The sequence below is a fragment of the Macrosteles quadrilineatus genome, unplaced genomic scaffold (assembly GCF_028750875.1).
Source record: "Macrosteles quadrilineatus isolate MER2022 unplaced genomic scaffold, UCM_ALF_1.0 Scaffold_11__1_contigs__length_5352618, whole genome shotgun sequence".
Classification (NCBI taxonomy): domain Eukaryota; kingdom Metazoa; phylum Arthropoda; class Insecta; order Hemiptera; family Cicadellidae; genus Macrosteles; species Macrosteles quadrilineatus.
The window spans coordinates 2164849-2294654 of NW_026542604.1; the positions used below are offsets into that span (position 1 = coordinate 2164849).

Genomic DNA, 129806 nt, shown 5'->3' on the forward strand with positions numbered 1-129806 from the left:
GTTTGGTTATAGAATTGCAGGTTATGGTAATGAATTGTTGAAAAATAGATTTTAAACCATTAAAAAGTAATAATACCACAACTTATTCGTGCATTTTGGTGATAGTTTGTGGCTAAACACATAAAGTGTACCGGTAACTGTACTTGATAAGTCAGGCCTATAGGTGGATGATTTTATTTTGACTGTTTGTCTATTTTGTGCATGGCTTCTAATAGTATTCTATTAGTAATTTGAATTATAAACACAGTAATAACAACATAAAATACAGTCAAATGTAAAACAATATAGTTTTGTCTGTAACAATACAAGTCCTAAAGCATGATTAAAGTTGTTTGCTGGGTAGGGCATCAATTTTTCGAGACCTCTTTGTAGTAAATTTTACATATTTTTTGGACATATACAATAAATACATAATTGTTAGTTGTTGTTAGACATGATTTCTATTTAGTTTTTAATGCTCTTTAAAACTAATGTGAAATTGAATGACAATGAATAATATAAATTGTGTCATTTTAACTCAAACTTTGAAAACAAGAATAAACTGCACCATATTTCTGTCTTTTCCATGAAAATGTTTTATTTTAACTCATGAAACCCCAACTAAAATTAGTATTTTACAATGCACAATCTAATAATCTACAAAACAAAACAAATTTAAGCCAAAAATGTTATTAAATTTAAGTATTTTATGACGATTTTCCAAAAGACCTTTATTTATGTGGAAAAATGGTCGACATTCCTAGAAGCAACACCCCATGTAGGGCTGGCAAACATAAAATTGTTTCACCTGCTCGAGGCACTCAAAGGGTTATGCCCAAGTAAAATAGGCTTCTTTCACAAATTAGCCTTTAGGTTTAATCAATTGGTTATCCTTTTCTAGACCTCATATTTACTAAAAGATTCATTTTAATTTTCACTGAGAAAGATTTTATTTAATTGTTTAAAATGCTTAAATTAAAATTTTCAATCAAACCGACTCATTCACTATGCAACACAGAAAGACGGCGATCAATCAACTTGACAAGGGAATTATAGCTTGAGTGAGGTAAAGTAACAGTTCACTGAGTGATTAGCACCAAATAGTTGTCGGTAAAATATCAATTACTAATTGAGTCAAAAATGTGTAGTCTTGTTTCTAAAACAATTCCACACTTCATAAAAACCACAATCTATTCAGACATTCTTCCTAACAAAAATTTACTCATAGACAATTTCGGTTTAACACCAAAAAGGTCGAATAACTTCTACACACCCATGAAAGTCTTGTTTATCGTTAACCTGAAGTCTGACATTCTCCTCTGATATTGCCCGGATTAGTGAGCGATGACTGTACAACTATAAGTTACATTTAAAAAAAGAAAATAAATACTGATATATACAAGAGAGTAGGTAGGAACAGGTGGGACTTGGTCACAGCTTAGTCTCATGTTTACGTCGGTACAGCGGCTGAGCCAGTCGGATGGGGTGAGGCTGCGAGGCAGTGTGCGACGATTCAGAGTCATTGTCATCTCCAGAATCCACGTCACCTGCAGTATACAATAATTTATCTTAATTGCATCAAATTTTCCATTACAATTTGTAAAAAAAAAAACAGTTTTCTAAAATGTAGAAATTGATTTAGTCTTTTTCGTCCCTGGTAGAAAACCACAATCACAAAATATAAATTGCACAGAGATGAACTGCCTAGTAGCAAAAACCAGAAACAAAAAAAAAAACCTGACTGGAAACAACATTTAGTGCAAATAAATGGTAAGACAAACTCAACAGAAATTTCTGCACAAGATAATGGTTCAAGTAAGACAACAATTTAGACTAAATGCACTGCTAGTGATAAAGAAATTATTTTTTTGTTCGTTAATGTTCTTTAAGTAGAGCCTCATGGTTTAAACAATTTTGAATCAAAAAGGTTTCAAACTTATGAGGGTACATTATTTGCAGTGTAGCATTAAAATCAGTACGTTTGTCAAGTTCACACCGGACACATTAGCCTAGCACATTGTTATGAATCATATTAAGCTTACTTACTATTAAATATTAATTCAAATTTTTATTGTTTTTGATCAATGCCAAAGAACTGGTTTGGATCCTGATTATTTTAACCACGAGTCTATTTGGTCGAAGGATGTCTATTTTAATCAAAAACTTTTGTTCCCTCCTTCAAAACCACGAGTTACTTAAAGTTCACTGATGATTAATTTACAGTTGCTCCCTTAGATATTTGTCCAACCATACTCCATAATCTCTCAGTTTTCTTTAAGTTTTTGTTTTTACCCCTCTCCACCATCACTAAATGACTCCACTGGAAGTGCTTTCTAACAGTGTACTAGTTGAGTTTTATTACCAGTAAAAATTTCCCTGGCCACAGGAATAGCAAGTATTTTTCATCGTATTAAAACCAAACCAATGACACTCTCTTAATCTAAATATTCTTGCAAAACAGTTAAAAAATAAACCAAGAAGCATACTGACCATCACTAGAATTAGTGGAAGCTATGAAGTGCTCCGAGCGCAGAGCTTTGCGCGGTCGAGCGCGCCGGTAATACTTGAACTGTGTGGGTAGAGTATAAGAGCGAGGCAGCGACACCTGTATGGAAAAGTTTTAAAATAGTTTATATCTAGCATTACCATTCAGACTTTAACAGTGATGAATCCAAATTTTTTTTGTAGGGAATAAACTTTTGGCATGAAAGGAAAGTATTTGAGATATTGTGTTATCTGAAGGAAGTTGGATATGCCTGCAGCATCTCCTTCATGACTAAGATTAAATTATCAAGCTAGTTTCTCACTTTGATCTAACAGGGGCTTAGCTAATAGTTGTGTATAAAATAAACAGGTAAATTTTATAAGAAGTAATTAGTACTTCAGACAATAAATTTTGACTAAGTTCATACAAACAAAACAAAGAGACTGTGTTCCTAAATATTGTAAGTATTGGATATTTAAATAAATTGGGATTAGTATATATCTGGAAAGCAGTAAAATTAAAATAATTAGGCGTCAGAGCCTAAAATAACGTTTTAATGTTTAAACGTTACAGGCTTTTATTTGTGAACTAATTTATAAATCATTATTTTGCTTGGACGTAACGATAGGAGCTATTTTTCTAGTAGAAGACTTGTTGGTTTTATTTTACACAATCTCTAGGCAAGCCCTGATTAACATTTATCATACAAGCTAAAAACATTCTTAACAACTGTTACTGTTAGCTGAATGTTGAATGTTGAATTATGGAATTAATATTGTAAAGCATTTAAATTCTTCATAATATGAACTGTTGTTTTTAAATTTTGTGTTCAAGTGAATTAATAGTCCTTTTTTAGGCAGTAGGTTTGAAATATTTGAAATTTTTTTTTCTACTTGAACACTGGTTGTAAGTTCGCCTGTATGTATGTTTAATATGGACTACTATCGATTCAAAGTAAAAACCGTACAAAACCACAAGCTAACAAAGTTGACTATAGTCTAACCTGGGAGTCGAGATCAGAAGACACTCGATAAGTTTTGTACATCAGCACTAACATCTGCTGATTGCTATCCGTGTCCTCCGGGCAAAACCTACATAAATAAACATGAGTTAATTAATAACTTAGTTAAGGTCAGCTCCAGCTGATTAGCCTAAATCATTTTTAAGGGTCAAATAATCAACAACAACTAGTACTAGTTCTAGGTCAACAACTAGGTCTAGTTTTTATTCAAAATTTGATTCAAGCTTTCCTTAGAAATAAACTGGTGACCTTTACCTTTAGATCACCAAGTGAGCACCTAAATCAGCAATATACAGTATTATGAGCTATTTAACCTGAATTTTATGAATGTATGAAGGGTGAGTATAGAATGTAGTAAGATTATTAGCTTGGTTGCTGACTGATAAGATCAGCTACTTATCAGTCTGATCTTGCACTGTCAGTGACTTTAGGATATTGGATAACCATTGGATTCCTTACATTAATTTACCGTACCATTATGTTTTGCAGGTTAAAATGTATAATTATCTACAATAATTCCCAATTAGTGTAGGGTTGGGTTATGTATGTTTAGAACCAAAACATAAAATAAAACTTAAACTGCGTCATATAAAAATTGGTTGTGCCACAAACTGATTTCAAAGAAATATCAACACCTACCTGTAGATAGGGTCAGTATCGGCCGGTGTCCAAGCCTCGTAGCTGTCCAGGTAATGGGGGGCCAGTAGTATCTCCGGTGTGTTAGGGCGAGGTCGCGGAGGTTGCTTGTCTCTTGGCGGAGGTGGAGGCGGGGGTTCTGGACCTACACTGGTGGGGCTCGGGCCCAACTTGCCCTGCTTGATTTCCTCCTCTATTACTCGCAGTTCAGCCAGCTGCTTCTGCTTCTTCTCTTGTAGTTTCTGCTGAATGTTCACCCGGGAACCAACGCTACTGCCCTCGTTCTCACTCGACCCACCCTGGAATACATGTATCTGTTATACTGGAAATAATACAAATGACTACATATACCATCTTTTTTATTTTATAATGAATGTAAATATAACTGTAAGCAATCCTGACAAGAGGCAACAAACTTGTTCCAAGATTTAAATAAATCTATTCAGTATGTAAATAAGAGTTTTTGTGAGTATAGCAAGCTTCTGAATGGCATATTAGGCCTGAAGACAACTGTCTCATAAACTCATACCTTTCTTAGTTTAAAATGCTCTCACTGACATTGGAATATTCTGAATTTTGTGTATAGTCAAAAGTTAAGTGTTTCTTGTGCCAGATTAGAATCTTTCACATTCAGGTAAGCCTGCTATTATTGGTAAGAAAATTCCTGAAAACCTAGCTCTTGTACTTAAGGTTTCATATTTACAGTTGTATATAATAGCCAATTGAAATTATGAACACTGTATGAGAACATTCTGGTAGATTGGAATTGTTTTTACAGTAGACTATTCTTCATGTTCTTTGCCCACACCATCAACAACTATAATAGCTTATCTGAAAATTTGAGTAACCTTCCACTTACAAGTTACAACACACAGTAAAAACTGTAACCATGGCTCACAACTCGCTTTTAAATACTTAACTTAACAACAACATGGTGATGAATGTGAACGGAGTTTTCAATGTTATCATAACTAATTAAGTAAAAAATGCTGTCTAAATTAGTTTTTTTATAACTAAACTGGATGTGTGGTATTTACGCTATCTTGTTCTTATATTTGAGCAACTGACCTGATGGCTGTGTCTAGTAGGCAGTGGCCGGCACCAGAAGGGGATGGGATTGTGGTTCTCTCCCACAGAGGGTGGAGGAACGAATGACGTAGGCTTCTTCTTTTTACGCTTTGTCATGGCCGCTGTATAGGGGTTGGTAAATCTGCAGTTGAACACACCTGGGATCCCTCCATGGTGGTGGCCAGCACAATACCTTAAAAAAAAGATTTACTAATGCTCTTGGCTGAAGAACAGGAAAGACATGCCATCTATATGAACCAGCAGTGGCCAATAGTGATGGAAATGACAGCTACTTTTTGTTAACGTTACCAGACGTTCTGTGACAGGCCAGTAATAGATGACTTTTGTCACCTAATACCACCCCAAGTCACGGGCCCGCATGAAACAAACAGCAGCTAAAAGGTGACTGTAACTGCTTACAGAAGAAATAATGGAGTGATGCGGGAGCTCTTGACCTAGTCCATCATTGTCATTGTTTAGCACTGAATATCGCGAGCCTAGTTCCAGTCAATTCAATACTTCTTGTCACTTCATTTATGCAAGCAGTTACAGTCACCTTTTACCTGTTATTCGTTCCGTGCGAGCGTGTGATTTTATCTTCCGGGAGTTAGTGACCGTGGCTTAAGTTACTGGTTAAGGGAACGCAGGTGAACAGCTAAACAGCGATAGTGATAAGAACTCCTGCGTCACTATAACATATTGTCACTTCATTTATGTGAGCAGTTACACGGTTATTCGTTCCATGCAGGCATGTGATTTTTTCTGCTAGTGAATGCGAGTAAAGAAACATGGGTGACTTAGTTCCAAACAGAACGTTACAAAAATAATAGGGTATTAAAGGTAAACGGGGACGTTTCAGTAATATGGTGACTTATCATATAACATTAAATAACGACCATCGCTAGTCGCCAATTTAAATTCTAATATAACATTTTTGAAGTAGCCTCTCAAAGAGTAAGCTACTGTCAAATTTTACTCCTTAACTACCAAAACAAAGTAGGCTACCAAGGCTCCCGTTGCGGCAGACACCAGCCTCATGCTCTTTACTTCATCCAGTACTATTTTAGCTGGTTCCCAAACCTATGTGAATTATTACATTAGTCTCGTCAACTCATTATAGCTGCCAAAAACAATTTGAGGTAAAAATGACACTCCCTCCATAAGCGTGAATCACTCTCTGTGATAAAGTTTCTTTTTGAAGGGGGTCAACCCCTATTAATATATCTTTCCATTTGATGTCATATATGCAAAAAAGTGTTTAAACATAGAAAATATGCATGAGACAGATACCGTACACATTTATACAAGGAGGCCAGCAGCAAGTGTTTATGAGTTTCCACCGACAACTTAGTTTAAACCAACAGGATACACTGCTGTCCTTGAGAGTTTTAGAGACCTAACAGTTTGACAAACTTTGGTCACTCTGGACTGATTTGAGGACTTATTGGGCAGTCTAAGCTTGGTTCATTTTCAAAGTTTGTTTGTAACATGTTGTTACATGGTATGTTTAACTCACCTGTACTTGACGGCTGGTTGTGATGATTCTTCAACATTGGCTGGAACTGTCACACCGATGATGGTTCCGTTGTTGTTGTAAGCCCCACTGAAACTGTGTCTTCTGGCCAGCTCCTGTACAGTGTACAAGACAGTATTTATCATCAATTAAGCCTGCATTCTTCAATAATACATCCAAGTGATATTGTAACATGACAATTACTATATATTGTTTTAAGTTAACCGTATCATTATGTTTGACTATTACGATGGGGCGTTGTTACAACAGTTGTCCTTAAATTAGGTCTCCAACAGCTCCCGTCGTGGCAAAGAGCACTAGTTTAAATCTGTCAGCACTGCTTTTCATTCCGTACTATTCTAGCAGCTTCCCACCACTAGCTGATAGTGATGAAAGAAAAATTGACAAGCTTGCAAACTACGGACTGCATTCTGTGATTGGACTCCTGGGATGTTATATCTTACTAATCTGTTAGTCTGGACTTATTAATTATTTTGATGAATATTTTAAATATATTACAGGTGATGTAATGTTTAGAATTCTAAGAATGAGGAATGAATAAAAACTAGACTTTATTTTTAGTTTCATACAATTATGAGTTGTGATTATTTAATTCATTAAGTACATAACAATGTCGACTCAGAGGTGAAAATAAAGAGATTAGGCATTACTTACAAGCTTGAAGAGAACAGGACATTCTAAATGGATAATCAAGAAGTGACTGAACAAAACAAAGCAATATTGGAAACATTACAAGCCCAAACTGCTGCTCTTGCTCATTTAGTAAGACAACTTGCAAGTCCTAAACCAGAAAACAATGGAGAAAACAGTAAAGACACAACACCTATCTTAAATTCTTCAATATCCTTTGAATCTTTCGATGAAAAAGTGGAAACATTCAAATCTTAATTTATAAAGAGAGATTGGAAAATTTTTTGAACCGAAAAAGTTAGGTACATGTAGAGTAAAAAGAAATTAAGGAAACAAAAGCAAGAATATTGATAAATGCACTCAGTGCTTAAGTTATATCAAGTTTAACAGCACCTGATCTTCCATCTTCAAAAGACTATGAAACCTTGACTGATTTTCTGGAGAAACAACTCTGTCCACAGACAAATGTTCTCACAGAAAGACACAAATCTTTAACAAGGGAACAAGGTACTAATGAATCTACTTCTCAATACATTGCAGTTTTAAAACAGCTCTTCATATCTTCAAAATGGAATTGCCAAGAACAAAACTGTGGGAAACCAGTAAACAGCATTTTATTCGTGGACTTCATGACAGTGAAATTCAGGAACAGATTCTCCAGCAAGAAAACGACATCAGTTTTGAAAAAGCAGTTGAAATTTCACTAGCAATTAAAGCTGCTAAAATACAAAACAAGTTGATAGAGGTGTTACTAAAAGAAGAAAAGAATTACTAAATCCTATCCTCGTCGCCAATTTTATGTACTTAATGAATTAAATAATCACAACTCGTAATTATTGGTTGAAACTAAAAATAAAGTCTTGTTTTTATTCATTCCTCAATCTTAGAATTGTAGAATTTGTTGTGTTGTTGTATTGTGCATCAGCTGTATTATATTTAAAAAATAAATACATATAAATAATAAGTCCAGACTAACAGATATAGTAAGATATAACATGGGGCTATTTGGATACCTTAATTTACAAAAACCCCTTGTAATTGTTAAGATTTAACAATGTATCCTGCTAGTAAAATCGCAATGGTGTTTGTGTAAATGTGCTTACTTCATTTTTATTACAGAGAGAAAAGTATGTAGAATTTCAAAAGGTTTTATTTTGTTCAAAGGGTTTTATTAAGTGTGAATCTATTTTAACCTATTTATCTAATCTATCCATTATTAAAAAACACACTATCCTTCACATGTAGAGTTTACCTTTGTTCCATTGGCTGTTTCTTTCCTATTGGGAGCAAGTCGAGCAGTGGAGTTGTTACTAGAAAGTCGACCACCAGCTTCATAGTTCAATCTTCTTACATGGAAGTACCTAGACAGTAACAGTTTTATAAGTTATACTAGCTGTACCCGCGGGCTTTGCCCCGTTTAACTTCATAAGTGAGCTCGTTCGCATGGCTCAATCACGTCCTGGTTGAAGTTTGTTCGCTACGCTCACTCACCTTTTGGTTGCAAATTAGATATCTGTAGTCATAAATTTAAAAAAATAATAGTGCTGCACCCTGTTGGTAATCCTTGTAACTTTAATGCTATTGAACATCATAGAACAGAACCAACTTGTTTAATTGAAACAGCTGTTAAGATTCATTAATTCCATTTAAATATGAAAAATCATAAGGTTAACATGGGAAACTCCAGAGCCACTGGGGCGGAGCCCGAGAGTCTGATCAGAATAAAAACAACTTAGTTTTCCTATTTAATGCCTAAAGAATCAGTGTACCAAATTTCAGCTTCCTAGGTAAATGGGAAGTGGGAGAAATAGTGATGAGTGAGTGAGTCAGTCAGTGAGGGCTTTGCCTTTTATATATATAGATAGATTGTTTTTAACTAGTAGTACGCTTATTCTGCGTGTAGCGGGATGAGTGAACGTAAGCGCAACAATGGAAGAGTCCACCCGCACCTAGCCTAATTACCGGTGTCACTGGTGAACACAATGGTATTTGTATGGGCAAATCAACCGAATCTCAGTCAACAACAATCCTAACTTCTCGTCCATTAATTAACCAAAGTCATTGGTAATATACGTAATGGATTTCCAACAGTTATCTCAATAGGAGGTAAATCCATCGTTCCGGTACAAAACGTCTTTTGATTAAATGAAGCCTATTTCCTTATTTGTTATGAGGCCTATCATAAACAAAACTAAGCCAAACTGAACTAATATAACTTGACCTAATTGCCACATCAGGGTAATAAAGGAGTCTTCTTAAAAATAGTGTATGGCTTATAATTATGATAAATAACACATACTAACGATAGGGCTATTATATGACCTAAGATGATTAAAAATCCAATATATATATGTTTATCTAACTAATGAATCTAATTGCCATAAACGGTTCCCACACTCCGCACTGCTTACCTTTACCACTTCCATCGCCACTACGTACGTCGTGGACCTGTTTCCCTCCCTTCCCTCAGCATTTTAGTATTGCATGTACATTAATCTAACTGCCACAAACTGTTCCCACACTCAGAACTTCTCGCCTTTGCCACTTCCATCCCCCCTTTCCTAGGACATGGACCTTTTTTCCTCCCTTCCCATAACCTTTTAGTATTGCAGATGCATTAATCTATGACCAAAATATAGTCAAACCTAATACTACAAATAAATAGAGGACGGCAGGGTGACTATTACATTCTGGATCAAAAATTCATGGACGATTCCTACACATTTAAGAACACTTTGTCGTTACCTTTCTCGTTGTTGTTACCAAATATATATTCCTGATTTGTCGAGATGTATTAACCTTGTTCTTCATTGTTGTTGTACCAGAGGAAAAATAAATAAGTAGGCCTAATAATGGATAAGAGTTAAGTTTAAAAATAGAAATTATAAAATAGAAATTTTAAATGAAACTAACATTTACTTTGAGTAGGCTACGGCTTTATAGTGTAACAGAAACGCAATCATCGTCTCCCGCGATAGCGACAAAAAAACCTGAATATCTCAAATGGTCACAGAAACATTATCAGCATCTTTTGCAATCGCGGCAAAATCCTGAATATCCCAGGCGGTCGTGTGGTCATCGTCATCGTCTCCCGTGATCACGGGAATGTTATCATCATCATCCGAAATCACGGCAAAATCCTGCATGTCTTTATCGGTCATATTAACATTATCAACGTCTTCCGCGATCGAGAAAAATCCTAAATATCTTCCATGGTTGTGTAGACATCAGCATCGTCACCCAGGGTTATGAAAATGTCATCATTTCCTTCCGCGATCGCGGCAACATTCTGAACATCTCCCGTGGTCATGTAGATATCACCATTGTGTGCTTGATTACAGAAACGTTATTGACGTCATCTGTGTTCGCAGCGAAAGCGTGAAAGTGAATATATATACCGTGCGTACTCCCTAAACTATTTAAGGACAAACACAGGACATTTCTTGGCCAGCATAAAATTAAGTACAATTCCTGATTGGAAGACACCTTGTGACGGGTCCAAAAATTTTGGGAAATAATTTTGGGAAATATTTTTGAAAAAATATTCCCGACTATTGGAACGGGATTACATTAGATTCGGGATTTTCTCAGGGCGGAATTTGATCCAATCATTGGTCATTTTGCCATGTCGCAATGACGATGACGCTGTTTCCACGATCTCAGGAGCCGGTACGGCGGGTGACAATGACTATATCTCTGCTGTGGCGAGAGATGTTCACGATGGTTCCGCAAACTTAGGAGGCGATGACGATGTCCCCGTTATCGCCGGAGATGTTTAAGATGGCATCTCAAATGCGGTACATTCTGACGATCGCGTCGTGACAAGCGAAACATGATGGTGATGGTGTCGCAAACACAGGCCATGTTCATGTTGGCGCTGCAGAAGCGGGACACTTGACGACGGTGCTGAGAACGTGGTAGATACTTATAAAATGGCCCCGCGATAACAGATTAGTTATGATGGCGTTGTGTTAGGTGCACATTTCAAAATGTATGCTTATTAAAGCTAAACCGCTTTCCTACTGATAACCATCTCAGGCCTTAAAATTTTGGACAGTTTATAAAAATGCAGTGATAGTCTGTTTTGAAACCTGTTTGTTGGTATCTAGGGGTACCGTATTTCATAATGGGACTGAGTTTTCACTTTCAAAGTTAAATTGAACCAAATAAGTTGTTATTATATACCTACCTGTCTATATTTCCCGTTATTGGTTTTTGTGAATCAGTGACACAAAGACTGAAAATTGATTTTGTGTGCTATTTTTGACATCTGCATAATGTTTATCCAACATTTTTGAAACAAACCCTTTTTTGCTTATTTCCTATCACGCACAGGTCATTGTGACCCATGTGATATTTTTATTTGCTTCATGAAATGCTGCAAAATAATTTGTTGTAAATAAAGAATTTTCTCTCTCTCTCTCTTTTGCAAGGAGAAAAAATCCCATTCTCCTTATATAGTCACCATCCTGAACTAAAAATTCAATCTCATCCATCCCAAAAATTGATTGATTAGAGTTTTAGTATATTAGAACCTCTTTTGCCAGCCACCTTAGAACCAAGTATAGGCCGGATTGACCAACCAACTATAAAGTACAGCAATTTAACGTGTATAGTTTATTAATTCTGTTTAAAGATACCAAAATCTCTATCAAGGTAATTTCTTGAAAAACCCCACATAGGTGGTAGATTCACAAGATGCTACCGGTACCAAAGCTTGTTAAGCCTATCTGGACACAACATACTTGGCTGAATCAGAGCAGGATTGTACAATGTATGACATTAGATAGCCTACCTAAATATGATTTTTAATAGTATATTACGTTACTAGTCCTGAAAATAGGTTTTTAAAGGACGAGCAAGGTCGTTCGTATGGGATTACCATACGAGTCCGGTAAACACATTTTTTAAGAGTGACTTACGATACTTTACGCCATACTACTACATCGTTACAAATCCTTATATATTACCACTGACTAGAGGACTAACAATCACTAGTCATAACCTCTAAGAGAGGTTATGTTTTTGTCTATAACCACTCATTGCCAAATATGGTATAACCAGCTGTTTTCTGGACTAAATCCTTGCGTCCATTCGTCAAAATAGTCTAATACTAACCGGAAAAAATTGCCCACATGAGATCTGCTAAAATCAACTTCCCATTGTTAGCTGTTAATACATTGTATTTTTTGAGTTCCGAGAAGCGCAGAATTAAGGGAGGCCAGAAAATCTGTTGCCCAATATAAAAATTCCATTAAAAAAAACCCCAACAATCGACAGCATTTTTAGAACAATAACAGTGTTAGCTATTTGAACGAGAGAAAGACTTGTAAACTCACCTATAGTAGAGGGCTTGAAACAAGAGCCCGACAGCAAATAGTGATCCAACAAGAAGAGGGAGACTTTCAGAATACCAGGGTGGGTTACGAGATACACCAATCCTCCAAGCGACTAGCAGAAGGGCATTCTCCAGCCCCATCACAATATAAAATGTCAACTGTAATAAAATAATCATTTACTGAAAAATCACGGCAATTTATATTTAAAATAATGCTGAACAAGAAAAGTAAAGTGTATACTTGTTAAGTCTAACACAAATATTAAAAAATCCTAGGAAATAATAAATCAATGGGAGAAAGACAAAAATAGCTAAGAGAAGGGTAGTAAATCATCTATACAGCTACCTCCTGAGAAGTATTGGGAGGGCAGTGAGTTGAACACAAGCTTCTGTAGTAAGCTATCAATCGTTTGTAGTGACAAATTGTTTAAGCCTATATCCTATCCCCTATTCAGAAACTAAAATCTGTTTATACCCTCAAGAAGCACCTCCTCTGTTGTTTTCCAACAAACTACATGAACCAATTAAGAGCTCTAAAATAACAATTTGTTAATTAATACTAATACTAATACTTTCTGCATTTTGGTATGCCCAAATTCTGTGATAAAAAAAAATAGTAAAAGGTCTTTGTTCAACAAGTGTTTTTCAGATACCTACAATCCCGCTCTTCAAAACCACTCTTGACATTAATCTATTCAAACTAAAGTAGGTCCTACACTCCCGATTATCCGAGCCCTCGGGTTGTCCGACGTCGTTATTGGCCTAAATATATAAATAGATATACAGGGTGTCCCGTAACTCTCTGGACACATGTATAGTGTGAAAAAGTGGTCATGCATTTGGAAAAGAAGACATTTCTCTGTTATTATTTATCTATTTTTAACAAATAAGGTAGGCCTATCATTGAAAACAACATAAAATTTACTAACTTTTTTGTCTTCTGCAATTTTTTTGTTAAGTTAACGGTTTTCGTGAAATTTGGCATCAAATGTTTTAAAAGGCTGCCATTTTAAAACGGTTAATGATTTTTTTGTATAATCTTAAACAAAGATAAGCTCTAATAAGATTAACATTTCTGCAAAATCTCAACGCTGTATCTCAAACCGTTGAGGAGTTATTAATGTTTTTGGAAAAAACACATAAATGCCGACAGTCGGTAAGCTAGACACCACAGACCCATGTTCCTATGGTGAAATGTGTTTGTCTTGACCTAAGCAATAACGCTATATACATGTGTCCAGAGAGTTACGGGAGAGTTACGGGTATATCATTTTCATCACTCCGTAACAAAAGTAACTATTTTCGACAACAGCTGATATCAACGAAAGTAGTCGTTTCTCAAGCTCTAATTTAGGGCGAGGGAAAATGATGGTGATGTTTAAATATCACCTCCCACTTTGGTCAATTTCTTCACCATTTGAAAGTTATTTGCAAAACAGCTAAGCAACCTCTGAATTTAAGTGGTGATTCAGTTCAAATTCTAATAATCTAATTCAGTGATTTAAGTTCTAAATTCAGCATTAAACTCTTTACGTGCCATTATAAACTTGAACAACATTTAACACGAAAGCTATGGTATCTGTCTACGGAATACCCTACACCACAGAGAAGTACTGTAATAAAAATTACTTCTCCATCTCTATGCCTACACTGTCCCTATCCGAACCAAAGTAGGGATGCGTGTGGACAGTCTAGTCAAGTACTGGGCGAGTTGAACAAATCAACAACTGGGCTAGTAACTGACCTGCCTTACTCGACCCGTGTAAACCAGGCTTATGTGTACAAAATTACAGAAATATGGTTATGATAAACAATGATGTAATATAGCACAATCAACAGCCTACTGGTATGTACAGTACAACACTAGACAAACAGGTTTAAAATCTTCAAAGTATGTCAATCAAAGGCAGATTGCTGCCCAAACCATCCAAAGTCTGAACCAAATTGATCTGAATCGGAGGGTTTACTACTGTATAGGTTTGCACAGATCTTGTGCAATTCAAAGGCAGACAAATTTTGTAGTTTAGCCAATTAAGTGCGCACTGTACTGCATACACTTTGTCGTAGGCTTTATTGCCTCTTTAATGTCCTTAATCCACCCCTGAATACAAAGTGTGACTGGCAAAATTAATTTTGATACACGTTAACAATATAGGCCAAATGCTATTAATATGTGATCAAATCCATACTCACCATCTTCTGGCGGTGATTGACCTCTTGTAGATTTATATATGCAAAAACATAAACAAATGCAATCAGGGTTGAAAATGCCGCTTTTCGTTGTCTTGATATTCTTTCACCATGGAAAACATTTTTGGGTGATACCAGCCAAAGAAACATGGAGACCCAGTGGAGAACAATAACAAGGAACACCCATCGTCCATACACTGTGGCATAAACAGTCAGTGAGATCACCCGACACGACACTGTGCCTAGTCGCCACAGAAACTGAAAAAAAGAAAATAAGTTAAGCCTGTAACTTTGTTTTGCAAAGTTATTTAAGTAATGTTTTTAAGTTAAGCTACAATCTTATATATTAGAAAACTTTTTCAAAACTTATGACAGCTAGCCTGATCATACTGCTAGACCGAATTACACACGGGTTGTAACAAAAGAAAGGTTATCGGTCCTATATGTGCAGGCTTTATTTGTTTTTTGAAGTTAACTGGGTCAAAAATGGAAATCAAACTTTCCTTATGGAGATTTAACATGGGGCCAGATTTGTAAGCTTACGACACCCACCCTGACCGTACTACTGGACCGATTTACACACGGGTTGTGTACCTACACAAATTTTTCGGTCCTATATGTGCAGGTTTTATATTTGTATTTTGAGAATATTTATGTTAAGTTAATTGGGTGAAAAATAAAATTTCAACTATTCTAATTGAGATTTAACATGGGGCTAAAAATATTAATAGACAAGCATGTTTATTGAAACCCTTTTTTCTCAGCTCCTGTGTATCACTGGGAAAATCTACACATACCGTACTGTTAGAAATATATTTGCCTGTAGTTGTGCTGAATCCCTTTATTAATTAAAATAAGCTAATAAATAAGCACAAAAAATGAATTAACATGGGCCTTATGGGTCGCCATGTTGGTAACAAAATAACAACAAAATATAAACAGAAAATCAAAACAAATGGAAGAAATTCCAATCACATGTTTTATTTTACAGCTTGGGGTGAAAATAGAGAGGTTTGCACAATACATACTTTTGGTCAAGTTTTTGACCACAGGGCGAGCTCTAAATTAGTAGGTATAAAGTATACCTTTTACCCTTTACCTTTACCGGTTCTTCATCGTTGCCCAGCCATAGCTGGATAGATTGCGTTAAATGGAACGTTGCGTTATATTGGGTTTACTAAGGGAAAGTCAATCTTGCAATACTAGAAACAGGCTAAACGTTTCAATGCCTATTCACAAACTAGAGTTTTAATGAAATGAAATGCTTTATTTTCCATTAGGCATGAAATGCAATAGGCATCGTCAAAACAAATAGCAATATACAATTTTCATAGAAATGAAAACTAAAATGCAAAATCACACAGCAAACAAAACCAAAAGCAAACTTAAAAGAAAACAACATATGCTGGAGAAAAATTTTATAATAATTTACCAGACAACATTAAAAAAGAAGTTAGGCCTAGTATTATTAAGTTTAAAAAATTGCTAAAGAATTATTTAATTTCAAGACCACTGTATTCATTGGAAGAATTTTAGTATGTTTAGTTTTTAATGTAGCCTAGTGTTGTGAATATGAAAATATTTTTGACGCAATTCTATGTAGGCCTACTAATTTCATATAGGCCTACAATAATGAAATAAAGAATGTTTGAATTGAATTGAATATAAAATAAAAGTAATGTACTTTGACACATAGGCCTACATGAATTTCCATGCTTTAAAAATATAGTTTGGAAAAGTATCTAAGGTGGATTTTGAGCAGTAATTTGGCTTTTATACTTCATATCCTGTCAATCAAATTTACAGATGCACCATCAGCCCAAAAATTTAGAAATAAGGCAAAAACAAATAATACAATGTTGATAACTGTTAAATATATTCAAAAAATCTATCTTAAATCTATTTTATTATTGATCATTTGACTGGAATAATTTCATATTGTAAATAAGTTGAATTCAATGTTTACCTTATAAAGAAATAAAAAGAGTTTTGCTTATATATTTTGTATTACCGGTACCGGTAATTTATATTTAATCATAACTTACTCCCAAACTTTAGTCAGGTAACTTAAAGGCTACGGATAAGTTACCGAAAAAAATTACCCACAAAACATATATTTACAACACCTTTCCTACAACACCAGGCAGAGAAACATGCTGGATGTTCCCCGCGTTAGGCTTTCTAAGACAGCTGCTACATATCATATTCAGGGTCTAAAGTTCTTCAACAAACTGCCGATGGCCATTAGGTGCTGGAAAAGAGGTTATCTTAAGGACACGCTTATGTCGCTAATGAAAGAGAGAGCCTACTATAGCATCTCAGAGTTCATGACCGATAAGGAGATAGCAAACATATGGTAGGCCTAGCCATCTTTCCATCATCCCTGGAAGTTATTTTTAACTTGTATATATGTATAATTGTTTTATACCTTGAACTGTATTACATGTTATGAAGTACCGATATTTTTATTTTGTGCGTGTAAAAGAAATGTTGTTTTTTTTTTTTTTTTTTGACGAGACGCAATCCATCCCTATTTTGGGTAAAAGATGAAGAAGGAGTAAGTAAGTAAGTAAGTAAGTATATAAATTAAGTTAATAACTTATTGTCAGTGGCCTACCTGACTTAAGTTTAGGAGTAAGTTATCAACATTGTATTAACTTAGGCCTATTTGTTTTTGCCTTATATTTCTAAATTTTGTGGAAAAGTGTTTAGACCAATAATTATGATAAGTTACTTTGACACCGATCCTATTGAAGTGGTATTATCTGCAATGAAGATGGGTCAGAGTCAAGATATGACAGTTTCAATGGATCTCCAGCTTCAGAAACAACGGAACCAGTGGGCCAATTGCTGAAGAAGCTTTGAAAGCGATGTTGCAGTAAACTTAAATTAACATAGGCCTGTTGGTAATTTGGAAGGGTTGTTCGATTTACGATCCACCTACTACTGTGCACTAACTTTGTGGTAGAGAATAAGTTACACTAATTCTAACTAAATAGTACGATACCTACGTTAACCTGATTAAAAAACTTACTTGAAATATTACTCCCAGCCAAGTTAAAACAAGTCTATGGACATTTTGCATCCTTACGTTTTTGCTGAAGGACGCCAATGCCCAACACACACTGAACAAGGAAAGAGTCATTGATACAATGTTTAGATCAGTAAACTCTTTTGTTGCCGTTTCATGCCATAGCAAATAAACTTGTAACAATAACATAGGTGCTGCTTCACAAAATGCATGTAATAATCGGAGCATACAAAGATCTCTCACTTCATATTTCACAAATCTGAGGTCAACCGGGATGAACAGTTTAAAATAGCGCCACAATACACCAAATTGAATTATATGTAACATAATAACAGACCATCTTGCAAATTTCTTGATAGCCGATATGGGTTTAGTACCTTCACCTTCTGCAGACTTTTCTTTACTGCGTTCATGGCTTTCAACTGCATGTAAATACCACCTCAGTGAAACTATTTGGCTCACCACCAAAGAAATTAGCACAAATGTAATAATTACAGAAAACCATACATATCTTCCCTTTACAAATAATGCGTAACCCATGACAACATCAAAAACTATGTCACAAAAGTAGGAAGCGAGAGAAATAATATTAAATAAAACATCACATAGTGGCAAAAATTCGTACAGAGCCATATCCTACTTTTACAAGTGTTTTAAAAAAGTAAAAGTTATCACAGATCATTGTCATTTCTATGACACATAATAGCACTGATAGAACCACGAGAAATGTAAGTTTTTAATCAGTATTGTAGACACTTTAAAACTCTTTATAATCTAAAATATTTGCTCATAGTCTATTGTCTGATACTGAATCTAGTTCAACATCACAGCACAAGTCTTCAAAGGTTTTTCCTAGTTCTTATACTGAACACTATTGCAGTGTATGAATACTTGTTGAACGAATTAATCACATTGTGCACATCACAAGCAAACCCCATATTATGAAGAAAAGTTTAAACGAAACGCATTAAAAACAATGGTAAAATTTAACCAAACATTGTCATTTTGCACTTGCAGACGCTCAAGATGCATGAAATTGTGGTTGGCATGTGAAAGCTTCACATATTTTCCTGTAGAGCGCTCTGACATCTGCATACCAATAGATCAGATTACTACAAATTAGTCCAAAGGTATGCGATTAAACATGTACCATGATATCAAAATCATAATTTAGCATAGATATTTTTCTTCTCATCTGAGGAAGAACTTGAATTCTTTTATTAAAATTGAATACAGTTTTCATTGTATAAACCATAGCTGACAATTTAAGTGTCCTATTTTGCCACATTTATGATGGATTATATCAGCTTCCATAGCCTACAATTCTCATGAACAGTATTTAATTTTGATGTTATCCAATAATCTTAATTAAATCGGAATCCAGCAAATCAACAAATTAAGTACCGGTACAGTTTTCATATAACGTGAGTTAGAAAAAAATGTTCAAAATTCACATAAAACAGCAATAAATCTGGTATTAATTTTTACATTAAATCAAGGCAACCTAAAAACGTGAATTTCAGGGTGAAGGCGTTTGCCCCAAAAGTTCCAAAGGAAAAGAGTGCTTAATTAGAATTGCCTAATTTAGTGAATAAAACCACGTTTGAAAAAAAAGTATGAGTAGTAGGGAGTATGTTTTATCTATGGCAGTAGAGCTTAAGTCCGTAATATAATAACCCATACTTCTTTAATTAATGGAAACATCAACTATCAACTCATGAGTAGTAAAATAGGACTAGACCACAAAATATTACAGGGATTCCTTTTCCCTTCCGTCTTATACATGAGGGAGTCTTGTGCTTTAGAGCTTCCTGTGGGCAAAGTCCCGAGCCCGAGTCACAAATGGCGACGGGTGGGATTATTTAAGCAGGAAACCCACTGGTCCGACCCTCTCCGACACGACGCCTTCCGTCAAGTCTCCGACACCTTCAGACAAAATTACTTTGCATGACTTTAAATGGGCTGTAACCCACTTGTCAGACACGACACCTTCCGATCCGACACGTCACGACAACATTGCTCTCTGGGGCATTCTTGTCGGATGTCGGATCCGTCATTTCTCAACTATGCGTGCACCAGGCCTAGATTTAGTCACTGTCTAGCTTTGTGTGTAATGATTTTGTACAATTATTGGTTACGGAGAAAATTACCAAAAAAATGTTATTTTAAAATTCCCATGTTGTTCTTGTGGAGAATGTAAAATATTGTAGTTTGCTTTCTGATGGATATATTTTTGATCAAACTTGGTAAATTAATTTATTTTATACTAAGTTATTATTTTTTACTAAACTCACTCTTTTTTACCCTCCCTGTCAAAAGCAAGCCTAGGTACTCATAAAACCTAATATTAATTAAATAGGTACATTTTTTCAATTCAGGCAAATATAAATTCTCTTTGACAGCAGAATTGCTGCGGTGGGGGTATTATTGTTCATGTTTTGTATTGTACTTATTGCTAATATCCCTGTAGTAAAGTAATTAATTGTAACCGGAATGATCAAGGTGGGTCTAGGAAGGTCCTTGACCATTTTAATCTCACATACTAACAGAGATCGTCATAACTGTTATGGACTTTTTTATTATTTGCTCTTGTCTCCCTATCTACTGCTTGTGAACAGTATGTGATCACATGTTCCATGGCAACTGGCACTGTTGGAGTGGTGGTGTATTTCTCGTCGGAGGCCTACTGTCGGAGCCCGTCGGACCAATGGGCTTAAAATTGCAGAAGGCGTTGGAAGGTGTCGGAGATTTGACGGAAGGTGTCGTGTCGGAGAGCGTCGGACTATAGTTCGGCCGCTTAGAAAGCGACCTCCTCCAGCATTGGTTTAGCATTAGCGCGCAGGTCGTTTTCTAAGCGGCCGAACTATAGTGGGTTTCCTGCAGGAACGGTTCCACCCAATCTGTTTTCCACAGGGCGACATTTAACGCAAATGTAACAGTTGCAGTTGAAAAAAAGTAGGATTTATTACTGCGGCGAGACGGTCGTATCCAGAAGCTGACGTGCACGAGCCGGAGTGGAGTGGAATCGAGCGAGTGCAGGCAGAACAGCAACAACAACAACACAACAGAACAGTGTCTGTCTCTGTCTCTTGCATGGTTCTGTCGGTTCGCGGGTTCTGTGTTGTCGTTCGTTTGTTTGTTGGGGCAAAAAAAAAATGTAGCCGAGACCCGAGACTTGCCGAAGTGTAGTGTAGTGGTCTGGCCGTAGTCGTCGTAGTCTGTGTTGTTGTTGTTGGGTGAATATGGTGCGGCATAGTGATCTGTGATCTGTGATCTGTGTAGGCCTACAGTTTATTTATATATTTGAATTGCTAGTGTTTGTCACAAATAGTTCTAAGAAAAGTAGCCTAAGCCTAATGGCTAACCATTATGATATCCCGAACTGGTAAGTTAAGGTTAAACTTATGCCTATTTAACTTATTTAAGGGACTTACAGTAACATATTTGTATTGTTATCAAATAAAATATAATTAATGTTATGTTCATCAAGCAATGGATTAAAAATAACTTTGCCGACACTTTGTCCAAACAGAATCAAAACAAATTGTAATACAATTGTTTATTCACAGGGCTGGGAAACCACCAGTTGGTCTCCATTTGGATGTGATGAAGGGAGACAAACTAATACAGGTAGGCCCTAACGTGTGCTCTTTTTACCTAACGGATTTGCTAACTCCTAATCCAGCCAACCTTCCTTCCCAATTTTAAACTTAGTAGGACTTGCAGTAGGCCTCTACAGTAATAGCTGTAGGGGTTTTTTATTTACACTTTTTTACACTTTTACTCATCATATACACTTTAGCAAAACGCAAAGTTAACAATTTATTTCTAAATGTGAAATCAATTTTTACAGGATAACTTGGATACGATATAAGTTTTTATAAAGCCTATTACAATGAAAAACACGTACGTAGGTAGATGACAAGAGAGGAATAACCCAGTTAAAAATTAACTCTCCTAGTTTTGATCTGCTCTAGGAGGGGAGAGTGATCAGGGGAAGAAGGGAGGGGGAAGTTTCTTGTTGTGACAAGTGGCGCTGCGGGGCTGCACACTTATCTCGAGCATGAGTCAAGTCATGAAATTAAACCCACAGGCGCCGCGCTGTACGCTGCCGAGCGTCAGCTCACTACAAATCGAAACTGCAAATCAATGCCTTGATTCCTTGAGTTGAAGTGCTGTACAAGTATTCTAGTGCTGTTAAGCAGAATAAATGCCTTTGGTGTGGTGCTTTGGATACTTGAACTCTGATCGGAAAAAAAAAAAAAACTAAATTAAGTTGTTCACTTGTCAGTAAAGTTGTTTCCAATTTTGTCTTCTGAAAAAAAATTGTGTCCAGTTGGCGCCATATGCGACTGCTTAGTTTGCGTATGGGTTAAACCGGCCCTGTTCAGTTGCGATACAGGGAAAATTTTTTGTTGCATTCAAGTTCATCCTGACAACCAGAAGTATCAGTGGTGTGTTGGTAGCCTAGTGGCTAGCGTCTCGGACTTCTGTGCGGGAGGGACGGGTTCAATTCCCGGCACATCCACTAAACATTTAATCTCTCGTGACCTCTTTTGTGAAATGCCTCTGGCGAGGAAAAAAATTGTGGTTTCCATGCCATCTGGACGTTACATTAACTTGCTGACGACAAAGGAGGTTCTTTCCCAGCAGCAGTTAAAGTTTTACAGGATCATACCTGATTCGATGACGTCATCTGTGGAGCTCTTACACTCAGCGAAGCAAAAAGAACTACAAGATGAGCAGTTTGAACTTCTCGCACGTACGGTGGTTTCGAGTAAAAAAAAATGGACATTGAATTACCCAGAACTACTCCAAGATTTGCCTCAGGATCATCAATAAACACCAGTCTTCTTGGAAGCCGCCAAATACCCTCAATTCTCCATTCTTGGACTACATTTGTCACCCATTTCAGATAAAACTTTGCTTTTCTTACAACTTAAGTCTCCCTGAAAATTGTAGTTATTATTACTATGTTAACTGGTTTCTCTTCTCTTTGAAGAACCTTTAAATAGTATTAATATCATATTGGTGGATCTTTTGTGGTAAACATTTCCGCGATTTCATCAGTGTAATTCAGATTAGATCTATGCTTTTTTGAGGAAAAATATCTGTTTGTTGAGACGGTACGTTCTTGCTTCAAAGGGAGTTCCACCCTCAAGCTGTGTAGTTTCTATTTTTTTCTTTGTCTCATCGGTCATCATACTGTACTTCTGTGCCAATGAATAACCAGTGGTGGGAAGTAGCGCGCTACTTTTTTTGCAGTGTTTTCAGATTTTGTAACTTTAGCTATAGCGAGCTACAATTTTTAAGTAGTTGTAGCGGAATTTTAGCTACTTTTCTTGCTACATTTACATTGGTTAAGATAGTGATTTTTATCAAAACGTTATGTGATACAACCTCTTTCAGACTGATATTTTCAAGAAAAGTAGGCCCAACTACTTTATTGGCTTCATACAGCTGGTCGCAACAGTTTTGTTTTATTAGCTACTACAGCGTTGCATGGACATAGAGGCCCTAAGGTAAGGTGGTTAGGGGGGGATAAGGGCTGTTTCTGGCCTTATCTGGCTGTGTGTAATCCACATGTTTGGCTCTCATTTCATTCATTTGCCAATCTATGGTTACTGGTCAGATAAAATAAAAATCACTAGACACAGACGGCTGACGACGGCGACAAGAGATAGCTATTGAAAGCTTGTAAGTGATTGACAGGGAAATTAGTAATCAATTTAGTCTCTTTATTTTATCAATAGTTTCAACTTGGGTTTTAAGGGAAACACAAAACCTTAAAACAATGAGAAAACTGGCCTATCAACCTTTGCTTCAGCTGTTGATTGTGATTCATCATCACACGCCCTTCCTTTGTTGAATTAAGAAGATTTTAAATGTTTACTAATGTAAACAAAGAGGGAATTACCTTGATGAAATTGAAGACATGCCTAGACTACATAGTAATATAAGTATAACCAAAACATCTCCAAATAACATAAAACATGCATTGAAAAAATAGCCTAGTTTGCTCCTGCTAACAGCAGCGAGTCGAGCCTAGGACTAATTCCTAGGCTATGCTATTGGATTAAGACTAATAGTAGGCCTACCTACTAAGTTTAATTAATAGGAATATATCTGTTAAGCACGGGTCACACTAGGCTGGCATCAGCGGCGAATTGAAAGAAGCCGCGACTGTCAGCTTAATGTGACCAAAAAATTTGCAGCTGACACTGAGCTGACTCAGCCTGGATTGGTGAGCCGGCGATGCTGGTGCCAGCTGCTGATCACCAGCGGCTGGCGAACAGCCTAGTGTGACCCGTGCTTTAGTGCTTGTAAAAACACGCCTACTTAAGCCCGCTTGTTACATAGCCAAGTAGGCCTACATTTTATTTTTACTTCACAATTTTCAACATGTTTAAATTTAAAATATGATTTCAGGATAAGTTGCTAAATACTGTTTTCTGTACCAAAGTTTGTTGAAGCACAATTTGCCCTATCTATAATGACAAAGGACGATTTCTTGACATTGTATTGTGTTATTCATAAAACAAGTAACTTATCTCTATGGTTAAAAGTTATAGCAATGTCGTTTTTAATATCAAATAAAGAAAGGTAATAAAATCCATTTCTGTAGTCTAGCTCTGTGACACTGAGTATTTTTTTAAATAACCTTTTACAGTTTTATTGTCTTTTATAGTTGGTACAAGACAATAAATTAATGTGCATTATATATACATACATATTTTAAAGCTGACCCTCTAGTTTTTAACCGACTTCCCCACTACCAACAAAAGGAGGAGGTTCTCAATTTGTTTGTGGCGATGTTTTTTTTTTTTCTATGTATGTTCACCAATTTCTCTGTGATTCTTTTACCGATCAGTGTGGTTCCACCACCAAAATAACCAGGAGAGTTTCTATTTGGTACCTTATATATTATGTTTAAGTATAATACTTGTTTCGGTGAAAAATTCTGAAAACCTTAAATATTCAACATTTATTTTGTTTACATTTGTGCAGATTGTTTACATTTTTAGAAGGCAATAAATAATAATGACATTCCTACAGCTGTTAGTTGAAACCATCTAAATGAAGCTACAGACAATTCTTCATGAAACAGTTGCTTCATATTGATCAATAAACTATTTCTTGCCATGGAGCCTAAATGAATTACATTGAGAAAAATGCATTTTGTTTTGGTTACTATAAAAAATGTATTTTAACGTTTGACCTGATTTGTGTATACAGTAATTCTGTTTTTATTAGTATTGAATATTCTGACTTACAAAAACATATATATTTCAGTGAATAGCTGTATGATATTGATAAATAAAGGTGTATTGTGAAAACCAAAGCATTCGTAAAACAGGTCTAAATATAAATTAAATGCAATTATTCCTTACACGACCTAAGAAGTGTGACAGTGCATAATTGTCAAATGTCTTAAAAGTGTTAAATATTTTAATTACTAAACATGCATTTTCAGATGTGGAATGTTTATTGATATTCTCTACCTAGTTACTATATCATATAAATACTATTATGCCTGCTTCGGAAAGTCCTAGAGGAAGATGATTTGCAATTTCGACTAGGCTATATCTTGATCAAACAAAACCACCTACATGGCTTGTACCACTTTTAGCTGAACCAATCTGTTATATAATATTTTCCAAATGTACTATACGTGTTAACGGCCAATTTTTCACTTTTGAGAGATTTTTTAGTGCTGGTGGCTGAGGAATAACTTTCATATTGTTCCAAAAGGCTTGAGACGTTACTGTATTTCTTTTTATAATGTAGAAGTACACCGATTGCAGGAAACGATGATGTCTGACATTTCAATTTATCTAGAAAAGACAATTAGTTTTTCATTAGGCCTAATGTAATGGACAACTCTTTCTTTCTTAAGGAATATCTAAAAATGTTTATTTTCATACCCATTGATTATGTAACCTGAACAGGTGACTCAAGCAGTTTTAAAATAATTATTGTTCTGTGGGACTTTTGATTGTTTCAACCAGTTTTGCTTATCAAAAAACCTCAAGTAATTAAATTAATACATAAAAAATTATACAGTCACTAAAAATCATGAAATAATTTATTTTTGTAAAAAAATAGAACCGACTTCAAACGCTCTAAAAAGAATGAAATAATTTTAATAAAGTAAACTTTTGTATTAGGCAAGCTCAAGTATTTCAAGTCGGCGCGGCTCAAACTGTAAATATGATTGAAATTAAATATTGTGTGTGTATTTTGAAAATCAATAAATTGTAGCTGGATAACATAAATATATAAATAACATACTGAACTGTTTTGTTTATATATTAAAGGAAATATTTTCTTGTATTTTATGTTTACTTCAGAATAAATGCATTATGAAAATAACACACACAAATGTTCTATATGAATAGGAAAATAATTTAGTTTGATATTATGATAGGGAAAGAAAGCTAGTTTAGTATTAAAACGTTACTTTCCCAAGTTAGAAACATTTAAATGCGTTATAATCTTTTTAAAGATACTCGTTAATACCACTATAATGCCGATCTCTGATTACGGTAATAAAATAACACTTAACGCATAACTATGAAAAAGACATGCAGATTAACACCTTTAGTTATAGATAGTCACCTGCAATATGGACACCCTCTTTCAATTTTGTATAAAAAATCATTATAGAGCCGCGCCGACTTAAAATACGTGAGCTTGACTAATACAAAAGTTTACTTTATTAAAATTATTTCATTCTTTTTAGAGCGTTTGAAGTCGGTTCTATTTTTTTACAAAAATAAATTATATCAACTACTTTCCCTAAACCACAGAAGACAAACGTTTGTAGCTAAACTGGAACAAAAAGAAGCAAACTCAAAACCTTCGAAACTGACAGCTGTAACTCCTGGTCATATTGCCGACTCTTCTTCGACATCTGTTCCTGACCCAATAAAGACCTCACCTCTTATTGAAAATTTACCTCAAGACTTCACCCAAAGCTTACGCTGCCATTTGAACCAAGAATACTTGAAGACCCCTCAACAGGGATGTTTCAAATGGAACCTCAAGAAAGAAAACCTCAATGTATAGACCCTGTTTTTCTCCAACACACCAGCTCCTCAAATTTACAGACTAGCTGATCCTCATTCAAGAACACTAGTCAAAGTGTTTTCATACCATTTAAACTGTGTTCTTTAAACAATTTTACACCCCCCCCCCCCCCTCTGTTCAATTGTCTTATTGTGTAATTTTTTTCAATTCCTCTATTTTGTTAAACCCTGTTGTTTCAAAAACTTCTTTCTATAAAAATCCTCGATTTTTCCTCTTATAATATAATTTAATTTGTCAGCCACTTCTAGTTTTAGAATTTTTCATTTTAGACTTAATAACTATGATTCAAATAATGTAAAATACATTTTATCTGTTTGTTCTAGAAATTGATGCTGGACCAGAAGAAGTGCTATCTTTTCGGTAGGAATCCTCAGATGAATGACTTCTGCATTGATCACCAGAGCTGTTCAAGGGTTCATGCAGCGTTTGTTTACCATAAACATCTGCATCGGGCATTCCTTGTGGATCTAGGAAGCAGTAAGGACTCGTGTATTTTAATACCTTCTCTTATTACACATTTTTTTTACTGTATTCCCGGCTTTTTCTTGGCCTAATAAAGTAGCTTTGAGGCATGTGGCTTAAAAACTGAGCTTAATCTTTTCATTGAAGGATGAAAATCACCATTATTTACTTTATGAAAATTGCCGTACACCAGCATAACCACAAATGGTCTGATGTCTTTCTCCTGTCCAAGTAGAATATCTGGATAACACTCTAGACATGAGTTTTAAAATAAACAAGTACTTATATCGTGAGTCCCTGCGGCCTGTTCCATCCTCCCATTTCCTCCCTGTACTGAAGTCTTCAGACTTCTCCATATCTTATGAAATCAAACTTGGGATAGATTAGGTTTCCTAAGCATTATTTTGAGAGAAAACAAACATACAAACACTATACAGTTTATAAACATTAAAAAACGTCGGGTACAGCTTCTCAGAGACCTACGATATATTATCGGATGAAATATAAGTATTGAATTGATACTTATAGAATATAGTTATTAGAATATAGTTTTCTTGTGATTTAAATACTAGTTGTATGTTTTTCAATATGACTTTTTTACACTGCGCTGCGGCGGTTAGTTTAACTTAAGTGAGGCTTTGTAACATATATATAAAAACAAAAGTTATTATATTGTGTGATTTATTTAAAAGACAAATCTACAATAACGTCAATTTGAATTTTTAACTATCTTTTCCATGAGTTTCATAATCCAACCTGAACTACAGCAGCCCTCTGTAAAGTAGTGGCGGCGTTAATTTACTTTAAAATCGAATATTGCACACATATAGTGCAGAGCAAATCAACTCCCTGATGAACTATGAGAAACACTGGTTTTAAAATACATGAGTAGTTCTTGTAAAAAAACCTTTCTATAGCATTAAGTTGGCCTAAGCATAGAGTTGTAATTATTTATATATCTTTTTCATTAGGCCTAGTTGTAAAGCTGACTAGGCCTACTAAGTAAAAAAAGTACTAAAAGTTAAGAATTATTTCCTTTGAACTTGTTTTAAAAAACTAAGGGGCATTTATTTATTGATGTTAGCTCATGGTACTTACATTGGGTCATTGAGAATCGAGGCACAGAAGCCGACGCAGTTACCTATAGACAGTGTGTTCCACTTTGGTGCGTCGACACGCAACTACATACTGCGGGAGAGGCCCCAGACTGGAGCTCGTCCAATCATAGAAGAGCTGGAGAAGTCGTCAGAAGACGCAGAAGGTGGATTACTGGGACTGCCTGAGACTGAAACTGAGTTGGATGTAAGTGATACCACCCTTAGATGTACAGTAGTTGATACTGGTACGAAAAGCATCGTTATGGATGTTGATAGCTCAAGAACGAATTCATACATCTACTTGTAATGTTACAAAAAGATTCTTTTGCATGATATCTCGGGTTGGTTTGATGTTGTAAAGTATTTGTTCAATCTCAATTATTATCAATTATTGAGATGGGAACGCCACCTAGGTGCGTAATTTAACCAAAATAAGAGTGAAGGATGAGTGTAGAATGGAGTGAGATTATTTATGTGGCTCTGTTACTGACTAAGATCAGCTGTTTCATTTGTCAGCTGACCATTTATTAAAAGTCCAATGATCAAGGACAGCTGGGTCCAGTATCGAACCATCAAAAAGTTACTAACTTTTCTTAGGATCAAACCGTCGACCTTGTATACAGATGGGACTTAGTAAAAATATTATTTTGGTAAGCTAAGACTCTTGTTTGGTTGGTTCAGTTGCACAACTGTATTGCTGTGTCAATAAAATAAAAAAGTAATATGATACTCAATATTCTATAATTTTACTGTTTGACTAAGTTTCATAATAAATTAGTTATTAAATATATGGTTGTGGAGGAATACAATTTAATTTATTAATTTGCCTAAAAATTAATAAGCACTGTTGTCATATCATTCTTGATTCAAAACAGAATCTGACAGAATTCAACACAGCACACAATAGGAGAATATCAATGCTTGGAATTGGAGAGGATGGTGAAGCAGCTCCGAGAAATCGGAAAAGGAAAAAGCGAGGTGTTACATTTAATGAAGAAGAAGAAGTAATCAATCCTGAGGACGTGGACCCGTCTGTCGGGCGTTTTAGGAATCTCATACATACCACTGTCATACCAACCAAGGTAATAAACTAATTTACAACACATTCAAACGGTTTTGGGACATTTCTATTAAAAAGATTTACATAATGGGACTGTAACTATCCTTTGGGTATTGATACCTATGTATAACTTTGCTGTCGCAGGCGAGGGCGACAGATGATTTGACAACTGTGATACATTCAGTTTATGGGCCACCAAAATTTACTACTAAATCACACTGTTCTCTAAGTTATATAATGGTTGTACAAATTAAGTACAAAATATTAATAAATAATAGTATTACATTTTAGTGTTAGCATAGTCTAACCAACACAAGTAGACTTCCCATCACATTGTTAATTTTCAATATATACCTACGAATTTGAATGGATGGTATTTTTGGCCTCTGGGGATATCAAAACAAAAAGTAAATAGGTCCCGGTTCTATGACTTACCATGAGATATACGGTAATACCTCATTCCCATATGGGAAATTTGCTAAATACTTATACATTCAAAAAGTCAAAAGGTTTTTGCAGGTATTGTAGCCTACAGTAAACATTTCCTGACTAGCAATAGGCTCAGTTTCTTTGTTTTAAGTTCATTGTTGGTGATGGTGAGTTAATGTGGTTCAAAGGTTTATTGCGGACATTTTTCATCACGATGGTAAAAAAAAAAAAAAAAAAAAAAAAAATGCAAACTTGTCGGAATATTAAACGTTTCAAGCTGGCCTTGAAACAGAAATCTTATTTTTGTTTATTAATGTATTCTTATGTAAAGCAGTTTTAAAAATATCAACTACATGAAAATCAATTGTGTAGGCCTATCTACAGTTTCCTGTTTCCTAATGTATGTTTACAAGCTTATTGTTGCTGGTTGTTTTAGCGTCAAAGACTGGAAAGTGGAGTAGGCATCACCAGTGGACTGACACAACCGGAGGATCACAAGCCTCATGCCATGAAACACATGCATCCATCGTCCTTCATGAGTCAGTTGTATCACGACATGCCAGGTGAGTACAGCAGTGGGTAGTAAGATATTTTGAATGGTCTAATTGCTGTTTGTGATTTATAGCGGTGTGCAAGCCAGAGATTTTCAATTGAGTCAAGCTTTTGGTAAAAAAACTCAAACCTCAAGCTGTGTTTTAGCATGGTGAATATCTGATGATATTGTGATTATCTTCTGCAACCACAGTGACATCGTTAACATAACCCACAATCACAGAGAAATGTTGGATTTCTTGGAACAATTTTGTAGACGCTTTCTGCAATTGAATAAAAGCTTGGCTCAGCTAAATTTTTCTGATTTGGTGCACCATCACTCAAGCTTAAAGATAGATTAGGCTTGGCTAGAAATTTGAGCCACTCGCACACCTCAAATTTGAAGTGCTAATATTGCTTTATGCAAGTATGTAACCTTTGTTTTTCCTTTAAATAGATACCTAGATGAAAAAGTAATTTTTTAACTGTCAATGAATACAGGCGTGGCTCTATTTGGATTACCTGTCAGTTTAAGTAAAAACCTGGTAATTAAAAGAGCCCTCTCCTCTTATAACTTCTAAAAAGGTATAGAATAAATAATAGGCCTACTACAAACTAGCACAAACTTTGCTTAAAACTTTGAAACATTGATTGAAGTTGTTATGCAGAATAAGAAGAGTATACCTACATATTAAAAATAGTTGTTTAGCCTCCGGATTACTGTATTATACTTAAAATGGTTTACAATACCTGCATATAGTAATCCTTTGTTGCTGTTTTTGGCAACTAGTTTCGGTTCATTATTGAACCATCTTCATAATATTGCCCAGAAAGCAATATATATGGGCATATATATGCCCAGAAAGACAACAGCTCCCCAAACATCAAATTACGCAGAACATCTGGCATTACACAACCACAATTATTCAAACATCAATAGTAATATGGAAGTTTTACATTTTTCGCAGGACCGTTTAAACAGAAACACATTGGAGGAATTTGAAATATACAGAGCAGTTAAAGCTGACCATCAAAACGTTTTGAACGATAAACTCTTCTTTCAATCCAACTATATTTACAATACAGCTATTAGGATACTGGAGGGGAACAATGAATGAATGAACACGCACCGGTGATAAGAAGACAGAGACAACGTCATAGACCACTTTGACCGCTAGTCTAGACTTTACCTCAGCCCGGTCACGATCGATTGTCAATGTCCCTTCGTGTTTTTTGTAATGTGTGTCCGTTCCGTGTATCGTGTTTTGTATATGTCTTATTTATTGAACTCTGTTATTAACGACCTTCGAATGAAGTGATTATTTGACACCTTGAGGCCTGAAGATGGTTCAATAATGAACCGAAACTAGTTGCCAAAAACAGCAACAAAGGATTACTATATGCAGGTATTGTAAACCATTTTAAGTATAATACAGTAATCCGGAGGCTAAACAACTATTTTTAAAATGAAGTTGGAAGTTGAGCAAACAAAATTAGCCTATCAATACAAGGATGTCAAAATAAAACTTTATAAAACTACAGAGAACATTAAATTTAACAAAACATGCTTGAACAACAATCTCATCCCTAACTACGTAAGAGTCAAAGTAAATGCAAAAACAAGATCAGCATTAAGAGCTAAAAAACAGCAGAATGTCAATGGATTAAAAACGAAATCAAGGGATTATATTCTTAAAAAAGCAGATTAAATAAATTAATGTTCAAGAAACATTTAGAACTTTTATAGCTTACATGCCACACAACTAGATAACGTTATGCTAGAAATTGAGCAACAAGTTAGTAGAAAAATCTTAAAGAAAAAATCACTCAAAGTAAAAAAATAAAGAACTTAATGGAGATACAACATAAACAAGATATCATCAAATGCAATCATGTTTTTTATAAACGAGTTATCAACAACACAAAAATTGAATTCACTGATGAAGAAATTAATCTTTTGAACAAAGGTTTAAATTTTAACTTCCCAAATAACAAAAAATCAAGTATTTTTACAGAGCTTTTAAACACAGAGGCGTCAATAAAAAGTATAAAAACAGACGAAATACGTGAAAATGTCAGAGTTTTGATAGGGAATAAAGCAAAGAAAGCGTGGAAAAACTTTTCAGGAACTAACAGAAACAACGGAAAATTTAGCTCCGTATGTATACGAGAGACATGCATTGAAAAGTGTCAGGAGTAAACTTGCAGAACACAACGCGCTGATAACGAAAGCAGATAAGGGCAACTCAATAGTGATATTGTACAAAGATGATTACGTTAACAAAGTGTCACAATTTTTTGCTAAAAACAACATCGAACTCTTAAATAAAGATCCAACTCTAGATAATTCAAAAGAAATAAATAAAGCTATCACTATGAGCAATCATTTGCTAACTAAACATGAAATTACGTATTTAAAAGTGACAAATCCACAAGCACCAATTCTGAGAGGTCTACCAAAAATACACAAACCTGATGTGCCAATCAGACCCTTAGTCAATTTTATGCCATCACCAGCTTATAAAATCGCAAAAAAGTTAGACAGAATAATCAGAAATGAAACTGTCCTGGAAAACAATCATAGTATTAAAAATAGCTTAGAGCTTGTCGAAAAATTGAAAACCAAAGTTATAAAAGGCAACCCTAAATTAGTATCATTTGTAGGGGTCTGCGGGTCCCCGATTTTTTCGGGTCGGGTCAGAGATTTGTTCGGGCCAAGATCGGGTCGGGCCAAAAAAAATTATTATTATTTTCAAAGTTATAATAAGTAATTTTCAAAGAAACACTCTTATATATATTATTACAGAGGAATTAAAATGTTAAAATTAGAATTAAATATTAAGTTTGCTCACGTTTAAGAACAAAGACACAACAGAGCAATTGCCTTACTGTCACTAGCCAGAGCCAGTCGTCTACTGACAAACCAAAAGCCGTGACTCAACAGTGCAAAGAAAACGAAGTCAAAAGAAAGACTATTTATCCAGAGGTCCCATTTTAATTATTTATTGTTTATTCCATACCTAGTTTAAAATATATTTTAGTATTTTATTTACATAATAAATTATAAACAAAAGAAATATCTGATATAGTGTACAGATCTGTATCTTGTTCTTTTATTTTCCTATTGTCCTTTTTGTCATTCAGTAACAAAACAAAACAACACTTCTGATCGTCTGGTTAGGCATTGTATGGTCACTATTTCATTTTTTTTTTAAAGTATCAAGTATCAGCAAGTCTACAAAGAGGTTAGGCCTAAATATTTTATAATTTTATTTTATGAAAGTTTTCATCAGTAAAATTATTTTTTTCTTAGGTTAGATAGAGTTTCAAAAAAGATATTTCTAAGATCCAATACAATATTTACAAGACACAAACTACCATGAATTAATTTCTTTATAAATTATCTATCATTTCAGCCTCTGGATTGCTTATATAATCAAATAAATAGTGAAGTCTTACCTTAACAATCCTTATTATTGTGGTCCGATATTAATTTCAAACCCGTAGGTTCATCATCAGTCGGAAGATTTAGGTAGACCAAATTTGTTATAAAATCCACCCGATGGGTTTCGTAGAAAAGTTGACATTTAACACGAAGACACACATTACAGTTGACATAAATAATATTCGTAGTTTAGGGATAAAAACCATGGTTTTATAAAACAGTGGGATAACCTCACTTCAGTCAGGGAACACGCTGCCGGCAGAACTGTCAAAATATAGTCAGATTGTGGGTTGAGGTTATGTTGACATTTTTTGACTACGGAATGAAAAAACATATGATGGATGTACCACAATAATAAGGATTGTTAAGGTAAGACTTCACTATTTATTTGATAAATTATCTGTAACAGTTTTATATTTTTGAATAAAGAAAATATATCTTTTTGTCTCTACTTCCTTGTTTCGTTACTTGCATTTTGTCAGCAATTGGAACAACCGGGTGGTGTAATAGGGGCGGGGGAGGGGGAGGGTCTATGACCTTGAGTGTCCCCGGGCCTGGCTCGGGTTGTGTAAGAGGGAAGGGGAGGGGAGGGGGAGGGTCTGTAACCTTGAGTGTCCCCGGGCCCGGCTGTGAGAGTGATTCATGGTTTTTTGTTTACATTCTACTACCCTTCCTTCCGAGAAAAAGACCCTACGGTTTCAAAAACATTGACTTACAGTATAAAAACATTGAGTTGTGTTGCTAATTAGGGCACTATAATGTCTCTGTTGTCTGCTTATGTTGCCAAATTAGCATTTAACTTTCTTTTCTCTTGATTTAATATAATTTTCTATATATTAAGAGTTCCTTTTGGGGTACCTAATAATTGTGATATTGTTTGACTTGAGTTTATGGATTTTTAATTCTTTTCATTTATTAGCTAAAATCAGTTGTTTTAGGATCTCTTGCAATACCTATAACTGTGCCTATAACTGTGTATCTATAACTGTGTACCTATGACATGATATGCAATTTTTACAGTCTTTACTATAACTATACCATAAACAATGTATGTGTGCTATTTTTACTGTTTTAGAGTTTTATAGTAAATTAGTTTACACAATATCTTTTCTTCAATGAGTTCTCCACTTGTCATGTTGCTTAGTCTATTACTATTTTAGGCCCTATAAAAAATAATTCCTATGTAAAGCTGTAGGCCGACTAATGCCAATAATAGATAATTCTTTATTTATGATGATGTAACTAATAATGCTATTGTAAGTGTAAGGTTTTTGTACTTAGGAGGTTAGGAGGCAGGGAATGAATGATTCATATTGCATGGTGGAAACATAGAATTTTTATTTTCTTCTTGCTTGCAGTCTTGAAGCCAGTCCACAGGCCCTAAACTTGTGATAAGGTTAATTGATTTGTTTATGATCCTTTTATATTAAGTTCCATTACAAACTTGTTGTAATATAGCTGTTTAGATATTTCAACAGTTATGAAAATGGGAAAGAATGGCTTGATAAAAAAAAAATATTTTCTTCTTTCTTGCAGTTGAGGCAACTTCTAAGCTGTAAATAAGTTATGAACATGAAATAATATACATAAATACATTTTTTCCCCATATGTTATTTTCAAGTAATATTAAAAACACAGATAGGAGTTAAAAAATTATAAAAAATCCGGTAATTATTAATTTTTGGCCCGACCCGATTTTGGCCCGAAACCCGAGGACCAAAATTATTGGCCCGACCCGACCCGACCCGAACCAAAAAAGTCTGACCCGCAGACCCCTAATCATATGATATTGTAAATTTGTGTACTAATGTACATGTGCAGGAAACTATATCCATCCTACATACGAATTTGCAAAGAAACTCCAAACTTTCCCCTAAAGCAATAGAAGAAATTATCAAATTGACAAAAATTGTGTTAAAACAAAATTATTTTAGGTTTGAAAATAATTTTTACATACAAAACGAAGGCTTGGCAATGGGGTCCCCACTCTCCAGTATATTAGCTGAAATATTCTTGAACCATATAGAGAACAACAATCTCTTTACAGACGCTAACCGTTACAGAGATAAGATTTTGTTCTATTACAGATATGTTGATGACACGATAATGCTATTTAACGGTAACAGCAGACAACTTTCTTTATTAAACAGTTATTTGTGCAAAATGCACAGGAATATTGAGTTCACGTTAGAGGAGGAAAAAAACCAAGTATTAAATTTTCTGGACCTTACAATTAAGAAACAAAACGATCATTTCGAATTTAAAATTTACAGGAAGCCTACTTGCACCGACCAGACCATAAATGCTGATTCACACCACCCACACTCTCAAAAAATCGCCGCCTACAACAGTTTTATCCATAGATTGTTATCAATACCGATGAATCAGAATGATTATGATGAAGAAATAAACATGATAAAATACATAGCAGTCGCAAATGGCTTTCACTCCAGTCTAGTGGACAAACTGATTTTCAAACATTTAAATAAACCACAAACTAAACCAACAGAAAAGAAAACGTATATTTCAGCAATTTATGGTTCACATAGCAGTAGCACATTTAAAAATATCATGGACAAAAATAAATTCACCGTATCGTTCAAGACTAACAATAAACTTGGATCTCTATTGAATGAAAAAACAGAAACTAATTCAACCATCTACGATAAGTCTGGAGTCTACAAAATAAATTGTAATGACTGCACGAAATATTACATTGGCCAGACTTCACGCTCGTTTAAGAAGAGGTTTAAGGAACATATGCCCAGAAAGACAACAGCTCCTCAAACATCAAATTACGCAGAACATCTGGTATTACACAACCACAATTATTCAAACATCAATAGTAATATGGAAGTTTTACATTTTTCGCAGGACCGTTTAAACAGAAACACATTGAAGGAATTTGAAATATACAGAGCATTTAAAGCTGACAATCAAAACGTTTTGAATGATAAACTCTCCTTTCAATCCAACTATATTTACAATACAGCTATTAGGATACTGGAGGGGAACAATGAATGAATGAACACGCACCGGTGATAAGAAGACAGAGACAACGTCATAGACCACTTTGACCGCTAGTCTAGACTTTACCTCAGCCCGGTCACGATCGATTGTCAATGTCCCTTCGTGTTTTTTGTAATGTGTGTCCGTTCCGTGTATCGTGTTTTGTATATGTCTTATTTATTGAACTCTGTTATTAACGACCTTCGAATGAAGTGATTATTTGACACCTTGAGGCCTGAAGATGGTTCAATAATGAACCGAAACTAGTTGCCAAAAACAGCAACAAAGGATTACTATATGCAGGTATTGTAAACCATTTTAAATACCTACATACTGTGCACAGTAGAAAAAAAATACTTTTTTGTTATTTAAATAAACCTATTTTGAGAAATCACCTTAAACACTAACGTAGCTAAATAGGGATTTTCTAACTAGTAAATCTCATGTTGGTAAGTTATTTATCACACAATATTTGCAGGTCCCGAGGGTCACACTCCCACCACTCCTACCTCTCTCATGTTCTCCCCCGCCCTGGCCTCAAGGCTAGGGCTGGCATTGCCTAACCCTGCCCCCGATGTGGAAATGGCCCCGCCTACCCCAGTTGCTCCTCCGCCTACGGAGCCTGCCCCCCTGGCTGAGCAGACTGCCCCATCTGGTGCTCCGGAGCCCAAGAAAAAGAAGTACGCCAAGGAAGCGTGGCCCGGCAAGAAACCTGGGCCAACCCTCCTGCTGTAAACTGTACAAGGTAGGTAGGAAGTTTAAAAAACCTTATTGATTTTGTTTTCCAAATGTTATACCTGTATTATAATCACTCAGGATATTTAATCCACATAGTCATTTGTTATAAAACTCATGTCTGACGCAGGGTGTCCACATTCTGGAAAGTCAGGGATAGTCATGGAAAGTCATGGAAAAAAATTTTGGTCATGGAAAGTCAGGGAAATAGTCAAGAAGTCATGGAAAGTCATGGAAATTTCCAATTATGGATGGATTTGAGGGGACCATTCAATGCTCTAGTCAGCTGTAACCCGGACTGTTGTAGGATTTTTCAGGATTTTTCAAAAATTTTCGACAATTCAATTTATTACAGTTGTATTATTTTATGAGTTTTCGGTTTGTTTTAGTTTATTGTTGTACCTATTGTACTCCATTGTTATCTGTTATTACATATTTCAGTATTTTCTGCAAAATAACATGTCCAGGCAGTATTATTTGTGTGTGTATGTTATATTATAATTTGCGTGTAAAGTTCGTGAGTCATGGAAATCAATGGTAAATGGTCATGGATAGTCATGGAAAGTCATGGAAATTAATGACAAATTTTTTGTGGACTCCCTGCTGACGTTTTAAGTCACAGTTTACATTTATTTAAGAGATGGATAGACATTTGCTGTTGTACAAGTTTTTTTTTATCCGTTTGCTATTATCTAAGGAACATGTCGACCTTAGTCACTAACAAGACTACAAGATCGCACCACTCATCTCCATTCATACTTGGCTTAAAATATCTACATTTGTATAGTTGCCATTTCATAAGAAAGTAAGAAAAGAAAGTATTAAAAAAAGTATTGCATTCTTTTAGTTATTCACTGAGTTCCCAACAGGCTGACTAATAGGCTTCTGCTATGAAAATATATTTAATCGTTACTGTCTTCGCAATCAGAGTGATACTGGCTGAGTGAGCTATGGCTGTTTCAGAGATCACTCCATCGTCGAGTGCTAAGTAGTACACTAAATCAAAGTCTTGTTTTTACATTTAACAGGAAATTTCTCAATTTGCATTGTGTATTACAGTGGTTAAATAAAAATTTGAATATGGGTGTTCCAGACCAACCGGCTTCTATAGTTCCTAGACATGTACATTTACAACAGCAAACACTTTGAATACCATTTTAATAAAACATTATAATACACTAATTTCACTACAGCTCTTTAACTAATAAAGATACCAAAAAACATTAAATGCAAAAATTGTAGCTAATTTTAAGGGCTACAATGTGGTTTGTAATGAAACCCATGTTGCCATTTGAAATTTTTGTGATAACAGCTTTTGAAACTTCAAAAAGTTAGAAAATTCGAAAATGCGTAGCATAAGTAAAAAGTTACTTAAAGGGTTGAAACCAGAGTTTTTTTTAAAGCTCATTTAGCAATTAAAGTGTTATGAAAATTTGAAACTCCCACAAAATTCCACCTCTTTGCAGTGAAATGTAGTTCAAAGGTCTATTTTTTGTACGTTTTTGAACATCCTGTATATTGATAAAAATAACTAAAACTTTTTCCACTAAAATACTCAGTCCTCAAATACCTTTAAAATAAGGTGTAACACAACCCCTTTATATTTGAAAATTTCCCAAAAAACCACCCTCACCTCCCAAAATCTGCCCCTTGGGGTCCTTTTTGGGATTAAAAATAATTTAGCTGAATTCCTTGGGGTCAAAATAGGGGGTTCCAGTTGTAATTAGGTTACTATTTGCTTTCATATTGGAGCTATAGAAGCCGGGCGGGTGGTCTGCGACACTCTGTATATAAAGACAGGTTGGACATTGCATTAAGCAAAAACGTTTAGTGCACAAGCACAGCTTAAAAACTGGTGACTGACTCGGTCTGCCACCCTCAAGAATCATACGGAGGTACTGTGAATTTATCACACTTGTCGAAATAACACTACTGGTACTGGTCGGAAAACAGCTGTATTTTGTTAGCCTTTGCATCCAAACTCAAATCAAAATGAGGTTTGCCATTATTAAAAAAATAACATAAATATATTGTGTTGCAGTGTCACATTCTACGGTTTGCTGCTTCTGGTCAAACGTTCTTTGCCTTCCAAGTACCTCCCAAGTTGTACATATTGTATTTTATAGAATAAGTGGAATAGTATGTAATTTTTTAACTGTGTATCTTCAGATGTTAATTGCCAGTTGAAAAACGTGCCTATGAGAAAAGTATATAACAAACTAGGCATTGTAAAATACATTGAATGTATCTCAGTATAAACATGTGAATGTTAAAATGTCTACTTAGAAAATAAGTAATATTATCTTTTTGACTGGAAAATATTAAGTTTTGTTTTTTTTAATCAAAGATGTGTTTAGAATATGTATGGCAATAAAGTTTAATAGAGCCTTTGACTAAGGAGAGAATTAGACATTCCAATCCCTTTAAAGCTGCTACCAGTTTTAGAATAAATAAATGGCATCAGCAAACTGACAAATACTTTCTCCAATTAGCTTGACAACATTATAACTAAACATCCTACTACATTTTTAGCCAAAAAGTTACAGGGTAAATCAGAGGGAGTTTCTATGGGTTTTATGGTGAAAATCATATAAATTCCACTAACTTTTAAACGGTTATCTTTTAGTGTTTTTAGGTTGTGACATTTGGTCCGAGGTCAAAAGGAATGTAACACACAAAATTTTTATCAAAACCGTTAGACTTATATATTTACAGACACCACTTCAAAAACCACTTTTTTGGGGGCAGGGGAAACTAGAACGGATATTTCTACCTAAAACCTTTTGACTATTATATTAGTACAACTAGACATTCCATCCCCATGTTAAATTGTAGCCAGATTTTTTTTATCAAAATTGTCGTAGTTGATGCGAGCCACATACAGATTGTGTTGATCTAAATAACTAAATTCTGTCAAATACTCAAAACATTTTTACCAAGTCAAACTTAGAGAATGACTTGTCCCATCAACCTGGTCAGCAACCAAAATAAAATAAGGTATAAAATAGAAATTTAGACACTTTAGTGCATTCTGTGACTGGCTCAAACAACTATGTTCTTTTTAACAAAATTCTTCCATATAGATGGGATGTCTACTTCAGTATCCAATAGTCAATGGTAAAAACTTAAACTCGTAAATTTAGACAAAAACTTTACTTTCTTCCTAAATCACACTATGTAAGTAGTGCAGAATAAGATATGTAATGAAACAAAAATTTACCATTAAATTTTATAGTCTTTAATGTTTTGCTAATTATATTTGTTTTGTATGTTGTCTTCAATGCTCAATTTCATTTTTTAGCGAATTTCCCTATAGCCAAGTAGCTATTACCATAGACTAAGCAACACAAGTAGACTCCTCATCCCATTGTAAATTTTGGAGCTTGTTTTTGTGTCTAGTTCATGTACGTCCACACTGATCGCTGGGCTAGACGAAATTTTGTTTCTATTATTTTGGGGTTATTTTCATGATTTGTGCTTTACTATTTGGTTATATAACTAGAAGACCAGTTATTGTTTATGATTATATCGTTTTATTTGGTAAAATGAGGTTTAAAATTACTGAAATAATAAGAAACAAATTGTCAAAAAAAAACTTCCTCTACAGTTAGACGTACAAAACTAACAATAAAATTGGCTTCAGCTGTTCCATAAGGATGACAAATCTAATAAGGGAATATATTTTATCCATGCATCCTATTACCGTATGTCGCACTGTAATATCTAGACCCGGGACCAATTTACTTTTTATGATGTCCCCAGAGGCTAAAAACACCATTCGTTCAAATTTTTATATATGTATCTTATCTTACTAATATTATAAATCTGAAAGTTTGTGTGTTGCTCAATCACGCAATAACTACTGGACGGATTGGGCTGAAATTTGGCATGATGATAGCTAACATTCCCGATTAACATATAGACCTATTCTTATCTCAAAAATCCTTTCGGGCTCCGCCCCAGTGGCTCTGTAGTTCCCCATGTTAACCTTATGAGTATTCATATTTAAAAGGAATTAAAGAATTAAGTCAGCTTTTTCAACTTTAAAAGTTGGTTCTATAATATGCAATAGCAATAAAAAGTTATAAGGTTTCTCAACAGGGTGCAGCACTATTATTATTTTGTTTTTGCTTATTATGACAACAGCTTATTTGAACGAAGCAGCAACAAAAAGCTGTGATACACAATGAGAGCTGTCAAAGGAGGATTGTTTACAGTTATGTTTATGTTTTTAATTTAATGAATAATTTGTGATATTGTGCGATTGTTTGATGATTTATTTTTTCCTATTGTTTAGGTGCAGTGGTTGAACATTATGGCTATGCTAGATGTGTTATACTATATTACACCGTAAATTTAAAGAACCAAATTTTATCAAACTATGTCCTCCCCCATTGCAAACGCAAAGCTTTCCATCCAAATCTTATAGCTACAAGAGTTATCGAACCTATTTTGACAAATGAATCCATACTTTCAAAACTTTGGGACAGGTATTAAGAGAAACTAAGCTCCACAGAACAACGTGAGAACGTTCTCATGAGGGACATACACCAGGGCTAGAGATAATACACTGTGACTGACAGATTACACGTTAAAATACGTTAACCAACTTTCAATGGTGTTGCTGCTTTAGCCTATTCAAAGCAGATTATGACAGTGCAATTGGTATTTCAGAGTTTGTGGGTAAAAAATGGAGCACATGAAATGGTTGATATCACCCCACTTTTCAGGATTCTCTACGGAGGAAATTTGTTTGATTAGGGGAAATTTGATTAAAGAGAAAATGAAAATTGCCATCCAAATCTTATAGCTACAAGAGTTATCGAACCTATTTTGACAAATGAATCCATACTTTCAAAACTTTGGGACAGGTATTAAGAGAAACTAAGCTCCACAGAACAACGTGAGAACGTTCTGATGAGGGACATACACCAGGGCTAGAGATAATACACTGTGACTGACAGATTACACGTTAAAATACGTTAACCAACTTTCAATGGTGTTGCTGCTTTAGCCTATTCAAAGCAGATTATGACCGTGCAATTGGTATTTCAGAGTTTGTGGGTAAAAAATGGAGCACATGAAATGGTTGATATCACCCCACTTTTCAGGATTCTCTACGGAGGAAATTTGTTTGATTAGGGGATGTCTCAAACCAAATAAATAAAATGACCCAACTCAAATTACTTTACACAGGTTATCAGGAAGGCAACAGTTTTCTTCAATTCTCAATGCTGGAAAAACGTTTTTGCAACATGTTAACTCGAATTGTAACAGATCATTTACCATTCATTAGAAGTTATCAGTTAAAACTGAGAGCAGAAATAATGTAGGTGAGCCTTGACGACGCAAATCGAGATATTTAAAATTAGTTTCTAACAAGTGTTTAAATAACTTTAAGATGTAACTAGAATTACTCAAATTTAAGCATAGCGTTTTCCTCGACGTTATGTTTACTACATACTATGCGGCTCATTGAGCCGCACGGGTTCTCTAGTATATATATATATATATATATATATGTCCATCAACGCGATAACTCGAATAATTTTTGTCCGATTTTGATGAAATTTGGGTTTAAGACGATATAAACTTAAATGAATATGCGAACCAGCATGATCGGACCATGGGAACGGGGTTTATGGGGGTAAAAAAATGGGTTTTCTCATTTTTTACCCTCAAAACACAAAATTTCCCAATTTCTTTCTAGACCTTTTTAAAGAGCTTAAAAACAAATAATTTAGTATATCAAAGTGTTCTGGTACGGTTATTGGTAACGGAGACAGTTCAGAAAATTTTAAATTCCCATGTTATTCTTATGGAGAATATTGTAAAATGTTCAAATTTGCTTGTTTATGGATATATTATGATCAAACTTGGCAAATTTATTAATTTTATACTTAGATATTAATATTTTACAAAAAAAATACACTTCATTAGTTACCTTTTAGCAGAAAACCTAGGTACTCATTAAACCTAATGTTTTTAATTAAAAATTAATCAAGACAAATGGAAATTCGCTTATCCGGCAGGTTTGCTGCGGCGGGGGTATTTAGTTTTTGAAGTCTAATCCAAATAGATCCAAACAAGAATGGGTGGTCACGGACTGGGGAAACCGGCAGTTGTGCATACATTTTTTGTACCAGTGAAAACCGAGAATAATGTGGGAAGTTTTAAACCTCACTGGGAAAACCTGATTTTTGTCCTCGATTATGGCGCAATCATGAACATCTTCTGCGGTTGTGGTAAATTTGTGAACAATATTGTGCAGTCACAACGAGATTCAGAACGTCTTTAAGAGTTATGGGGAAATTCATGAACATCGTATGCAGTTGTGGCAAAATTGGAAACTTCTTTTGGTTACGACAAAATTGTGAACATTTCCCGATGTTACAGAAAAATCGTAAACATCTACTGCAGTCACAGCAAGATCAAGAATATCTTGCTTGGTTAGTTGTAAATACCTTCTGCAGTCAAGGCGATGTCCTTGTCTCCCTCAATTGCAGCAAAATCTTATATTTTTGATCGTACATCATTGCAAACATTTTCCATGGTCGCAGAAAACAGCGCTCTGCTTGACTTGACTCCCCTAGCTTGGTCCTATAATAATTTTTGTCCCATACCAATCCTTTGGGCCAACTATTGACTTTCCCCGACCCCAAAATATTGGGGATCATCAGATTCTTTTAGTATAAGGTACACTTGGTGACTTAGAATCGTGACTGGAAAACCCTGGGTTTTGACATTTTTTCCTGGAGATCTGTGGCCATCCTGCAAGAGGGAGTCGCTATGCTGTATATTACAAAATTTAAATTCTCAGGTTGAGTTTGTGCCTCTACACAAAATAACCTTCTATGTATTCAGTATTTACACAGTTTTTAAGTTAAATTGTTAGTTATAAAATTTAGTCAACCAAAGCTATATTAAGTCATGACTGCCATCTTCTTGTTTTACAAGTACTTGGTTTATAACTTGGCAGTATTTCTGTGATTTTAGCGTCATACACTAAAGGTGGCCTAGGCCACTCTAGGCTAAAGTCATTAGGTTCCTCACAATTTTATTGTTAATGTTTTATTGCTTATCTCTAAGACCCGAGAGTGTTAATGAACCGATGGAATAGAAATGTTGTCATTAAAAATGTTAATACTCTGACTGAAAATGGGCCAAATTTTACATATCACTGATACCAGTGGATTTTGTTTGTATAGTGCACGCTGTTTTGTAATGCTAACTAAAGAAATAAAATATTAAAAATCTATTTAACTGTTAAATTTATACCCTTTTCTATTCAGTTGTTTTGTGGATTGTTTAGCTGAAAAATAAGCTTGTTCTTGTTATGCTAACTTAACTCATTGACGAGTGTTAGTATTGCAGCTCTTCACATTTGGTGGTAGCCGTACTGTCAACTCACTGGCACTAATGTAGTTTGTAGAATCTCACCCGCAAACGCTAGTGTCACACTCACTTTAGTGCCACTTGTTGCGGCCAACCGAAAGTGACATGTGGATGAGTCGACTAACGTGTTGCACTTACAGAGGTCAGGACAGGACAGAGGTTGTAATGAAATGAAATGAAATAATATTTTATTTCCCATTAATTATTTACAGACAAGTACATTGTATTTTTTTCTTTTCTTAAATATGAAACAGCAAAATATTACTAACTAGATAACAAAACAAAAATTATATACTGTAGAAATAAGTAAATAAAAGTGTTAAAAAAAAAATACATTCTATAAGAAAGGAAAAAGTCTACATAGGCAGGGCCTGTGCGTAGACTGAGTTGCGAAAAGATTAATTTAAATGGGAAGTAAAAAATATATAAGAAAAAAAAAATCGTATAATTTAAACCTTTTTTTTTTATTTGTCTTGCTTGAAGCTGAATTTTTAGTGTTCTGGAATAAATTGACGGTAAAAAAAAAATTCTTTGTGCAAACAGAGGTAGATCTGAGATTCCGGAATATGTGCAATCCATGATTGTGACAGCTGGTGGGTGGGCCCACCTTAATTGGTGTCCAGCTTGAGTGGAAGTTACAGCATTAGTGAGTAAAATTAGGATTGCACACATGAATGGATTGGTATGGTATGTATGAATGAGGAAGAAACAGATTGAAAATGGATATATTGTGTTGAAGTACAATTACCATAAATCAAAATAACCTAAAACAATTTCAATGATAAAAAAAACAACACATTTTGAGGAATAGTTATTTGTGTAACTAGTGTGTGAAGTGGCATTTTGCTGCACACAAGAGAAATGTTAACACACGAGCTGAGGGCGAGTGTGGAAAGTTTCTTGAGTGCAGTTACTATACAGTAAAGCATATAAAAATTAATCATTCAAACACTAAACAACACTTTTTTAGGTTAGGTTAAAGCCAAGCGTTGAACGAAATGGGAAACACTGGACCAGCTGATAGTAGTCGTAGTATCTTAAAAGTGTTACCAACCTATTTCCAAGCATACACGGTGCCTAATAAAAGCACACTGTTTGGTTAGAATACTGGAGTGCAGCAAAAAAAGAAAAAAGTAAGTAAATGCAGCAATTAGCAACTTTCTGTACTATAATCAGTGCAAGGAAGCCCACTTTGTTAGGTGACTGTAAGAAATAAAATTTTAGTTAAGATTATTGTTGTTAGGATTATTGTTGTCCATTGTTTTAAGTATTTGAGTTTAAGGAACTGGTTAGGATAGAAAAAAGTAGTGACAGTTAATTACATAATACAACATTTTATTGAACCTCTACAATAAGCAAAGACAATTTTGTATAAATCTATAAAGCTGGTAAAATGACACCTAAGACACTGAGAAAAGTCATTATAAAAAGGCTTTATTTAATATGTTGAACAGAAAAAGGCCACCTAGAATAGGTAATTTCAAGTGATAACAAGATTTTGCACACAAACGATTAGAGCCACTAAAGAGTCCTTGGAGGCTAGTTGTCATCTTGGATTAATTTCCAAACAGCTGCTGAAGAGTTATTTATCATCCAAAATCCTGTAATCCAATATGAGCTATTTCTGTTTGTCTGTCTGTAATATACTTATAATATACAAAATACTTGTAACATGTGTATAACAAGACACCCACAGTACTAGCCAACTACATAATACAGTACAAAGGGAAAAATATCAGTTGTAACTATTGAGCAAAGATTAAACAGATCACTCGATATAGGGGAAAATAGAGCAAGTGTTTCGTGTTGGTGACGTTTGAGTGCACTGTCGTCAACTCAATGTTTCACTCTTATTTAAGGGTAGATTTTACAATTTGGATGTACTTCTTTAGCGAATTTCCCATAGAGGGAATATTAGCGAATTTCCCATATAGGGAATGATAGCGAATTTCCCATATAGGGAATAAGCTATTACCGTAGTACTCATGGGAAGACCTGAACCTGAGACCGACTTACTTTTTCGTTTTGAGGCCCCTAGAGGCCAAAAACACCATCCATTCAAATTCATTATATATATTGTTATTACATACACCAATGAGGGCATGTTAAAGCATTATTATGCGCCTAATGGTTACAGAGAAAATTCAAAAAAATTGTGAATTTAAAATTCCCATGTTATTTTTATGGAGAATAAGTAAACTGTTGTAGTTTGCTTATTTATAAACAGATTTTGACCAAATTTGGAAAATGCATTTATCTACCAAACTATTAACATTTTACAAAAAAAAACACTTATATCCTCCCTGCAGCGAACCTAAGTACTCGTCAAACTAATTCTATTTAAATAGGGAATAAATGTGATACAGTATTTTTAAGAGGCATTTTAGTGTAAATCCAATCAGGCAAACAGAAATTCACTTAGTCTGCAGGTTTTCTGCGGCGGGGGTATTTTTATAGTTTACATAATTTAGACAGTTGTATTCAGGAAAATTTCCATCATAATAAGTTAAAATAACACTGAAACTTAAATAATAAACACCAGTTAGTTGTACATAAAGTGTGAGTTTCCTTTATATTGCTTTTACAATCAAAATAAACTATAACGAGCCATGGCTCGATCCCCTGGTACTAATATTTATTTGAATCATCCTGTGTTCACATTGATTCCATAAATAAATAATTTTTACAATTAAGCTAACTACGTTAACTCATCTAATAAATGTTTTCTTCAATCCGAGCAAAACTACATCTCCTGGTACTACTTAGAAATAAACTGTATGTAATTCATATGAATAAAATGTACATGTATACAAACAATATTTTGGTTTAGTTTTGGATACAGACATGTAGTAATAAAGTCAGATTTGCTGTATATTTTATTTGATCTATTGGGTGCTTTTAAAAAAATAAAACCTTGTCTTAGCAAATCTATAAACTAACTAAGCTTATTTCTAATCATTGAGTTTATTGAAATAATAGGGTCATAATGGAATGCAAAATAAGAGTTCCGAGTAAAAACATTCTGAATCCAAAACCATCCAATTAAAAATTGTAAAATCATATTGTATCTAAACTTAGCTTAACATTCTATAGGAATCAAAACAGAGCCAATATTCCACAATCTGCACACCTCTAATAAAATAAATTCACATATTTCATTATAGTTTTTTGAGTATAACTAATAACATAAGAGTCTGCATGAAATAAAAACAATTAACATGTTCTGCGGCTTCGTAATAGCCGGCCACTGCCAGGAGCGCGGATAGTTAAGGTGCTGCGTGGACGAAAATGTTTGAATTTAGTTTTATCCAACAGGAGAGACGTATTATTATAGCATGTACTGCGTCCCAGTCGTTGTGAATGTAGTTTTACAAGAACCCAATAGATATCAACAATACAAAATTTCTAGCCAGCCCTCAGTATTGCCAAATGGAGGGAAACGCAGGGGAACTTCCAATAAAAAAAAATAAAAATACCCCCGCCGCAGCAAACCTGCCGATTAAGCGAATTTCCATTTGTCTGAATTGATTTTCAGTTAAATATATTTTAATAACATTAGGTTTAACGAGTACCTAGGTTTGCTGCTACAAGGAAACTAATAAAGTGTGTTTTTGAGTAAAATATTGATAGCTTAGTAGAAAATAAATAAATTTGCCAAGTTTGATCAAAATATATCCATAAACAAGCAAACTACAACATTTGACAATATTCTCCATAAGAATAACATGGGAATTTTAAATTTACAATTTTTTTAATTTTCTCCGTTACTAATAATCGAACAAAAATAGGTACTTTCATATACTAAATTATTTGTTTTTTTAAGCTCTTTAAAAAGGTCTAAAGAGAAATTGGGAAATTTTGTGTTTTGAGGGTCAAAAGTGAGAAAAACCAATTTTTACCCCATAAAACCCCCCGTAAAGCCCCGTTCCCATGGTCCGATCATGCTGGTTCGCGAACTCATTCAAGTTTATCCCGCTTTACACCTTTAAACCAAATTTCATCAAAATCGGACAAAAATTACTCAAGTTATCGCGTTCACGGACGTATATATATATATATATATATATATATATATATGTCTATATATATATACATACATATATAAAAATTTGAACGAATAGTGTTTTTGGCCTCTGGGGACATCAAAATGAAAAATTAAATCGGTCCCGGGTCTAGGTCTTACCGTGCCACCTACGGTAATAGCTACTTCCCTATAGGGAAATTCGCTAATAAAAAAAAGGGTCAAGCACAATTTTGATGTTAGGTTCCTTCTACAAAGCTACAGTATATTCATTATCGTTATTCTATTTCATGTCATTAAATCCAAACCTAAACCTTACATTATAATAAATTTGTAACAGTCCCTACCACTGATAAAATAGTCGGATCTGAAAACGAATAATATCAGATTGAAGTGTAAAACTGGCACAATAAGCAGCAAGCAAAACAATGTCTCACGGCAGTGGCTAACCTCACAATGGAACAATAGATTGTAAACGGTGCTTTGAGGAGTACTCGTTGCGCGCCACTGGAAAGTGCTAGCAATGACAAGATTACTGGTCATGCGCAGTGAACGTGTTAAAGTATTAATTATAAATTATATTACATATATGCTTGGGCTGACAATGTGTCTGGTAATAATAAATTATTATTAAGGGGTTTTATATGATATATTATTAATATTGCACTTTTTTACTACAACTAGTGTGGTATGGCTCTAAAACAATAAACAAAATGTACAACTTAATAAATAACAAACATAGAATAAAACATTGTTACAATCAAATATGTTACAAGTAGAATAGAGAGATAAAGAAAGGTATTTATAACATGGATAAAAATGCTGCTGATGAAAGTGAATATTCTAATTTATATGTGTAGTGTTAAGTTATTGTCTTGTTTGTGCCAGGGAGGGTATTTCTTCTTTTTCCTTTATAGATAAGCCTAAGCCAACAAAAGACCTTACAACTTAACGTATGAGATTTAAATTTTTTCTATTGAAAATGTATTGTTTAGTTTAGCCTATGTAATACAAATTTGTACAGTTTACTATTACGTAAATATATCTACAAAAATGTAAACTATCATACATTTTCTACGCAGACTAATTTCAAAACACTATTTAGCTATACAATACTATCTTAATTTAATCACAGAAATGTCGCTTGAGTATTCAAATGGCAGCTAAAACGTAGTAGGCCTAATTATACAATTTCTTACTGAACACATCGTATCATTGCAGACTTAAGATAATTGTGAACTTTTTTTATGTAGATGTATCATATTAAGGTTACCTAAATGGCTCCTTAGCTAGATAAAGATGCAAGTTTTTGGTGAAGATGTTGCGTACTTTTCCACAATTTGTGTGGCTAGTTGCATCTAACCTGTTTTCTAGAGGGAGCAGAAGGTTCTGGTAGGCATCCGTACCCAGCTGGTACTGAAAAATAACAAATTATATCACTAAACCTGATAGAAAATAATTTTAGGATTGGAATGCCTCATAGCTGCCTCTATTACAAGGCCGCAGCGAGACAAAAGTGGCAACACTGCAGTATGTCATTCTGAAACAGCTGTTGCACTAATTTATAATAAAGCATATGAGCAATGTTTATGTTCACAAGTTTGTTAATCCTGTTATTACCTTGGCAATAGCCATCCCGGTGCGACGTTGCTACACACAAACACAACGGCCTGGTATTAGAGGCTATATTATTACGTACAGTAGAGCCTCACAACCATTTTTAATTCTATTTATTCACTGCTAAAAACAGAATAACATATTTCACTGACATCATTACACAAAAAAATAATTAAATAGAGTAATTACAAAATGGAAAAGCACCAGTAGTTGTTTTTAAATCAAACAGTCTTGGCATGCTTAATATTCCACAATTATAATTGAAAATCTACTTGCAATATATGTATACTAGAGAACTTGTTGCTCGAATTCGAGCAATTGCAAATTATTACCGGCGTTCTTTCCAAACGAATAACATTCATAATTTCCGATGACTTAAAAGAGTCAACTCGAAGATAATGTAATCAATCACTCCACTCCAGTTATCGAAACTGAAAACGAACAAACTCTGAAAACGAATGCTTTTGTGTGTATCATGTGTTTACTATCAACAGCTGTAATTAATACAAATTATTATTGCGTTTAAGTATAAACAAAATATTTTCTTCATAAGAAATAAATTGGGATTTTGATGGCCTGTGGTGCAAATCCCGAGGACTTTTATTACAGGAATTTTTGAAAGGGGGCATCTACACAAACAATACTTCATTTTGACACATCGTTTGTAAAAACCCGTCCATTATTAACGGAGGAGTGGTGTTTCATAGACATCGCCTTCACGTATTATATATAAGGATATAAAACTACTTACAAGCATTCATATATAAAAGTCTGTAAATATTTAAAAAATTTGTTCAATGTGGTTCCACTTAAAAGCTCCAGATTAGTAATCAGAAGCGTTTTCACACAATTCCATTAGCTAATTATTAATTAATATAGGAGCCTTTATACGAGAGTTTTCATGACTTTAGTCACACACATAAAAAAACTAGTATTATTGGCTTCTGGGGACTTAATATGAAAAACTTACCCTAAAAAAAATCCCGAACTCGGTTTTTACCATGAAGTATACGTTATACTGTAATGGCACTTGTCTATATACAAATTCCCTTGTAACAGTAAATGTACATTACATTTCAATATACAGTAGACCCCCTCTTAACCGACCTCGTATTAACCGATAATCGGATTATCCGCCTTCGATCGTAAAATAATACAGTTTGTTTTAACCGACCTTGCTTTGAGAGCAGCTCGGTTTAACCGCCGCTTTCTAGGAATCTCGGCATTTCCGCTCCCACGCTGGGCGATGAGAACTGAACCATACGCTTATCTCCACAGGATATGACTAAGAATAAGTTATTTTGTGTTGATCACAAAAAAAATAGCATAGCCTATAGTCAGTTTGTCATCATCGTTTGTAGCTCGAGCTCATCTGATCTGTTTGTTATCTGTGCGGCAAATTTATAACATCATTAAGTGCGTTACGATTTTGAGAACTGATTATCTTATAGCTGGAGTAAACAAACAACGCAACTTGTAGGGAGGGCTGGGAAAGGGGGTTAACAACTCCAAGGTCAAGATAGTTTTTGTGCCTCGAGCCTCCAGTGAGAGGCTATAAACAAACGTCATGTCTTGTAACAAAATTGTTGATTGTATCTTTAATGTCGACAAAAGGTTCTGTACTGTATTACGATGGATTTGGAAAGCATCAATCAATAAATTACAGTACTAAAGTTATTAAAATAGGAATTTTATTGACTCTTGCCTAGTATTATAATATTTTCCACTGAAAGTAGGCCTATTTGACTTAACCGTGTTTTGTGTTTATTTGTGACTTTTCTATCAATACAAAAAAGGAGATAAGAGTAGTTTATTTTATAAATAATGCAAGTATGATTTCAAAATAATGATCATATATTTCCAAATGAATAGCACTTCATTATGTTATGATTTTAGGGATTGTCCGTTTCATCCGACCTTTTGAATTATCCGACCTAGGTCCATTAGGGTCGGTTAAGAGGGGGTCTACTGTAAAACAACAAATTGTTGGCCAACATTAAAACTCAAACTTTGAGTAACAGATAACTCACAAAGATAGGTTGCTAATAAAAATATTAGGCCTAGTAATGAAATAATCCACCTCTTCCAAAGCAGAGAAGATGGCCTTAAATGTGGTTTGCCTGTCTGAGTGGAAGGTTCCCCGTGAGCCATGTACTACAGCGACCCCGTGAGCGTGAGCATCTTGACACACACTCATGTACATACAGTGGTCGGAGCGGTAGTTGTAGCGGCACGAGTACACGTACAAAGATTCTGCCAAAATATAAAATGACAATGAAATTATTCTTTATTGGGACAAACTTAGAACCTCATGGTCCTTTGTTACAGTTAACCTCTAAATAATAGTAATAATAAAACGTTACAAACAAAAATGAATCAACTACAAAGTTTGTTGTATAAAAAGTAATACAAATTAAATCTTCTTTCGTTTCCCTAACGTGAAGTCACACACATACACTCCCTGCAGCAATGCACACCATCTGGTGCATTCCTATTCTAACCCAGTACCGCACGGGTATTTATTTTAAACTAAGCTATTTACATTCACTAAAAAACACACTTTATTACCCTCCCTGTAGCAGCAAACCTAGGTACTTGAAAAACTTAATGTCATTTAAATAAATTTGTGAAAATCAAATCAGGCAAGTGGAAATTTGCTTAGTCTGCAGGTTTGCTGAGGCAGGGGTATTTTTAATCTCTCTATTTCCCGTGGACCACCCTGTATAATGACTGGGCATTGCCAGTAATATACCTGGATGATAGTGGAAAATGATGTTTATGATGTCTTGATCACCCCACGTGATTTTCAACCGGAATGCCTTGTATATTGGTGAGAGGTATTGGTCCCACCCAAACTGGCGCATGCGGGTCAAGTTCATCAACATCACACCTGAGTTGACACCTGGAAAACAGATTTTTAGTTTGCCATTACACATAATCAAATCACTTAATTTGTTCATTTACAAATATTAAAAACAGATTAATTTTTTTCTTGCAGAACTAGATAGTATGATCAGATGTTGTTATAACATTCAGTTTAACGTACAGTAAAATCAAACTGTCTCTAATAAATTTAATGAAAATTAATATTTGGATTGTCAGCAGAATCTATAATCAAAATTCACACATTTTTGTTATAGTACGAAATTCCGGCAACTAATATAGGCTACTTATAAGAAAAGCCCAATAAAAGTTGTAAAAACAAATTAAAATAACGGATATTGGTAAATAATTAAAACCCCACATACGTTTATTAGCCCTTAAGATTAACTCTTAATATTCACTTGACAAACACTACAAATTAAGGTTAAAAATTTACATTAATGGGTTTAACATTTTGCAGAATAAACTTGTACCTGGCCTCCTGAAGCAGTTTCGACCTGCCGAACGTTACCATTTTCGTGTTATATTTGCCGATAGTTATTTATGATTAACTGTAAACCAGTAAAAAACCAATAACTATTACAATTAAAACTTAAGTATTTTCCAAAATTAACATAAATGTAGTACTTTGAAACAAAATTCGTGGTAGAAAATTGTGTTCTTAGGCCTACTGAAGCAGTTTTTAACGTTACGTTTTTCGCGTTATATTTGCCGATAGTTACTTATGATTAACTGTAAACCGGTAAAAAAACAATAATTACTACAATTAAAATTATATATTTTCCAAAATTAACTAAACTAAAAGTCAAAGCTAAAACATCAATTCAATCCACAGTCGAGCGTCGATTGGGAATCGTATTGTCATCACGTAAATCGTCGTGTCGTCTGTCTAGTGTCTACACTAGACATTTTACAGTGTCTCGATTTTCTAGCAGAGTTGCTGTGCCAATGCTACCTCCATTTGGATGTTTTTAGTCTACGACAATTTCGTTTCGTAAAAAGCAAGAGCAGTTCCCTTATTCCGTTTACTTATCAGACTTGGATACGTTAATAAGTTAACTGGGTGATCGCACGATAATTTTGAGCCGACATGAACTACGTCGGTTGTCTGATTTAGAATTCAAACATGGATGAGAGGAACAACAAAACATTGACCATGGCAACTTCCTTAAAAATATGTGTTTTTACATGGAATCGGTATCAAGAATCGTAAGTAAAATTTCAGAAATGGTATAGAATCGAGAAATTCTGTTATCGGCCCATCCCCATTTACAATTAATACTCTACTAGATTGTAATTCAAGCCATGACCCAGTGGCGGCGATTAATTTAATTAGTTTAAATTTTAATTAGTGCGGGCCCCCCCCGCAAGTTTGTTCACCGGGCCCCCCTCTCCCAGTGAGCTTTAAAAACATTTTCCCATGTATTACCGCCTAAACTTGCAATTTTGCAATAAACTTGACAAGGCATCTCCCGAGGTGTCATTATCGTCTTCCATGATCGCGGCAAAATAGTAAATACTTCCCGTAGTCATAAGTCATGGAAGAAACATTATCATAGTTTACCGTGATTGCAAATGCAACCAAACCTATGACATCATTATATAGCAGCATCATCCTCTCCCGCGTTCACGGCCCAATCTAATATCACGGCCTAATATCTCCCCGATATAAAAGCTTTTTCTTTTAATTGTGATTTATTTTATTGAATACTGAGAAAATCGGCTCGAGCTTGATTTTCTGACTTTGTGCTTGATCTATCAAGCTTGTAGTCCAGGCTGTGCTCGGCTCGAAATTCGACATTATAGGCCTATTATAAAAATCAACCGTTTCCAAAGCAACCCGATTTTGAACCGATCTGATTTGGCCTGAGGCCCTTAGGTAAGTAACATTTTTTTACCTGACTCGATGTAATTACATCTAAAGTGCGAAGTAAACAAATCTAAAGGGCAGCCTCCTAATAGTAAGACATGAAATGAAATGAAAATCCTTCTTTAGCATCAATGAAAGAATGGAATTATTTATTAGCTAGTGCCCTAGCCACCTAGGTTAATTTACCGATTTGGTCGTAACAAAATTGTCAAGTTTATTTAGTCGAATCATCATAGAGGATCCGCTATGGTGTCACCCGCTGGGGGCTAGGAGGATTAACATTAATGTTTTATCTTCCTAGGCCAGAGGCCACATTGGTTATAAATACGGCCCTATTATTATGCAACCAATTTTGACTGCGGATTCACACAATCCACGAGGACAGTTAATGCAACCCTTCTGACTGATGACAATTCTTTTACTTAGGTTGGTAGATAATTTATACCGATCGGTCAAGTAATAGTGTTAGTTTAGCTGTTGTAAACTACTTAAACTATAGGATTGAACAAATTTTCATCATAAAAAACGTATTTTAATTCTCATATAAATATTGTTATGATAGGGGTCCCGTGTGGCTGAGCCTGTCACACTATCGCGGGCCCGTGTGCCGGTAAAACTTACCAAAAATCCCGGTCAAGGCTCAAGAGCCCCCCTAGCTCGCGGGCCCCCCGCACCGCGGGCCCGCTATCGCCGGCACTGCCATGACCTTGAGTTTTGAGACCGAGTTTGGCTTTGTTCCAGCTATGCATAGATCGACACTGCTGCTACCCTGCTACACACTTCACGTTATTATAGAGCTGACGGCAAGTTGGCGTATTCTGTTGGCGGACCCGAGATTCGATTCTTGAATCTGGTTAATTTCTAATCTGAATCTTCCGTAAATATACATTCACTATAATTTTTTTTTTATAAATTGGCTCAAAATTGTTAGAACTATAAAATTCCTTGTAAATAAACTAACATAATGATAATAGTTGAAATTCACAGAAAATCTCCGAACAATACCATTTTCACGCATATTTCCTGATTTTCCTAGAATTCCCAGTTGCTGACAGCCCTGTATTACCATTATAAAATACAAATATAATAAAAATATTTTCTAACCTATTTTGACACATGTAAATTTACACTGCAAACATATTCAAATCAGAAAAATAAATAAAAGATGTTACAATGTCAATTGATTTTGACCAGTCACACCAATCGTCATTGCTCATCAGTATTATCCGCTATTTAAAATCTTCATGTATATTTTACTGCTTTTGAACATTTTAGCAAGTGTAAATTATCAAAAAGTGATGGAAGACATACTTTTATTACTCATACTTTTTCCATGTAAAATGAAGACAAAAGCACAAAAGGGCTAGACTTACCCAGCTTGCCATAGTAAGGGTGCCTAGCGAAGCGGTTGTACCAGCCAGTGTTGGGGTCCTCGTGTTCCGGAGCGAGTGCTGCCATCTGAGAGCTGTTCATGTGGTGGAAATGCTGCCAAATATCCTCCAGTTGTGTGAGGAACAGAGTGTCCGTGTCTACATAGAGCACAGAGTCGTACTGCTTCAGCAAACTCTGCACAGAGAGGAAAGTTAAGCCACGGTTTATTAAGCTAGAAAAACTCACAGTGGTTAATTTGAATAAAAGGGACTCTACATATAATAACTCTGCCATAAAGAGGCTACAATACTAGATAGCAGCAATAAGTTAGTCACGGACTATTTAAATGATATTTTTCAGTTGAGCCACAACAGTGATCATAATTTGTGTTACTGAAGCTTTGCTGCAAAACAGTATTTTTCCTAAAATGGCTATATTATAATAACCTTATCAAACTAAATCAAGGTTATATTCAATATTACATTGTAAACTAGATGTCTTTCGATTTTATGAGATTTTGGTTTCAAATAATGCTATCAGAACATTGCAATTAATAAGAAAACTTGGAAATTTAGAACAAAAAAAAGTTTTATTTAATGTTTACTACAAATATCCTGTCTTTGATATATATTTGTTATCATCTTAATATTCCAAATTAGCCTAATTAATAAAATTGTGACAACAATACAGTTACAATCCAACAACAGGTAATGGAATTAAAGGCTAACAAAAAAGTCTTACGAAATACAAATTATTGGCCTAGCACTGAAAGGGTTAAACTAATGATACCAGTTAAAACTCATGACCTAATTTTACAAAATATCCATTAGGCAAAGCATTTTTTCCAATCAGGTGTGCAAAAGTTTAAAAGTACAGTAAAACTTCCCTAACTCGGCAGTTTGTGGACCCAGAGAATGTCAACCAATCCAGAACATTGAAATTTTTGATGGGATTTAAGTAACTATTCATAGATAAAACATACTCCCTTAGTAGATTTCCCATCCTTATGGAACAGCTGAAGCCAATTTTACTGTTCTGTCCGGTGTACTGTAGAGTCGTGTTTTTGTTTACAATTCGTTTCTTGTTATTTCAGTAATTAAAAACCTTGTTAAACCAAATACAACTATCTAATCATAAACAATGACTTGTCCACTAGCTATATCACCAAACAGTGAGGCACAAATCATGAGAAACTAACTGTTCTATTTCTAATACAAGAATATTAAACACACATCTTGTTTCAACAAACTCTATTTCCAACTAAACCAATGTTTACCAAAACATGTTTTCAAAAAACATCTGTCAACAAAAGATATTTAAACACAACTAAATCATATGACTAAAAGAACATACTTAATACAACATCCCGCCTCAAGATGTCTACATCTTCATGAAGCTCGGTACCGCCTCGGTATCTTGATGGACCTTCCGTAATGGGTAACTGTGCCAGCGTCTGGACGATCACGTGAGTTAGATGGACAATTAAGGGCCGTAGATGAACAGTTTGAAAGAATGCAATCTTCTCCGTAGTATGGTGCAGGAACTAAGAACTTCTGGTTTCGTCGAATGGTTTTCTTGTCAATGTCCACAAGGTAGGAACGTGGTTCGTTCAATTTCCTGACTCTTTACCATGTCTACGTAGATCTGTGATCCATACCATGCTTCCCTCTTCTAATTCACTTAAACCCCTCGTTCCATGTCGTTTATCAAATTGCATCTTATACTTCGACTGGTACTTATTCTCCCTCTCAAAAAAGTCTTTATTTTCAACAGGATTTCCAACCAAAGTATATGGAAGATTGTCTCTTATTTTTCTTTCTATTTCTTGAGAAATTCCAGGCCACCACATGGTTTCCAAAGCACGTTTCCTTGTTTTTGTGATTCCCAAGTGCCCACTGTGAAGCCTCTCAAGCATTTCCGCTCGTAGTTCATGAGGTATTATCATCCGAGTTCCTCGAAGCAATAACCCATCAATACAACTTAACTCGTCTTTCACGTTAAAGTATTCTTGAATCTCATTAGGTAAACTTGATTTTCCAGGCCATTCGTCTAAAATGTGTAGCTTGAGTTGTGCACATATTGGATCCCTCATTTGTGAGTGAAGTACTTTTGTCACATTTTCGTCTGTAGTGTTTATTCTAATCATACTGATTTCATGGACGAAGGCTTCCACTTCTTCTGTCAATTCGCCATCTTCATTAGCCGGAATAGGACATCTCGATAGCAGATCTGCTATGGCAAGGTCTTTTCTTGGGGTCCAGGTCATGCGATAATCGTATCTCATCATACGCATTCGGAATCGCTGTAGCCTCGGTGAGAGCTCTTCCAAATTTTGTCTTTTGAAAATTGAGACAAGCGGTTTGTGGTCGCTCTCAATTGTGTACATTTTACCCATCAGGAAACATTTTAAACGGTCACTTGCCCAAGTGCACGCAAGCGCTTCTCTCTCAATGTTACTGTAGTTTTCTTCAACAGGCATTAGAGTCCGAGATATATATGCCACAGGTTTCTTGTTTTCTCCTTCAACTTGTAGTAAAACCGCTCCAAGACCTTTTTTTGAAGCATCACAAGAAAGAATCGAGGGCTTTTCCGGATCGTAAACAGTTAAACATGGCTCTGATGATAAAATCTGTTTCACTGTGACAAAAGCTTTTTCCTGAGTTGGTCCCCAAAAGAAATCTTTTTTAGTCTTTAACAAGCTCGTAATTGGCTCTATAACCTCACTGCAGTTCGGAATAAATTTAGCCAGAAAAGTGATCATGCCCATGAATCTCTGGACTTCATTAGCATTACTTGGGGCTGGTAAGTCCACAACTGCTTGTACCTTGCTTGGATCAGGCTTGATTCCTTCCTTAGACAGCACAAACCCCAAAAATGTCACAGTCTTCTTGCAGAACTCAGACTTCTGCTTATTCAAAGCGATTCCATTAGCTTGCACTCTCTCTAGAACGGCTCTAAGACACTCGTCGTGTTCCTCTTTCGTTCTTCCCCATATCAAACAGTCATCAATGTGCACTAAACAGTTCTTTGCCCCTTCTAAAGCTTTTGACATACGGCGCTGAAACTCTTCATGAGCAGATGTAATTCCAAAAGGTACCTTACAGAATTTATACCTCCCGAAAGGGGTGATAAATGTTGTGTAATCTTGAGACTCCTCTGCAAGGTTCAGTTGCCAGAACCCGGAATTCGCATCGATCTTGCTGAAGTACTTGGCTCCCGCGATCTGGGACAATGAAAGTTCAATCTTTGGAATGGGATAAAACCGACGTTTCACACTGTTGTTGAGTTTGGATAGGTCCACGCAGATCGTAACCTCACCTCTCTTTTTTGCGCAAACTACCATTGGTGCGCACCAATCAGTCGCGTGTTCAACTGGGACAATCACTCCTTTTTCAAGCATATTCTCTAACTGCTCTTTCACCTTGCTTTTTAAAGGTATTGGTACAACCCTGGGGGTAGATATAGCATAAGGAACTGCATTCTCCTTCATTTCTATCTTGTACTCTCCTTTCATATTTCCCAATCCTTGAAATAAATTAGGGTACTTAGTAACCCAGTCAATATCTGATGAATCTACAGAAAAGATCCTCTTCACCAGGTTCAGCTCTTCACAGGAACGTCTGCTAAGAAGTGGAACAGTGATCTCCTCAGAAATATACGCATGATCATAAATTGATACACCCTTATGTTCAAGCTTCAGCCTTAAAGTTCCCAAAATATTGATTCGTTCTTTCTTCTTTGCACTGTACACAGGGGATTTGCACTTTCCTAGAGTCAGAGTCTTAATAAAATCGCCAAGAACTCCTACTGGAATCATGGTTACATCAGCGGCTGTGTCAAGTTTAAATTTTATAAGCCCTAACACTTGGTTTCCACAGCTTGCTTTTACCTCCTGGGCCCAGGCTCTGTCATTGTTTTCTATATTCCCGATGAAAATCTCAGGAACCTGTAGATCTCCACAGTCTGAAACTTGCTGTTCGATTTCTTTAACAACGTTTTTGTTTTTTCTCATCCACTTTTCGCGGTAGGGACAGCATCGAAAAAAATGTCCAATCTCGGAACATTTGTCACATTTGGCTTTCCTAGCAGGACATTCGGCCAGTGATCCGTGCCAATCATAACCACATTTCCTGCACTTCTTTGTATTTTCTGCATCCTCGATGTATTTCTGGTCACAAACTCCTTCTGTCCGATTCGGTCTACCGTTTTGAACTGACGTTTTATTTACCAAAAAAACATTAGTATTGGCAAGTTCACGTTTTTGGCGTTCTAGCTCCTCATGTTGGCGCAAGGTATTAATTGCTTTCTCCAGAGTCAATTGAGATTCCAGCTGGAGTCTATCACTCAGACCCTCATCTTGCATACCAATAATGAGGACGAGAAGCATCATCTCATCATTTAGTTCACCCCATGCACACGTTTTCGCAAGGCCATGCAAATCTGTTATAAATTTTTCAGATGGATCACTCCCTTGCTTGTGTCTCAAAAATTTTGATCTTTCATAAATTATATTCCGTCTTGGCACAAAGTATTCATCAAAGGCCCTAAGAGCCTCGTCATAAGTATTAGGTTTTGGTGAAAACGAATCGAAAATATCTTCACTTCTACTACCCATTACAAACAAAAGTACATCGATTTGCCGAGTGTCGGAAGTGCTATCCAGACCGCAACCCCGTCTGTACCTTTGAAAGCGATTCCTCCAGGAATGCCACTCATTCGGAGTAAAAGAGAACGTTTCTGGAGTTGGTAACGTGATATTGACCATTGGAGTAGGAGTATACATAGCTGCATCATTTTCTCGGTTCGTATGTCCCAATGCAAAACCTCGTGACTCATCTTTAGTCTTTCTAGAGTCCCTTTCTGAAACGTAGTTGAGTCACTTTGGGCGTCGTCCTCACCGTTATCCTCATACCTGTGCCTCCGAGTATTTTGTTTTTTTCTGCCCTTACTTGATATTATGCGTGGTTTTAGACTTTCAGTTCGATAAAAATCCACTAAGCTGCCACCATGTTCTATTTCTAATACAAGAATATTAAACACACATCTTGTTTCAACAAACTCTATTTCCAACTAAACCAATGTTTACCAAAACATGTTTTCAAAAAACATCTGTCAACAAAAGATATTTAAACACAAATAAATCATATGACTAAAAGAACATACTTAATACAACACTAACCCCAAAATAATAGAAACAAATTATAAACAAAACACGGCATCTACAGTACACCGGACAGAACTAACAATAAAATTGGCTTCAGCTTTTCCATAAGGATGGGTAATCTACTAAGGAGTATATTTTATCTATACTAATACCATAAACAAAAAGAATTAAATATAGACTGTCAGCAGGGGCGGACTGGGTACTCTATTAGGGCGTAAACCTTGACCAGCCCGAAGGCGCCAACCGGGGGGTCTGGGGGGTATGGAATACCCCCCTGTACAGAGGGGGGTCCGGGGGTCCTCCCCCGGGCCATTTTTTAAAAATTATACCTGTAAACTCGCATTTTTAGGCAATCTAGAGGCATTAACAGTGGAAAATCAGAAATCTGATAACTGACACTATTGGTTAATGTTTGGTTTACAAAATTTAGACTATTTACCCACACGACTTGGTGCTATTCTGACAGTAAATATCCTAACAAAAATAAAAATACAAATGATTTTCTTAGGTTCTTTCGTATTATATTTGTGTATTTTCTTTGTTTTCCCTTGCATGGCTTGGCTGCATGCATACAATATAAATCATTTGCTTCCTGTTTATAGCATGAACTTGCAACTGTTGTATTTTTTGGCACTGTAAATAACAGAAGTTATATATTTTAGATTTCTATGAAATTATTTTAACACAAACAATATGCTTTCACTGTGAACAAAACCAATTTATTGACTTAAACTTTTTAGCATTACATTAAGTCAAAACTGTAACCCTAAAGTAGGCCTACCTAACCTATTTCTACAAACGAAATAGCCTATAGAGAACTAAGAAGGTATTTTAGGCTGGCTATCTGTAAGTAAAATAGGAAAGTTGACAAAATTAGTGTCATAGTGCATATTGAAATAGTTAATTAATAGGCTGTAGCCACATATTAAAATACTGTTTACTGTTTAACCTTTACTGTGTAATGGTTAAGTTAACAAATAAATACACTGTCACTAAATATATTTAAATTTTGTAAAAGTAGTGATTCTACAATACTGCTTTCGTTCATGTTTCCTGTGTAGGTAAATAATATAAAAATAAATTGAAGCTTTCGACACAGAGACACAAATCAGACACCCACTAAAGAGAGACACATTTTAATTGGCACTGGCAGCTCACACTCTTTATTTATTTATTACATGCACGGCAAACGCCATTTTACAAGAGAGTTGAGTTGATATTGATAAAATTAAATGTGACTTAAAGTGAAATAGTTATAGTGTGAGCAATAATTAAATATTATAACAAATATGAATAATATTAAATTATCTTCACTAGTTGTTTACCACAGACGACATCGTGACACCGACCGATGTCGGATGTAGTCGCAGTCACGAATACTAGAAAAATACCGGTATGGATCACACACATAAACAAATGACGTTGTTGGCCCGAATCCTATACTGAGCATTGAACATATGATTTGGCAGTTCCATTTAAGCAATGTTAAATAATGTTTATTTTCGGGCCAAAAACGTAATTTGTTTATGTTTATGATCCATACCGGCATTTTTCTAGTACTCGTGGTCGCAGTGCAGTTTTTTTCGGGATCGGCGTAAATGACGCGGGAAGAGGACAGCTGTTTGCTCAGACCACAGAGTAAAGTAAGTGCCTTCCACTCGGAGTAGGCCTACACGTACGAGAGAGAAGAGCTGCTTTGCTCTCGCTTGTCGACAGTGTCTATTCAGGTCTCACACCCGACTTTATGTTTTGCTATTCACTGCTGAAACTTTAACTCTAAGTTTTTCCTCTTGCTTTCAAAAAAATACATCTCGTCTCATTTTTAAATTTTTTTTTATGAATTTTTCCTTTAACGAGGGCGCAAATATTGGAATGTTGAGAAGGCGCATCGGCCCTCCGGCCGGTGGGCCGGCGGGCCAGTCCGCCCCTGACTGTCAGCTGTGATGCGGTTACCATAGTTTCTGGCGCACACCACTGGTAGCGCCGTGTAGTTACGGCATACAAGCTATGTAGCTACACGGGCGCTTCCAGCGGTATGCGCCAGAAACTATGGTAACCACAGCACGGCTGACAGTCTATATTTAATTCTTTTTGTCTATGCTAATACATAACAGACTTTTTACATATAAATAAATTTATTGCTTAGGCTACATGAGTAAAGAAAACATATTGTTTACACTTATTGAGTAAACAATCTTCAAAGAAATTTAAAATGTTCAGCAATTAAAACTAATGTTCTGGAAAAATTGCTTTTTTTGCAGCCCTATCAGCTGTTACTAAAATGTCGAGTTAGTGATGTTTTACTGTAATATATTACTGTAATACATGGACAAGTGTGGATAGTAGCAATCGTTGTAAACAGTTTGAAGAAATGTTGTTTAGTATGGGTTATCATAGTCTTTATGTGGGCTGGGATCACAGTAATTGGAGAGCAAGATTAAACTGAACAAAGTAAATAATAGGCTTTAGACTTTTCATCTGAGCAAAATAATGATCACTAAATTAAGAAAAATCACTGAATATTCCTTATAAAAGTGCCACTACAATACTTACCGGAAGGAATAACCGCTGAGCAGCACAAGGTTTAAACAGTTTACGCCATTCTTCTTTCCCGTTTTCTGGGAATGCTACATGATGTATTTCATAGGTGTATGTCTTGTTAACAAGAGTTCTCCATTCATCAAGCTGAAAATAACAAATAAATAGGCTTTATGTTCTTTTTTGATATGTAACACTCCAACACTCCATGCCAAGTATTTTTTATACTTGGCACCCAATTAAATTGCAGGATGGAAATACAGATAGGTTACTTTATCAATGTTCTTAAGTATTTCTGGATTCGAATTGTACCAAGAGCATTATTTTGCATACTTCTCTGCAGAAACATTGTTAGCCGTCTCTCTCCATGGTATTTTCTTTAGTTTCCAGCAAGGTTTCTATTCGAGAACTGCACAGCTGGAAGTTTTTTGTGAATCAACTCATACACATGATCTTTATTCACACTTTTTTTAGCAGCATTCTCGCTGTTTTTTTTAATAGGAGATTTTTAATATCTTCAAATTCAAGACGGGTCGTTTTTGTAGTTTCTGGAACCTTTGTGTACTTCTAACTTTGGTTCTGGTAATAGTTTTGACCATAATGGAAAATTTCTTCAAGAAACTTGCAGGTACGTCCATCTTCGCCTCTTTCTCAGTAAACTTACCTCATAATTCAGAAAGATAACACATACACATACACTAAATCTCCTTCAGTCACCCTTTTGACAGACACTTGTTGGATAATGCAGACATAAACAAAATCAGAAACTGAATCATCGGACGGCAGATAGGATACAATGTTATTATATCCCTTACATTACTCCCTCTCATTATATCTCCTACAATTGGAAGACTATGTCACACAGCAATTATGTGCAGGTATAAATTCAGAAGAGTAACTTACGAGTTGTAAACAGTGTAGGCAAACATTCACTAAGAAAATAGGAAAGATATGTCGCAACAAAGATAAGATCTAACTTTTTTCCAGCTTAAATTTATGAATTGCTGACTAACAACAGTTCTTAACCCTTCCCGGACGGGTGACGGATATATCCGCCTAAGTCTTTGGCAATAAAGGACGGGTGGCGGATATATCCGCTTATGGTTTTTGATGTTTGATGAATGTGGGTAGTTCTCTGATTTTTATGTCTTTTTAATTTGGATTTTCTTAACATGTTGTCTATTAATTTTGTAGTGTATCCATTAAAAGTCGCTAATTTTTTATATATTTCAGTTCTTTGTTAAATATTTCTTCTGTTAAAGGTGTATTGAGTAATCTATGAATTAATGAATGAAAAACAGCCCTTTTCTGAAATGGAGGATGGTTTGAGTCATTGGTTATATATGTGTTTTCTTTCTGTATGTGTCCAACTCTTTCTTAACTATTACTATTTATCAAACTATTACTCAGCTGATAGTTCACAACCACACGCCTCCGTGGTGTCAACACGACGCCGACACACAGTAAATTTTAAGGCAAAGATGAGTGTTGAATGAATGAGATGACAGATTTCTGTTTTTAAGATCAGCTGATTCGTTGGCCATGATCATTTATTAAAAGCGCAATTTATTTATTTATTACATACGGTGTACATCATTTTTACAAATATCATCATGCAATCCAAGATGTACTAGTTAAGAACACAATAATACTAACTTAATTCAATTAAATAATAAATACAACATGGTACTTGACAATGGCAATGATCATAGTAGTGATTAACAGAGATATTATCAGATTTTTTTCATTATCACATACCTTTTCTTCAAATCCTTTTATCAGTGGGGTGTCTGCAAAGATTAACACTCGCAGACTAACATTGTTACTAAAGAGGATGGCAGACTTAATCATAACTAACGTTTCATGAAGCCGATCCCCACAAGCAACAGCAGCCAGAACCACCTCAAGTTTGTTTCTGAAACAGTACAACAAATAACACTATGAAAGTTATAAGTGCACCCATGAATGACCGTTTTGTATATAAATACCCCTGCTGCAGCAAACCTGCAGACTAAGCAAATTTCCATTTGCCTGAATTGAATTTAAATTATATCTATTTAAATAACATTAGTTTAAAGAGTACCTATGTTTGCTGCTACAGAGAGGCTAATAAAGTGTGTTTTTTTAGTAAAATATTAGTAGCTTAGTATAATGACCCTGTTCCCATGGTCTGATCATGCTGGTTCGCGAACTCATGCAAGACTTTCCCGCCTTACACCTTCAAACCAAATTCCATCAAAATCGGGCATAAATTACTCAAGTTATCACGTTCACGGAAGTATATATATATTGTAGATATATATAAAAATTTGAACGAATTGTGTTTTTATCCTCTAGGGACATCAAAATGAATAAGTATATCAGTCCCGGCTCCAGGTCTTAGTGGTCTTACCGTGCCACCTACGGTAATAGCTACCCTACCTATATTAGGCCTACCTATCCTTAAGTAAGAAAAGTTAGGTATAGTTAGGTAAAATAATATAGTTAGTACCTAAGCTATCTTTCCCTATAGGGAAATTCGCTAAAAACATCATAACTAGCTTTATGTTTTGCCTCGTCAATCACAAACGGTCTTAAAAGCAACTTTGGGGCCTGGTTTGAATCTATCCTTTCACTGATAAAGTTTAGTTAGGTACTTACACTACTAGGCCTATTTATATAAATTAACTTATTTCTAACTTACCGTACTCAACTTTGTGGTGGGGTTAGGTTAATTTTAACATAAAATGTAGCCTACCTTTTGAAAATAGTAATCATAAATAGCCATTACCAACTCCTATGTCGTTGTCCTAGGTGTGGGCGGAATTTAATCAAACAGGGACTATTATGTAGGTTTGTGATCTACATCACTCCTTGCTGATCAGTGCAACGGGGCCAATCGACTGCTGAGTCGATTATTTGATAATTTTTTTATTTAATATTTATGAATTTAATGGGAGTCTATCCTCATGACCCTTTATCAACCCTAGCCTTCGACCGAGCACTCTGTTACCCCCATTTACGTTACACAATCAAACTCTCACTATTTAAAAATGTAATACTGTTCAAAAATTATTCTACACATGAAATTCAAACGTTTTAAATAATAATACTGACGATGATAGAATCTGACTTTACATAGAATACAAAAATAATAATATCACAGATAAACATTGCTCTTTAAATTAATACACCATTTCAATTCAATTTAAGAAATAATTTTCATTTGACTAGGTTCACTATTATAACTTAAATCCTTTGTATGACATGACCAAATTTAATAAAACATTTTATCCTGAATCGTGACCATGTGCTCTAAGTAGACCAAATGAAACATGAAAATCTCAGACCAAACAAAACATGATTCATAACTTGTAAAATGAGTGGTACATGTGAAAAAATGTGGCAGATTGGCAAGACTATTTTAATACTAAAACACAAATAACACAAACATTTACTTACGTACACATGTCGACACATTAACATTCATTCCGACGAAGATTCACGCGTACCGAACATTTAAAAACTGACTCGTGGTAATTTTGACTTTTTGTCTGACCGAGCGGAATATCACGACACGGTTTTTTCTGGTGTAGGACTTATTAATTCTTGTTTTTTTTTCGAGCTGGCGTTTAATGATTCAATTGAAAATACCGTCACGACGACCCGCGATTCGCTAGAAACTGACATTTGCTATCGATATGATGCATGTACGAATTTTCATCACGAACGCGAACAATCAATCCGGCATCTCAACTGTCTCGACTTAATACTAATAAAACACACACCCAAATGCAATTCGGCGAAATTTTGACAATTACGATCGTTTGATGCACGTACAATTTCCGCCCGAACGCTAATTTCCGAGCTACGAATTAAGATATTAATAAATTCGTCCTACACCAGCGACAAAACGCGACTTCACATGTTGACTACGCGAGTACTGAGCCACGAGTGACGAGACGACGAGACGCTTTGCAGACGACGCGGTTCCCAACGGTCTTCGTATCCTTCCGCGTTACGTCATGTTGGACTGACTTGTCCATTGCCTGTCGCGGATTTTAAATCTTTGAATTTAAAATCGGCACAGAAATCTCCCCTGCCAAAAGAAATTGGCCCGAGCGACCTTCAGGTCCGCACGAAGGCCTTTTCCATCCCGGGACAATTTCGACCCGGCGCGACGACGCTTGACGTGGCAACAGACGCTTCATTCATACGACACATTTTTTATTGATTTTTTTTCCATTGATTTACATTTAATACATTTAACACGAAACAATTTTACACATAAACATTTGAAATTTGAATAACAAAAATATAAACTCTGAAACTTTAACAATAATAAACATTTTGCTTTGAGGTCGGTACTGAGAAATTAAAAATTGTTGTCAACTAACACCTTGTGTCATAAACCAAAACTGCATCAATCCATCAACAATTTGAATGGTGTAAACGCGCACGCTTAACACACTGTAGAATTATCTAGCATTCAGCGTTGAGTAGATGTCAACAATCAGTTCATTGACCCGTAGCGCAGTCGACAGTCAGCTGTTGCCGATTGAGTGGGCGGGGGCGGGGGACATTGTTGTGGTGAACGGCCCGATGTCTGCCTGTCTGTGCGGGTAGGTTCTACTCTCGCCCCACCACAGCTGGAACGTGACCTCTGTTGGCCAGCCTTCATGTCGCTCACAGTGGTTACATAACATGACTCAGATGATTCATTGTTTCTCAAAATATGTAATTATGAAAATGTTTAAAACAATTGACCTCAGTTTGACTCTATTTACTCAAAATTGAAAACTATTGCACATGTAAATATAAATGTAAATATAAATATAAATAATCTCTGTACGAATATGACACAAATAAATAAACAAGTAAACAAACACAGAAATATCAATGTGGATAATTGCCTTAGAGATAACAACTGATACCCTTATCAATGCCAACCTGCCTTGGTAGTAATGCCAATCTGCTTCCTTGTTACCAGACCTCTCAAATTAGTGCTATCACTTTTTGTAAAGAAAAATAAAAACAATAAAAGATAATAGCTCTTTACTTGTTACTTCATTTCATCAAATAAAACCACCTCACACCTTTATGTAATGCAATTTGGCTATTCCATACAGGTGTGAGTATAACAAAAAGTTGCCCCCTGGTGGGGTTTTAATGAATTTAATTTACACTTTTAATTGAACTACTGAGGACATTACAATCACAGGGCTGCGCAGTGGAAATAAAGATGTTAAGTGTGGGCCCTGTAATTAAATATCCCAGAAGTCCGATTTATGGACCGTGAGAGGTCTGATATGTTGTCCTCCTTCACACCTTCTTCAGCTTAATTCTAACACTTCTTAAAACTAATAGATGTGTCTATTTGATCACTCCATGAAATAAAATGTGCTGTTCTGATGAAAGATTGTGATATGAATTGATACTCTGTAAAACTGTAAAATTGCAAATAATAATATTGAAATATTGATTGAAAATATTTGTGAAACTGTTTGTTCAGGAAATATTTATCAAAAGTATGACTTCAAGATGTTTATATATACTGGATTCGGTTAAGCCGATTACTCATGAATTCACCAATTTAATATTAAATATTATGAACTGAGCTTATAAAAATTGCACTGTCAAAATATATTTACAAAATGTGATCATCAACACTCATTGTGAATACTTTGTATACCTCTTTCAGTTAAGCCATTTACCTCTTTACTTTACCAGTTTTATACTAATGATACTAACAGCTGAAACACAGGATAATGAAAAGATGGTGATTTGTAAAAATACTGTATAATGAGTCGAATTGAGCTGTGATACAAGTAACAAATATAAACAATGTAATAACCTTTTTTGTACACAATTTAACAATATTTTGAAAGAGAGAGTGAGAGAGTTGATTGTAAGATTGAATGTTCAAATTGGCGGTTTGTTCATTTTTTTTTTACTGCAAAGTCTCGGGAAAACCTAGCCTTGATGATTTTATTTATTTGTTTTGGATCACCAGACTCCCCAAAGATGTTCGTAATTATCAAACTGGCCAGTTTACAATTTAATCAAACAGGGACTATTATGTAGGTTTGTGATCTACATCACTCCTTGCTGATCAGTGCAACGGGGCCAATCGACTGCTGAGTCGATTATTTGATAATTTTTTTATTTAATATTTAATATTTATGAATTTAATGGGAGTCTATCCTCATGACCCTTTATCAACCCTAGCCTTCGACCGAGCACTCTGTTACCCCCATTTACGTTACACAATCAAACTCTCACTATTTAAAAATGTAATACTGTTCAAAAATTATTCTACACATGAAATTCAAACGTTTTAAATAATAATACTGACGATGATAGAATCTGACTTTACATAGAATACAAAAATAATAATATCACAGATAAACATTGCTCTTTAAATTAATACACCATTTCAATTCAATTTAAGAAATAATTTTCATTTGACTAGGTTCACTATTATAACTTAAATCCTTTGTATGACATGACCAAATTTAATAAAACATTTTATCCTGAATCGTGACCATGTGCTCTAAGTAGACCAAATGAAACATGAAAATCTCAGACCAAACAAAACATGATTCATAACTTGTAAAATGAGTGGTACATGTGAAAAAATGTGGCAGATTGGCAAGACTATTTTAATACTAAAACACAAATAACACAAACATTTACTTACGTACACATGTCGACACATTAACATTCATTCCGACGAAGATTCACGCGTACCGAACATTTAAAAACTGACTCGTGGTAATTTTGACTTTTTGTCTGACCGAGCGGAATATCACGACACGGTTTTTTCTGGTGTAGGACTTATTAATTCTTGTTTTTTTTTCGAGCTGGCGTTTAATGATTCAATTGAAAATACCGTCACGACGACCCGCGATTCGCTAGAAACTGACATTTGCTATCGATATGATGCATGTACGAATTTTCATCACGAACGCGAACAATCAATCCGGCATCTCAACTGTCTCGACTTAATACTAATAAAACACACACCCAAATGCAATTCGGCGAAATTTTGACAATTACGATCGTTTGATGCACGTACAATTTCCGCCCGAACGCTAATTTCCGAGCTACGAATTAAGATATTAATAAATTCGTCCTACACCAGCGACAAAACGCGACTTCACATGTTGACTACGCGAGTACTGAGCCACGAGTGACGAGACGACGAGACGACGAGACGCTTTGCAGACGACGCGGTTCCCAACGGTCTTCGTATCCTTCCGCGTTACGTCATGTTGGACTGACTTGTCCATTGCCTGTCGCGGATTTTAAATCTTTGAATTTAAAATCGGCACAGGGGTTAGGTTAATTTTAACATAAAATGTAGCCTACCTTTTGAAAATAGTAATCATAAATAGCCATTACCAACTCCTATGTCGTTGTCCTAGGTGTGGGCGGACCGATGCTTCTAGGTGTCGAATGAGGCAACTCAAACCGTGAATTACATTAATGTCCAACACTTGTTGGATAGACTGCGTCAAATAAAATTTTAAAGTGGTAAAAACTAATAAAAAAATAACAAATTAACCAATATTTACAAATAGAAAAACTAGTGATGGCGGTGCATATTATATGTTCGAGAAGTACTCGCCAGACACTTCCTCAAAAGAGTACAGCGGCTCATTTGTGAGCTTGTTAAAAAGCTGCATGGAGAAAGCTTTCATGTCTTCAATGTGGGCCCGAGGCGGTAACATGTTGTAGAATCGCATGGCTGGAATGGGATGGGCTGCCAAGGATCTTGATAACCTGCATCGAGGAATGTCAAGTTTCTGTGCATTCCTGGTGTCATAATTATGGAGATCACCCCTCTGTTGATATTCTCCAATGTTATTCTTTAGATTAATCAGGCCGTAGTAGACATATTGGCTGAAGATGGTCATAACCTTAAGGTTAGCAAATAGGGGCTTACAGTGGTCTCTATAACCAGCGGCTGACAGCACTCTGACTGCCTTCTTCTGCAGACGTAGCACTTTTATACAGCCAGGAGCTTGTCCCCAGGGCAGGATTCCATATCTGATATGGTTTTGAAATAGGGCGTGATATACATTTATTAAGTATTTATCGGTGACGACCCCCCTAAGTTTCCAAAGAAGAAAAACCACACGGGAGAGTTTAACACATACATGACTGATATGTTGTTCCCAGGTAAACTTAGGGTCTAGGCTGAAGCCCAGCAATTTCACGCTGCTTTGGTGATCAAATTTCTTTGTTTTGCTTAAAGTGCATGCATATGATCCTCTGGGTCTTGTCTCCATTCAACTGCAGCCGATTTCTGACGAACCAGATTTTAGCAGCATCCAGTGCAGCTTCTGCCTCTATCAAAACTTGGTTTATAACTTTCCCTCTAGTTATTATTGGTGTCATCAGCATACAGGAGTGCTCTGCCCTGGAGATGGAGGTCATTTACAACAATCAGAAACAAAAGAGGGCCCAGGACCGAGCCCTTTGAAGGAGATAAAATAACTTATGAAGGAGTTGGATATCAAGGGTAGACTTCAGCAGGAACCTACGATATAAAGTCGGATGAATAACGATAAATATCGAAATCGATTATTCCATTGTTTCATTCGATATATCAATAGATTTTTTCATTCGGTTGTTTGTGCTAACAGATATGGAAGTCTAACCCCTTGTTTTCATTTAAATAGGCATAGGCCTATTTTTAATATTAAAAATGAAAGAAACTGTAAATTTTAAATGGTTTGTAGTTTTTTGGTTTATATTTCTTAATAGGCTACCTATTTTTATTGTTAGTTTAAGTTATGTGTTATTTAACTTACTTAGGCCTATTGTTTTTGTTCTTTTTTTATTAGGCTACATCTGTCATACACTCTTTCGAAAGGATATAGGCTATAGAGATATATATCGATTATTCCATTAGATAATATAAAGTTTGGTTAGTTAGTTTAACCTAACCTAACTAACCGAATAAAAAAAGTTAAGGTACCGTAATCGATTTATTGAACAATCTATATACGGTATCGATATTTTTCATTCGAATGAGTGTAGGACAGATACTAAAGTGCAGCCAAATATTACTAAAAATGTAGGCCTACCTAAAATAAATAACCCAATTTTGAAATCGATGTTTAGACTACAATTAAAAGAAGTTAAGCTCTTAAGTTAATCGATATATTGAACCGGACAAGTTAAGATAGGGGACTATATATCATTATTCATCCGATAATATATCATAGGTTCTCTGGGGAAGTGTACCCGATATCAAAGTTTTGCCATCATTTGACAACCCAGACTTTTACGAAGTTAATCATAAGCTAAGAACTAATACCTACTAACTTAGATAGACCTAGTTCAAGGCCTATCTTAAGATTTTACTGTAGTACATGAGATTAGAAAACTTACCCAATAACCTGTCCATAATTTTCATTATCCAACGATTTATTCTGATGCGTTGCTATGGCTATAGGCTGTTTATGAAACCCTCCGTCCACATCACCAGGTCTATGCCTGTGGAGCGTACTTGAATTTTGCTGGCGTAATATAAGCTTCTCTTTGTTATGGACTTGGACGGATGTAGTAAGTTTTCGAGCATTATTCTTTGAGGAATATGGTATTGAACTGTATTGAAATGACTGTATAAGATATATCACTAAAATTCCCATAAGTATCCATACTATAATGGTGATTTTATTTCTGCGCCTCATGCCTTTCTTTCAACTAAAATGAAATTAACGCTTCCATTATTTAAGAAAAAATCAAATGCGATAGGCTATTTAAGTACGGTAAATTTTGTCATGGCATTTTAACCTCTTCAAGATGGAACAGGTAAGGAATTGTGTATTTTCCCACTGTTATAGCCTAGATAGTAATACAGTATTAGACAAGGAAATTTGGAGAACAAGGACACCAAGGGATTTAAGGTGAACAGCAATCGCAAGTTCCTATATAAATAATTGAATTATTAAGCTTAAGGTTATTTTAAAAGTGAATAATTAAAATCACATCACTGTCACACCAACCTAATGACGACAACCACTGAGCTATACAAACAAAACAATATACAAACAACGTAAACACAGAAAAAACGTGTAATTGAATTAAGTGTAAACAGAACAGCTGTTTTTTGGTTTTTCTGGCCTTGGCCAGGCTAACATGCTTTTCCATGAAACTTCCAGTTTTATAACCATCCCCTACCAAATAGTCATTTTGCAGGATTTCAATTGCTTTTCCAAGCAATTGATTTCACAAAACTGATTGGTAATGTCATAGATATCCCCGTGTGGTACCGGGTAAGAATAGGACCGCATTCTTCCCGGGATTGTGACGTAAGAGGTGACTAAAAAGGGTCAAGGGTAACCGACGTTCTCACTGAGAGCACAGAAAACATACTACCTAAGGGAGTATGTTTTATCTATGATACTACTATAACCCAGAATGCCAACCGCATGGTAAAAAAGTGTTAAGTACTTTGAGAGAGCTTTGCCTGTCAATTCGTAGATAGCGCCACCAGTGTTGCTATGCTGAGTGCCAACCCCTTGAGGAGTATGTTTTATCTATATGTGTGCTCTGCACTGCCGATGGGTATTCTCAGTGGATCGTGAGAAGCCAGCCACATCGGTCCTTAGTCAGGGAGTGCAGCTTGGATGTAGAGGTCGGACTCTGCATTAATTGCGACGGGCAACCCCCGTCACGCCAGGTATCCGGTGCTGGGCAAACGGAGGTTGGGCCCCGGGGAATTAGGGTAAGGGGTTTTCTCCACAAAGGTATACCCGTTCCTGATTGATTCCGGCCGTTCTATCCCTGAAGAACAATAAGGCTCCTGGACCCAATGGGATACCCAGCTTATAGTCCTCAAGAAGGTTTTGACTACTAACCCCTTGATCCTTTTGAGCATGTACATGTACAACGCCTGCCTAGTCAAAGGTGTTTTCCCATCGTGCTGGAAAAACAGCTAGGCTTGTGCTAGTTGGGAAGGGGGAGGGAGACCCAGACCTGCCTTACTCTTACAGACCTCTGTGCATGTTGGATACGGCTGGCAAAGTCCTCAAGAAGTTGATCCGTTCCCGGCTGAATTCAGCCGTGGTCGCTGCGGGGGACCTCTGTCTCCTCGTCTGCATGGATTCAGGATGGGGCGACCTACGGTTGAAGCTATTGAGGAGGTGAATTATATAGGCTTACCTCCGTCAGTAGTCCAAAATTGTGTTCTATTTCAACTAATGTTGTTCAAAGCTTACGTTTCGTTGCAATGCAACATCGTCGGAGCTTTTTGTCAAAAACATCAAATAATTTAAACATAGAACAAAACACGGAACAAGAAACATTTAAACACGAAATAACACGATAGCGCTATCATGACACGGCACGGCAGTGGTTGTAGGTAGACTGCAGGCATTCTACCTACAACCTACAACCGCTGCCGTGCCGTGTCATGATAGCGCTATCGTGTTATTTAGTGTTTAAATGTTTCTTGTTCCGTGTTTTGTTCTGTTTAAATTATTTGATGTTTTTGACAAAAAGCTCCGACGATGTTGCTTTGCAACGAAACATGTAAGCTTTGAACAACGTTAGTTGAAATACAACACAATTTTGGACTACTGACGGAGGTAAGCCTATATAAGTCATTATTCGTAGTCCAGGGGCTACCAGAATGAATAATATGAGGAGGTGAAGCAAGCCGTGATGAGAGCTGAGGATTTTAACCACACTATTCTCGTAGGGTCGTGCTGATCGTAACACTCGATGTGCGAAACGCATTTAATTCCGCGAGGTGGTGCGATATGCTGTATGCTCTGGAGAACACCTTCCAAGTTCCGGCATAACTCAGGCGTATCATAGAGGATTATCTCCGGTAGCGCCTCCTCGGCTCTACGGAAGGCCCACGGACGATTAGTGTCATTCCGGTGCTGTCCAAGGTTCCACACTCGGTCCAAACCTCTGGAATGTCGCTTATGACAGCCTTCTTAGGTCTGAAATTCCTGAGAAAACTATTTTGGTTGGGTACGCAGATGACTTTGAAAGCTGCACGTAGCGTTGAGCTGGCTCAGCTAAAGCTGAACCAAGTTATAGACTGAGATCGTGGTATTAACAAAACAGATTGACACCATCGGGCTGTCAAAGAACACACCGTTCGTACTGCCAAGTACCTGGGGTTTATGGTGGACAGCAAGCTAAGCTGGCGGGATCAGATTTTCCGTATGGTGGACAGGGTCGCTAGGGTGGTTTCCTCTCATAGCCGTTTGATGGCCAATGTCGGAGGGCCTCGGTCCAGTCGTAGAAGGCTGTTAATGTCTTATGTCCAGTCCGTACTCTTGTACGGTGCGGGGGTGTGGGCAGACGCTCTCAATAACGAGGTATATAGGATGCGGCTCGCCCGAGTGCAGCGTCAGGCAGCACTAAGAGTAGCATCCGCCTATCGAACAGTGTGAGGACAATTGGACCTGTCTGTCACACTACATCCAGGTTATTCTCCGTGCCAAGAAGCTCGACCTTGACCGGGATGCGGTGTAGGTCATAAAGAATCTAAATGCCAGAAACGGTTAGAGCCCTGAGGGCTTTGGTCACATGTTGGCCTGACTTGAAGTAATGTGACAAACAATTCCAGGTCTGTGTCCAACATAGTAGAGGGTTTTTTTAGTGAGAAGTCTGTGATAAATTCAGGAGTCTCACACTACTGGTATTCGTAAAAGAATTTTCCCTCCTCTCCCAAAAAAATGTCATAGATGAAACATACTCCATTAGTTTTGATTGGGTAAGGGTAATGATGAACCTTGGAAACTTATGTATACATTATTTACAACAAAGGCACATAAAAGACGCTGGGTAAAAAAAACAAAAAAAACACTCCTCAAACTCCAACTTAAAGTAACTAACTCTTTTATCAAAAGTATATATAATCACTATCAAACTATCGAAGCATTCGTAATTCGATATAAATAAATGAGAATACATTTATCATAACTTTAGATTGTGCTATAACCACTGCCACTTAAAGGTGGCCGTACTATAACCAATGGTAAGGACAAATATATATCGTTGTTTGCACTCCTCACTCAATCTTCAAAATACTTGTCTGCTTTGAGCTTGAGCTAAAACTAAAAGTGATGTCATCCTTCCAACATTGTCATGTCAATTGTCAAATGCAAATCTAGAGAGCGAAAGGAAAGTGATTAGTGAACAGTGAAGTAAGTTGTTATAATTTTATGATCATCTATGAACTTATATCAATAACATAAATGGTCTTTGTTGTTTTTAATCTCAATGGATTCTAATAATCAGTATGGTGAGGATCATGTATTTAAACTCATTATGCCAATATTGCTTAATATGTACAGTGGTTTTCAGCTATTGTAAACAATGTAGACACCAATAATTAGCCTAGGAAAAGTTACGTTTAAGCATGTTGACAATTAGAAAGCCTAGGCTTAGTATACCCTCCCTTCTTTTGACTGGGAATGTTGGTTGCCCTTGTAAATTCATGTGCAGTTTTTACAATTTCACTTTTTCAAATTTAAGAATGAATGTTGTACAGGGACAACAAGACATACACACACACTTCACCCCACCTTTTTTGTTGCATCAGCATCACTCAGTGTTGTAGACCTATAAAAGAATGAATTTTCTCTCTACGCTTTTGACCTCTCTTTTCACCACTCAGCCTCTCATATTTTCTATATTTTCATATATTCTAGCAGACTCTTCAATATGTTTCTCAGGATATCCTAAATCTTTGAATCCAGTCGACCAGCATAATGCTAATTATGCAAGCATTAATTAAAACGTTTGTATTAGCTCGCTTTCTTGTCCGGTACAAACTTTGCAATCAATTTTATACTAACTTCCCGATGAGCTAGAGACTTGACACTTGAAACATAGCTAACAAATGGAAGACAATGCAATATTATATCATTTAATTTTCATATTTCCCTTGGGCTACGCCCCATGGGCTTGTTTTTATTAACTCGCTTTCTTGCAAACTTTGATACTTCCCGATGAGCTAGAGACTTGAAACATAGCTCACAAATGGATGACAATGCAATATTATATAATTTTATTTTCATATTTCCCTTGGGCTACGCCCCATGGGATTGTTTTTTTTTTGTTTTTATTAGCTCGCTTTCCTACAAATTTTGATATCAATTATAAACGAAGTTCCCGATGAGCTAGAGACTTGAAATTTGAAACATAGCTCACAAATGGATGATAATGCAATATTATATAATTTGATTTTCATACTTCCCTTGGGCTACGCCCCATGGGCTTCCAAAATTTCCATGTTTACATTTTGAAAGAATGTAAATATATCAATTAATTTAAGTCAGCTGTAAATACTTAAATTTGACAGTTCGAAGACGAGAGGTTAAGAGGCAGAGGTTAGTCTATGTTTATAGTTAGTAGGTAGGCCATACATTCAATCTAATACATAATTATATGAAAAGAAACTCAAATAATCCTCAGATTTCCCACATGCCTCTGTCTTAATCTGATATAGATGCTTGAAATAGATTTAACATCCGCACACATTAAAAACTAAAAGGTAGAAAATAATTTATAAATAAAAAACTTTTTTAAAACAAAACGTTTTTAAACGCACTAAAAAATAGAAAATAATTTTTAAATATGTGGAGAGTATAAATACTTGTAGGATTTAAAACGAAAAACGTGGGGTGCATGCAATTAATAATAATACATTAGTTCAATAGGTTTTAAGGTAATTGTAAATTATCTATTGCATGCACCCCAAGTTTTTCGTTTTAAATCCTACAAGTATTTATACTCTCCACATATTTAAAAATTATTTTCTATTTTTTAGTGCGTTTAAAAACGTTTTGTTTTAAAAAAGTTTTTTATTTATTAGTCCCCTGTCAAATGTACATATACAGGCTCCCGTGTGCTCCTTAATGAGGCAGGTGTGGGAGTAGTTTTAATCTCTTCGTTTGACCTTGGAGAAATACAATTTCGATGGTGGCACTCTTAAAAATGGTGCGTTCGAACGCTGTGGGTAAAAAACAAAATGGCCGCCATCACAAACTTGCTGCCTTACTTATATCAGTAACCGTTAGAGTTATGAAAAAGTTGTTGATACCAAAATGTAGCTATTTTAAATCTGCACGAAAAAGATTATAACAATTTTTATGTAGAATCAACCATTCTTTCATAAAACATAATGTAATGTGTTTTATATTTTTCATAAATAAAATTAATTAGGGTGGATGTAATGTCCCAGGACAGTTAAATATCTCAAAAAGTAATAAAGGGTGTTTCAGTAAAGCGTGATGGGCTATGCAGATTCAGATTCTATGTGCAAAAATAAGTCGAAAATGTAGAATAACATTGTTTCAATTTCGGCTTAGTTAAGCCGAATTCCGCCATTTTGTATTTTTTGAAAATAATTCATAACTCAAAAGCCCTTAGAGATATCTTTATGAAACTTGGTATAAACTTTAAGTCTACAAGTATAAACATTCTCCGAAAAAATCTTTGAGCCTGATCATCGAATTTCAAAATGGCGGCCATTAAAATTCTTTATAGTCAAATTCCATGAAAACCAGCAATTAAAACAAAACTTCGAAACAAAATATGTAAAGTCCTTTTTATTACAAATCGAACGACACTTTATTTGCGAAAATCGGATAATAAATAAAAAAGTTATGTAACTTTTAGTATGTTTTTGTCACTAGTTTCTATGAAATTTAAGTTTGTGATTTCAAAATGACTGCCATTTTGATAATATCTATTAATAATAAAAATTACATAACTTTTTTATTTATTATCCGATTTTCGCAAATAAAGTGTCATTCGATTTGTAATAAAAAGAACTTTAAATAATGTGTTGAAAAATATTGTTTTAATAGCCAGTTTTCATGGAATTTGACTTAAAACATTTTAAATGGCGGCCATTTTGTTTTTACCCACAGGGTTCAAACGCACCATTTTCAAGGGTGCCACCATCGAAATTGTATTTCTCAAAGGTCAAACGAGGAGATTAAGACTACTCCCACACCTGCCTCATAAAGGAGCACACGGGTGTACATTTGACAGTGGACTATATAAATTATTTTCTACTTTTTAGTTTTTAATGTGCACTGTCCAACACCGAACAGCTGCATTTGAGAAAAGTCCTTCTCAAGTAGGTGTCAGGCTTTTTAACTGTCTTCCTGAAAGGCTAAAACGTCTGGAAAGTTCCCTTCTATTCAAAACGAAACTGAAGCGTGACTTGAAAAATCAGGCGTTCTATTTGGTTGATGAGTTCACTGCACACCCTTGGAGTTAAGGGCCACAGTATTATATTCCCCAGGAGTTATGAGTAAAATATTTTAAGGCTTTCTTGATAACATGATAAGTATAATGTTTTTTTAGTTTTCCTCCATTTCTTTAATGTATTGATTTATTTGTTTAAAGTTAAATTTAATTTAAAGTGTAATTTTATAAAATAAACTAGCTATACCCGCGGGCTTTGCCCCGTTTAACTTTATAAGTGAGCTCGTTCGCATGGCTCAATCAAGTCCTGGTTGAAGTTCGTTCGCTACGCTCACTCACTCTTGGGTTGGAGCTCGTTCGCTGCGCTCACTTGCCTTCAGGTTAGCTCGTTCGCTACGCTAACTCGCCTCCAGGTTGAAGTTCGTTCGCTACGCTAACTCGCCTCCAGGTTGAAGTTCGTTCGCTACGCTAACTCGCCTCCAGGTTGAAGTTCGTTCGCTACGCTCACTCACCTTTTGGTTGCAAATTAGCTGTTGTCATAAATGTAAAAGAAATAATAGTGCTGCACCCTGTTGGTAATCCTTGTAACTTAAATGCTATTGAACATCATAGAACAGAACCAACTTGTTTAATTGAAACAGCTGTTAAGATTCATTAATTCCATTTAAATATGAGTACTCTTAAGGTTAACATGGGAAACTCCAGAGCCACTGGGGCTGAGCCCGAGAGTCCGATCAGAATAAAAACAGCTTAGTTTTCCTATTTAAAGCCTAAAGAATCAGTGTACCAAATTTCAGCCTCCTAGGTAAATGGGTAAGAGAATTAGTGATGAGTGAGTGAGTCAGTCAGTGAGGGCTTTGCCTTTTATATATATAGATTCTATGTAATTATAAATATTAGAATAACTATTATATGCTACACAATGTAAAAATTATCAAGAGCAATAAATAAATAAATGAATAAATAAAGGTAGGGAAGCGTGTAAAAGAGTGAGATTTTTGCTAGCCGCGTAATGGAAGCAGGTCCGACTTTCAGCCCGGTAACGTCACAGGAGGTGGGGGAGCGGGACCATGTCGGAAAGTGCTACATCAAAGACATGAGCCAGCCCCTGTTTTCTATAGCCCCGGTGTATATCTATGAAAATAGAAAATAATTAATCCTACAACCACTTATTGTACATTAGTGTATTGTACATTAATAGTGACTAGGTAGATGAAATAAAACTATTTATGAAATAACTAGGTTTTAGTTAAATTGTATTACTAAAATACTCAAAACAAATTAATCCAAGGTTGAAAATATTGCCATTCAAATAAATAACTCTAACTACGGTATTTTATTCAAGGTAAATAAAAACCGTTTGGTCTTTATATTTTATGTTTTTTAGATACAGAATTTAATGGAGAACCAAAATATGTCAAAAAACATTTTCACAAAAATTCTGGGTACTTACGTATTATACGGAGGCCACTTATTTTACAGCGCGCTGCGGCGGTTGGGTTAAGTTGGGTTATCATAAATATGTTTGTAGAACTTTCCTAGTTTCGTTATGAATCGAACTATACGAGATGAGTCATAAAAACTTATGATAACCCAACCTAACCTAACCGCCGCAGCGCGCTGTAAAATAAGTGGCCTCCGTATAATACGTAAGTACCAAATTCTGTTTTTTTCATGACTCCTCCTGTAATGCATCATCATAATTTGTTTTGTAGACCTATAGAGGTTCATTATGAAATGGTCAATTTGTTGGGTTCACAATAGTTTTTTTAGGCTATATTGAAATAGTTTATATGATATCATATTTTGGATCAACATCTGAATGACAAATCTGCACTGTATCCAAGATCTAAACGTCGAGTTTTAAGACTTTCTTTACATTTAACTGTTACATCACTCTACTACCATGTAAAAAAAATGTGTTAAGTAATAAGGTTTTTTTGTGTAGTAACAATGCCATCAAACAAGGAGAATAGTGGGCGAGGAAGAAAGCGATCACAGCTGACTCAGTACGAGGGGGAGAAAGATGAGGACTACAGGCTGCGAAGGGAACGAAATAACGAGGTGAATAACGACTGTAGAACCATAAATAATAGCAAATTAATAACGACTGTTGAAACGGTAGCATTGAAAGTTATCACAGTATCACATGAAATGTACAGGACATCTAGACCTACAAGCTTGAAGAATAAGAACTTTGAAAAGAAGTAAAGATATATGCCAAAAACTTATCTGTAATTATTATTGTTATCATTATGAGATGGGAACGCCACCTAGGTGTGTATTTTAACCTAAATATGAGTGAAGGATGAGTGTAGAATGTTGTGAGATGATCTGTGTAGCTTTGTTATGTTATGGCTATAAGTTATGTTTCACTTAGGCCTGTGTACGGTACACCGACTTATTCATATTTTTACTTAATATATCGAGTTCTTTTTTGAGTTGTAGATCATATAAATTCGAAGATATAAATGGCATAATTGAATATCTGTTTAAGGCTGTTCGTAAAAGTCGTGACAAGTCAAAGAAGAAAACTGAACAGACACTGAAGCGAGTTGATGATTTGAAGATGGAAAACTGCATACTTGAGGCACAAATACGAGCATACCGGGATCAACTCACCAGTTTAAAAGCAATTTTTCTTGAACATGCAGGTAACCCAACAAAATATCTCATCAGATTCTGTGGTGATACTTTCATACTCGTAACTATAGTACATATTTTATTACGAGTCTGTTCTCAGCATTCAAATATTAGAACTTCCCATATAAAAAGTGTTAATACTTTAATATTTTTGTGCTTTTTAGTTAAAAACATAGACTACAATAACTAGTAATAAAATTATAGGTGGTTCTTCAACCAAAACCTTTTATTTAAAGCACTATAATTAAGGACAGCTGGGTCTAGTTTCAAACTATTGAAAATCAAGGTACTTTTCTTAGGATCAAACCAGCAATCTTCTGATTACTAAGCGAGCATCACATCCACACAGCTACCTAGCTAAATCTTTTGATTACTAGGCAAGCACCTCATTCACCCAGCTACCTACCTAAATCTTCTAATTACTAGACGAGCACCACATCCACCTCAGCTACCTAGCTAAATCTTCTGATTACTAGGCGAGCACCACATCCACCTCAGCTGCCTAGCTAAATCTTCTGATTACTAGGCGAGCACCACATCCACCCAGCTAAATGTTCTGATTACTAGGCGAGCACCAAAACATTCACCAAGCTACCTAGCTAAATCTTATGATAACCGTACTAGACGAGCACCACATCCACCCACCTACCTAGCTAAATCCTCTGATTACTAGGTTAGCACCACATCTACCCAGCTACCTATCTAAATCTTCTGATTACTAGGCGAGCACCACATCCATTCAGCTACCTATCTAAATCCTCTGATTACTAGGTTAGCACCACATCTACCCACCTACCTAGCTAAATCCTCTGATTACTAGGTTAGCACCACATCTACCCAGCTACCTAGCTAAATCTTCTGATTACTAGGCAAACACCACATCCATTCAGCTACCTAGCTAAATCTTCTGATTACTAGGCAAACACCACATCCATTCAGCTACCTAGCTAAATCTTCTGATTACGAGGCGAGCACCACATCCATTCAGCTACCTAGCTAAATCTTCTGATTACGAGGCGAGCACCACATCCATTCAGCTACCTAGCTAAATCTTCTGATTACGAGGCGAGCACCACATCCATTCAGCTACCTAGCTAAATCTTCTGATTACGAGGCGAGCACCACATCCATTCAGCTACCTAGCTAAATCTTCTGATTACTAGGCAAACACCACATCCATTCAGCTACCTAGCTAAATCTTCTGATTACTAGGCGAGCACCACATTAATGCAGCTACCTAGCTAAATCTTATGATTACCATACTAGGCGAGCACCACATCCACCCAGCTAAATCTTCTGATTACTAGGCGAGCACCACATCCACCCAGCTACCTAGCTAAATCTTATGATTACTGTACAAGGCGAGAACATTCTACAAGAACTAAGACTAATAAACTATTTTAGAAGAAGCTATTAGCTCCGAAACTTGTGTTTATTTTTGGATTTTCATCTATTTTGATCATTCAGGTATGCCTGCTGTTAAACCTATCCATCCACTACAAAAAGCTTTAAAATTTATATTTTAATTTATATTTTTATGTATGTCAATGTTTAATCATGACCTAGCCAACATGATCCAAAATTGTCCTAATCTTTCCAAGTCAAACTCTAAAACAGATAAAAGAATTTTTTGTTTTATTGCAGCAAGTGGGAAGGTGAGCTCAGACATAGACATTGACACAATCCTGAGAGATACGGACATTGACGAAGAGTCCTCCGTCATGACTACCCTCAAATGAATCGCCAAAAAAACTCTTGGATGCATATATATTTTTTTAATTATATTTATAATTATTGTTTTAAAAACACAATAACAATAGCATATACCTTCAGCAAATACTTTAAAAGAATACCAATTGTGCTAGCCCAGAAAGTAAACAGTTTTGCAATAGTAAGAGTTTCGCATACCCCTCACCCTTCTTAACTTATTTTCTTAGAAATCCAATCCAAAGTATCTTGACAATGTTTTGCCTCAAAGAATGAGTTAGATGACAAAGACTTTGTATTATTTTAATGTGTAGGCCTACTTGGCCTATGAGCGTCATAATATTGACTTATAATTAAGTTAGCATTGGATCATTTAATAATTTGTAATATGGACATGGTTCAATTACCTGTTCTTAATTGTGCACGTGAGTTTGAAATTGTTTATGAAGAAAAACAATGTATTATATGAACCTGGTGTTTGTGAAATAAATTGGATTTGATTGTGATGTAAACTTTCATTTAATGAACAATAAATGTATATAATGTTCTTCTAGTTTGATTATTTCCCTGAACAATCAAAATTAACATGTTCTGTTTACTGCAACACTAATTTCATATTAAAAATGTATAACAGTGAATGAAACAAAAGCTCCAACCATGGAAACAAGTCTTATTATCAACTCATGAGAAAAATTAATAGTTGCTGGTTTAGGTGGAAGTTGTGACAAAATAAGTGGATTAGATTATTTACTGTTAGTGTGCTGTGCACAAAGAACTTCTTTTTTAAATCCAAATCACTTAAAATTCAGTGAGTTTTAAGGGGTTATAATAAATGACAACACAAGTTTAAGTTATAACATGTTTAATCTTATATTTTATTTATACAAAGAACTATGGGATATTCATCTATCCTACGGTGGATGTGATCAGATCCGCGACCTGAGGTTCAGTGGATCTGACAGTGAGTTGCATAGTGACTCCGTCTCCTAGCGCCAACTTGGCTCTCACTAATACTTGATAGCCTCCTCGGAAAACACCTGTTAGATGCAAACACACATTCTTGTTACGGTTTTATTCTATAATATAGACTCAGGATTCAGCGAGTTCATATTAATGATGGTTTACGATTACGATGATCACGATGGTTTGCTTCACCATTGCAAACAATGGTCCTCTCAATTTTAATTGCAACTTAGGTGACACAGCTGAAATCCAAATATTCTTTATGCATTCTTTTTGAATAAAAAGAATTCTGTATGAGTAAAATTCTGAATAAAAGCCTTTATTTTTAAAGAATGTTCAACTACTTTCAAAGGAGGAAATATAACTGGTGTTTATGATGGATTGAGGCCAAAAAAACTATAAATGGAATGTCCAAAATATGAAAAAAATTTTAAACTTCACGGTATGAGCAGAAGGCAGTACTGCCCGGTACCTTCACTTTGATTGATCAACTTCTTCAAATACCGAGGTTTTCTGGAATGAATTACCTTGTGAACCAAGTGAGGTTTGTATCTTGAACATTAAATAGTTATATGGTTATACTTTTTAGGTTAAACCATTTTGTGTGATCTGTTTTAGAGCTTTGTTTGGAGAAAGCTGATTCCACATGCACATGAGAGACGATTTTCGAATACTGGAATGGCATAGTTCTTTGAAAGACACACAGTAAAACCCCAACAAGGACCGGGACGAGGTCGTTTTGTATAACCAATTATTTTGTGCTAAACAATAGTTGGAATCTTAAGGCTATTTCGGTTCAAAAAGATCCTCAACAGTCATATTTTACGTTTTTAACAATTTTTAATTACATTTTATTAATAATTTACATTGTGTCATCTTAAACTAAAACTGAACACACACAATCTTAATTAGCTTAATCCACAGTTGACTATTCTTTTGTGAACTTATAATGCTATGAGATGTAATTGACTGCTCAATTACATTCTGTTCGCCAAGCTCGGCTAACTATCCCCACCATGGCAGACAATTCTTAAGACCTAGCTAATTTTACAAATGAATCAAACTTTTTAATGTAGTATTGGTTAACCTGTATTTTAGTTTAACAGGGTGTGGTAAAATGGGTTTTACTACATTGTTGGAATGAATCAGTATATAGTGTTATGACAAAATAACTGACCTGCAAGGAACAGTGTGTGTGAAGACTTGCCCGGTGGGACTCGATCGCTGCGCTCGGCAGGCTGCAGTCCCAGAAAGCTGACAACGTTGCTCACCGCCTGTTCGATGCTACTCATGCTGGTGAGTGCAAACATGTCCTCCATCTCTGTGTAGCCACTGGCTGGGTCACCAGCCTCCTCCCACGCGGCCGCCCAGTTGGCCTTGGACACCTTCTGTATCTGGTCTGCCAGAGTCACTTCCACGTCCTCCAACTGTCCTCACAAACCAAACATAAATTCTCAAAGGATTTCAAACATTGGGGTAACAAAATATAACTAACATTTTAAAAATAATTCTGGCAAATTTTGGGTCATGTGTTAATTTTGGGCAAAATCCAATGGTTAAACACAAGTGAAATTTTAATTGAAATATAATATATATTATGAATTTGTTTGTACGTACCATGTATTCATCGTCATAGCCTTCTTCACAATCAGGCAAACCTGTAGCTGGATCACAGTCTTTTACAATGAACTTGAGAGTAGCACCAAAAGTTCCTACAATGTAAAAAATAAAAACAGATAAAAACTTTATATACATGCCATTATTAAAGTCGCTGACGTATCTCCTTTAACCTATAAATAAATATTTAGTGTTCTAGTTATTCCTTTAATAAATTGCAGAATGAATTACTGTAAATATTACTTCCAAAGGGTTGATTAGCCTCTGGATTACTTAATTATACATTTGATTAACAAAATGTATAAGATACAGAGCAAATAAAATTAATATATACACACAAAATATATTTCGACTCTTCAGGCTTCTTCAGAAGTAGATGGCAGTTACAAAGACAACACTTTAATATAAGATGTCACAGTTTAAGGTGACGGAATATATATTTTAAGAGGTTGGCGGCCTCTTTTGATCTTGCAACCCCCACACATAGAACCCCCCCTGTCCACATAGACTACAGATCTGTGCGTGGAACATATCCAGCAAAGCAAGGGGTGAGCTGGTACAGTACGAAGGGGAACTGTACGGATAAAACGGTTTCGGCCGTAAGTCCGTGACGCTACCAACTGAGCCACCGACTCACCATTTGACTCATTTGTTCTGTGACTCGTCTGTAACCTTTCATCTGGTGAGTTAGCTGTGTCCTCTGTATCCTATATTTTTATTATGTATTTCTTTAATCCAAGTTAAATACTTTTTTTCTAAAATGATAACCTTAATTATACCTTTGACTATCTGATAGAACTAGACATTCCATCCACACTTTTAAGTTTTTGCCTGATCTTTTTATCAAAAATTGTCGTAGTTGAAGATAGCCACTGACAGATTGTGCTGATCTAAATTACTAAAATTCTGCTGAAGAAATAAACTTTTTTACCAAGTCAAACTAATGGAATGCCTTATTGTGGAAACTGTTATGGCTCATAAACTTGGTCAGCAACAAAAAATAAGGTAGAAAATATAATTGTAGACACTAGTGCATTCTGTGACTGGCTCTTTTTTCATAACGCCAACAGCTGGTTCATATGGATGGGATGTGTACTTCAGTTTCCTTCAGTCAACAATTAGACCTTAAAATGGTTTACAATACTAGCATTTATTAAACCTTGGTTGCTGTAGTGACAACTAGTTGTGGTTCTTCAGTTGAACCATCATCAGGTCTACAAGGAGTCAAAAGTCGACAACAACCCACAAACACGATAGATAAAATGAACATACTTTTATGTGTCTGGTTAGCTTAGATTCTGATCATGGTTACAGAGCCCACAACTGAATGTGGGGGAGCCATGGTGCTTTAATAAGTTTTTATGACTGTGCACATTTTCAGCTTTTTCTATCAGTTTAGTAAATGTAAATTGTACTACTAAATTGTAAATGATCTTACCGATGGAAGCAGACAGCTGTGAAGGGAACTTCAGCACAACATAAACACTCTCTTTCTCCCCGTACGCCAGTTTCTGACAGGCCACTTCCTTGACTACCTGATAGCCTTCACTGGGCTCCAGCTGAACTCTTACTCTTTCTAGTAGCACTTCGTTCAGTGTGTTCAAACACTCAAACTGTCAACAAACAATTCATTACAAAATATACAAATGTGGTAGTTCAGTGCTGTAAAATAAACTAAATCCATATATTTCACTACTAGGGACTACGGTGAGTGACATTTTTAGACACAAGCTCAGAATAAGTTTTATCCTTTAGATAATGACAGCCAAAAGCTTTAGTTCCAATGTGAGTTCAGCAACATCTGTGTGCACCAATTTCTCTTAATTATGGAACAGCTCAATACAATTGTAAGGTTAGATTCGTCTGTTTTTGAGCAATTCGTTACTGCTTCTTTGTTGTTAGTTCACTATTTTTTAACATTTAGTAAAACAATATATTTATAAACTGTTGCTTGTCCTGTAGTAGGTTATAAAAAAAAATGCACAAATTGCAAAATTCGCCCTTAATTTGGTTGAAATTAGCTCACTCACAGGTCATCATAAGACATGAAACACACATAAATACATACTTCAGATTTTACATAATAATTGTCTAGTTGCAATATTTAAAGTCATTATAGATCTAACCTTCCTGAGTACAACTTGATTACAGTAAACCTTTGATAGTTCGACACGGGCTGAGCTATTTTGTCAAGTGATATTTAACCGTTACTATTGTGATGTAAGCTGACTTGAACATTAATTTGTCATTCATAGTTTACTTGAGACTTAACTAATGAACAGTGAAATTGTTAAGCTTTTTAATATTTAATAAATTTGGGTGATTTCTATATAAGACTTGTGTGTTTTTACTTTCCTATTAAACTCCATTTACTCCCAATAGTTTGACATTTCGATAGTTCGACATCCCTTAAGTCCACAAAGTGTCGAACTATAGAGGTTCTACTGTATTAAGATATAAAGTAAATCATTCCATATCTTAAAGATGACAAGATTCAGAGCCTTATGGAACTAGACATGTACACTCAAAATGTTTTTAACTGAAAGATACAGAAACATAATGAGCAACATTAAATGCACCTGCAACACAAGATGGTGCGGGAAACTGTGTTTTATGCACTTGACAACATATTCTGTCTCAGACTCTGTGAGTTGTACAGCTTCAGAGGAGTGGAACAGAGGTCCTGGAATGGAAGCCAACTCAGGCACGGCCGCAAGCTTCTCAGCAAACGACTCCTCCCTCGGAACGGGCACTTTGGGGGCTGCAACAATAAGTTCACTGAGAGGAAATACAGAGGTTTATTTTCGTTAGAATTTTCCCTGATAGTTTGATAACTATTTTTAAACATGCCATTTATTTCGTTTTTGTGAGGAAATGGTCCATATCCTGGCATTTACTACAACACTGATATTTTGGTACCTTTTGTTGGATAGTGGAACGATTAGGATGCACTAATTGAAGTAAAAACACCATTTGGTTGAAGAATGAAATAAAACCCAAACATTATGGAACATTATTGTATACACTACAGTTAAGCCCCGTTCACAAGGGGCGAGTTTACAAGCTACTCGCCGGCTTTTTTACACGCAGCTAGTAAAATAGCTCAGTGTGAACAACGTACTCGCTCAAAAGCTGCTTGTAAAAAAGCTCTGGAAAAAGTTGACGCTGCCGCTACTTTACACGCCAACTCGCCAGCTTTTGAGCGAGTAAGCGTGTAAAGTAGCCCAGTGTGAACACAGTTGCTTGTGCGCGTGCGCGTGTTATTCAAAGATGTCGGAGGATTTGGTTCAAGCGAGTGGAAAAAGCATCGTGTGAACGACTACAAGCGCACTCGCTGACTCACCAGCGTCTTTCTACACGTCAGCGAGTTGGCGAGTGGACAAGCTCCGTGTGAACAAATACAAGCACACTCGCCAACTCGCCGGATTCTTACACGCTGGCGAGTAGCTTGTAAACTCGCACCGTGTGAACGAGGCTATAGGGTCATTAATTAATGGAGCACTGAAAAAATGGCATCTGAGTCAAGAATCAAAACCGAGTTCTGGAATTGGAATCGGTATCGGAATCAACCAATTCTGGAATCGGCCCATCACTACAGTTAAAACTTTAAATTATTTGAAATTGGTGAGAAATTCAAACAAATTCAACATCATTCATACCAGGTGTAACGATGCCCTCAGCGGGAGCCTTTTCTTCAACAGGGTTGACTGCTGCCGCTGGGACTGTAGATATGTCAAAAGGCTCTAAATTCGGATGTAAAGTGTACTGGTGCAGACAACGTTCAAGGCTGGGCAGCGACACCTAAATACATAATCATAAATCTTTAATTGCCATAAGGATAAGGATACATTTGAGGGATCAATTTAAGTCATTACAAAATATCTGTGAAATATCGGTAGTTTTCAACTGTGTGATCTTCCCAGACACTTCGACATCAATATTTAACAACCAATTCTCATTATTGATACCAATGTGCAAGTAATGGTGGTATAAAATATTTGTAAGCTTACAAGTCACAACTAAACTACATGGTCTTAATTATTTAATCAACAGCATCAACATAAACAAAAAATACAATCAAAATATTCTCTTAATAGAATGAACATTACCAAAACCTAATCCTATTGACATGGTAATAACAATAATGAGAAATGTGTAAACATAAACATTGCACGGAAGCTCCATTATGATTTAATGGAACAGCTGTTTCGGTAGGCTGGGGCTGGGGCGTTGCCTTTTTTGTCTCACCATTGCATTGTATTAGAGGTGGCTATATTATGCATAGTTTTGTATACCAGTTTGCACTTTTTTCAATAAACCTTGTATTCATGGACTGTTTTTTGTCTACCTGCAGAGGCTCCAGAATGTATTGGTTGATCAGTTGTTTGTCCCCTGTCTGCAGTATGCTGTGGTAGTATGTGGCTCTGTCTCTCACCTCGTCATCAGTGTCCATCTGACATCTGGCCAACAACACCTGTCAACCAACAACACCTAATAAAGTGACAATTAGCAGTAGCAATAACCTAGTGATACAGTGTGGACTAGGAAGATGCTGACTAGCTCTCATATATAGATACAAAATTTACAACACAATCATATTGAAATACCTAAATAAAACTGGTTTAAGTAGAACATGATTTACTTTTTTCCCAAAATATTTATAACTAGCTAGCTATACGGTCCTCAGGTAAGCGTAACATGAGTTCTGGTATCAATTTCTGCAAGTATTGCCAAGTCCAAATGGCAAAAGCAATAAAAGGAACCTCCGTAACAACTTCAACAACCATATTTAATTTACCTGTACATTATCCAATAAGGGAGGACAAGCAGCACCGAACTGAGCCATCGCAGACACAGCAGCCGCTCGGACTACTGCATTCTCCAGGATAACTCGATTGTAAATATACCTAATGTACCTGCAACCAAAAATACCGTCCTCGTAACATAGAGCACAAGGGCCTAGCTGTTTACTATGGCACAAGACAACTTCACACTGTTCACAAAATTTAGCATATGGATATAGATCTCTCTTCCAAATTCGCCTTCCCTGGTTGAATATGCACTCAGTGACAGTGAAATTTTTTTTTTAAAAGGTAATGTAATATTTTTGTTTCTAAGTGTCTATTCATTGAGGAAGGCCTATGTCTACTTTATTGATAAAAATCGTTGATGTTATATCCACTTCAGTTCAACATCATCCTTAGTTTGGCCATTAACCTTTGTTTGTTTTTAGTATTTTGTCAACATAAAAATTCATAAACAATTCAAATATAATAATGATGTTTGGGTAATCTATGACTATTTTCTACGAGTAAAAATACTATTCCTGTGTTAAAATTGTACCAACTTTTATAATACAAATTTACATGGTTTCATTGATCCACTGACGGAGTGCACTCATGTCAAAAATTTACTGATTTTTGTTGACTATGTCAACTTTTTAAATACGCTAAACTAAAAGTTTAATTTATTTTAACTAGGCCTATTACATTTTATGTCATACAAACGATCAAAAGTACTGCATCAAAAACTGAGAGAAGTGATCAAATTTAGTCTGTGAGTGGCCCATACCTGGAAGGCTGTCTAGTGCGAGGGCCTTCCTTGCCTAGGAGATGTAATATCCGCACTGCCAGACTGGTGTGTTCACAGTCCTCGATAAACTCACACAAGTGTGCCAGGCCTGCAACATTGCAATAACATAGTAACAGATCAAAAATACAATATTGATAAAATTTTGGCACACATTTGGTACAGTAGACTCCCTCTAGTTCGGCTTCGGTTGGATCGGCCTCCGGATGGTCCGGCCCGGTCTCAGGGGGACAAGTCATATAGTCACGGGCGAATGACCTTCAACAGGATTCAACTTGAATGTTTAGTTTCCGGCCATTGAAGTAAACAATTCATGTCAGTTTAGTTGACGGGTGCTTCTATGGGCGAATTGTTGCATATTACCTATGTAAAACTATGTTACATAACCTCAAAAATACCAAGAAAATTTTATAAATAGTTTTTCTTCAGTCTAATATGTTGAAATGCAGTGTATAATTAAATATTTCGTACCATTTTTTTATGTGGTAGGTTCCCCCATTATTGTTTTTGAAACACGACGGTTTATTTGACAAAAATAAATTAAAGCAAAACAAATAAAAAGCCATCGTTAGCTTCAAGGTCAAGCTATCCGCTTGCACTGACAATCGTCTGCTCTTTACACAACTGACGTCTGCTATGCGCTTGCTATCTCACAACCGTTTGTGATTGGGTGATTACTGATTAGTAACCATGGCAACTTGTTGAATGTGTGGATTAAGAGAAACCAAAGACAGAATAGAAGAACAAAGAAGAAAGAATAAGCGGTGTTTTACGTCATCCATTGTTATCTTTATCCTATTTTACGACTGTCGTTATTTTCTGTAAGACAAGTAGGCACTATGATTTTATGCTGTTTTATGAGTTATCTGATGTTTTTATCAACATTCTTATGCTCTGAAACAACATGTAGTAGTAGCCTATGCTGACTATGGTAGCAGTAGCTTGCAGTACTAGACTAGACTTTCTATTGTTATGTTCTTTACGTGATTTATTGCTGTACGTACAGTATTGTGTAATTTTTGTTTTGCTTGAGTAAGCGTGATTTTAAACGTCACAGCTTTTATTACTGAACCAAGGTTAATGACTTGACATATCACGATTGCGCAATACTATTATATTTGTATTTTGATTATGTAAAATGCACTGCATCCGGTTAGTCCGGCCATTTTGTAGTCCGGCCAGTGGTCCGGTCCCTAAGTGGCCGAACTAGAGGGAGTCTACTGTAATTAAGCTCTATCCAGAATTTTTTTTTTACAAATAGTTAATGTTTAACATGTTCTGTTCCCTTCTGTTATTTTGGTAGGTTGAATTTTACTTGCAAATTACAACAGGTTCAAGTAGTAACCGAATACTGATTATGATAAGGGATATGTCGATTCTTCATACTGATTCTCGATACCACTGATACTTGGACCTAGGTATTGGTATCGAGAATCGATCATTAAAAGTCAATTCCGATACCGATACCCACATGCTGATCAGAAAGTTACCACTATTGCCTCGGTCGTGCGAGACGATGATGAAGTTTCTGTGACCGCAGCAGACGAAAAGGACATCTACACGGCCGCGGAAGATGTTCACAATTTTGCCGCGATCGTGTACGACGACGATGACGTTTCCGTGACTGCAGGAGTCAATGATGACGTCTCTACAGCGGCGGGAAATGTTCATGTTTTGCCGCGATCGGAGAAGACGACGATAACGTTACCGTGACCGCGGCAGTCAAGGATTTTGTATATATGCGCAGCAGTCAATGATGATGTCTATATGGCTGCGGAAGATGTTCATGATTTTGCCACTTTTGCAGGCGGGGACGATGACGTTTCTGTGACCGTGGGAGACGATGATGAGGTCTACACGGCTGCGGGAAATGTTCATGATTTTGCCGCGACCGCAAAAATGATGTTCTGTAATTGAGGAAGTTATTTTTTATTTTGCTGTGATCCCAGAATATGACAATATATCTCCACGACCACTGGAGATGATCACGATATTACCTCGAGTTTGGCTTGACTGAAAATAGAAGGCTGCCACATCTCTACATTTTCTTTTTTGATTTTTGTTGTTAGATCATCATCACCTTTATGAGATCCTTTGTAAATGGTGTATCCGTTGATATAAATAAATAAATAAATCACCTTTATGGTAGTTTCTTTTAAATGTGTTTAGAAGGATGTAAAATAAATTGGCTAGTTAGAATGTTTCATTGCTGCATAATTTTTTTATTTACTTGTAAAACACTCAATTGATCAAAAATTACTAATTTAATGACATAAAGAGAGGTAGTATAAAAGTTCATTTACAAAATTTTAAATGCTATCGGTATTGAGAATAGATTTTTCAGGTATCTGTATCGAGAATCGATCAATTTTGGTATCGGCACATCACTAATTATGATCATAAATTCACATCTCCCATTGATATGTTCTAAAGTAAAGCTTTCTGATTTTCATCAATATTATTAAAATGACCAAATAGTTTATATTTTATGTTTTTATGCCAAAAGCATGTTTAATTTTTCCTGTAAGTGAACAGTCCTAGCACTGGTTTAGATATAGTCAACTATTAATCTGTTGTTAATTAGCATCATTAAATAATAGCCCAAAGACATAGAATGGGAACTGGGTCCACAATAAATCCTCTACTAGATCAACTCTGAAGGTGATTTTTGATTAAATGTGATTAAAACTAAATATTATACTATACTAGACAGTAGATTGCTACATTTTCAACTTAAAAGTGTTTACAATACTTTTTTTCTGTAAACTAGTGTTGGTCAAGTTATTTATTATTTTGTGTATATAGTGACTATGTGTCTACACTTTTTTCAACCATGATACAATTTTTTGTAATCAATTGGCAAAAGTTTTTCAATATTGACTTACGAAGACTAAATGAAAATATTTCCAAACCTCCACACCATTGAAATTGTAAGCTTGATGACTATTAAAAAATACTTCAATCATCATTACTTTACCAACTCACCAGTTTCCTTGGCATCAGGGTTCTCTTCTATGATAGTGATGACAGTGTCTGCTATGGAGGCTTTGTATTCCAAACCTCCCTCATCACGCAACATGGCTGACAGAAAGTTCATCAAAACTGAGTGTTTGCGGGGAAACTTGAGACACAGCGCTCGTATTGCCTGTGTTAAAGTTAAAGCGAATACATCAGATAATTGTTTCGGCAATCAATTTCTTGGTGTTGAAGGATATATGATCTGTGAACTTGGCCACAAACAATTAAGCTGAAAAATTAATTTATTGGATATCATTTAAGACATTAAATCTTCAAAAATCACTCAGTACAGTATTCAAGTATCTGAACAAAAACGACTGAAAGCTATCTTTGCGTTTACACCTAGGAATCAAGTTTAGAACTGTTCTGTTTGAAATTTTAAGCTGGACTATAAGGTCTGACCAATGCCCAAGTAGTCTAATACATTGTCCCCCTGGAGAGAAGACACATTGAGAGATCAAATATCGTCTTGTCCAGGTAAAAGAGTAAGTAGGAAAAATCACAGAAAAACATAAGTCTGTCTCAACTCGAACCTTCCTAGGTTAAAATTGTTGTTAGTATCAGTAAAGTATATTATTAAAGTTTTTATGTTTCTTGAGCCAGAGTAAATTCTTTCCTACTCGGTTAATTCTCCTATAAAAAAAATTCATTCTTATCCAGATCATTTTGCTCATTGTCACAATCCTTAGTTTCAAGACTAAATACAAAAACAATTTGTTTAATAATTTTGCTTCAACAAGATAGTACTGTATTTAATCACAGTGTATAATGGCTTTGACGAAAATATTTTGCAATTGGATAAGGTCATACTTAGACTCAAGGCAAGTGACGCAATTAGAGAGTGAAACATCAAACCCGCTTGTCAAAACCCAAGGAATTCTTCAAGGCAGCTGTCTTGGGCCTGTTCTGTTCAATTTGTACACGGCAGACCTTCCTAACTGTGTGCAACATTGTACAGTTCATTTGTATGCCGATGACTCACAGCTGCACTTGTCCTATGAGCCATCCCAGATGAGAGCTTCACTCGATTTCATTAACTCTGACCTAAAAGAAATCCTTTTCTGGTCAGGGAGGCAAATGGGTTGAAACTCAATACTGGCAAGTGTACTGTGATGCATACAGCGCCACGTGACTTGGTGCAGTCCCTCAGCGAGAAAGGAGTGAGTGGTGTTCAACGGGGAATCTTTGACTGTGTGACAAGTCAAAGACTCTCACAATGTGTTGTGTTAGTTAAGTTTTTTCACCTGAAGACGGGATCAGATTCCAGATCCCGAAACGTTGTGTATTGTTTTTTTACATTCGTGATGGAAAATGTCCGCAATAAACCTTTGAACAACAAGTCAAAGACTCTTGGCGTTGTGCTTGATAACAGCCTCACCTTCTCTGACCATGTCACACATGCTTCGCAGTGCGCGTTAGGAAGGCTGAGAGGGCTGTACAGGTTCAGAAGTCATCTGCCAGAAGCTGTGCCTCATGCAGTCACTAGTCCTGTAGGTGTTTACATATTGTCTCCCTGCTTATGGAAACATCAACTCTGTAGAAAACATGAACCGAATGCAAAAACTTCAAAATTCTACTATTGGATTCATTTTTTGCCTCAAAAATTTGTTACACATCACTCCATTTAGAGCTGTAGCGGGGATGACAACAGTAGACACTGTTTGCAGGATAATGACGTGCTGCATGGTGCACAAGGCTCTTGTCGTACAGGAGCCACAGTATCTTCTTGAGAGGCTCTCTTTATGGGAGGAGGTCTCTCAGCGCAGTACCCGCCATGGAAGTCTCCAGTTACACTTTCCAAGAGTGAAGCTTGAGTTTGGAAGGAGAATCTTCTCATACTTCGGCCCAAAGTTGTAAAACGACCTCCCCTCTGGCCTCAAAAAATATGCCTTGTCATCCTTTAGAGTTAAGATAAAAGAATTGTATGCTGATGGTTGATTATTGTTATTTATATTGTATTGTTTCTGTTTTGTTATTGTTCTATTTATTTATTTGTTAGTTTGATTATTGTTATTGACAATAGTTGTTCTGAGAAACGCTTGATAAATAAAGGCATTTTTATTTATTTATTTATTTAATCATAAAATGAAAAACAGTTTGACCTTACCTGTATAACAACAATCTTGAACTCGTCACTAATCTCCGACACAAAGGAGGCTATCTGCTTCATGAGTCTGTCCACGGATGACTCCGCCCCAGTCTTGAGCAGGGTGGTGATGGCCAGGGTGGCGATGGATCGGTTGGAGTCTGTGATCAGATTCTCCAGGTCCAGGTTACAGGCTGTCACTGCGGCTGGATGTGACATTGCCACCTGAAACATGGTGAAAACAATATACAACTGAATAAACGAACATTTAAAACGTTAATTTACTACATAAATACATTACCTTCGTGACTTATACCATGATATGATTTGTTATGTGATTGTAATTTAATTATACATCACTTTAAGACTTTAAAGCATCAGGTTTCTATTATTATCATCATTAATTCTTGAGACAGTATCATCAGATGGGTATTAAAAGCCGAAGCAGGATGAATTTAGAATAGAGTGGGATGATCTGTGTGGCTTTGATAATGCCTAATCAGCTGTTTATTTTCCTTTAATAAAGTACAGCTGAGCCCAGTTTCTACAGCTATACAGCTAAAAAAAAGCTCTCTTCATGTGTCCAATTTTTAGGTTAATTCAAAACAATACAATCAAACTGGCATACATTCTTGTAATTGACAATTAGTTAAATACTATACTTTAAACATTAATCTACTTTATAAACTCACTTGGCCATTAGAGAATAATTACTTTGAAATTAGAGACATAGGCTAATTCCTAATTCCAAATCAACTAACTAATGAATAGGCTAAGTTGTTACTTAATAAATTGTTGTCTCCAATGTACAAGTGATGGTTGCTTTGAAAATAAATTAACATGAGCAAATATAAAAATATTGAATCTTCAAGGAAAATTAATGTCAATCATTAAATTAAATGCTCTCAAGATAACGAGATACATCTTTATAGACTAACCTTTTGACCCATTTAAATTATAATTAACAGCTAATCGGATTGCTAATATCTCACTAATGCCTAGTAAGCAAGAGTCGAGTTTGGTTTATAAAATGCAGTAGCCTTAATACTGAATGTGTTATAATAAATTAGAAAATGAAATATACCAAATTGGTTTATTTGATCATAAACTAGCAATCTTTCGTAAGTAATACAACACGGTCCCTAATTGACAACATGTCAGTTTTTTTTGTAATTATTTAACCTAAAATTTGACAAGTATGAACACATGATCTCAAAACAGCCAAAAACATAAAGGGTAACCATCAAAGATATTCCACCAAACCTTAACCGTTTCTAGCTAAAAAAAATCAACTGTCAATTAGGCACATTTACAATAACCTCCAAATTAAGTCCGGTAATTACAAATTACCGGATTACAAAATATTTTGCACTTAAAGACTTTTTGAAGGAATTTTTGAAGGAAAACACTTAAAGACTATGCTTTCTGGAATTGCTGTGCTCTATTATAGTACTCTGAATGATTTCATTATATTTTATTATGTACCATTAAGTGGACTGTATTGAACAATTTGAATTCAGAGATAATATGTTACGGTACTTTAAATTCTGAGGTTAGGCTGTTTTTACTTATTGCTTTGACTAGAACGCAAGTTTTTTCAATATCGGCCAGCTGATCTAAAAATTTTAATCTTCAAATCGTCAATATCACACACCTGGTTGAGAGTGCGTACGGCTGCAAAGCGCAGGGTAGGCTTGGGCGAGCTGCAGAACAGCTGTAACACACTGACAGCTGGAGCCAGCTCTCGCTGCGTCGTCTGCTTCAGATTGACAATGGCATGGGCAGCCTCGTAGATCACAGTCTCCGACTTGTGCCTCAAACATGACTCGACAAATTCAAACAGCGGAGAGTCAGCAAACTCACCGCCTTCCTCCTCCAACAGTTTGCAGACGATACGGATCTGCAGAAACATAACAGTGATAAAATAACTAGGCCTACTGTAAATAAAAGAAAAGAACAAATATATTTTAAAATTACTATGTAGTTAAAGTGTTAAGTCATAACAAGTTGGTGGTTGAACTAACTGTAGATATAGATAATGAACAAAAAATGGAATACTGACTATTCTTGAATGATAAACTTACCAGCATACAGACAGCGAAAGGACTCTTAAGAGACATTCTGGTCAACTTGGCCACCAGTTTTGTGACAGCGAGGCGGTCAGTCTTGCGTATGTGGTAGAGAACACCCAGCCCGTGGTATTGCACCATCATGCTGAAATAAGCATCCATTGTAACACTAAAATACCCTCGCCACAGCAAACCTGCAGACTAAGCGAATTTCCATTTACCTGGCTGGATTTCTACTAAAATATTCCCTGAAAATTGTCAGATTTATTTCCAATTGAAATAACATTAATTTTAAAGAGTACCTAGGTTTGCTGCTCAAGGGAAGGTATTGAGGTGTGTGTTTTTATTGAAATGTTGATAGCTTAGTATGAAATAAATAAAATTGCCAAATATGATCAAAATATATCCATAAACAAGTAAACTACAACAGTTCATTTATTCTCCATAAGATGGGAATTTTAAATTTACAATTTTTTTAAATTATCTCCGTAACCATTGGGCATAAAACAACTTTCAATATACAATACCCCCGCTGCAGCAAACCTGCCGACTAAGCGAATTTCCATTTGTCTGAACTGATTTTCAGTTAAATATATTTTAATAAAATTAGGTTTAACGAGTACCTAGGTTTGCTGCTACAAGGAAACTAATAAAGTGTGTTTTTGAGTAAAATATTGATAGCTTAGTACAAAATAAATAAATTTGCCAAGTTTGATCAAAATATTTCCCTAAACAAGCAAACTACAACATTTGACAATATTCTCCATAAGAATAACATGGGAATTTTAAATTTACAATTTTTTTAATTTTCTCCGTTACTAATAATCGAACAAAAATACTTTTATATACTAAATTATTTGTTTTTTTAAGCTCTTTAAAAAGGTCTAAAGAGAAATCGGAAAATTTTGTGTTTAAAGGGTCAAATGTGAGAAAAACCAATTTTTACCCCATAAAACCCCCCGTAAAGCCCCGTTCCCATGGTCCGATCGTGCTTGTTCGCGAACTCATTCAAGTTTATCCCGCTTTACACCTTTAAACCAAATTTCATCAAAATCGGACAAAAATTACTCAAGTTATCGCGTTCACGGACGTATATATATATATATATATATATAAGTCTATATATATATATACCCCCGCCGCAGCAAACCTGCCGACTAAGCGAATTTCCATTTGTCTGAATTGATTTTCAGTTATATTTTAATAACATTAGGTTTAACGAGTACCTAGGTTTGCTGCTACAAGGAAACTAATAAAGTGTGTTTTTGAGTAAAATATTGATAGCTTAGTACAAAATAAATACATTTGCCAAGTTTGATCAAAATATATCCATAAACAAGCAAACTACAACATTTGATAATATTCTCCATAAAAATAACATGGGAATTTTAAATTTACAATTTTTTTAATTTTCTCCGGTACTAATAATCGAACAAAAAACTTTTATATGCTAAATTATTTGTTTTTTTAAGCTCTTTAAAACGGTCTAAAGAGAAATCGGGAAATTTTGTGTTTTGAGGGTCAAAAGTGAGAAAAACCAATTTTTACCCCATAAAACCCCCCGTAAAGCCTCGTTCCCATGGTCCGATCGTGCTGGTTCGCGAACTCATTCAAGTTTATCCCGCTTTACACCTTTAAACCAAATTTCATCAAAATCGGACAAAAATTACTCAAGTTATCGCGTTCACGGACGTATATATATATATATATATATATACATATATAAAAATTTGAACGAATGGTGTTTTTGGCCTCTGGGGACATCAAAATGAAAAAGTAAATCGGTCCCGGGTCTAGGTCTTACCGTGCCACCTACGGTAATAGCTACTTCCCTATAGGGAAATTCGCTAAAATTATTTATTTTTTTAAGCTTTACAAAATGGTTTGGAGAGAAATAATTAAATTTTATGTTTTTAGGGTAAACAATGGGAAAAATCAATTTTTACCCCATAAAACCGCCCATAAACCCCCGTTCTCATAGTCCAATTACGCTGGATCGCAAACTCGTTTGAATAAACATAGGTTTACACATTTGTACCAAATTTCATCAAAATGGTATCATTTTTTCTCAAGTTATCGCGCTAACGGACACACACATATATATACCGAAAAAGTCAATCGGTCCCAGGTCTAAGTCTTACCATGAGACCTACGGTAATAGCTTATTCTCTATATGGGGAATTTGCTTACACAACAAAGCACTGGCATAGCATTGGCTCAAAACAGCATTAAGCAGCAGTACTTCCTCAATTTTCCATGGTAAATTTAGAAATACCTAAGGAGGAATGGTATCCACCTCAGATGTACAATACCTTGTTCACAAAATAGTCAACTATCTCAGATTTCATACACAAATTTAAAATTTTACAATAACTTAAAGCAACTTTGGACAAGTAAAAATCTTAAGTTTCCTCTTATAATTTAGAAAAAAATATACAGGTAGTTTAAACCGTCCTTGTCAATTTGCCAGTACCTACACTTCTGTTGCTTATAGTGAGGTGTGCCTATAATAATATTCCAAAATGTAAATAAGTAGGCCTAATATTACGTATTTATATGATGTGAATTTTTAAAGGGGTCAGACTTTTTCCGTGAATTCACTACCACTAGTCTTTAGAGCAATAGATTATTTTATTAGCAATAGAAGTGGTAGTGAATTAAAATTTGGTTAGGTTGGGTTAGTATAGAGTTAGAAAAACCTAACCTAACCACATTCCACTGGTGGTAGTGAATTAACGGAAAAGGTCCAAAGGGTCTTCTAGAGAGTTTCATAAATACTAGCCATGTCAATACGATTCCAACATGTCAGCAAGACAACAGATACTGACTTGTCTGAGTTGACAGCCTCCTGAGCCTCGTTGACCCATCGCTTGACCACGTCGTTGGCCACACGTGTGAGATGCAGACTGCTGACCAGCGCCGCACTGCTGACTGCACAGTTACGCTCCACTATAGCCTGCTTCATGTACCTCTCTATCGTCTGCAGCATCGTGGACTGTAAAAGCAGCAACATGTAACATATAAACTGGTGCTGAGAACTAGTGGTATTTTCAAGCATCTAAGGTAATACTATAACAGATCTCAGATGAAGTTGAGGCAAGCTACCTGACTTTGAGGGAGGTTAGGGCAATGGCTGGCATCAGCAAGTAAATCTCACTATTCAAACCTCACTAAAAGGTTTTTCCTTAATCCTTTTGAAACTAGATTTTTTTTTTAATTTTCCGAAAAATTCTATAGTTATTTACTTACTTTGTCCAAAAAGTGCTAGGCTTGCCACAGGGGCAAAGCCTAGTGTGTGAGAAAAAAAATCGGTAAAATGACTGAGTCTGCTTACTGCCATGTCCACGGCAGTGCGTGTAGTTGATAGGCCTATCACTATGGTTTTTATGTTTTGTGTAAAATGTGTGTTTTATTTATTCTGACGACACATCAAGTAGATCCTTTTGTTTGCCTGAAGATGGCGGAGATGCTTAAATAGCCCTCGAAGCGTATGTGGCAATTTCGACACTAAATGTTAAAGATTGTCTGACGAGGTATGTTTAACCATAATATGTCATTTTAACGCAATCCTAGGGTTATGAAAATGAATTTTAACTAAGGACACTCTGGCTAATCCTGTCAATACAATTAAACTATTAGAATCATAATCTGTACTCTAGTTTTCTTTAGAAAAGGCTGCATAAAATGCCTTCTGAGCCGTGACAGACAGACAGAAATTGGGATAAGACAGGTTTCAACTTATTTAATGTATAAAACGTAAAAATGACCAAAAATATGTATAATTCTGAGCAATGTACAGACAAAACTCTTATTTTATTTATATAGATTAACTTGGTTTGAATTTTCAAAATCTAAAAAAATCTATTAATCAATAAAAATCTTCTTTTAGTTTTACAAATAATGCTGGGCGGGGGAATAATGTTTCACATTTGTCGTGTAGGTACCTCATTTATGGTGGGGGGGCTGGTGCTCGATTGGGGGGGGGGGCTGCGCCATGAGTCTAGGGGGGATGGGCCCCCCTGTCTATAAGACTTTTAAGGAAAAAGACAAGCAAAGATATATCGTCCCACAGCACAGAAAGGGTTAAATCGTTTAAAAATTGAATTAATTTATTATCAGAGTAAAAGTCAAATACTGTCTTTTAATCTAGGACGAAGAATTGTGGGTTTGTCTCTTGTAAAATGAGCAAGTAACCTCTAGAGAATCTTTTACCATTCTTGTACCTTAGGGATAACTGGACAATATGTTCAACCAATAACCAGTCTAGACATTTTGGACAAGCTATATGACTAAATAGGTAGGTACCAAATAACTTCTTGATCAGCATTTTACGTGTTATTAAACTTACGAAAAGTAAATAAAAGAAACAACTTATAACACTTAACATTTTTAAGTGTCTTAAAATGTTTAAGACGTTGATTCTATTTACTTTCCTTAAATAGATACTTGGACAAATTTGACAATACCGTTAGGTAGTCCTAAATTAAACACAAAACTGACTATATTTTTACTTTTTCATCAAAGTCTTGTATACAGTGACCTAACCTAATTTTACTGATAGTGAACTGGCTTATAGTAGTCTAAATTAACAGAATTTAAGACAAATAGTTATTTCAAATCAATCGCTAGGCTTACTTACATCAGTGATGCTACAAAGGGCTCTAATAGCCGCTGCTCTGTAAAGATCTTCTTGTCCCGTCATGTCCTTGGTCAGACTGGAAGTGACGATGATCACATCCTCTGCCAGAGACGACAGTTCCTTGATACCGAGGTAGACCATCCGTCGCAACACAACGTCCCGTGACTGAAACAGCTTTGTCATAGCAAAGAAAACCTCTGTCGCCTCGGTGGAGCCCAGTTGTTCTCCCTGTAGACAAAAGATACAATTATATGGATGATTTTAAATCGTTGTGTTAAGTATTGTAGACATTTCTTATAGGCCTACATCACATATGAAAATTCAAAAATAATTTTTCTGCCAACTACATTGAAAATGGAGCCCAGGTCATCAGCTGTGCATTACAATTTCAATACAATAAATACATATACGAGGGTTGTTTTTTTTTTCAACCTCCGATCGCTCCGTGCAGACGCTACGCGGGAGGCAGAAGGCGGGCATGCGCCGTAGGCGATTGCGCAACTCTTCCACTACACCTGTCGCCATTGCTGACATTCGCGCGTAAGTTGACGTTGTGCTACAGCCACATAAACATGGCTGCCACCATTGATGCTCCCGCCAAGTGTGAATTGCGAAGTGTTATTCGTTTTCTACAGGCTGAAGGCCATAGTGCTGCAGAAATCCATCGGAGAATGGGTCGTGTGTATGGGAAACACTTTATGAGTGATGGTGTTGTGTGTGAATGGTGTCGAAAGTTTAAAGACGGCCGTAATGATGTGCACGTTGAATGCCGACTTCTGGAGTGGTTTTGATCCATGACAATGCCCGTCCACACACTGCTGGAGCAACTCAACAGCTTCTTGACCAATTTGGATGGGACATTTTCGATCATCCATCATACAGACCTGACCTTGCACCCAGCCACTTTCACCTTTTTCCTAATCTGAAGACGTGGCTTGGTGGGAAGCTTTTCAAAACAATGCGGAGCTCCAAACCAACGTCAAGGACTACCTAAATGCGGTGGCGGCAACCTTCTATGAGGAGGGCATACAAAAGCTTGTCCAGAGATACAACAAATGTCTGAATCTCTATGGCGATTATGTCGAAAAGTAGCCGTAAGTGTACCTATCTTTTGGTAATCGGAGGTTGAAAAAAAAAAAAAACAACCCTCGTATATTGACATTCAAGCAAAAAATTTAAAAATATTATAATAATTCTAATTTAGGCTTACATTTAAATTTAAATAGGTAGCGGAGTAAGATACCTAATGCACCTAAACAATGGTAACAGACATTCATATAAGAGGAAATTTTGATCATTATAATTTTGGGGAACAATTTACAATGGTAAACGATACCGGTACAAACTTTTTTTGAAAAATAATTAGCTTTAATAATGGTACGTAGTATGACAAAAATATAGTTCATTAAAAGGCCCTAAACGCCTTTACAGCCTCGACTTCATCTTGGTTGTTTCAGCCATCTTGTATCAATGTTATAGCTATCTTGTATAGAAAAGTAGACCTTAAACTTAGTGATGAAACATACTAATCAAGTGTAGGCCTACATTAGACTAACTTATGCCTATATAAACATGAGGACAATGTTGCCATTATAAATACTGTGTTGTCAGCTTGTGCTAGGGATATAGGTACTTTACCTGATTTAGTAGGTACAGAATTTTAGTAAGGATGTGTGTACATTTTCTTGGATTTACAGGAGTGTCATTGAATGTTCTTGCTTCTTGAAGAACGCTAGTTTTATCAAGGTTTTGAAACGGATTTCCCCCACCTGAAAAGGAAACAAATTAAATCAGATAGGTACTTTTGGGTTCTTTGTTTGGGTACCGGTACTATTTTTGTTTAGTTTGGCAATTAGGTGGGCCTAAGTTTATTGCAGAAATTATATGTTTTATGCTAGAATAATGTTAATTTCACTGTTATCATATTACATATTTAACCCCCCTCCAACCTGTTATGTTTCTTAAATCAATGAGAGTACAGTTGTAAGCTCAAGGTTGCCATGTTGCTTTACCTAGTTTATTTTTCTACATCCAGTTATTTTCATTATATTCTTGGGTGTAAAGCTAAAGGCTAGTTAAAGATACTGTAATTGTTGAGTTTATGAAAGAGACAATATCCTGATTTACCCAAGTGTTCCCCTGAGTGCCAGCATGTTCTTGTCCAATTTCCTCATACAAAAGCAGCAACTACAGTTACCTGTTTATATAAGTACCGCTTCATTTCTAAACGTCTAAATCTGAGTAGACTGCATGAGATTTTAACTAGATATGATAACTTGCTAAGTAATCACTAGGCTAGTGGTTACAGTAGTATATCAGACTTTGATTCAAGACGGAAGAGTTCAATTGTCAGCATAAAGTATCCATATAGAACAAGATATGAGGGGTTTAGAGTTGCTATCCTTTAAAAGTAGTTTTAGCTTAGGGGTATATAAATGAATATCCCATTGGGAACAGTTCCGTAGCGAACCTTTGATGTATTATGAGATGTAATCATAATTTCATATGAATATTGATTAACTTAAAACATTTAAATATTTAATTTAAAATACTTAAAGGATTGACTCACAAGTTATTGAATGTAAATATTGATTTTTTGTTTGGGTCTTTTCAGGAAGAGGGCTGCTCACAACTCAGTATAGTTTGAGGCAGTAAAAAATAAGGTACCATTACTTATCAAAATTTACCTTTTTCTAAACCAACCAAACATAACCTAACCGCCATGGCACTGTGTGTCAGAATCTTGTAAGTTGCAAAGACCATTAAGTTATGTCTTAAAATATTCCTATTTAATTTCCATGTTAAAAACAATAAAGATATTAAATTTTATTTGATACTAATTATTGGTATTATAGGCCTACCAATATCATGATATGGGTAGACTTCCGCAAGTTATCTGTTGGCACAAACAACCGAATGAAAATATCGTTCGATATATCGTTTGGTTAGTTAGGTAAGGTTAACCTAACCTAACTAACCAATCGATATATCGAATGAAACAATCGAATAATCGATATTTTCATTCCATTGTTTGTGCCAACAGATACGGAAGTCTACCCCATGATAACTTATGTACGATACAGTATTTATATTTTATGACATTTTCATCCGATCATAGGTTAAGTTATCTGCAGAACTGTAACTTACCTATCTCATTTGTATAGGCAGTGACTTAATGACTAGTTTTCAGGGCAGCACTTTACTTTACGTCCTACATTCATTCGAATGAATTTATCGATTGATAGGGCCTATATAGATTACCATTTGATATACCGTATCAAGTTTGGTTAGTTGAAAATTAAAACCTCACCTAACTAACCGAATGAAATAATCGATAGGCTACATCGAATAATCTATATATCAATATTTTTCATTCGAACGGGTGTAGGACGTAAAGTGCAGCCGTTTTCAGAATAGTCCTACAATATCTATCCTATCTAGAGGCCCTAGGTGAGACAATTTTAAGCTACAATATTCTGCAAAATATTATCATATAGCCTAAGGCTTAAAATGGGTATTTTTTAAATTTGTTAAATTGTATTTAGAAACTAGGGGCCTACAACAAAAAGTTGAATTTGAAGCCTAAGCTGATAGGTTAACAACTTAACATTAATTATTAACATTATCATTTTAACATATCCTACCATCCTCCTCCTCTTTTTTATCACGTTTAAATGCCATTAGTGTTCTATACAGTCACAAATTACGTTGCTCCCAAATATATTGCAAAGGTTTGTGTATACAATTTTAAAAAACACCACAGGTATCTCAGGATTTCTGGTAAACGAAAGATTGACAGAACGACAGAACAGACGAGACAGCAGACTATCGGGATCGGGCAAGTAAGCAAGGCAAAACGTCACCCATCACACGTCATCTTCTCAAACAGCCGGGTAGTTTTACCTCTAGTTCAATCCAATCCGATTTCCATAGAAGAATTCTTGGTCATGTATAAGATTTTCAGAGTATGTTATCTTATGTTTAATCAACGGTATCATTGATTTTATATCTAAACTATTTTTCTGGACTTAATATTTGTATCCATGCAGTAATTTATAACTAAAAAAAACGTGTTGATATAATAAATAAACGGTATCAGCATTCTGACACATACTTTCTCCCATAAGTTTGTCAACAACCTTTATCATGTAGCGGTGAGAGACCGTCGTGAAGTTAGCGGCTCTTTTCATCGGCGCTTTTTCGGTTTGTAATAGATGTGGGTTGGTACGCCTGCGGACGCCACAAACGTGTTTTGCAGGGATGTCGGAAACACAAATCAATGACAATACGATGCGAAATGATGTTTTTATATTTATATAATGTCAATAATACATTGATAAAACGTGTATACAAGTTAAAACTAATTATTTGACGTATTTTAAAAGGCATATTTGAGACCGTACTGTAGATTATACGTAGCTAAGGCTTAACATAACGCGAACAATTAAAACTCCGAACATAAAAAGTGCATAATCTTTTTCCCAAGCCCATCACATCAACTTTGAGCTATTCTAATGGTAATACACAATGTTTAGAATAATCAGTATGAGTATGATTGCGGCAGTCCTGTGAATTACGAAGCTATAAGGCAAAATGTATATGGTTGATAGTAACTCGTATCAGGAAAAAGTGCACAATCTTTTTCCTAAGCCCATCACATCAATTTTGAGGTATTCTAATGGTAATGTACAATGTGTAGAATACTCAGTATAAATATGATTGAGGCAGTCCAGTGAATTACGAAGCTATAAGGCAAAATCTATATGGTTGATAGTAACTCGTATCAGGAAAAAGTGCACAATCTTTTTCCTAAGCCCATCACATCAACTTTGAGGTATTCTAATGGTAATATACAATGTGTAGAATACTCAGTATAAATATGATTGAGGCAGTCCAGTGAATTACGAAGCTATAAGGCAAAATCTATATGGTTGATAGTAACTCGTATCAGGAAAAAGTGCACAATCTTTTTCCTAAGCCCATCACATCAACTTTGAGGTATTCTAATGCTAATATACAATGTTTAGAATAATCAGTTTGAGTATGATTGCGGCAGTCCAGTGAATTACGAAGTTATATGGCAAAATGTATATGGTTGATAGGAACTCGCATCAGGAAAAGTGCACAATCTTTTTCCTGAGCCCATCACATCAACTTTGAGGTATTCTAATGGTAATATACAATGTGTAGAATACTCAGTGTAAATATGATTGAGGCAGTCCAGTGAATTACGAAGCTATAAGGCAAAATCTATATGGTTGATAGGAATTTGCGTCAGGAAAAGTGCACAATCTTTTTCCTAAGCCCATCACATCAATTTTGAGCTATTCTAATGGTAATACACAATGTGTAGAATACTCAGTATAAATATGATTGAGACAGTCCAGTGAATTACGAAGCTATAAGGCAAAATCTATATGGTTGATAGTAACTCGTATCAGGAAAAAGTGCACAATCTTTTTCCTAAGCCCATCACATCAACTTTGAGGTATTCTAATGGTAATATACAATGTGTAGAATACTCAGTATAAATATGATTGAGGCAGTCCAGTGAATTACGAAGCTATAAGGCAAAATCTATATGGTTGATAAGAATTTGCGTTAGGAAAAGTGCACAATCTTTTTCCTAAGCCCATCACATCAACTTTGAGGTATTCTAATGCTAATATACAATGTTTAGAATAATCAGTATGAGTATGATTGCGGCAGTCCAGTGAATTACGAAGTTATATGGCAAAATGTATATGGTTGATAGGAACTCGCATCAGGAAAAGTGCACAATCTTTTTCCTGAGCCCATCACATCAACTTTGAGGTATTCTAATGGTAATATACAATGTGTAGAATACTCAGGGTAAATATGATTGCGGCAGTCCAGTGAATTACGAAGCTATAAGGCAAAATCTATATGGTTGATAGGAATTTGCGTCAGGAAAAGTGCACAATCTTTTTCCTAAGCCCATCACATCAATTTTGAGCTATTCTAATGGTAATACACAATGTGTAGAATACTCAGTATAAATATGATTGAGGCAGTCCAGTGAATTACGAAGCTATAAGGCAAAATCTATATGGTTGATAGTAACTCGTATCAGGAAAAAGTGCACAATCTTTTTCCTAAGCCCATCACATCAACTTTGAGGTATTCTAATGCTAATATACAATGTTTAGAATAATCAGTTTGAGTATGATTGCGGCAGTCCAGTGAATTACGAAGTTATATGGCAAAATGTATATGGTTGATAGGAACTCGCATCAGGAAAAGTGCACAATCTTTTTCCTGAGCCCATCACATCAACTTTGAGGTATTCTAATGGTAATATACAATGTGTAGAATACTCAGTGTAAATATGATTGAGGCAGTCCAGTGAATTACGAAGCTATAAGGCAAAATCTATATGGTTGATAGGAATTTGCGTCAGGAAAAGTGCACAATCTTTTTCCTAAGCCCATCACATCAATTTTGAGCTATTCTAATGGTAATACACAATGTGTAGAATACTCAGTATAAATATGATTGAGACAGTCCAGTGAATTACGAAGCTATAAGGCAAAATCTATATGGTTGATAGTAACTCGTATCAGGAAAAAGTGCACAATCTTTTTCCTAAGCCCATCACATCAACTTTGAGGTATTCTAATGGTAATATACAATGTGTAGAATACTCAGTATAAATATGATTGAGGCAGTCCAGTGAATTACGAAGCTATAAGGCAAAATCTATATGGTTGATAAGAATTTGCGTTAGGAAAAGTGCACAATCTTTTTCCTAAGCCCATCACATCAACTTTGAGGTATTCTAATGCTAATATACAATGTTTAGAATAATCAGTATGAGTATGATTGCGGCAGTCCAGTGAATTACGAAGTTATATGGCAAAATCTATATGGTTGATAGTAACTCGTATCAGGAAAAAGTGCACAATCTTTTTCCTAAGCCCATCACATCAACTTTGAGGTATTCTAATGGTAATATACAATGTGTAGAATACTCAGTATAAATATGATTGAGGCAGTCCAGTGAATTACGAAGCTATAAGGCAAAATCTATATGGTTGATAGTAACTCGTATCAGGAAAAAGTGCACAATCTTTTTCCTAAGCCCATCACATCAACTTTGAGGTATTCTAATGCTAATATACAATGTTTAGAATAATCAGTTTGAGTATGATTGCGGCAGTCCAGTGAATTACGAAGTTATATGGCAAAATGTATATGGTTGATAGGAACTCGCATCAGGAAAAGTGCACAATCTTTTTCCTGAGCCCATCACATCAACTTTGAGGTATTCTAATGGTAATATACAATGTGTAGAATACTCAGTGTAAATATGATTGAGGCAGTCCAGTGAATTACGAAGCTATAAGGCAAAATCTATATGGTTGATAGGAATTTGCGTCAGGAAAAGTGCACAATCTTTTTCCTAAGCCCATCACATCAATTTTGAGCTATTCTAATGGTAATACACAATGTGTAGAATACTCAGTATAAATATGATTGAGACAGTCCAGTGAATTACGAAGCTATAAGGCAAAATCTATATGGTTGATAGTAACTCGTATCAGGAAAAAGTGCACAATCTTTTTCCTAAGCCCATCACATCAACTTTGAGGTATTCTAATGGTAATATACAATGTGTAGAATACTCAGTATAAATATGATTGAGGCAGTCCAGTGAATTACGAAGCTATAAGGCAAAATCTATATGGTTTATAAGAATTTGCGTTAGGAAAAGTGCACAATCTTTTTCCTAAGCCCATCACATCAACTTTGAGGTATTCTAATGCTAATATACAATGTTTAGAATAATCAGTATGAGTATGATTGCGGCAGTCCAGTGAATTACGAAGTTATATGGCAAAATGTATATGGTTGATAGGAACTCGCATCAGGAAAAGTGCACAATCTTTTTCCTGAGCCCATCACATCAACTTTGAGGTATTCTAATGGTAATATACAATGTGTAGAATACTCAGGGTAAATATGATTGCGGCAGTCCAGTGAATTACGAAGCTATAAGGCAAAATCTATATGGTTGATAGGAATTTGCGTCAGGAAAAGTGCACAATCTTTTTCCTAAGCCCATCACATCAATTTTGAGCTATTCTAATGGTAATACACAATGTGTAGAATACTCAGTATAAATATGATTGAGGCAGTCCAGTGAATTACGAAGCTATAAGGCAAAATCTATATGGTTGATAGTAACTCGTATCAGGAAAAAGTGCACAATCTTTTTCCTAAGCCCATCACATCAATTTTGAGCTATTCTAATGGTAATACACAATGTGTAGAATACTCAGTATAAATATGATTGAGGCAGTCCAGTGAATTACGAAGCTATAAGGCAAAATCTATATGGTTGATAGTAACTCGTATCAGGAAAAAGTGCACAATCTTTTTCCTAAGCCCATCACATCACCTTTGAGGTATTCTAATGGTAATATACAATGTTTAGAATAATCAGTATGAGTATGATTGCGGCAGTCCAGTGAATTACGAAGTTATATGGCAAAATGTATATGGTTGATAGGAACTCGCATCAGGAAAAGTGCACAATCTTGTTCCTAAGCCCATCACATCAACTTTGATGTATTCTAATGGTAATATACAATGTTTAGAATAATAAGTATGAGTATGATTGCGGCAGTCCAATAAATTACGAAGTTATATGGCAAAATGTATATGGTTGATAGGAACTCGCATCAGGAAAAGTGCACAATCTTTTTCCTAAGCCCATCACATCACCTTTGAGGTATTCTAATGGTAATATACAATGTTTAGAATAATCAGTATGAGTATGATTGCGGCAGTCCAGTGAATTACGAAGTTATATGGCAAAATGTATATGGTTGATAGGAACTCGCATCAGGAAAAGTGCACAATCTTGTTCCTAAGCCCATCACATCAACTTTGATGTATTCTAACGGTAATATACAATGTTTAGAATAATCAGTATGAGTATGATTGCGGCAGTCCAGTGAATTACGAAGTTATATGGCAAAATGTATATGGTTGATAGGAACTCGCATCAGGAAAAGTGCACAATCTTTTTCCTAAGCCCATCACATCAACTTTGATGTATTCTAATGGTAATATACAATGTTTAGAATCATCAGTATGAGTATGATTGCGGCAGTCCAGTGAATTACGAAGTTATATGGCAAAATGTATATGGTTGATAGGAACTCGCATCAGGAAAAGTGCACAATCTTTTTCCTAAGCCCATCACATCAACTTTGAGGTATTCTAATGCTAATATACAATGTATAGAATAATCAGTATGAGTATGATTGCGGCAGTCCAGTGAATTACGAAGTTGTATGGCAAAATCTATATGGTTGATAGGAATTTGCGTCAGGAAAAGTGCACAATCTTTTTCCTAAGCCCATCACATCAACTTTGAGGTATTCTAATGCTAATATACAATGTATAGAATAATCAGTATGAGTATGATTGCGGCAGTCCAATAAATTACGAAGTTATATGGCAAAATGTATATGGTTGATAGGAACTCGCATCAGGAAAAGTGCACAATCTTTTTCCTGAGCCCATCACATCAACTTTGAGGTATTCTAATGGTAATATACAATGTGTAGAATACTCAGGGTAAATATGATTGCTGCAGTCCAGTGAATTATAAAGCTATACGGCAAAATCTATATGGTTTATAGGAATTTGCGTCAGGAAAAGTTTCGGTTTGTAATAGATGTGGGTTGGCACGCCTGCGGACGCCACAAACGTGTTTTGCAGGGATGTCGGAAACACAAATCAATGACAATACGGTGCGAAATGATGTTTTTATATTTATATAATGTCATGATAACTTAGCTTAGCCCTGGGACCGTTTTAAGGGTACCCATGTTAGGGAATTTGAAAGAATTTTTTTTAAATACGCTTCTAGACTAAAGCTTTTGCTATAACTCCATTTGCTTATCGTAACAGCTGTAAACATTCAGCGTTTGTGACACAAATTCAGCATTTAAAAATAAAATGAAATACAGTAGGGTGACAGGGGATTACAAGGGTCACTCAAGAATTCAGAGGATAAGGAACAGATTTGGGTTCGGAGGTGGCTGGACGCGGAGATAGCGGGAGCACACGCCTCAACAAAACATGAAAAAGATTAACCAAGTGCAATTAGACATAATCCTCAACATCCAAAGTGAAAGCTAACTTTTGACTCCAAAGTGTAAATTATTCAATTTACAAGTCCCCTTAATACCTACTAAAATACCTGTCAAATTGGAGCATCTATATAATTAATACGCTACATGAAATTTTGTCGGTTGAACTCCTCCACCATTTCTTAGCCGATTTTATCTATTGTCGTCTCACAACAAGTCTCTACAACAGTTTCCTTATTCTCAATAAGATTAACATGGGAAATCTACACAGTTAGGGTTCACTTACTCTACGAATCATTGACACAATGAGCCTCCAAATATGTAATTCTTAAAACACATGGCTCACTTACTCTACAAATCATAGTCTATACGAGCTTCGTAAATAATATTGAAGGTTCACTTGCACTACAGGCTCGTATACTATACGAGCCGATCAAAAATATCAAATAAATTAAGAGGGTTCACTTACTCTACAGATCATAGTGCCTATGAGCCAAGCGTATGAATTCTTGAATAATTCAGGAATAAGCTCGTATAGTATACGAGCCAAAATACTGAATTTAAATAAATTACAGGAGTAGGCTCGTATACTATACGAGCCTATTTCATGATAACTATTACACAAATAGAAGACGGCTCACTTACTCTACAGTTCATTGGCACAATGATCTGTAGAGTAAGTGAACCCTCTACAAATATTAGAAGGCTCACTTACTCTACGGTTCATTTAGCTACTCGTCGCGCGGTTTGCAGCGCATCGTTGCAGGCGTGTATGGTAAACCAATACCGCAGTTCTGCCGTTCTGCCTTACTTCTGCCGTTTACTAGTCTTGCAGCGTGAAAGAGTGCTTGTTATGTTAATACATTGTTGAATTTTTAACTTGTGTACTCGTTGCTAGAAATCAAGCAATTATCAAGTACCGGTATTACAGGAGCTATTTTAGGAGTTATTACAGACTTAATTTTCAATTAATTAAAAAGACTCACGTAAAAGCTTATGCAACTAATGGAATTACTTACTGTGTTATGAACATTTCTATATAATTAAAGTTGTTAATATTTTAAAATTGTTTAGAAGATTGCCTTTTTAGTGTTTTCTACAAACGTGTCTCAACTTAAACACATAGCCGCATTAATGTTAATGTGCATGTGCATTTTCACCAATGATAATGTACCAATGTCGACCGTACCAATGTCTAAAATTTACTTTCAAATGGATTTGTTGTTAAATTTTTTTATATTTATACATCATACATAATTTAAACGTTTTTACGTGACAAAATAACGAAATATAACAAGCTACATTACATACAATATAATTTAGGCTTGAGGTAATGGAAAACTGTAGTTTTCGCATACTTGTCTTAACTTACAGATTCAATTACATCCTTTGTTTACCAAACAAGATATTTACATTTATTGAAAAAATAACACTTAGACGGATCAATAATTGTAAATTACGATGACAACTGCATTTACATAACAATCATTATACAAAGAAGTATGTTTTTGTGACAAAGAGGTCAAATAGAAATTTCTTTTAGAACTATATAATTTATAAAGACCGGCCTTTTACAGTAATATGGTTTACAGTACTTATTAATTGCGCAGTTGTTAAATGTCCTTATAAACATATGGAAATTAAAAATTTAAATTATTAAATCATTTTCTTTACAAACTCATGAACAATACAAAACGCTCGCTGACCCCTCATAGGAATGAAAAGTAAAGATGATCGCAAGATCTCAAGTTCAAGTCACGTTCTCATGGGCAAAGACCTGGCTGAGAACAAGCCAGGCATAGATTGAATTTCGATTTTAATGATTAAAGTGTAAAAAAATTTGCCTGATCTGTAGTTTTGCAAAGTGTTTTTAAATTTTTGAAATCTTTATTACTTTGTGCAGGATTATTCATCAAAGTTAGGTTTTCTCCCATAAGATTAACATGGAGGAATCTAAATATTTAATTGGAAACTTTGTGTCCAATAATTCGAGAGAACGGCTGGGCGTAGAAACTTGGTAGAGGTGTCCAAATAAAGGTCTTGGTCTGTAGATGAGTTATCAGAAGAAAAACTAAGTAAATTCCCTTAGGGCTCTGCCCCAGAAGCCTTTAAAGATCCCTCCACAGATTTGTTTACATTTTGGTCATGTGGATAATACTTTTTAATGAAACAGCTGTTAATTTTTAAACTGTATTTTAAACAACACACATTTATTAGGAGTTACTGAACTGTCCAAAAGAAGTATTTGCAACGTTATTTTCGGTGTGTAATAGCTATTTACTTTACAAGTGTAGTAAGAGTGTTTTTACATCACGCAGGTGAAGGTTGTACAACGAGCGGAAGCGAGTTGCATAATTTACCTAAGTGATTTATAAACACGCTAACGTACAAGATTTTACCTGACCCGACAATATACAGGAGGTTACGAACAATATTAATCATTATCCATTTCACTCGTCTTCTAACAGTAACGTTCATTTACAAACAAAAGCTAGGTTAGGAAAATTCTTCAAAACATAACAATAAAATTCAAGAGCACAGCTGATTTCTAGCGTTGAACGTCGTTGGCTCCATAGAGGTATATTTTTTAAGTTAATCACTCAATGTTATTTAAATGGGTTTCATTACATCACTGAGTGAGTTTTTGATGCTTTACATCACTCGAGAAGTAAGGAAGTTGTATACATCACGCTTGGGATAGGGAAGTTTAACATGGCGGGTTAGGTAAAATTAATTTTCTTCTGTATCATGTCATGTTTTTCAATATAACGTTTCATTACGAAATCAGTTAAAAATCCTTTTACCACAGTAACTCTTTCAATTATTTCTTATTGAACTATCTTATATCTATTGTACGGGTTGCTGTTTGCCTTTTTCACCACTTTTGTCTATATTTTATCATATTATCTTTGACTATCAATGATATTATTCTAGACAGATCATCATAGGTTCATGAAATTATTGTCATATATGTTTTCAAACGTTGGAAAAATCTTCGATTGTGTAATACAATACACAATAATACAAGTGCAAAAGGACACGTTGCCCATATGAGCCGTGTCCATATTTTGTTAAATGAATAATAGTTTAGAGCAACTGGATAAAACATTTTACAATATTTATGTAGAAATTTGTGTATGATTTAGAAAGTCATTAAGCTGGAAAACTTCAATTTACTGCAGACTTTTCAGAGAGGTTACTTTGATGTATTCATTCAACACAGAAACCTTGCCTAAAATGGTATACCTATCTTGAATTATTTGCAGTGGCCTATATTACGGACCGTGGCCCACTGGGTTGGTAACAAAATTGAAAATAACACGACATTTTGGCTGTAAACAATAGCATAAAGAGTAAGTACTGTACTATTTAAGCAGCTACTGTCGTGACGTAAAGGTCATATTCCTTTTAATTTAGATCACATCATCTAATATAAGATACGTTGATTAACAATGCATGTACACGTCGATATTAACGTAACAGCCAATTTACAGTACTTATTTTTATTTTTAGAAATGTTAAATTGCTATGTTATTTGCATTATTTGTTGCCAATGAAGCTGCGCGACCATTTAAACAAGGAGGTCCCTAAAAGTTCAAGAATAAAAGCCAACTCCACTTCAAGTACATTCCACTACACCTAACATTCCGTAGAGAGATTATATTGACAACTTTATGAAAATGATAAGGCTGAGACATCTAACTGCCATCCCCCATGTCACGCAATTCCAGCTGTAACAGTAACCCCACAACCAATTTTTCAAAACTATGCTGGAGGGTTATTTGTTGAACAGAAGTACGATAAGAACTGACGCGTTGTGACGAAGGAAAACTCCCTTTGAAGTTTCAGGTATTTGACATGTCTCACATAGGTATCTAAGTTTTCGACCAATCTAGTGTAAACTAACTTTTTTTACTTCATTAATACTATCAATCCTTATTGCCTTGATATTTAAATCGGATATCTTCTAATCTGCAGTACAGCAATCATTTGCAAATTGCATTTCCATCCCGTAATCATTTTCATCTTGATTTGTATTAATTTATGTTATCACTTTAATTGTTATTTTACTGTATTATTGGCCTAACCTACGTGAAAAAGTGTACTTCATTTACATTATTACATTATTTCACTTTTTTGTATATCATGTATTTAAACACATCGTTATATTACTTTATCACGTGCATTAGTTAAAATGTATTATCGACTTTCCTATTTTTTAGAGTAACTGAGCTCATTGTTACGAAGTATTGTTGTTGAGAATTGTTTTCCATGATTAATTAATATATATCGGCATTTCCTTACCTAAAAATTTCTTTTTTCTCAGATAGTTAGACTTAGCCGACTCAGATAATTATTCAACTATCGAAATAATTACATTCGAATACTATCAAATTCCCATTCCACTATTTATCAGAGTATTTGCATTATTTCTTGAAAATACTTTCCTTAACGTATGTAATCAGTATATTTAATCAAATATTTTTCATTTTACATTTCAAATTATTTCATTATTCTCTGGAATTCAGTTCATGATTTTATCTCGAATAGGCCTAGCTAAACAATTTTCTGAAATCTAGTCTACGATTTTATATTCAAAATAACTAAATAGTTTGGAATTTATTCCATAGTGTAGCGATGTAATACTGTAGTTGGATAGCAACAATTAATTTCGTCCTTGTTGACTTCCATCTATGTTCGGGACGCAAACATTCTATATTCATTCCCCATTGAACTTGACGAATACCGTTGACGGCACGCTGCGCCACTGGCTGGCAGAGCGATAGTTCTGTCCGATAATGAACATAGATTACGATGATTCTCCCTTTGTTATTTGTAAAGAAATTGTTAATCCGAATCACAAATTATTTAATGCGAATTTAGGTATATAATATGGAATAGTAATATACATAGATTACTCATGATCAACTTCCTGTAACCAGCTATTAATTGGCGGTGTCGCTACGAGTCTTTCCTTGACTTTTACGTGGGCAGGCGTGAATTGTAACTTAACTGCCATATATCGCAGCCCTGCTTCGTCTTTGCAATTTTTTATTGATAGCTTACATGATTATATAACAAATTCTGTAACAATTGATATACTCTATTGCCTCACTAATTATCATTTATTGAAGTTGGCCACTTCAAAAGATGAATTTACACATTTTTGAGTTGATGAGCGCGCAATCAGCTCAAATAAAAATTAGAGGATCATGTCAAACAATTACTCCAAACCCAACCAGACAATAGCCATTGTATCAGTTCACCAGCTCAACTGATAAGGATGTTTCAACTGATAAGAGAGTAGCCTGGAGCAGAGCGGTTCAAACCTGTTTGTGTGTATGTTTGTGTGTGTGTGTGTGTGTGTGTGTGGGTGTGTGTTGCTCAATCACGCATAAACTACTGGACGGATTGGACTGAAATTTGGCATGATGATAGCTCACATTCCCGATTAACATTAAAGCATATTCTTATCTCAAAAACCCTTTCGGGCCCGCCCCAGTGGCTCTGTAGTTCCCCATGTTAATCTTATGATTTTTCATATTTAAAAGGAATTAATGAATCTTAACAGCTGTTTCAATTAAACAAGTTGGTTCTGTTCTGTGATGTTCAATAGCATTAAAGTTACAAGGATTACCAACAGGGTGCAGCACTATTATTTTTTTTTTATTTATGACAACAGCTAATTTGCAACCAAAAGGTGAGTGAGCGTAGCGAACGAACTTCAACCTGGAGGCGAGTTAGCGTAGCGAACGAGCAAACCTGAAGGCAAGTGAGCGCAGCGAACGAGCTCCAACCTAAAGGTGAGTGAGCGTAGCGAACGAACTTCAACCAGGACGCGAATGAGCCATGCGAATGCTTATGAAGTTAAACGGGGCGAAGCCCGCGGGTACAGCTAGTGACCATATAAACGAAAGCGAGTAAACCCCTAACATTACGTGGAGAGATTAATTGACAACTTTATGTATGTATAAGCCTGAGACAACTAACTGACATCCCCCATGTCAAGGTAAACCAATTTATTGATGAATTTTAGCTTTAACAGTAACACCACAACCAATTTCTCAAAACTATGATATAGGGTTATTCATTGGCACAGAAGTACGATATGAATTGACGGGACAAGACGAAGGAAAAATCAAACTTACACTGTAACGGATATACATCCCTCTGAAGTTAGAACGTGCCTTCTCAACAAAAAGATATTTTTTCTCAAATAAAATCATAGATTAATCTGCTTTACACTGGTAAAATATCGGACATATAGAAATCACTACTAAAATAAACGGTATCAGCATTCTGACACATACTTTCTCCCATAAGTTTGACAACAACCTTTATCATGTGCAAGTGGTGAGAGTAAATATACGGAAATGGGATTTGTACAATTTTGTTCAGAATTTAAAGTACTATAACCATAGATAAAAGACTCCTTTTATCTATGCTACAACATACTAAATTTTTATCAAACTCGTTTAAACTTTTTTTAAACAAGAGCAGGTAAAGTGTTTAACTACAATAGATCCACCAATACGACTTCAATACTTTTTAAAGGTTCATCCAAAAGAAGATATACCAGTTAACAAACTAATAGTCTAATAACTCCGATGACGTACGGCACGGGAAATATTTTATTGATTGAATGATCAACCATATTTGGTAACTAACGCAATTAATATAATTATTTTTTTTACACGTATTACTCTTTAAACAATGCTAAATGGTCAAAATATGTATAATTAATTTCACTCAATTTATCGCAATTAGATGAATTAGCTTGAGCCTGAGCCTTGAAAGTAACAGTCGATTTTGTCGGGTTTCGCATAGTACTGTATAATCTAATCATAGATGAAGTTCAGAAGTTATGTAATGAGATAGGCAACCATATGGAGTTTAGCGTGGGCATATTTTAGCCTAGTAGTATAAGGAGCTCTAAATATTTGCGTTACCAACGGAAGCGCAAACAATAGCATTGTTTCCTATTGTACATGTACAAGCATTCGAGCGCCCGGTTGGCGGTTTTTTGCTGTGTCTACTCACTATTTATATTACTGAGCGAAGCTCTTATACGTCGACTTTTATGCATTTACTAATACGCAAACAATTACAGGTCTATTACAGGCCTACCTTAGGGCTATGCCTCATAGAACTATAAAGCAATTCCTTTTATCATTTAGACATGTCTACGCCCAGGCCCCTGGCTATGTAGACCTTTTCCTCATAATTTGATAAGGTATTCTTTTTTTCCTCTTTGTGCCATTTATATATAATATAATTTTGTAATTCTTAGCGAATTTCCCATATAGGGAATAAGCTATTTTTAAGTTAAGGATTGTATAACTAATGTAAATACCATGAATTGTATTATGCAGTTGGGAAATAAAATATTATTTCATTTCATTTTCATTTCATATGGACTAACACGATCGGGTGACATTTAATTGCGAAGCATTCGTTTTGGCTTTGAAACTAGGTTTATATGTATTCCTATACAGTTATAGTTTTGCCAGCATATCTGGGAAAATTCACACTAAATATGCAAACCAACTCCTGTTCTGGTTTCAACTTACTACAAAATTCCCGTACGTAGAACGGGCAAACAGCTAGTTCTACATACTTTCTTTGTAAGTTTACTATCAGTTTTAATTTGAGATTTATTGTAGTGTTTAATCAATAGTTTTTTTTGAAGTGGAATAACCTACACTAGCTGTTTAAATAACCTCGACTCTTACAAAACAACCTGGGAATAAAGATTAAATAGATTCGTACGGAAATATATTTGTTCATTAAGTAAGTACTATGAAATGTTCCAATGGGCGGAAAACAATATTGTTTAAAGGAGATTTTAAATAGGCGCTGTCTTACGCTTTGAGCAAAATAGGTTACTAGCATGTATGGTATATAATAGTAAATGGATCATCCGTATATAACAGTAAATCCTAGAGGTAGTTTCCGTTTCTTTATGTTTCTTAAACAAACCAAAAATATGCATGTCAATGCTGATGAAAAGAAATTTCGTGATTAGTTTCGATAACTGGGTAGTGGAACCTTAATCAGTTCAGTCAGCAAAGTTAGGAATCAGCCGATGATTAGGCCTATTTTTATAGAATATGTAATGTCAATCGCGCCTTTAAGAGGAATACGACCACATAAACTTAACATTGATTGTAGGTTTTATGTTGATCACAGAAAAATCTAGGGTTGGTTAAGTTTGGTCATAAGGGATACCTTTTCTTTGCACTAAATTTTGTTCAACCTTTTACAAAAGTAGCTTGGAAACAATTCCTTGGGTAGGTATGCTAAGTTCTGTCAATGAGATACCTTTACTTAACACTAATTTTGACAAACCTTTACAAAATATAAACAAAGCATAAACTTAGAAATAATAAATGGGTAGGCATGTTTGCTAATTTAGCGGTTTTGACCAAGAACTGAACTAAGCTTACCTCAACACACATTTATTTTAATTTTCACATTTCACGGAGGCAATTTCCAAAATTCCAATCAGGGAAGCCATTTCTCACCACAATTAACCACAAGACCAAAGCTACTTTAGTAAACCAGTATTTATTCAAAACAATTATGCTTGCTGCCCTTAGCCACAGAAAACATTTAGCAGATACCCTATACCACAGACAATATATTATATTGTCTGTGCATATACCTATGGATTGATTCAAATTATTTATTTAAAATAGCATCAACAAAGCAAACAAAGGCAAACAACAAACTGTTTTAAATCTCTCACGTCAAATCTTTGAAAGCCCACTGGGCAGAGCCCTAGGACAATATCGAAGCGGGAATAGTTCTATATGTATCCTCGGAACTGTAAAATTGTTTGAAGGCCGAGAATTTTGAATTTTGGGTCTTACCAACATATTTTTTTAATTTTATAGCCTTTAAAAAACAACACGTGGTGGTCTGGAAAATAATTTTTCAGTACTGGGAGAAGATTTCAAAATATTGAATGCTACTTTCATTACACTGTTTATCTTATTTGTAGCCCAGGATAGTATTGAGTTATAAATTTAGGATCACTTGAAAAACTATTATCTTAGTTGAGTTTTTTGGGGTTTTTGATCTGATTGGATATTAGTTTTTGAGGATAGCCTCTTTCAATGAAAGCAGAATTCAATTTAGTGATATATTTTTCAAAATCAGATTTTTCACTGCAGAGTGTTTTAGCGGGAGGTGGTAAGCTGCTCCCCCGTGCCTGGGACGCCAGTGAGTGCGTCGTGCAAATTGCTTGTCTTGACTGTACTCTTCAATTCCTGACCTAATCTCTTAATCCCTTCCTTGCGGGTGTGAGTAAACTGTTCTCCCTTGGCTGTTGCATACATTTGATTTATGTTCACTAAACTATTGAGTTACAGACTAGTTAGAGTTCAATTGTGTAATCTATATATCTAATTCCGTAAGCCCAAAATTTTACAATGAAATTGTGAGTGAACGGGAGGCCGTAGAAAGCTGGGAGAGGTCTCATTTTAAAGGTCTCGGCATGAAATTTTGGGGAAAAATATTCATTTTTCTTAATTATGCACCAAAACGTTGTTACGGAATAAAATAATTCACATTTAAATAGCATTGGAATCTAGGTAATGTCTGCTTTGTTTACTTTAAAACATGTGGTTTAACTTTATTTAAATCATATGATAATATGTACTGTAATATGTCTATTATAAAGCTGAAATATACTTTTTCCCAATTTTAAGGGTCTGGTTAATGAAGTACGATTGGTTGTGTAAGTTATGTTGAATAACAGTTTAAGTTAGAATAGTCCAGTCAAGGAATGAGGTGTAGAGTGCGTGAGCAGGTAACTAAGCGATTCCTTTAGAAACTTGTTCAGGGGGCTTAGGGTGTTAACATACCAAAAGTCCTGACTCCTAGGTGGTGAGCCAGGGGGTGGAGAGGGGAAAAGGGGGGGGAGAAAGGTACGCATTTTGGGTTTTTTGATTATATCTCGAAAACTATCAACTTTTTGTATACTATAGTAAATTATAAAATTGAAGAAGATTAAATTTTCTACAAGAAAAGTATATAATGTGTTTATTTTAGTTCAACAGATTACGAGTTATAACTTATTTAATTGATATCTTATTAAAATCTTCTTCCATAAGAAATACATGTAAATTAGTATGCGAAATGGGGCGAATCCTATCCGCCCAAAGGAAATATAAATGATATTCTGGAAATCTTGACAAAATTTCCAGTAATTTGACACTTTAATCATTAAAATTGATCCAAAATTAAGGCGAGGGCGAGGTAACAAAATTTCGAGTTTTGGTGTTTTTTTATTGGAAATATAAAAAAAAAAACTTAAATCATCCCATTTTTAAACGCTCACCCTCGCTTTAATTTTTGACAAAATTTCATGATTAAAGTGTCAAATTACTGGAAATTTTGTCAATATTTCCAGAATATCAGTTATATTTCCTTTGGGCGGATAGGATTCGCCCCATTTCGCATACTAATTTACATGTATTTCTTATGGAAGGAGTATTTTAATAAGATATCAATTATATAAGTTATAACTCGTAATCTGTTGAACCAAAATAAACACACTATATACTTTTCTTGTAGAAAATTTAATCTTCTTCAATTTTATAATTTACTATAGTATACAAAAAGTTGATAGTTTTCGAGATATAATCAAAAAACCCAAAATGCGTACCTTTTTCCCCCCCTTTTTCCCCCCTCCACCCCCTGGCTCACCACCTAGGAGTCAGGACTTTTGGTATGTTAACACCCTAAGCCCCCTGAACAAGTTTCTGAAGGAATCGCTTAGTTACCTGCTCACGCACTCTACACCTACTTTTGGATCATTCATTGACTGGACTAGAAGTAATTACTGGAGTAGGCAAAGGGATATTTTTCATGCTAAAAATAAAACTAATATCTACAGATCCTAATATGCCGTTTAGCTTTACAAGGATTCAATTCCCACTGCGATTAGCTTTCGCTATTACTTATTATTAAAGCGCAAGGCAAAACCTTAACAAAAGTTGGCATTTATTTGAAAAAAAGGGGAAAACACTATTTACCCATAGTCAACTTTACATTTCTTTTAGCCGGGTAGAGCGGCCAGATGATGATAAAATAAACCAAATAAAGAACCAAATAAAGACCAAGGAATCAACCAAAATTTCAGAGAGATTTTTTATAGAATAAGCATTTCACAATTTGGATGATGACATTATCTCTATGTGTTTTATCTAAGTGAATTCATCTATATTCAAAAGAAATTTATATAGTATACAGTATTTAATTAATAGTCATGAAGATTATTGTAAATGTTCCTTAGTTGTATTATGGTTAGAAAGTGTATATTATAGACACAACACATGATCAGTCCTTTGGAATTTTTATTTTTAACAGAGCAGACATCAAAATGCATTATGCAGGTATGTAATAACTATTATACATATTATAATATACAAAAATGTTAAACGATAATTCAAGATAGGGTAACCCATGAGACTAATAACATTTGTACAAAATAATAACTATAGGGGCTATTGCTCCTACAAGCCACTAGTAGAATGTAAGTATGTAAGTAATAATTTGAGGTAACAAATAAATTACAGCAACCCTTTCAGTTTTCCAAACACTATGGCCCAATGATATTCTTTAGAAAGATAAAATTGAACACTGCTTAAAATTGTATAACTACTGAAATAACAAATATTGCGTTATCAAATTTGTGTTGCTCTTGAATAATGCACACATTAGCATTCCACTTATAATACTTACGTTCAAAAGTTTACGAGTTTTAGGGATATATTAAATAATTGAAAACGTGTTTAAATGGTAAAATGTTGTATTTCCTTGTCTTTTGAAATATTAATGAATAGTCTATACATTCACACCAATCATAAATATGATCAAACGAAATTCCTATTGAAACTCTCATTGCCACTGACAGAGATGCGACGACTCGTTGTACCAATCACTAAATGCATCTATCGTTAACATTTAAATTGGTAGAGAGATGAATAGTTGAAGTTCGAATCATTACAATCATTGCTTTACTTTTTTAAATTATTTTACCTTTTCTCTTAATCCTTGACCCTCATCGGTCAAGTAATGTCCCCGTGTAGTTAACTAAAATAAACTGATACATTACCCGTGTAGTTAACTAAAGCTATGATGTTATGTAAGTAAACAATGCTATTATGTGAAACTTTTCAATTTTAAGAACTGGACTGTAACGGCATTTAAAAAAAACGGTCGTAGGTAAAATATCAAAATAATCCCTTGAAAATTATTAAGGTTTGTCATATGAACGAAGTCCGTCATTTTTTTGAGAATCGCTTACTAGCGATTTGAACGAAGTATTCCCGCGAAATCGTACCACTCAAATAACGTTCTCTTGCAAGGTTTACTTCGTTTTACTTTCTCCCCCTATACCATAGTATATGGAGAAAGTATTGTTTTCGTCAAAATTTTCGAGTTTGAGTTTTGAGTGGATATATTCGTTTTGGGTCCCCCTGGACCCAAAAAAGTGGTTTTCGAAGTGATGTCTGTGTGTGTGTGTGTGTGTGTGTGTGTGTGTCTGTGTGTCTGTGTGTCTGTGTGTCTGGATGTGTACAGAGCTAGAGACTACACCTGTGGTCTGATTTCGATTAAATTTGGTATGTAGGTTCTAATCCATAGTATCTCCAGGCGTTTTTTTCATTTTTTTTGAAATTTTGATTTTTAATGGGGATTTTCCCATAAAAACCCATAAAAAACCGGAAAAATCGGATTTTCTAAAAAATGGCCCGAACGATTTTGATAAAAATTTAGTATGTTGTAGCCCTTTAAATTCTGAACAAAATGGTACAAATCCCATTTCTGTAAAAATTACGGTTCAAAAGGTATGGTAAATTATGTTATTTTCCCATAAAAATCCCTTTAAAATAACGGAAAATCGGATTTTCCCAAAATTGGCTAGAACGATTTTGATAAAAATTTAGTATGTTATAGTCCTTTAAATTCTGAAGAAAATTGTACAAATCCCATTTCCGTATATTTACTCTCACCGCTTACTCATGAGAAAGGTTGTTGACAATCTTATGGGAGAAAGTATGTGTCAGAATGCTGATACCGTTTATTTTTTCTCTTCCTGTACGAAATACGTATGTCCGAATACCACAAAAAGCTACATACTAAGTTTCATATTAAATCACACACTCTTATAAATATGCTCTAGGCTCAAGAGCATAAAGGGCATCAAAGTATATGACAACATACTTCAAACATTGCGCACCCCACATATATATGTATATGTGTAGGGGTTTACGCTTGATATATCAGAATAGGCTATAAGAGTTAAATATGTTAGTACTCAAATATTTGGCTATGATTTTTTTCGCAAACCCTTAGATTCAGCCTTTAAAACTTGCCTATATTATACAGCAAAAAAACATTTTGATTATTCAGAACGTTTATTTGCAGTTTTGACTAGTAATCTTTTTTATGTTTACATTAAACACTTATTTCTCAGAGTAGATTCGTTTAGAGGGATGCCTCAATCACACTCATACTGATTATTCTAAACATTGTATATTACCATTAGAATACCTCAAAGTTGATGTGATGGGCTTAGGAAAAAGATTGTGCACTTTTCCTGACGCAAATTCCTATCAACCATATAGATTTTGCCTTATAGCTTCGTAATTCACTGGACTGCCGCAATCATATTTACCCTGAGTATTCTACACATTGTATATTACCATTAGAATTCCTCAAAGTTGATGTGATGGGCTCAGGAAAAAGATTGTGCACTTTTCCTGATGCGAGTTCCTATCAACCATATACATTTTGCCATATAACTTCGTAATTCACTGGACTGCCGCAATCATACTCATACTGATTATTCTAAACATTGTATATTAGCATTAGAATACCTCAAAGTTGATGTGATGGGCTTAGGAAAAAGATTGTGCACTTTTCCTAACGCAAATTCTTATCAACCATATAGATTTTGCCTTATAGCTTCGTAATTCACTGGACTGCCTCAATCATATTTATACTGAGTATTCTACACATTGTATATTACCATTAGAATACATCAAAGTTGATGTGATGGGCTTAGGAAAAAGATTGTGCACTTTTTCCTGATACGAGTCAACCATATAGATTTTGCCTTATAGCTTCGTAATTCACTGGACTGCCTCAATCATATTTATACTGAGTATTCTACACATTGTATATTACCATTAGAATACCTCAAAGTTGATGTGATGGGCTTAGGAAAAAGATTGTGCACTTTTTCCTGATACGAGTTACTATCAACCATATAGATTTTGCCTTATAGCTTCGTAATTCACTGGACTGCCTCAATCATATTTATACTGAGTATTCTACACATTGTACATTACCATTAGAATACCTCAAAATTGATGTGATGGGCTTAGGAAAAAGATTGTGCACTTTTTCCTGATACGAGTTACTATCAACCATATACATTTTGCCTTATAGCTTCGTAATTCACAGGACTGCCGCAATCATACTCATACTGATTATTCTAAACATTGTGTATTACCATTAGAATAGCTCAA

General features: G+C 35.4%; 5 protein-coding genes across 7 annotated transcripts; 2 read left to right on the forward strand and 3 right to left on the reverse strand.

Moving 5' to 3' along the window:
* Positions 1 to 628: 628 nt before the first annotated feature.
* Positions 629 to 18936, reverse strand: LOC129004759 (uncharacterized). The gene is made up of 10 exons (XM_054433382.1): positions 17916 to 18936; positions 14885 to 15139; positions 12693 to 12850; positions 8606 to 8714; positions 6706 to 6818; positions 5190 to 5382; positions 4125 to 4420; positions 3468 to 3555; positions 2470 to 2584; positions 629 to 1526 (listed from the first exon to the last, which is right to left on the reverse strand). Exons 1-10 carry the CDS (start codon positions 18543 to 18545, stop codon positions 1411 to 1413), a joined length of 2073 nt encoding a protein of 690 aa, XP_054289357.1. The 5' UTR covers positions 18546 to 18936; the 3' UTR covers positions 629 to 1410.
* A 2260-nt stretch (positions 18937 to 21196) lies between these two features.
* LOC129004825 (nuclear inhibitor of protein phosphatase 1-like) lies at positions 21197 to 41437 on the forward strand. The gene is made up of 8 exons (XM_054433470.1): positions 21197 to 21297; positions 21482 to 21542; positions 27326 to 27479; positions 28549 to 28766; positions 29437 to 29643; positions 30487 to 30613; positions 37514 to 37780; positions 39812 to 41437. The coding sequence occupies exons 1-7, from the start codon at positions 21269 to 21271 to the stop codon at positions 37768 to 37770; spliced, it is 1053 nt and encodes a 350-aa protein (XP_054289445.1). The 5' UTR covers positions 21197 to 21268; the 3' UTR covers positions 37771 to 37780; positions 39812 to 41437.
* Positions 41438 to 46483: 5046 nt separating this feature from the next.
* Positions 46484 to 74551, reverse strand: LOC129004746 (glucoside xylosyltransferase 1-like). 2 transcript variants are annotated; one of them, XM_054433356.1, is made up of 8 exons: positions 74011 to 74551; positions 66388 to 66544; positions 64645 to 64776; positions 56930 to 57122; positions 53556 to 53705; positions 52884 to 53056; positions 50550 to 50602; positions 46484 to 46766 (listed from the first exon to the last, which is right to left on the reverse strand). In XM_054433356.1, the coding sequence occupies exons 1-8, from the start codon at positions 74310 to 74312 to the stop codon at positions 46748 to 46750; spliced, it is 1179 nt and encodes a 392-aa protein (XP_054289331.1). In that variant the 5' UTR covers positions 74313 to 74551; the 3' UTR covers positions 46484 to 46747. The 2 variants fall into 2 exon arrangements, with proteins under 2 accessions (XP_054289331.1, XP_054289330.1); XM_054433355.1 differs by having other exon boundaries at positions 50460 to 50602; positions 74011 to 74550.
* Positions 74552 to 77693: 3142 nt separating this feature from the next.
* LOC129004807 (CCAAT/enhancer-binding protein gamma-like) lies at positions 77694 to 85662 on the forward strand. Of its 2 annotated transcripts, none has more exons than XM_054433451.1 (4): positions 77694 to 77789; positions 82754 to 82869; positions 83303 to 83459; positions 85093 to 85661. In XM_054433451.1, the coding sequence occupies exons 2-4, from the start codon at positions 82759 to 82761 to the stop codon at positions 85185 to 85187; spliced, it is 363 nt and encodes a 120-aa protein (XP_054289426.1). In that variant the 5' UTR covers positions 77694 to 77789; positions 82754 to 82758; the 3' UTR covers positions 85188 to 85661. The 2 variants fall into 2 exon arrangements, with proteins under 2 accessions (XP_054289426.1, XP_054289425.1); XM_054433450.1 differs by having other exon boundaries at positions 77772 to 77887; positions 85093 to 85662.
* Positions 85663 to 86000: 338 nt separating this feature from the next.
* Positions 86001 to 108961, reverse strand: LOC129004780 (coatomer subunit gamma-like). The gene is made up of 17 exons (XM_054433407.1): positions 108781 to 108961; positions 106775 to 106905; positions 105137 to 105364; positions 103326 to 103492; positions 100513 to 100642; positions 100083 to 100328; positions 98450 to 98653; positions 96310 to 96469; positions 93307 to 93415; positions 92534 to 92651; positions 92084 to 92209; positions 91395 to 91536; positions 90315 to 90496; positions 89174 to 89348; positions 87736 to 87830; positions 87296 to 87545; positions 86001 to 86192 (listed from the first exon to the last, which is right to left on the reverse strand). Exons 1-17 carry the CDS (start codon positions 108815 to 108817, stop codon positions 86062 to 86064), a joined length of 2631 nt encoding a protein of 876 aa, XP_054289382.1. The 5' UTR covers positions 108818 to 108961; the 3' UTR covers positions 86001 to 86061.
* Positions 108962 to 129806: the final 20845 nt, after the last annotated feature.

Excerpts from the sequence above, each read along its gene's own strand:
- LOC129004746 (XM_054433355.1), bottom strand. The coding sequence starts at position 74,312 with ATGAGGCGCAGAAATAAAATCACCATTATAGTATGGATACTTATGGGA. Across the intron at positions 57,123-64,644 it reads CTCAGCGGTTATTCCTTCCG|AGTTTGCTGAAGCAGTACGA; the intron begins GTAAGTATTGTA and ends CTCTCTGTGCAG. Across the intron at positions 53,706-56,929 it reads CCCTTACTATGGCAAGCTGG|GTGTCAACTCAGGTGTGATG; the intron begins GTAAGTCTAGCC and ends TCTGTTTTCCAG.
- LOC129004780 (XM_054433407.1), bottom strand. The coding sequence starts at position 108,817 with ATGGCATTTAAACGTGATAAAAAAGAGGAGGAGGATG. Across the intron at positions 87,546-87,735 it reads GCTATGACGATGAATACATG|TTGGAGGACGTGGAAGTGAC; the intron begins GTACGTACAAAC and ends TTGTGAGGACAG. Across the intron at positions 86,193-87,295 it reads ACACACACTGTTCCTTGCAG|GTGTTTTCCGAGGAGGCTAT; the intron begins GTCAGTTATTTT and ends TGCATCTAACAG.
- LOC129004807 (XM_054433450.1), top strand. The coding sequence starts at position 77,866 with ATGGATTCTAATAATCAGTATG. Across the intron at positions 82,870-83,302 it reads GAAGGGAACGAAATAACGAG|GCTGTTCGTAAAAGTCGTGA; the intron begins GTGAATAACGAC and ends TATCTGTTTAAG. Across the intron at positions 83,460-85,092 it reads AATTTTTCTTGAACATGCAG|CAAGTGGGAAGGTGAGCTCA; the intron begins GTAACCCAACAA and ends GTTTTATTGCAG.
- LOC129004759 (XM_054433382.1), bottom strand. The coding sequence starts at position 18,545 with ATGGCTCTGTACGAATTTTTGCCACTATGTGATGTTTTATTTAATATT. Across the intron at positions 2,585-3,467 it reads CTTCTGATCTCGACTCCCAG|GTGTCGCTGCCTCGCTCTTA; the intron begins GTTAGACTATAG and ends TTTTCCATACAG. Across the intron at positions 1,527-2,469 it reads TTCCACTAATTCTAGTGATG|GTGACGTGGATTCTGGAGAT; the intron begins GTCAGTATGCTT and ends TGTATACTGCAG.
- LOC129004825 (XM_054433470.1), top strand. The coding sequence starts at position 21,269 with ATGGCTAACCATTATGATATCCCGAACTG. Across the intron at positions 28,767-29,436 it reads AGACTGAAACTGAGTTGGAT|AATCTGACAGAATTCAACAC; the intron begins GTAAGTGATACC and ends GATTCAAAACAG. Across the intron at positions 29,644-30,486 it reads CCACTGTCATACCAACCAAG|CGTCAAAGACTGGAAAGTGG; the intron begins GTAATAAACTAA and ends TGGTTGTTTTAG.